Source organism: Oryzias latipes, chromosome 7 (genome assembly GCF_053564925.1).
Source record: "Oryzias latipes strain Hd-rR chromosome 7, Olatipes_Hd-rR_3.1".
Taxonomy (NCBI): domain Eukaryota; kingdom Metazoa; phylum Chordata; class Actinopteri; order Beloniformes; family Adrianichthyidae; genus Oryzias; species Oryzias latipes.
The window spans coordinates 7,298,376-7,442,554 of record NC_136243.1 but is presented as its reverse complement, the minus strand read 5'-3'; the positions used below and the strand labels follow the sequence as shown (position 1 = coordinate 7,442,554).

Below are 144,179 nucleotides of genomic sequence, written 5' to 3'. Positions count from 1 at the left end.
TAACATAACAGGAGGGTTTTAAGTGAAATTAATCATGTTGTGCACATGTTGGTTGAGGCATACTTTCCAATTAAGTAAAAAAAACTAAAACAAAGCTGAGATCAGACGGAATGAATGTGGCCCCCGAACCAAAATGAGTTTGACACCCCTGGTACAGAAGATTTTGTGGGCCTTGAACAAAGCTTTTTAACATTTAGAAGTACATTAAAATATTGTCTGGGTCTCCTGATGGTTAAGCCAAAATGTGAAAAACAACAGCTGCGTACGATCTCTAACTTAACAATTAAATTAAGAAGGAATATGGCAATGTGTTCTTATAATTTTATATTTCAAATGTCAATTTCAACAAAAAAAGCTGTCTTTGTTAATTAAATAATTCATTTTATGATTTAAAAATTCAGTACCAATTAATTTACAATAACAATTACAAACAAAAGGTGTACAGCTGGCAGAGAAAACAGTCACATCATGACAAATACGCAGCGGTTCAAACGATTCAGGAGCTTTTCTTGTTTTTGCAATAAGGCTGTGTAGTCTTAAGCAAAGGCTAGATAACAAATTGAAAAGTGCAGTGGGGAGAAGAGAATGGCCTAGACATAAATAGTTTAAAACTCCTGAGTAAAAAAGCATTTTGTAATAGAAATGTAGGAAATAAACCACACAGTGTTTGGTTTAGAAAATGTTTTTACAATATAAATTCAAATTGAATTGTTGAATTAGCGATAAATCACTTTATTTTTAAGATAAATGCTGAATTTCGAGTTGTAATTAGCATTCTACTTTTACTGCAACAAATCATAAAACCGCTGTGTTACTGTTTTAAAAAATCTAAGTCCATTAAAACACCTCCAGATAATGGTGGGAAAAACAAGCTTCTTGAAAATTCAAATTAATCCGGAGGTTTTGGATAAATAACAAAAGAAGTGCAATAACCAGCAGCATTAAGAGAAAATAAAATACAAACAATTTCAAAAACAACATAACTTGAGCGTAAAATGAATCTAAAACAGAAGTGATTTCATTGACAAATATTCAGTCACCATCATGAAATGTGCAGCACTCTGTGACACTCGGTTCTCTCTCATCTGTCTTTGTTCAATCAGTCATTTATCACATCCTGCATTTATGTGAGTCAACACATGGGTGTATGTTGCTTTGGCTGATAAACCACGCAGTAGGTGTGTCCATTTGTGGGAGCACACAGCCCCCCCCCCCCCGAAGAAGATAAAACATTAGCCAGGTTGCATTCACGCAGAACAAAAGCAGGACTGGACAAGGGGCTGCCCTCCACGTCCGATCTGTTCTCTCCTGTTTACTCTCACAAGGAAAGGAAATGCATTCCAGCCACATTTACTGAAAAAGACAGATAACACCACCACACAACTCTAGAAAGTTCACATTTTCTTTTATGATAAGGTACATCCCATTTTAAAAAGGAAAGCAAATAAGAAGCATCCCATCATCTTTTGTCTCAAGGCCTTGTGTAGCTTCTTTCTTTCAGTAAAAGCCAAGCTTGCTGAGTGAAAGGAAGCAACGTAAATCCCCTGCTACCACACACCAAAGATTATTTTGATGGTAAAAAGAAACTGAAGCAACAAATTTATGACCTTTATTTAAGATTTTACTTATAAAAGAGCTTGGAACACAAAAAATTGAATTGAAAATATATACCAGATTTTTGGTCACTTTTTTGTGGGTGCAGTTTGGCCAGGGGTGCAATTTATACTCAGGAGTGACTTATATGGGATTTTTCTAAGACATAAATAGGCTTTTAACATTTTTGTTTCCTACTAACAACCACTAGAGGGCACTATATCTGTTCAGTATTTTTTTATTTTTGAGCATCAGTTTAATGACAGCAACTGAAGCGTCAACCAAAGCAAACATGAAGGAGAATCTGATCGTTCTCCTGAGACTTTTGATATTTTTGTTATTTGCATCTAGAAATTATTGTTTTTTTCCTTCTTCAGACTAATGTGGGACAGCAAGTCATCAAACTGGTTCACAGAGACACAGAAGTACTGCTGAAAGTGGCCATCATTTAGACACAGCTCCTGCAGTAGAAGTTTAAAGAAAGAAAAAAAAAGACTGAATGATCTCATGAACCTAAACATGGAGACATGTTTACCATGCATTTCTTGGCTGTTGTGACTCTCAAGCGACGTATATTCTAAAAATGACAGTCAGTAAAGCGACACATTTTGTTTGCTGTTGACTAAACAAAAAACTCAAAGGTTTATTTCAGCAAAGATGAATCGAATCCAAATGAACTCATTTTTGCTTAGATGTGAAAAAAAGCCTAACTGTGATATTACTTGTCATTTTTGTTGCCTGTTTCCACGTCGTAGTTCTGCTCTGTGGACGATAGTTTCTTAGAAAAAAAGGCGCATGGTTTTAGCTTGCTGGACGTTTCCTTCTTCTGAGAAAGATCTGCACCCACGCCAGAGTCAGAAGCATCGACCTCAACAATGAACTAAGAAAGGAGTCTGGCTGAATGAGAAAAGGGGCTGAGATGAAAAGATTCTTGAGTCTGTCAGCAGCATTTTGGGCCTCAGTACTCCAACAGAAAGGTCTTAAAGGTGATGTAAGTTTGGTTAGAGGTAAAGCAATTTGGCTGTAGTTGCGGATGAAACATCGGTAGAAATTTGCGAACCCCAAAAACTGTTGTAGCTTTTTCCTGTTAATAGATGATTCCCACTTTGTGACTGGTTCTATTTTGGTTGGATCTGGACGAATGTGACCGGCTTCAAGAATGTAACCCAGGTAAAGTTGAAACATGAAACTCACATTTACCGCACGCCGTGTGCTGGAACTCTTTCCTATTTAAATCCATATCTACAATCTGCTCAAAACAAAACAGTTCAACGGTCTTCTAAAATCAGAAAACTAATGATTTGTCAAAAAAATGTTAAAGCTGAACACCTCTCACCCACTACGTCAGATAGTGGAGGCGTTTAGCAGCTCCTTCAGTTGCAGACTGCTACAGCCTCCATGTAGGAAGGAACGATTCCGCAGGTCATTCATTCCAACAGCTGTTGGATTGTACAATGCCACAGTTTAATATGCACGTACAAAACCGGTTATCATGCATCCATATCCCATCCGAATATACTGTCTTTTACTTTATTTTATTATTACATATAACATATGTTAAGTCGTAATTGTGTATGTAGGTGTAGATTCTTCTTCATGTTAAATGTTATTACTTTTGTATTTTTGCACATTTTACACACCTTTTCATCTTTTTGCACATTGCTGTTGTTCTTCTTTTTTTTGCACTGATCTGCAGTGGCAATTGAATTTCCCCAATGTGAGATCAATAAAGAATATCTTAAAAGCCAGGAGGACTAAAAAGGTAAGAATATTTGGAGCCAGATTCATGACAGGTTATGGAGTGAAAAATGAAATGAAGGAAAGTCTAAAATGTATCCATCCATCCATCATCTGACTCTACTCAATCCCTTTCAGGGCCATGATGGAGCCAACCCAGCCACTGTTGGGTGAAGGTGAGATACCCCCTGAACAGGCTGCCAGTCGGTCACAGGACCACAAACTCACATTCACACCTAGGGACAATTTAGAACAATCAATTGACATGCTTTCTGACTGTAGGAGGAAACAAGAATTCCTGGAGAAAATCCACACATGGAATGGGAAAACATGCAAACTCCTCACAGAAAGAACCAAACTGGGATTTGAACCTTCTCTTTTGTGAGGCGAGAGTCCTAGCCACTACACGACTCCTAAATGTAATGCATTCTTTAACAAATGACCCAAATCTGTAGCCCAGGTGAAAATCCAAAATAGAGGTCAGAGAATGCAGCACTCAATAAAGGAACAATGCAAGTATGCAGCTTTCTTGTGAAAGTAAAAAAAACCAAAACACTAAGACAAAAGATCATATTTCTGACCAGGCAGACAGTTACCGTATTTTCTGGACTATAAGTCGCTGCGGAGTATAAGTCGCACCAGCCCAAAAATGCATTATAAAGTAGAAAAAACACAGATAAGTCGCACTGGACTATAAGTCGCATTTTGACGGGAAATTTATTTGACAAAATCTGAGACCAAGAACTACTAACTTTCACAACCTCATATGACACAATCATATCAGACTGTTTATCTCATAATTTCACAGTAATTCTTTCTCAAACTTATTTATTTATTCTTTTCATGAAGCATCATTGGCCAACTAATACTCTGTTTTCAGCCTGTATTTGTAGAAACAGTTTTCATTTTTATTGCATTTCTGAATCTATGAAATCATTGGAAAATAGAATATTATGTTTTTAGCCTTCAAGATGTTACTGTAAAAAAAATTTGCTGATTCTCTGAGTCGCTTAACATCCTATAAACACTCAACATCCCTCATACATCAAATTTAGCCAGGAACATCATCTCTGTTCCTCACAAATGAACATAACAGGAGGGTTAACAACTTATTTATTTGAATTTATTTCTAATATAAGTCGCTGCGGAGTATAAGTCGCACCCCTTGCCAAACTATGAAAAAAAGGGCGACTTATAGTCCGGAAAATACGGTACTTAATCACACCCTAAATTTACATCTGGCCTTATAATTAAAGTGAGAAAGGCTCATTATTTATTTATCTATGCTGTTATGTTTAAAGTCCCACTCCAATCATCTATCAATCTGCTTTAAAAGCGTTCCCAGTGGGCTTTTATTATGTTTTTCGGCCGTATTTAGGCCAAAATCAAGAAAACTGTTGTTTTCAAGGACATACTTTCTTCAGAGTGGCAGGAGTTCATTAATAATTTGAAGTCTTGGTTGTGGGCGGGACTGTAGAGTCCTATAGAGTAACCCTGTCAGCTCATCCAATCATCCATAACTAAGAGCACTGTTTACACTCTCACGCACTAGCTTACAGCTCCTCAAACCCCCAAACCAAACATTAGCGGTGCGACAAAAATGGCAAGCAATATTGAAACTATCCAGCCATACAGTTTTAATCCAGATTCCAGCTCAGACGAGGAAACAAAGACCAATATGGGTCTTTTCGTCTACAAGTGGATGAATCAGACTGGAGCGGAGCAGGGAGACAGATGCCCTATGTCCCAGCTACAAGCTTTTTTAAACAACATTATTTCCATCTGCTCCTGATTCAGAATGATTTAAATAAAGAAATACTCAGAAATACAATTTTAAGTTAATTTTCCTAAAAAATGTCCTCCATCACCAGCAAATTGCCAGAAAAACATTTTAAAAACACCAAAAACCTATTTTCTTCACATGAGGTCATAAGAAAAAAAGAACTGTGCTTTCTTACTACCGGTAACTAAATTTCCAGATTTTTTATATTTATATCCAGATTCATAAAAGCTTGGGTTTTAGGTGGATCCATGTTTTACAATTTTATGCTCACATCATTAGCGCAGGAGAAAGCAATCTGTTTTAAAGGTCATCCATTTTTCTGGATTTGGATGGAACCATGTTGGTAAAAACACATTAATATTTTGTGGACAAAAGCTTTTAAAGCATCTGAGAAGCTACAAGATCAGATTTTTAGAATATAAAGATTCATTTTGTTTTATTTTAGTTTTTTTCCTCATCTGCCCTTTAGTTGATGGAAACAACATGTAGGATTAAGTCCCCACTGTGTTTGATCAAAGCCTCAGTTTCTTCAGCTTCAGGCTCTGAATAACGGACAACCAGCAATGGGTTATGCTTCTGGCTTTGCCTTTATTTACTTTGTCTGAGAAACATGTTTGCTTTCATGTCCGTGGCGAGATCCACCCCCCCCCCCCACCCCACCCCCATCCTAAATGAAAGATTTTGCAGTTTTTTGAGTAGCAAATACTGTATGTGCAAATCACAACATTTACACTTGCCCCTCATTTGAGGCTAAATGTTTGTGTTTCATGTCATCTCTGTGTACTCCAGCACTGAGTAAAGTTCAGCTCTCCTTGTCACCTCGCCCCTGCAGACATATTCGTCACAAATTCTTCTTACACATCAAAGCATTCAATGTTTAACTTTCTCACCTGCTCTCTGCACCATCAATAAGCGTGGCTAACATACTGTAGCTTTTGCTTGTGAGAGATTAGGACAGAAATCTGGCTCTATGCCATTGGAGAGATGTGAAAAGATTTTTGTGAGATCGTTAGTCATATCCAAGGCCTTTTTGTTTTAAACATCAATAAATTGGTGAGCGGTAGAACGCCAGGAACAATTACAGTTCACTGCAGGTTCACTTGATGGTGAAGCACAGAGAGGGAAAAAGGTGAGAGGAAGACAGTCACCCTCTGTTTGTTAAAATCATACGAGACAGTGGGCAATGTTTGGGACCACACAATAAGGGTGATTTAGCAAGTTTTGTTCATGTCAATATTAGTTTAAGATTGAAAAATATTAACTTGAGTGAAAAAAGCATCATATTTACCCTCTGTCTCAAATTTGATCCTCACATTTTTGACATGGTGTATTATAAAGAATTATTTGTCAACATAATATTACATTCCTATGGCAAGGAGGCATTTTAAAACATGAATCAAATTAGATGAATTAGTATGAACATAAAGTTTTGAAATTATTAAAACTTTTCCCGCCAAATGTGTTTGAGTTTTCATAAATGCAGCCATTTTGAAATTAGCAGGAAAAGCCCCTCTACTGCCTCTAGTGGAATGGTGATGAACTACAAGGTAGAAAACACAATATATGCATATAAGTTTTAAAGGAACGTTTGGATCATGCTAATGAGGTAAGGCACTCAGAAATGTGTGTATCAAATATGATGGAAAAGGTTATGAATGAAAAAAATTATTTTTTTGCTGTGTGGTTATGTGGATAGAATAGAGAGGATGGATGGATGGATGGATGGATGGATGGATGGATGGATGGATGGATGGATGGATGGATGGATGGATGGATGGATGGATGGATGGATGGATGGATGGATGGATGGATGGATGGATGGATGTTTTTTTTTAACTATACAGACTGAACTTTTCCTCCTCCACTGCGATGCTCTAACTACTCCTTACTTGACAAAACTTTTTCAAACTTTTTTTACGTCACTGTTGCACATATAAATGCTAAATGCATTGTTACTTCCTACTTGTTTGTAATTGTTTGTCTGGTTTGTTTGTTAAGATTTTCATTCAGCCCTTTTTTGTACTGTACATGAAATGGTGCTACTGTGCCATTTTAATAAAGTTTATAGGATTGAATACAGTGGAGCACATTGAGCGTTTCTCATACCTTTAACTACATTGAATTGTTTGAGATTTGGCATGTCACATATTTTGTACTGTTATCCTTCCTCTACTAAACCTGAAGCAAAGTTTCAAGTGATTTCACCATCAACCTCTTCCGAATTTAAAATACGCTGTTGAACTTACTCCTTAAAATGATTGATTCACTTCTGATTTGTGTGTGTGCGTGCGTGCGTGCGTGTGTGTGTGTGTGCGTGCATGCGTGCGTGTGTGTGTCTGAAGCTGTGGACCATGATGACAGAATTGAACTGAATGAAAATGTCATGGTCCTCCTTTAGTCCCCATTAGCCTCTAAGTCATTTCTTAACAATTGGACCACAAATTGAATCTGCAGATCCCGTCATGGACTGGAAACCTAAACATCTTTGTAATGATTTAACATTCACGTGCCAGCGTCTTCTCAAAAAGGTATGTACTAAATGTGTTTCTTGTAACTTTCGCTGGCTCCTTTTTTGTCTGGCTCCATATCCTAATGTCAGTTCCTAAAGAATATTCCTGTCCTTGTGTGAGCTTTCATAGGACAACTTGAAGGGCTGTAGTTTCTGATGCTCCTGGTAATAAAATTAGTGCAGCGTGAGACATGCACCCGAAAAGCATTTCAGCTTCCCCAACTATAATGACATTGAAGCTGTCGGTGTGAAATACTAGTGTTTCCTAATTTATGGTGGCGGATGTGTTCCATTAATAACCCGTCATAGGTAAATCCAAGAACTAGGATTACAGATGTTTTAAGGCTGTAAAACTCCTCACTACACACTTTATTCACTTTTCTCAGACGTGGGAAAAAATGTTACTTTCTCAGCTCTCTGCTTTCTTGGGCTTCCGTTCTTCGCAGTAAGGTCAGCCCGTCTGTGTCTCACAACGAGCAGACATGACAACGGCAGCAAGCAAAGAGGAGCAACTATCTTGCTGTTTTGCAATTTGCAAAACAGCAAGATAGTGAAAGATGAACCATGATATAGTGAGGAAACATTGTCATCCCAAAAAAAATCACATTATCCCTTCGAAAAAATGTTGTTAAATCCTGGCTTTTAAGGACGGTTCTTTTTTAAGTTTATTATTGGATGAAATATATTTTTAAAGAAGAAAACATCACAGCTTAGTTTTTTTTTCCCTCACATCATTTAGCCCATTTCAAGTTTTAGACTTACTTTTTACACATTTTATCAGAACGGAGATAACTTCATTGACATCCGGTGGCCAAATTTCTGCTTTCATTTTGCACGCAGGCCATCCCCACCTAGACTTAATCTCTAAGAAACCATAATCTGCCAAATGGATTTCAGTGTTCTGAGGGGAAGATGTTACCCTTGATCTGCCTCATACTGTATGTTACAGCACACAGCTGATACTCCTCAAAAACATGTTCCTCTTCATTAGCTCAACAGAGGAAAGCTCAAATTTCAAAATGTTCCCTCTCAAAACAAGATCAGCCACAGATAGACAGGTTATCAAATTCTGCAGACATGTCCTCATTCCCATAAATGAATCAAACTGGAACCACTTGGGGGGCCACGCGGCGCTAAGCACTATCAGTTCTCATTTAAACATTATATCTGTGGGTTTTGATTGATTCTAAAATGTCAGTGAATACATGCATGTCCACAGGAGGTCTCTCTGTAATGCACACTTGTTTTAGCAAAACCACACACTCAGACACACAGATACACACATTCCCTTTTTTTAGTGGCTACAAAATTAACAACTCAAGGTTTGCAGGTGTCAGTTATGCTTTTTGAAGCTTGAGGTTTAGATCCTAAAGACTTCTAAAACATTTTGCCTGTGAGTAAAGACATGAAGCAACATTTATTTGTTTATAGATTGACAGAAAAATGAAGGCACACTTCAAACTTTTACTTTTGCTGATGTTGCTTGTCTTGAAGATGAAGTCTGAAAATGATTCACTGTGCACTGCTGTACAGTACCACAATCATAAAGAAACACAGCTGTCAAGGTCATGACTGAACTTCCTGTTGCTTAAATGAAGAAATTCTTGAATTCTCAATTTTTTTTTTACCTCAATCATCTAGTAGAGAGTACAGAGGAAGGTTGTAACACAGGTCAGTTGTGACCATCCAATTTCTCTAATCAGGAACAAGTAAATATCCATCTGATTCACCCTGCACATGTTCAGTTGGGTTCCTTGAATACACTGGAAAAATAATTTCCTTGCAGGAAACACAACTAAATTTAGAATAAAAAATGTCATTTTTTTGTTAAGAAAGTTGTTGTTTTTTTTACTCATAATGTTTTTGCAACGAAATAGCTTGGTTTGTATTTAACCCTTTCAAACACTGATCATGTTAATCATGTTTTTGTTCCACTTTATTCCAGTCAAGTTGTTGGTTGAAATGTTTTGGCTTTTAGCTGTATCAAGAGCTACCTCCTTGCTAATGCACCTAGGGACATCTGTAACACAACTGCATGGGGTCAGATGTAACAGTTTAGAAAATGTTACAATTGACCCCAAATAAGTTTAAATTAATATATGAAGGAAAATGGCAAGTTAAATAACCTTTTGTTTTTGTTTCAGCACGCCTAGATCCCGGCAGAGAAAGAATAATAGTGATGTGCCTCTCGACATTCTGAAAAGATCATCCACCGATGTCAAATTCCAGGGAAAGTCTGTCAGATCAGTGGCAAAATTGCACGGCATTTGCCATGTTACACTCTTTCTTCAATTCAAGGACCAAGTTAGAAGAAGAGGGATGAAGTAAACCTCCCCAAGTGGGACATAACTCAGGAACAAAGGTGTTCAGTGATGATTAAGAAAAGGTGTTAGCAAAATGTCTGAAAGAGGCTGATAATGCATACTATGAACTGTGTCCAAGAGAGGTAGGCATAGATCGAACTGGTAGAGATTAAGTTAGGTAAAGTTTTATGGGTCATACAGGTGGCAGTGTAGAATGTAATAATACGTCATGTATGTTATAGGTTTACAGGTATGAGAAATTGCAGACCAACTTGCTGTAAAATGTGGCTGCAAATGTCCAGAATCACAGGAGAAGACTTCAACTGCAGGCTGCAAGATTGGTTGTGTGGCTTTATGAAACGAAGCGACCAGTTTCAATAAATACAACGTGTCATTCTTTTTGGAAAACTTTACTGCAAATGACATTTGGAATGTTGATGAAACTGGTATCACTACAAAGCAGGTGCCTGACAGAGTCGTTAAAAAACGTGGAGCCAATCAGGTTGGTGCAATGACATCTACTAAGAGGGGTTCACTGGTCTCAGTTGTGTGCGTAATAAATGCCATTGGAAACAGAATTCCTACGATGTTTGTGTTCCCTCACATTTCTTATGCAGACCACTTTGTACAAGATGAGCTGGTAGGAAGTATGGGAAGTGGAAATAAACCTGAATGCAGGAATATAATTTCCTGACATTTCTCAAGCACTTTGCAAACCCCAGCAAAGTAAACATGGAGAGTAAAAGGCTTCTTCTCTTAGATGACCATACTTCACACCTCTCATTTGCAGTCATTGGCTTCTGCAAGGTGAACGGCATAGTGATGCTAATATTTCCTCCACACACCAGTCACAAACTTGAACCTCTGGACCAAAGTGTCTATGGGACAGTCAAAAAGATGATAAACACAGTAAGTGATTTTTGGATGAGAATGAACCCTGGAAAGATCATGACAATAAATGGCATACCAGATCTTGTAAAGACAGAACTTCCAGCAGCTCCAACACTAAAGAACATTCAAGCAGGATTCCAGTGCTGTGGAATTTGGCCATTTAATATAGCCGCATTAGAGGAATGGGATTTTGCACCCTTACAACTAACAGATCGACAAAATTGTCATGGTGAGGCATGAAAACAGAGTGACCCAAACGCTGAAACCCGGAAGGAGACTCAGACTAAGAGGTAAGTTTAGGAGGTTTAATTTGGCGGAACGTGAGTGGTGGCGTTTTTCCAGGGGTGAGGAGCGACGGCTGGCTGGAGGAGTCTTGCAGAGCGGGTCCAGAAGCGAAGCACGAGAGACCAGAGGATCGCGACCAGGTGAGTACCAGAGCAGGATTTTCCTGAGGCAGAGCGAGAGGAATAATTAGTGACCTGGAGCATGATAACATACAGGAGCGTGACTTGGCCAGACTAAGCACCGTTGGAGGAACAACGATCTGGCGTCGGCTGAAGATCCATGAGCTCCTTAAGAAGGCAGCAGTAATGAAGGGGTAAGTGGAAACAGCTGGTCTTGATCCAAGGCAGAATCAGCGGGGGAGGGAGAGTGACTGTCAGGCCACCATGACAGTACCCCCCCCCCTCAACGACCGCCACCTGGCGGTCCAAGACGACGATCAGGGTTGTCACGGTAAAAGTCGTCGATCAGGGTATGGTCCAGAATCAGGGCACGGGAGATCCAAGAACGTTCCTCTGGACCATACCCCTCCCAATCCACCAGGAACTGCACACCACGACCACGGCGCCGGACATCCAGGATCTTGCTGACAGTGAACGCGGGGGCGCCGTCGATGGTACGGGCGGGTGGCGGGGAAGTGGACGGCGGGCACAGCAAGCTCTCGGTGACTGGCTTGACCTGGGAGACGTGGAATTTAGGATGAATCTTGAGGGCGGCCGGGAGGCGGAGCCTGACACAAGTGGGATTGATGACCCGTTCTATGGTGTAGGGTCCGATGAACTTGGGGGCCAACTTGCGCGACGAGGCCTGAATGGGAATATTACGGGCAGACAACCAAACCTTCTGGCCAGGCTGGTAATTGGGACTCACCCCCCTGTGGCGGTTGGCTATCTGGCAGTTGCTCTCCTTAGTGCGAAGGAGAGCAGCCCTGGCCTGCAGCCAGATGTCACGACACCGTTGGAGGTGGAGCTGGACGGAGGGAACTGCCAGATCCAATTCCTGGGAAGGAAACAAAGGGGGTGAGTAACCCAAGGAGGCCTCAAAGGGAGATATGCCAGTAGCTGTGGAGGGATGGCTGTTGTGGGCATATTCCACCCACACCAGGAACTTAGACCAATCCTCTTGATTCTGGGCTGCCAGACACCTGAGAGCCGCCTCCAGTTCTTGGTTCGCCCGTTCTGCCTGGCCGTTGGACTGGGGGTGGTAACCTGACGTAAGGCTGGCGGTGGCACCTAGGGCGGAACAGAAAGCCCTCCAAACCTGTGACGTGAATTGAGGACCCCTGTCTGACACAATGTCACAGGGGATTCCATGATGGCGGAAGACATGGTTGACGAGGACGTCAGCTGTTTCCGAGGCAGAAGGGAGCTGAGGCAGAGGAATAAACTGAGCAGATTTAGAAAAACGATCTATAATTGTCAGGATAACTGTATGGCCTTGTGAAGGTGGGAGTCCGGTGACAAAGTCAACCGCAATGTGGGACCATGGACGGCTGGGCGTGGGTAGTGGCAATAGTTGTCCAGAGGGTGGTCTATTGGACGATTTAGAGCGAGCACAAGTGGTACAGGCCGCAATATACTCCCTGACATCGCGCTCCATGGTGGGCCAAAAAAAACGTCGTTTGAGTAGTCTGGTGGTACGATAGACCCCTCCATGGCAGGCGATGCGGGAAGTGTGTCCCCACGTGAGCACTTCAGATCTTAACGAATCCGGGACAAACAGGGTGCCAGGGGGACAGGTGACGCCTTCAGGAGTGTTGCCTTGAGCTTGCAGAACCTTGCTTTCGACTTCCCAGGTGAGGTTGCCGATAAAACATGAAGGGGGAAGGATAGGAGAGTCAGAGTTAGAGTCCGAGGTGTTGTATTTTCGAGATAGAGCATCCGGTTTGATGTTTCGACTGCCGGGACGATAAGTGATGGTGAACTGGAAGCGGTCGAAAAACAAACACCAGCGGGCCTGACGGGAATTGAGACGTTTAGCGCTACGGAGATAGGCAAGGTTCTTATGGTCGGTTAATACGAGAAAAGGTTGTTCCGCTCCCTCCAGCCAGTGACGCCATTCTTCTAGAGCTAGCTTGATGGCCAAGAGCTCACGGTTCCCAACATCGTAGTTTCTTTCTGCTGGACTTAACTTCCGGGAAAAATAGGCGCATGGTTTGAGTTTTCCTGTTTTTTCTTCGCGCTGTGACAAAACTGCTCCCACACCGGAGTCAGAGGCGTCTACTTCCACTATAAACTGTTTAGTTATGTCAGGTTGAATGAGAATGGGAGCAGATACAAAGAGTGACTTGAGTTTTTTAAATGCAGCATCAGCTTCCGGGTTCCAGGAGTAGACTCTGTTGATGGAGGTGAGTTGGGTGAGTGGGGCGGCAATGCTGCTGTAATTACGGATAAACCGGCGGTAGAAGTTGGCGAATCCTAAGAATTGCTGAAGCTTCTTCCGGGTTGGGGGAACTTCCCACTGGGTTACTGCCTCAATTTTAGCAGGATCAGGGCGGATATTGCCCGCCTCTATGATGTAGCCCAGAAATGGGATGGAGGTAACATGAAATTCACATTTCTCGGCTTTGACATAGAGCTGGTTTTCGAGGAGCCTCTCGAAGACAAGGCGGACATGATGCTCATGCTGTGGGGGGATCAGTGGAGTAGACTAAAATGTCGTCTAAGTAAACAAAAACGAATCGATTGAGGAAATCTCTCAAGACGTCGTTTACTAAACGTTGAAATATAGCAGGGGCATTGGTTAGACCAAACGGCATCACTAGGTATTCATAATGCCCTAGTGGGGTGTTAAACGCAGTTTTCCACTCATCCCCTTCACGCGTACGCACTAAGTGATAGGCGTTGCGCAGGTCGAGTTTAGAGAAGATTTTAGCCTGTTGAACCGAGTCAAAAACGGAATCGAGTAGTGGAAGAGAATATTTGTCTTTGACAGTAATTTGGTTGAGCTCACGGAAATCAATGCATGGTCTAAGAGACTTATCCTTCTTCTCCACGAAGAAAAACCCGGCGCCTACTGGAGAAGAGGAAGGACGGATATGACCCAAAGAGAGGGCTTCTTGTATGTAATTTTCCATGGCGCTCTTTTCGGGTCCAGAGAGATTATAGAGCTTCCCCTTGGGAAGTGGGGCTCCATTTAACAGTTCAATGGAGCAGTCGTATGGGCGATGAGGTGGCAGGGCACTAGCTTTAGATTTAGAAAAAACGGAGCGAAGATCATGGTAACAGGCAGGCACATTAGTGAGGTCAATATCTTTAACGAGAGCAGGATCAGGCAACTTGGTAGCAGGCATAGCGGAGTGTAAACAGTTAGCCATGCAATACGTGCTCCAGTTAACGACGCGAGGCGCGCTCCAGTCAATGAGAGGATTATGAGCTTGGAGCCAAGAAAAACCAAAGATTATAGGTGTTTGAGGACACTGGGTGATAAAAAACTGGTGGTATTCACGGTGATTACCGGAGGTCAAAATGAGAACGGGATTGGTGCGCTTAGTTATGCGCGTGAGTTGTTTTCCTCCCAAACCAGCAGCATTAATAGGGGTGGAAAGAGAAACCACCGGTAGCGAGAGATCCTGAACGAGGCGTTGGTCGATTAAACTATGTTCAGCTCCGGAATCTACAAGGGCTTGGAGCTCAATAACTTGGTTTTGATTACTAATTTTGACCGGAACAAACAGAAACTTAGCACATGAGGTGAGTTCAGAACTTTCCTCCTGTGGTCTGACTTCTAACGGGGGTTTTCGAGAGTTAAAACGAGATTCGCATTTCGAGACTTGATGGCCCGGCTGGCCACAGTAAAAGCATAGACCTTCCTCCCGTCGTCTCTGTCTTTCAACAGAAGGAAGCTTAGCATGACCGATTTGCATGGGTTTTTTATGTTGGTTGGAAGATGTTTTATGGTTGGGAAGTGGGTCCAACATAACAGGGGTAACGGGATTAGCCGGGGGCGACGGAGGCTTACGCTGTCGTTCGATGTGGCGTTCACGTAAACGGGCGTCGGACCTCAGGGCAGCAGTGACCAGGTCTTCAAAGGTGTCAGTTTCAGGCTGAGAACATAGGTGGTCCTTTATCCGATCATTCAATGACTGATAGAAGATGCCTTTAAGAGCGGGATCCGGCCAACCAGCTTCGACTGCTAAGATGCGGAAGTCGACTAGATGATCACTTACCGGGCGGTTACCTTGTTTGAGACTCAGTAACCGCCGGGTGGCTTCTTCCTGCTTTCTGGGCTGGTCGAACACCAATCTGAATTCTCCAATGAAGCGATCGTATGGAAGCTGTGTGATAGGATGGGCGGCCAGAAACGCCTGAGCCCACTGGAGAGCCCTGCTGCGGAGAGAATTTACAATCAAAGATATGCGACTGTGATCGGATTGATAATACCTGGGGGCCTGTTGGAAAATTAATTGGCATTGAAGCAGGAACCCTCCGCAGGTTTCAACGTCCCCGAAAAAAGGTTCCGGCTGGAGACGGACATTTTCCGGGATCTCGGCGGAAGAGGAAGTGAGGTAGTTGCCGGAAACAGGAACATGAGCATTGTTAGCGGGATTAGCATGTTGGCTGGGATTAGCACTGAGTATTTGCGTGATGCTATCGAGGCGACGGAAAAGATCCCACTGTGCCGAGGACATGAGAGTGATGGCCTCCGCTTGCTGTTTAAGTAGATCTCCTTGTAAGGACACGGCGTGGTGGAGCCCCTCCGGGTCAACTGGGTCAGGAGTATGGCCAGATCGTTCTGTCATGGTGAGGCATGAAAACAGAGTGACCCAAACGCTGAAACCCGGAAGGAGACTCAGACTAAGAGGTAAGTTTAGGAGGTTTAATTTGGCGGAACGTGAGTGGTGGCGTTTTTCCAGGGGTGAGGAGCGACGGCTGGCTGGAGGAGTCTTGCAGAGCGGGTCCAGAAGCGAAGCACGAGAGACCAGAGGATTGCGACCAGGTGAGTACCAGAGCAGGATTTTCCTGAGGCAGAGCGAGAGGAATAATTAGTGACCTGGAGCATGATAACATACAGGAGCGTGACTTGGCCAGACTAAGCACCGTTGGAGGAACAACGATCTGGCGTCGGCTGAAGATCCATGAGCTCCTTAAGAAGGCAGCAGTAATGAAGGGGTAAGTGGAAACAGCTGGTCTTGATCCAAGGCAGAATCAGCGGGGGAGGGAGAGTGACTGTCAGGCCACCATTACAAAAATCCAGCTTTTCAAATCACAACCTCCGATACTGATCCAGCTTGTTCTCCATTTGCAACTCAAGCTTCTGCTCCAACTACTGAGCAAGCTTCTGCTTCATCCAGCAACCAAGGTTTTGGTTTAGCTGCCACTCAAGACTCTTGTCCCCCACTCAAAGAGCAACAAGCTCTGCCAAAGGCACCCAGGCTATCTTAATTTAACTTTAGCTTAACTTTAGCTCAATTGCTGTTCGAGCCTTACCAAAAGCAGAACAACAAAAACCTGTTTTAACAAAAAGAACAAGACGACAAACAGCAATACTTACAGATAGTAGTAGTAGTAGTAGTAGTCTTTTTTATTTTGGACTAGTGAAACAAATGTAAAATAACAGAATAAGACAAGAACGAGACAAAACTTACAAAAACAAGAAAAAGACAAGTAAATTATACAAAACAAAACAAAACAAAATGATATAAACACCAGATAGTCCTGTCAAGATGGCACTAGAAGCAGAGCATAAAGAGAGGTCTGAGACAGGTAACCCTTGTGATATCCCAGGCACTTTAACGTTGGGAGTGGGGTCATCTAGACCCACTAGACAGTGCGCTGAACCTTTTTTCTTCAATGATTTGTGATCTTCACTGGTGTCCATGGATTACATGAAATCTTTCCACCTTTATTCACCTTTTTCATGGTAGGGAGAACACGTCAAAGTAAGGATGGGGTCATCTAAGATAGCACAAGGGTTAAATGCAAAACAAACGAAAATTCTGAGTGAGTAACAAGGGAAAGAAAGCAAAAAACCTTCACATGTACAAAAGAAAACTAAGAGAAAAAAGAAAAGTGAAAACTCACAACATTGAGCCACAAGAGACAGAATCTTCTGATGATAAACATGTCTGTATCCTCCGCATCGAACACTTCAATAACTCAAAGTCAAAAGAAGTCTGGGTTAATTGTACAACCTGTCATCTGTGGGCTCATAAAGCTTGCACTCCTGGAGTCATCGCTGTCTACCTGGCACTTACACAGACTAAAAAACTAGTTGGATCCAGCCCTTCTTGTCACATACACTTGTTTAATCCTTTATGTGCCAGCACATATTGTTGAACTTTTTGTTTGTTGGAGTGTTGGAGAAATAATTTGATTGCGATTGGCGGTGCTCTCATTTTGCAGATGTTTTATGTTACAAAACTCATCATCTCAGTGTTGCTTAACTCTCGCATTCTGTTACAGTAATTTGAAAAATAAAATGTTTGAAGGTTTAAATAAAATATTTTGAAATGTAGTCACTTTTTATGATCCTTATTGCATTGTGTCACAATTCACCCCACGGCATGTTACAACTGACCCAGACTATGGGGTCAGTTGTAACGTTTGACTTCACGTGTTTGGGAGCAAGGCATGCATTTGGTATTTCTGTTAGACTTTACATCATTTATTAGCAGACTCTGAACCTAGTTTGCATACAAGTTTAAGGACAATGGATTGAACGAACATCAAGTTAGAGCTAAAAATGTTACAACTGTCACCGGTCTCCCCTACACCAAACACCAAAGAAGCTTCAATGACATCAGTAATGTACCATGTTTTCCACTCTATAGGGCGCACCAGAATATTAGGCGCACCATCAATGAATCTTCTATTTTTAAACATATATAAGGTTCACTGAACTATAAAGCAACATGTGTACTTTTATCAGAAGCATCAGCTGTTTTTTAGCATATTCCCAATTCCTGCTACGCCCAATCTTGTTTGCAACTCGTGAAAAGACAGACCGATACCACTACAACAAATGTTACTGAGACTATGCTAACTCCCAACCTTGTTAGTAAGGCATTAGAAAAACAAAATCATGCTACATGTTAGCCACGTTGTTCACAATAACACTCAAGATTGTTTGCAACTTGTAAAAAAAAAACAGAGCTCTAAATCATATTTATTTCTACTGTTCACTCCTTATCTATAAAACCCAGAATCATAATTAATCCACATAAGGCGCTCCTGATTATAAGGCAGTCTTTTGTTTTTTTAATGACAGCTTTTAATGTTAAATATGAATATTTTTGAACCAAACCTACATACCAAGTGGAGCAATTTCAATAAAGATCTACCTCGTTCCAAGAACTCTGGGCTGCGTTATTGCCTTGGGGCCCCAACGCCAGGGTTATCTGTGCTCCGCTGTGCCAGGCTGAAGCTGGCTGGGTGGGTGGTCTCCCTCGCTGGGGCAGCAAGGGTACCTTCGCCGGGGGAGCTCCAGGGTCTGGGTCTCTCCTGGTCTGGCCTGTTGGGTTGGGGAAGATCTGGTCCCCCCAATAAACACATGGTACACTTCGGCAGCGTGCTCACATCTCCACCCTTTACTGGCAGTTGCAGACTGTCACACTACTCCCTCTCAGCTTAATCCCTCGCTTCTAACCCACAGTGTAATAATGGATGCTTCCGGTATGACCCATGGTCAGTTATAAAAGCTTTTCTTAGTGTCAGAATTTCACTCTTGGATGTAACATTTGTCTTTCCAGCAGATCTAGCAAAAACGATGTAAAGCTTAAAATCCTCTCTTTACTCCCCTGCTATTTTATGAACTATTATTTTGTTTTTATATATTGTGTGTGTTTTGCTGTCAGACATCTGAATTTCTCCCCTTGGAGATTAATAAAGTTTTAGGTAGGTAGGAGGTATTTTTTCGGTAAACCAAGGCATGAAAAAATTACTTGGGTTTACATAACAATAAATAAAATTGACCTATGTAGGGGATCTGCTTAATAAAATAAGAAAAACTATTAGCTGCCAGGAACCAAAAATTTGGAATACTTAACACTGGCCGGAAAAAAAATATTTGAACTTGCAGTTTTTTTTCCCTGTAGACCCGATTGTTACAGTCGTGTGATGCCGTTTTAGGTTAGTTAACAGATTAGATGTGTTACTGTGGCATACGCTATATTTGTGGAACAATGTCCACACACAGCAAAGCCGAAGTGTTCCCACACAGAAGAACATAAGGAGATGGGGGTGGTCCTCATCTCTGGCCTCACGTCTGCATTAGCCATATGTTGACATGCTTACTATCCGTCACCTAATAGCGTCTTGGAGGAAACTCACTGCTAACATTACTTCCGCCTCGGCGCAAAGTTAATACAGTGGCCACCTGGGGGTTAGCCCCGCCTACAGCCACTAAGACTTATGGGAAGTGTGAAATCTTGTGTGTTGAATCCTTAACCATCACTGAGAGAGCTATGAAGAGAAGTGAGGTTCATGTTGTTACACTGTTTGTGTGTGTTCGTAAAAGATGGGTTTCTTTGACTGAGGGCGAGTGGAGTACGGGGCAAGGACATTCAACACAGCAAGTTAAATAGCAGCTCGGCTCTCGTGTACCCCGTACGAGTGACAAAGCAGCTGGGTGGGTCGAACAACGCATATGCGGGGAAAAAAGAAAAAACGTACTGAAACGGTTCAGTTTAACTACATGTATTGTTACAGCCAAAATATATATGTATATATATATATATATATATATATATATATATATATATATATATATATATATATATATATATATATATATATGGGGTGTGTACATAGATAATTAAAAAAGACAAAGGCGGTTTTTACAATTATACACCTTGGCTATGGGAAGATACATGCCCCTCATTGTAATAATAAGATCTGTCCAACACGAAAGGTCTTCAGCTCTTATCAGTTTGCTCAGTCGTTAGACGTGACAAGTTTAATGTTTATATATTTGCTGTTGTTTCTAAAATCTCTTCTTAATGAAACTCTGTTCCTCATCCACAAAAGCATGTTTCTCATGGATGGGGCGCTTTCACATGAAAACTGCTTCGATGTTTTCAGAGTAATGCATTTTAAACAGTCTCGGCGAATAAATGGTTTGAAACAAATTTGCTTCCTCCTTGGGGCTGGTTGGAAAACAAAAGTAATTGCAGCTGGATCAGTTTGTCAACTAACCATTGGGAAGCTTGTTGCACAAGAAAGGCAGTTGCCTTTTCACTCAAATGTGAAATGGTGTAATTTAAAAACGCAAGTCCCACCTAGAAACCAATGGACAGGAGCTAACAAAAGGGACATTATTACATAAGCTTGTCTGCATTGTGAGAGCAAATAAATATCAACCATCAATAAGTGTGATTAATATAAATATGTGAAAATATCTGCTGTTGTGCACCGTGGCGCAGTTAGGGTTAGCGCGCTTGCCTCACAGCAAAAAGGCCCCCTTTTTCTTCATTCTACTGTTTCTTGTTTCATTTCTTGCAATACTGCCCCTTAGTGAGCAGCTGTTTAAACCGCATGTCTATTTTAGGTGGGTTTGATCAACTTCAGATGTTGAATCTCACCAGAGAGCACCATGTGGTAAATCAAACTAAGCCACATCAAAGCATGTATAATGTCAGTATTTTTGCGCATGGGAACCAAGTACACAGAACTTTCCCAGTCTTAAGCCAACATTTGCGTTCTTTTTTGGGGTCTAACAATTGATTGACTTAATTGATAAATTCATTTATATTCCTACGATCCAACCAGATCAATCTGTCTGGGGTGATTTGTTAATCAAATCCAGTCAGTCTGTACCATTATAAAATTATTGTGAAATAAAAAAACTCCAATATATCGATGTTGAACAATACCATATGGACTGTGACTTAAAACGACCAAGTGCACCACAGTGGACAACACAAACGTGATGACAGCAAAAACTGACCAGTCATTCACTCCAGTCCAGCGTGTGGAAAAACTTTGACTTTAGCAAAGACATGTGACCATCCAGTGTGTTAGAATGTTCTGATAATGTTCCCTTAGGATTCTTTGGATGTGGAAAAACAACAATGAGCTGAACTTTAGGACACTAAAATGTGAATGGATTTGACATTCAGTCTTGTTTACTGGGTTATTTGGACACATTGAATTATTCAGTACCAGGTATTTCTCTCTCAGGTCACACAGGTAAACATTTTAGCTAACTATGTCCTGGATCAATCTTAGGTCAGTCAGTAAATCGGATCAAATTGAACTGATCAACTATAACCAATATCAAATTATAATATGAATGAAATCATCGAAAATGAATCGTGACACCGCTAGTTCTTTTTGTTGAGTACAGCACACATTTAAATGGAAACTGTATTTCTGTTTTGTATATTTTGAAACTAGATGTCATGATTCGTAGGCGAGGCAGACGCAGATGGTGGAACCCGGAAGGAAAACACAGGTAAGTTGGAAGGCAAGTAATGAATTTATTTTCTGGTGTGGTTTGTAGTATTGGCGGGATGAATGGTCCTGGCTTGAATGAGACTCATGGCTTGAACGAAGATCTTGATGTTAATAGGATTTGTGGCGTGGCTGGAGGTCTTGACGCAGTTTAGAGCTCAGTAGACCAGACTAGTCACCATAAGGGGTAATGAACTGGCGAAGAATGCTGGAGCTGGGTCTCCTCATGTAGAGCAGTCTTGATGAGGTGAGTAGTCACAGCTGGTGGAGTCAGGAGCAGAGCAGAGGGGGAAGGGGGAGGAGAGCTGACAGAGGCACCATGACACTAGGGCCACATTTACACTGCAGGTCTTGATGCCCAAATCTGATTTTCTGACTATATCTGATTTTTTTGACAACCAACTTACATCATCTTTTAAAAGTGACCCGTATCCGTTTTTTTGCATTTACACTATACAATGCTGAAACTATCAGACGTAGACGTTCTGAGGACTATGTAGCAGCATTTCCACCTTCCGCGGACCTTAGCACTGACCGCACAGATTTAAAAAATGATGTGCGAGCAGGCCCTTAATAATAATCATAACAGTAATAAAAGCACATTTAGAAGATGCGTGTCGGTCTAAACGGCAAACGTTTAGCATGGCGAAACCCTCCCCTTTTTGTTGTGTTTTTTTGTGTGTGACCACGGTTGTCATGGAGGCAACGCAGTGACGGAAGGAGGCGTTGCCTTGGGCGCTCCTGGATGAGGCAGGAGAGAGGATGCACGGGAGAGGAAAAAAGAAGGGCTGCTCTGCCGGCTTACGTGCTCTCTCTGAGTTTTGAATGAGGAAGTGTTTGCAGACCTTGTGCTGTACTAACAGTTTGATCCAAGCAAGAAATAAATGGCTTCTAGCCTGTTCCATAGCAACGGTGTCCCGCTTGATTAGTTACCGTTTGTGTCTTGACCAGGACCGGACCGTGTGATCATAGCTTTGGAGTTATTTAAATTGATTAATTGATACCTCTGTCAGGTGGTTTGGTCAATGTTTTAACATCAAAGACCTTTTCTTACTTTTTTGAATTCATATTGACACTGGAGTTGTATTAGCTTCCTTAAATGCATTTATCTAAAACATATAACAGAAAAATTACAAAACAAAAAAAAATAGTTTAAGTTGGGTAGAACAGGCTTTTTTTCACACACAATCCCCAAATGTCTCCTTGTGTTGGTGAGCCATTTAGAGCAGGCACGTGCCCTTTTTGCCTCGTATTAAAAAGTGCCATAGTACCCTCTGTTTGCTTTTTGTTTTGTTCTTTTTGCATTAAGTAATACCTTTCTGTTACAAGACAAAAACAACAATGTATTCTATCGATCCCATTTACTTGTAATACGGGGGATCTGGTTTGCCGATGCTGTCTTTTCAGCTCCGCTTGGATTCAGAGCCGCCAGAGAAATCCCGGGACAGCGAGAGAATCTGCTCTCCCACGGAGAACTAAGAGACATGAGAGTGAAGCAACTTGAACCTGAGAGTTGTGGTCTAACTAACTGCACTGCACTGATTTAACTAGCTTAAATATGGTTCATATTTCAGAAAAACACTCTACATTAGTCAAGAACACACTTTTTTCCTTTTCCAAGATGAACATCAATTCAACACAGAGCAGATCGTGGAAAAACAGGAAGTTGGGTACTAAGTTTGAAAAAAAAAAAACGGCGGAATTTTCCAAATAAATGAACAGTATTTATGGCGGGTTCATAGCTTTCGCACTACAGGTCTGACACCTAATTGATCTATTTTGTGTTTAGAATTGCCTTCTTTAAACTCTACATCATTCAGTTTCACAATCTTTTGTATTAAAATATTTCCAATCACAACAAAAGCTAGTGTTTGGAGAGTAAGATGCAAAAAAGATTTTAGCTGTGAATCCCAACAGGGGTCACATTGGATCACATTGGATACAGCTGTCAGGAACTGGAGGTGTAGGAGCCAAAATGCAGGAAACTGGGCTTGGTGGCAGAAACATAAACATTCCATGAATAAACTTAAACAGGGGGGTATTCCAGAAAGCAGGTTATGCTAGCTCTCATGGTAAGTTTGAGGCTAAGGAAGTTGATAACCTCAGCTTTCGGTTCCAGAAATGGAGGTATGTTTCAGGGTATGTCAAATTGCCATAGCAACTAATGCTCTGAACATAACCTGGTCTGGAGCAGGTTTAGTTGAAGGTTAGTTTGTTTTCAGAGAGGTGAAGCAGCATGGTGTGTCCATTTGAAGATGATTTAGTGGATGAAGAAGCTCAGATAATACTTTTTCCACAGTGAGAGGGTGATAAGACCACATATGGATGTTGGAAAAATATTTTTTTTATTATTGAATATATATATATAATTAATATTTTTCTAACTTAATTGTTTATTTCAGTTAAGATAAATCTTTTTTTTTTTGTAAGTCAATTTAAAAATTACACGTAGTTTTCAGCAGTTATTTTACTTTCATTCAAATTAATTCAATTAAGTAGGTGTAACTTTGGTGCTGCTGTTAGATCGGCACCGCAAAGGATTCTGGGATATCATTCCCTTTGCCTGTCTGGACGGATTTGGGTTTAAGTGTGGGTTTTTGACCAAATGTGTTTAGTTGTTTAGCTGTTTTACTGTGTTTTGCCATGTTATTTTGCCCTACTGAGCTTACGTCTCTGCACCATGAGTGAGAGTGAAGGAGAGGTGATGATGATGACATTGACGGTGAATTCTTTAATGAATTTTTGCACTCCGTGCATTTTTCCCCCCCGTCTTTTTTATTGTTATAAAAATGAGCATATCTGCCGTCTCAAACTTAGACATTTGAGAGTTTAAGAAATATTATTAATTAAGATGGAAAAAAGATTAATTGAATTGGAGTAATATGACATTTAGTTAGATAAATACGTAAATTTGAGTTGTATAAACAATTATTGAGTTTTATAGATGTAAAAAATTAGGTTGAATAAATTTAACTCAATTTTTTGTTACCAATAGAAGTAATTCATTTAAGTTGGCAAAATTGGATACGTTATATATATATATGCGTCACAAGGAAAATGGAAACAAGATCAAAAACTCTTGCGTTTACTTTGTCTGTTCTTCTACTACAAGCAGAAACTTTCTTTTGATGATGATGCAGCCGTATTACTTTTTTTGATGGACGTATAATCTTCATGCGCCGTCATTAAAATCTCAGACTCCGTCTCACTGAAGTACAGCGTTTTCTTTTTTTTTCACCACGCGTTTCTATGGTGACTCCAGAAATCGGCGATCTATTGAGAATGTCTTTATGTACCTGCTGTGCACGAACATTAACCCAGGGTTTCCAAGTCGAGCGTAATTATGCCAACTCATATCCGGTCTTTTGGAACCGACATACCCCGAGTAAGCAAGTTCAGGCGGATTTCAGCCAGAGTTCAGGGTTAAAGTCAGGCTAGTTTAAACATGCTTCCTGGAATACCCCCCAGGACAGAGACCGTAGAGGGACAGAGACCGTAGAGAAACAAAAAGCAGATAAAGCAGATGACCTGACAATGTAGAACCGAAAACCAAACACGTCTACTCCCTGAAGACAATGAACAAAACAGAGGAGAACTGTGGAGGATTAACATGAACCAGGAGTGACTGCTGAAGTACAGAATAATGACCAAAAACAACACTGAAAAACTGAACTAAACCCCAAAATTTTCAAAGCAACAGATGATAACATTAAATATTAATAATTTAAGCATTCTGGGAAGAAAGTTGTAGGATGTCTGTGTTGAAAGTATTACCATCTGTATTAAACTTTATTCATGTTTGTTCTGAAGAGTAGACTAAGGCGTTGTTCTGAGGTTTGTCACTAGAGGGCCCGGCCGTTTTTTGAGTTGATAAAATCATAATTTGGAAACAGAAGTAAACAGAGCAGCAAATGGTGATTTTTCCAGAGCAGTTTTACTAGCTTGAGTTTGCATCATTGGGAGCGGTGAACCCATTTTTTGTGTTTATATTAGGGTAAAATATGTTTGTGTGGCATTTTCTGCTAACCTAACAAGTTAAGCTAGTTTTGGTTAGAAGTTTATTGGATTTATTTAGTTCTTACTGTTAATATCATGAGTTCTCTGGGTATGATAGTTTGAGTATTCATGATATAGAGGTTTGTGGAATGTTCGTAATGTGCAGACATAACAGGCTGAGTTATTATTGTAGCAATGGGGTTAGCCCCGCCTTTAGCCCCTAAGATTCATGGGAAGTGGGGAATCTTAATGTGAAAACCTTGAGTGAGAGGGCTGGAAGCAGAAGAGAGGTCCATGCTGTTTGGGCTGTTATTATTTTGGGTTTGATTATTGAACTTGCTTTATTATAATTGTATTGTTTGTTTTCTTTGTTCTGAACCACACAAACAGAAATATCCATATGCGAAACTGTAAATCTGAATCCAGATTAAAGAAGAAACAGAGAAATGTCATCATCTAGTCTGTCAGCTTGGGGAGTATACACACACTTGACCAGTGTGCTCTCTGTGATCAACCACATAGTAGAGACTGAAGTCTTCAGCACAATGTGACTCCCACATGGGAGTGGGAGTGCTTCCAGACTCCAGTTGGCTCATCCGTGCTCCAGTTCCTAACCGTTTACCTCGCCTTTGCTCCTGCTCCTACACCTGGCTGTGGATCCTGCCCCTGGCTCGTCTCTGCTCTGTACCTGACCGTCTACCTCGCCTTTGCTCCCGCTCCTTCACCTGGCTGTGGATCCTGCCTCAGGCTCATCTGTGGCTCGTCTCTGGCTCGTCTCTGCTCTGTACCTGACCGAGTACCTCGTCTCTGCTCCTGCTCCTACACCTGGCTGTGGTTCCTGTCTCCGGCTCGACTCGCGCCCTTGACTGTCCCCCCAACCACGGCTGGATGAAGCTCGTCTGCTGGACTTTTATATATGTAGTTGTAGATTTAGGTAAGTTAATTCTTCTGTAAGAGTTCTGGTAAATCGCCTGTCCGTCCTGGGGGAGGATCCCTCCTTCATGTGGACACCCTTGAGGTTTCTTCGTTTTTTCCGGAATCCGTTTTTTTAGGAGTTTTTCCTTACCGCGAAGGAGGGTCTAAGGGCAGGGATGCCAGTATAGCTTAGTCAGTTTGTTAGTTCATTTTAGTATTTTTCTATTGAACTCTTTGTATTCATGATCCTTTTGAGTTCATGTTTACTTCGAAGCCCATCGAGACGACTGTTGTTGTGATTTTGGGCTATACAAATAAAATTGAATTGAATTGAATTGAATTATGTCTCCGGACATTGTGCCAACATAAATAGCCTCCAGTGTTTTATCGATTTGATGTCTTTTAAGTCTGTGATAAAGTGAATGAACTCATGTAATAGTAATTGGTTTACATAGAAGAAATTACAATTGTATCATTTTCATTTGCAGTAGCTGAGTATTTATCAAATGGTACTTTATTTTTAAATTGTACTTAATTTGTGTATTGTTTGAAGGACAAAAGAAAAATGGCTTTTTGCTGCCCTTTCCCGACTTTGAGCCCCTGCCCCTCTAAAATCATGTGCACGTCCCTGATTGAGGGGCTGGTCCTCACACATCACATTTACAGCGTTGTTGTTTCAGATCCTGCAGTGCTTGACATTAATAAAAATGAATGTCTCAAGCCCTTCGTTTAAACAGAAAATAGATAGGCTAAACTCATGACATACTCACAGAGCTGTGAAAAGAGAGACGGGTCCGGTAAGTACGCTCCTTGATCTTTGAGAGGGAAGTACAACGACCGAACATGACCACATAACACTGGAAAAAAGCAAACAATCTCTGTATAAGAAGCCAGTTTCTTTAACGCACAGAGAGCGGGTTGCAACCTCAAACACTTTCTTTATAAATCCTTCAAAATGAAACCAATGTTTTTTTCCTTGACTGATACTTAAAACAAAAAACTATTAGAGTTTTCCAGTGAGCCGTCTTTTGAACGTTTGCAGATTCTGGCACCCTTTTCATTCCAGTCTGGGCAGCACAATCAGTTTCAGGCTTCAAGGGAGGATGAAGTAGATCAACCAAGTTGGATACAAACAAGCTTCCAAAGGACACTGTACTTTATTATGAAAGTTGGACTGGACAATTAAAGAGGAGCCTTTAATCACTCATAGATTCAGAGTGGTAGCTAGAAGCAAAATGACAAACACAAACCATTATCTCATGATAAATTAGTCTGTATAAATGAGCAGGAGCCCAATTACCTATTTGTCATGGTTACACACAAAGCAACGGAAGAACATCGCTTGTTGTGTTCTATAAACTTTCTGCCTCCCATTCATTATGGAGCTTCTGCCTCAGTCTTTTTGCAACTGAGATGGATGAAATACGCATCCTTTTCTCCAACTGACCATTTGGGATTAGACCTAAACTTTGCCTTCAGCTGTCAGTTGCTGACTCTCAATCAGTTCTGCAAAAGCAGAAGCGCAAAAAGCCAACAACATGACATTAAAAATTATGTATCTGTTTAACATTTATCCGCACCTAAGTTTGAAAAGATATGTTTAGCTCTTTTTTGTGCGAGCCAACAGTTGAATTTCAGTACGAATAAAATGTGTTGCTCGCAGAAAGAGGAGAGATTCCTTATGCCTTAGTCACAATTACCCTTGGGCAAAAAATTGGGAAATCCACATAGGGAAATGCATATGTTATGCACAAGATTTGTGGACCACTCGGTGAACCTGTGCAGCCAAAATGTTTATGGACATTTATTTCCCAGAACATGCTGAACAAGTCATAGTGAAAGCTCATACAACATGCTAAGTAAGTGTGAAGTAGGTCAAATTCAGGTACATTGTTGAGCCTGGAGCAGGATTCAAGAGATTTGCACCGCTTCAGCATTTCATACCAAGACTTTTCCAACTGTGAGGACATGCGCTAGGATCAGTAGTGACAGTCCCGTGTGAACACCATATGTTAAAAGCAGCTTTCAAAAACCCGCGTTCAGGGCATTCTTGAATGCACATCCCATCGATGGTGTGTACCTAGCAACCTTTACCACTCAACGAGCCATTTGGATCAATTTCCCACAGAAATGAAAGCACAGGGAGCCGCAACACTAGGGCTTGTTTTGCCGATATATCGCAATAGTTCATTTGGCAAAACTTGTATTGATTCAAAATGCTGTCAGGATATTTATTTAATTATTAATTCTTTATGAGCGTGATGTTTCCTTTGATCTTTTGTCCATTTCCCACAACCTTGAATAGACTTTTCTGTCTGTCAAACACCAGAGTTAGGATGAATGGGAAGATGAAAACAAATTCACTTTGATGCAGACTCCGGTCTATTTATTTTTCTTCTTTAAATCCAGTAAACCCAAAAAGTATATTATTTTTATGGATGATAACTATTTTTAATAAGGACGCAGTTGTTAGTGTGTTGCGGTTCTGGAATCATAAGCCCCCCCACCCCACCCACCTCTCTACCTGTTCACACCTCTGCAGCTCAAAGTTGTTTTCCCCCACGTTCAACCCCCCTTCCAGCATGTTCTACACAGAAGGCGCAACTTACGGTCATCGTAGCAGACAGTTGATAGGAACGTAGGGGCGCCCTAACGCAAATTTAATTATTTTTATGCGGAAATGGGAAGTTTTACTAAAAAGAAAAAACGGTCTTTTTTGGGGGGCATTGTCAGGGTCCGCTCGGCAGAGATTGAGCCACAGGACAAAAAAGATCTTCAAATCAGGGGTTTTATTTTACCCAACACAAAAATGACATGCCTAAATTAAAATGGGGTTAACTTAACAAAAATGTAACTGAGAGAATCAAGAACAAAGGCTCAAACCAACTGAACCAAACTGACCCACCAACAGGAAGCATTAGGGGGATTTTATACTGGCTGATCAGACCAATGACACAAAAGGGAGGGAATCACAAAAACAAAACATTCAAAACCTAAATATTAACTAAAGTAGCAAAATACTAGTAATTTAATGCTTTAACCAAGAAACTGAACTGATACTTCAAAACAGTTTAACATATTCCAAAAAACACAACCAATAGTTCAACAAAAGAATAAACTTTGTCTTCCCCCTCCTTCTTCTCCAGGTGGAGGTGTTCAGGAAGTTGTCGATGATTCTCACTTTCCACAACATCAGGAAGTTTCCCAGCTCCTGCCTTTGCCCCAGCATCAGGCCTCAGACAGAACTCAAAAGAATAGAATTACTCAAAACAATACAAAATTAACTAAATGTGTACACAAGTCAATTTTGTTATGTAATGTGTGAAATAAAATGAAACGGTTTATTCAACAAAGAAATGTAACAAATGAACTTAACTTAACTGCGGGGCGATGGGTTCTGCCCTCACAGGCGTTCATGTGTCCCCTACCAGATCGCCACTGACTGTCTTTCCAGAAAAACTTTCCATCCCATAACAGACTCTGGTTGGGGTTCACAGCTGCAGACATGCTACAGACACGCCTCCTCCACATGTTCACGCTGCTCTCTTCCTCCTGCCTGCTCGCACATCCTGATGGTGTTAAAGGCACCACGACAATATGAGAACATGATAGTTACTTTATAAAAACACAGAGAGCCGCAGCACAATGAGGAAACAGCTGCATGCGACTCCGGCGCCGCAGGTTGCCGACCCCTGACCTAGCATAAGATAAAGCTGCTCCTGTCTACGACCCTCCTTTGCCTCGACAACCCAAAAACCTACAGCACCTGTACGGGTCAACCCTGTATGTGCACAAAAAACTAACATCAAGTGAGGTTTGGGGGGAAAGACAACAAAAGGAAGCAAAACAAAAAATAAAAGACACTAATTGGAGTAAACAGAAAGTTAGAAATTAAAATAAAAGTGTTTTTTAAGAAGTTTTAAATTTTAAAATAGGAAATAGAACATGAAAATGTTTATCTATTTTTTCTGTTCACAAAACATAAAAAACTTATTTTCTCATTGTCACTGGAAGGAACTGATGTCAACATAAATTTTCTCCAATGACTAAACCTTTGTGCTCCCATTTCTTAAAATGTTTACATGTTGCTGTCATAACCATACCACTATAGAAAAGTTGAATAAATATTTTCGGATCTTCATCTGTAAATGTTAACATTTGAATCCACTGTCTTTCAGAAATGGTCTCTGTAACACAGACATGTTTTTTCCAAGAAGACATTCAGAAACTATAGTCATGGATGCTTGAATTGTGTTCAGCCAAGACAGGACAGAGTGGCGTGAAATAATGAAGGAGAGTTTCACTGCAATAATGAAGAGAAATGTGTTTTTGGCTCTTGATAGCAGGACTTTTAAACATCGCCAAAGGGATTTTGTTCCCAGTCATCTGGGGTAGGAGGGGTTGTTTTGACACTACAGTCCTTGCTGTGGGACTCTCGTTATCATATCAGCATGTTGATGAGCAGCTTCTGTCTGAAGGCAGAGGGGCGGTGTGCTCAGCTTTCATTGCTACATTGTCTGTGTGTGATTTATAAATGGCAGCAGCAGAAACAAGATATAGAGTTTGAATTAAAAAAGGTTATTTTTTCCTAACCACAAAGGAGGCTCTAAGGGCAGGGATGGCCAGTTTAGTTTAGTCTATTCAGGTAGTTCAGTTTAGAATTTTCCTATTGAATTCTATGTATTCATAATCCTTATGATTTTATGTTTACTTTACAATTACCGGTACGAAGCCCAATTTAGACGACTGTTGTGATTTTGGGCTAAAAATAATAAGATTGAATTGAACTGAATTAAATTCTAAAAAGTTTGGAATCAGGAGAACGGATGGCTGAACCTCCCCCCACACAGACCAGGCTGAATGGACAGACTACCGGTGGGTTGTCCGGGTCCATGGAGGGTCACACAGAGGGGCAGCTGCATCTTAAGGCAATGTCACCCAACCACTAGGTACATTTTGCACATTTTCAATATTTTCCACGTATGACATTTCAGTTACCTGTGATAAATGCATTCATCAGTGTTTCCTACTTCTGTGTTTCTTACTAACTGACTTTTGGGACACATATAAAAAAATAAATAAACAAAGCATCTTAAACAGAACGTGGGAATTAACTTGCTAACTTAAAAAATATTGGTTGCCATGGTGACTGTATTTTATATTTATATAGAATAGAATAGACTAGAATCTATTCTTTCTATGCTGTTCTATTTCGTAAAAGTTGGGACTGAATTTGCTAACCTACAAACCATTGGTTGCCAAGGTGACCGCACTTTATTTTTTTTTATTTTTAAAGTTCTTGGGAAACTTGAGAGATTTTTTTCCCAAGTTTTTGAAAGAAGCTTTTCAGTCCTGAGGCATGAGTTTAGAGTGTTTTTCTTTTCTTTTTTCAATTTTTTATGAACACGGTCGTTTTTGTGCATTTAGCTCTGTAACCATAAACTTCAGATACATTTTGTAGTTATCCTCATCATTTTACACATTAATTTAATAATTTCAATTTCAAGTGTACATGAGGGGTTGTACAATGAGAGAGCTTTTATAGATCTATTTTTACCAAACCTTTTTAAGGCTGTAGAGAAGAAGGTGAAGTTTGCATTTTGATGTGGATGAAAACAGTTGTTAAACATGAGAAACGTTTGCTTATTCTGTATGTCTCTTTCGCATTTCATTCTTTACAGATGTGTCTATTTCCTCCTTATCTGGAAGAGCACAGCTTGTGCAGGAGGAGGAGGCAGAAGGTAGACAGACAGCTGCTGTTGAGAAAAGGGCGAAAATGATACAAAATGTTACTAATGAAGTCCCATAATCTACATGATCTCACTGTAAGTTGGTGCATATTAGATCATTAGGATTTGCCTTAATTTAAATGATTATTGTCTCATTTCACAGCACAGGTTTATGGAAATCAAGTGTTTCTGTGTCTGGATTGGAAGCAGCTCTGATGTTTGACCTTCTCTAGTTCAATGTTCTGCTGCCAGATGAGCCTGCAGCCGTTTGTTTGTCTGCAGTGTGCATTTCGCACGCTGATCAGTGAGTTTGGGCCATTTTCTAGAGCGAAGCGTCATGAAATGAGAACACCTGACTGAAGTGTTCCAAAACTGTCCGTGGATTTTCCCATATTTTGGCCCCTGACAACCAATATCCACCTGCAAGGGCAATTGTGACTGAAGCGTAACATAGCATTTAGCAAACATTTGTTATAATAAATTGTTGGTAATTGATTATGCCAGTTCATTTTAACAGCTGAGCAGTTTAATTTGCTTTCACACAAGCTCAGTATTTTAATGGCAGTCAGAAAAAGCGTTTTTGCACTAACACTGACTTCTGGCAGAAACACATTCGAAACTCATTTATATTTCATCCCACCATTAACATTTATGGTGAAAGTAAAACGCAATGATCCCTAAAAGCCTTAATCAAATAACATTGATTTTTCAGTGGATGAATGAGAAACATGGACCCAAATCTCACATGTTAACTGGCGTTCAGAAGCAAAATCTTTAGGTCAAATTATTGAAAAAGGTCTGAAAAGGAAAAACAAAGCATTGTTCATTATTCTTACAACACAACAGTAGATTAAAAACAGACATCTAGAAGTACTACCTATTTAATTACTGGTGATTGATGTGTTTGATATGATTTTTTTTATTTTTTGCTGTGTATTTTGCAAAGTTACATCAGGCAGGTGTTAAAATGTGTGTTTAGTTAACCTTTATTTTACCTGGAGGATCAGTTAAAAAACAAATTCTCATTTACAGTAGCTACATTTCCATTGACTATGAAATTGCACAAATTGGATTTGCGGTAATAAATTCGCCTACTGGAAACTTGACAATTAAAAACAAACTTGTATTGATCTAAAAAAAGTTTTTGCACTTGGAGGGGGTGGTTTTTGAGGCGTATTGAAATTGTCATATTTCGCAAAACTGCAATGGTCTTTATGCTGACGACTACCAGGTCTGACCACATGATTAAAACAATAACTGACTGCATTGCTGACTGATGGAATGTGATCTCAATTTCTGCTTTATTTTGCATTTGTTTTCTATTTTGTATTTTATTTTGAAACTGGTATGTGTTATTTCCTGTTTTGCTTCTCCTCCAGGTGTGATTGGTTAATTAATATGGGTGTGTCTAAATAAATGGGGCGATCACTCCCAGCTGTGTGTGTGGCTGAGAGTGAAGTCAGAGGCTGTGTCCGAATTACCGCCCTAACCACTATATAGTGCACTATATAGTGCGGTCGCCATTTTGTAGTGCTGTCCGAATCTACAGTTCAAAAATCATTTGCACTAGAAATTTCCCAGAATTCTCTACGAAAAACCAGTGTGGATCGATGCTCACTCGATCGGCGAATATTGCCCAGAATGCACTGCGTTCATACCAGAATGCATTGCGTGTGACCTACAATACACTGCGCTTGAATTATTCGAAGATGGCGGACGGTTGCGCGAGAAAGAGGACTTAAAAATGTAAGTATATTTAAAAGTATCAAGTATCTGTTGTAAAATATATTTGTCAATACGTAAGATGATGTGTTTAAAATGTTATATTCCTCAATCAACTATCTACATTGTTTGGAAGCTCATAAATTTCGGTAATGCTAAAGCTAACGCTAGCGCGGATTAGCGCCGAATGCTAAAAACAAACGCTGTTGATATTACATAAAAAATGAGTGAGTTCTAACCGTAGTAATAAGTTATTAACACATTTTTTAAATGTGTTTATGTATGTAGGGACTGACGAGGATAAGGAAAATCTGATCCATCTGTGGATGGAGAAAGATAGCATGTTTGTTATCAGGCAAGCTTGTGCCGGATGGGAGTAAGAGACACTTGATCAGATTTGTATTTATTTATCATTAAACTGTAATCGTTGTCATGTTGGGGTAAAGGTTGTTGTTGAAAGAGGAGAGGAGGAAAGAGCACGAAGGGACAAAGAGTGACAGGAGAGTCTGTTAAGCTTACCTGAGTTTAAAATATTGTTCACAAAACGTAACGTTGTCGTTGTTTTTGCAATTTGTTTAATAAATGCAGGAACAAAAATGAATTATTTACATTTATTATTTAAATCTGAGCCATTTTTAACAATCTCAAAAGAATTTTCATATAAATATCAAATGTTCATATTTACATTTTCGTTTTATATGTTAACATTTATTTTTATACATCTTAACAATAATCCTGGTCTTCTAGAGTCATGTGTGTCACAGTTGGAGCTGAAAGGAAAGCAGAGATTTGTCTTCGCAGACGGACGCCACTTTACCCGTCCTACTGGTTCCTCACAAGCAGAATTATGATGTCATTAAATGCGGTTTATTAAACATTCGATCCATTTCCTCCAAGTCCCTCTTAGTCAACGAGTTAATTACTGATAACAATCTTAGTCTTTTAGCCTTAACAGAAACTTGGCTCCATCAGGATGACTATGTTAGATTGAATGAAGCAACCCCCCCCCACTTATGCTAACTATCAGAAATCCAGGATTTCAGGGAAAGGAGGTGGTTTGGCAGTAATATCACAGTCTAGCTTACTTCTCAGCCCTAAAGTTAAAAATGCTTATAATTCATTTGAAAGCATCATATTGTCTTTAAGTCACCCAAACAGGAAAACTCCAAAACCTGTTTTACTCATAATTATTTATCGCCCCCCCGGCCCATATTCAGAATTTTTAACTGAGTTTTCCGACTTCCTATCGACTATTGTCTTAGATTCTGATCAAATTATAATATTAGGGGATTTTAATATTCATGTTGATGACCCCAGTGACTGCCTAGGAAAGGCTTTTGCAGCTTTATTAGATGATGTTGGTTTCACCCAAAGTGTGAATGAACCCACTCACTGTCATAAGCACACCCTGGACCTTGTTCTAACCCATGGGATAGAGATCAGCCAGCTGAGTGTCCTTCCTCTTAACCCCATCATTTCTGATCACTTTATGATTACCTTCCGGTTTACACTGGAACATCCTTCTGCCCCAGTGAATAAGAAACAGCTTAGAAGAACCTTAACTGACCGTTCTGTGTCTGAGTTTAAACACACAGTTCAGCCAGTACTTAGTGATATTCTGAGAAAATACTCTGAGACCAGCTCCCATAGTATCAGTCCTAGTATAAATGACCACTTTGTTAATGATGCCTTACAAGCCCTCAGGAGTACACTCGATGTTGTTGCCCCCTTGAAACCTAAGTTCGTCAGACAAAACCGAGTAGCACCGTGGTTTAACGCTGAAACTCGTTCTCTTAAACGAGAAACCCGTAAGTTGGAAAGACAATGGCGCCGCTCCGGTTCAGAGCAGTCTCCGGATATCTGGAAACATAGCCTATTAAATTATAAAAAAGCTCTGCGTAGAGCTAGAAGCCAGTACTATTCAACCTTAATATCAGAGAATGGAAACAATCCAAGATTTCTTTTTAGCACTATAGCTAAATTAACTCGCAGTCAGAGCTCAGTAGAACCACATGTTCCTGTTTCTCTCAGCTCTGATGATTTTCTTACATTTTTCGATAGTAAAATCTCAAATATTAGACATAAGTTAAATCAAGTTATTCCTACTATCAGCACAGAACAGGCTGAAGCGGTAGAAATGGAGGCATCCATAGAAACCTCTGTAACATTAGACTGCTTCACTGCTGTGGATCAAGCGGAAATAACATCAATTATTACGTCCTCCAAATCCTCAACGTGTCTGTTAGACCCAATTCCCACTAGACTTTTTAAAGAAACTTTTCCCCTAATTAATGATCCCATATTAACAATGATAAATGCCTCTCTGGAAACGGGTTACGTGCCACAGTCTTTTAAATATGCAGTTGTTAAACCTCTTCTGAAAAAGCCCAGTTTGGATCCTAGCATCTTGGCCAACTATAGACCGATATCAAACCTGCCCTTTATTTCTAAAATCCTAGAAAGAGTTGTAGTTAAGCAGCTTTACTGCCACCTACAGGACAACAGCCACTTTGAAGACTTTCAGTCGGGGTTTAGACCTCACCACAGTACGGAAACTGCACTAGTTAGAGTCTCTAATGACTTGTTATTGGCCTCAGAAAAGGGACTACTTTCTATTCTGGTCCTGTTGGACCTCAGTGCAGCCTTTGACACTATCGACCACGGTATTTTACTCCATAGATTAGAGCAGGACATAGGGATCAGAGGATCTGCTCTCCAGTGGTTTAAATCCTATCTGTCTGATAGGTATCAGTTCGTTAATGTAAATGGCCATTCCTCTCAGTGCACTCGAGTCAACTATGGAGTCCCACAGGGCTCAGTCTTGGGACCGATCCTGTTTACGCTTTATATGTTACCCCTAGGAAACATAATCAGGAAACACAGCATTAATTTTCATTGTTATGCCGACGATACGCAGTTGTATTTATCCATGAAGCCTGACCAGAATGACCAGATAGAGAAACTGAACGCCTGCATCAGTGACATCAAGACCTGGATGACAATTAATTACCTCCTCTTGAACCCAGAAAAAACTGAGGTCATTATACTTGGTCCTAAAAACCTCAGAGATGCTCTGTCTGCTCAGATAGTCTCCCTGGATGGTATAAGTATAGCCCCCAATTCCACAGTTAGAAACCTTGGGGTTTTACTTGACCAGGATTTATCATTTAAGGCTCACATATCTCAGGCATGTAGAACTGCCTTTTTTCACCTGCGGAATATTGCTAAGATCAGAAATATACTTTCTAAGAGTGATGCTGAAAAACTCATCCATGCATTTGTTACGTCGAGGCTGGATTACTGTAACTCCTTGTTAGCAGCGTGTCCTAAGAGTTCCTTAAGAAGTCTCCAGCTTGTTCAGAACGCAGCTGCTAAATTGTTAGCTGGAACCAGCAGAAGAGATCACATCACTCCTGTGTTAGTTTCGCTCCATTGGCTCCCAGTTGATTCCAGAATCAAGTTCAAGATCCTCCTGTTAACCTATAAGGCCTTACATGGAATGGCCCCGTCCTATATTAAGGACCTCATAGTCCCTTACCAACCAATCAGAACACTTCGCTCGCAAAATGCAGGACTGCTTGTGGTTCCTAGAATTAGTAAAAGTACGGTTGGTGGTAGAGCGTTTAGTCACCAAGCCCCTGTCTTATGGAATAAACTCCCAGCTCATGTAAGAGAGGCCGACTCAGTTTCTACATTCAAAGCTAGACTGAAAACATTCCTCTTTGGACAGGCTTATTGTCAGACTAGTTAGTATTCAGAGATTATTTAACTTAATGTTAGTTTGTTTAAATTAAACTTAATAATAACTATTTCTTTTAAAAGGCTGCTAGAAGTTGAAGCTGGGGTAACTATGGTGCACTGGGGTTCTGTCCTCTTTCCTGTTTTTAGTTCTACCCTTCCTCTCCTCTATTCTTGATCATAATTTATCATTTAGTTCTCCATGCCTCTGTTTGGTGCAGTGCGATTCATGTATTGTCCCTCTTTTCCTCTCCCCTCCTGGGGAGTGGGAGTGCTTCCAGACTCCAGTTGGCTCATCCGTGCTCCAGTTCCTGACCGTTTACCTCGCCTTTGCTCCTGCTCCTACACCTGGCTGTGGATCCTGCCTCTGGCTCATCTCTGGCTCGTCTCTGCTCTGTACCTGACCGAGTACCTCGTCTCTGCTCCTGCTCCTACACCTGGCTGTGGTTCCTGTCTCCGGCTCGACTCGCGCCTTTGACTGTCCCGATAACCACGGCTGGATGAAGCTCGTCTGCTGGACTTTTATATATGTAGTTGTAGATTTAGATAAGTTAATTCTTCTCTAAGATTTCTGGTAAATCGCCTGTCCGTCCTGGGGGAGGATCCCTCCTTCATGTGGGCACCCCTGAGGTTTCTTCGTTTTTTCCGGAATCCGGTTTTTTTGGGAGTTTTTCCTTACCGCGAAGGGGGGTCTAAGGGCAGGGATGCCAGTATAGCTTAGTCAGTTTGTTAGTTCATTTTAGTATTTTTCTATTGAACTCTTTGTATTCGTGATCCTTTTGATTTCATGTTTTACTTCGAAGCCCATCGAGACGACTGTTGTTGTGATTTTGGGCTATACAAATAAAATTGAATTGAATTGAATTGAATTGAATTGGTGTGGCTCAACATCTGTGGCTCCCAGCAGTCCCCTTCGCTGATGCACAGATTGTGCAGAACTGAACTGCAGGCAATGATTTTCATTGCAAAGGTTGGTTTTACTTCCAGTGCCCCCAGAAATATTGCTCTCCTCCTCATCTTCATAATGCCAAATGCTCTCTCCACCACAGAGCATGCCTTGGCATGGTGCTGGTTGTAACGGACCTGAACCGCATTCCTCATGGGTTCCCTGTAGGGTGTCAGCAGCGTGATGGGATGAAGAATGCAGGGATACCCACCATCACCCAAAAGGATCCTTCAGGTGGGTAATGTTTTATTTACATAAATTGGGCTTTTTACGTAGAACCTGTGAACTGTGGACTGATCCTTGATTCCCAACAAAAATATCTCTAAATTTGGCATTAGTCACGTACAGCCTGCAGTTGTATGGAATAAAAAAGATTCCTGTTAAAATAACAAGCTGCATTTTCTTTTAGGGCCTTTATTCTTCAGTGGCAGCCATCAATGCTCCCCACGACCTTTTGGAAGGTGGAAGACTCAGCTGATAAAAAACGAGAGGTGACTAATGGCAGTTCATTCCCACTGGATGCTGGGTGACCCTGCTCATCAGCTGGAGGATGCGGTCTGCCGTCCTGTGGACAACGTCGCTCACAGTGGACCGTGGCATGTCAAAGGCCCTGGCTACCACACTGTATGATGTGCCACACGCCAGCCAGAAAAAAAACACCAGGACCTCAGTCTCCTGTGCCCCCCCCCCCCCCCCCCCCCCCCTGCTCTACCAGATGCTCAATGGTCCTGCGGGTCAACCGATCTGCGGGTCTGCCGGTCTGGTCTTGTGTCGGACTGAGCGTCAGCGTGAAGGGCCACGACAGACACCTTTATGTTGGCAAAGCAGTAGAGACATGGAAGACCCTGTAAAATAGAAAAATAATTATTTCATTGAGAAAATTAAATATGATTTTTTTGAATGTTTCATTTTATTCTGATGTCTTAAATTTTAGTTTGACGTATTTATAAATGCTGGAAAATCTCGTGGGTTTTTTTTGGCTGGGTTTTTGGATTTTTATATAAATATTTAAAAATTAAAGTATTTTTGTTTAAAACAAGTGATATGGTTTGACTCTGAATAAAAAATACTAAACTTTGATCTCACAAGTGTTTCATGTAGTTAGACTATACAGTTCATAGTCCAGTGTTGAAAAATAATGTTAAAAAGTCTTACCCAGCAGACTGTGTAACCTTGAGCACAATTGGTAACAAATGCTTAAATTGAACTAATAAAAAAAACTTCAAGTTTAACTCACAGGTTGTTCATGTTTGGTCAGGGGCATCGAGAGGAAATCTTCTGAGACGTCTGTTCCCCCTCCTTGCTGTCCTGTGATGCTGCATATCTGCTCGTTTTTGGTTTGATCCCATGAAAAACGGTTGAATTATTGCCAGGAACACGGACAGATTCATATATAAAGCTATTTTCAGTAAGATAGAAGATAAAACTACAGAAAAAAAATGCTTCCTCGCAAGAGCCCGTAAATCGTTCAGCGGCACAAAAATAAATATTGCCATGGACTAATGACTTGAGGGTTTATTTATCAACAAATACATAAAATCTACACCAATGTGTTTGTAATCTTATTATTTATAAATCAGCCACGTTTTCCATGATCAGAACACAGCAGATTCATAAATAGTCTTCATAAAATGTTCATATTTATTATATTTTTACTTTGGCAAATGGGTGACATTCTCGGCGTTAAATAGAAGTAGTTCCCCTCCAGACCAGGTGGTGGCGGTAATGCACCACTTTGTTTTCGTGCCAAGCGCCACTTGAAAACACCCGAAAGAGAAAACTAGTGAGCATGGGTGTCCGAATTGCTTTGAAAATTCAGAGCACTATATAGGGTTTTAGCAGTTAGGGGTTAGGGCGGTAATTCGGACACAGCCTAGAGAAAAAGGAATTGTTTGGTGTGTGACTTAGTTGATTCTGGAGAAATGTATCCAGGTGACGTTAGACACGGTGGTCCAGGTACCACGCAGCACCGTAGTGCAGTTACTAACCTGCTAACGCTGACATCAGAGTGTAAATATCTGCGAACATTCTTGGTTTTAATGAAAGCAAGACTGAGAGAATTGTGTTTTCCCCTGATGGTCTTGACCTCCTCTCTCTTGCCCCATTTAAGCAAACCTCGAAGTGACTCTTGATTATGCCTTGAAACTGGACTTTCGAATAAATGCTGTAGCCAGATCACGCTTTTTACGGCTACTGCGTTGACTAGGATCAAGTCTTCCCCATCAAAGCCAAACCTTGAAAGTTTTAGACATGCTTTTGTTCAGGAGACACCGACGTCTCCTTTAATAGATGATTATGATTGCTAGTGCCGTGGCGGAAATTTGAATTTATCTGCTGTAAATCAAAGTGTTTGCTCACATTTGTCGCCATGTTTCTGAATTACCTTGTTTGCGTCTATTAGCATTATTATGATTTAACGAAAACAATCTAATTGCGAAATTGTGTTTTTTGACATTTCTAGAATTTCAATAAAGTTTTACTCATGTTTGTAATGGAAACATAGCTAATGATGACCTGGCAAGACGGTCCAAGAAAGTAAAACCAAGAAAATAAACATAGACAAGAATTATACATGTCCGGGCTAAATATATATAATGTTAACTCCACCCCTTTCTGGTGTAACAGTCAAATCAAAACACTGCAAAGATATTTAAAATTTTAACAATTTTCAATTCAATTCCATTTATGAAGATTTGGAAAACCAAACACTTGAAAAAACATATTGGTGTTTATTTTCTTTTGTTCAGTCACATTACCATAAATGAAATACTATCTGAAAGTGTGGGGAAACATAAACTCAGCCTCAATAAATCTGATCCTAATGCTGCAGTAAAGAGCCAGAATCCACCAATCCATCAATCCCTATGACTTTAAAGTGTTTCCCCAACCCTTGTCGTCAGGGCACTGCATTATCTCAATCTCTCTGCTCAAACACATCTACCTCTAATGACTGCCATTATCAGGCCTCTGCAGAGCTTGATGATGCCCTGAATCAAGTATATTTAGGCAGGGCAACACGGTTCCCATTCTTTAACACTCTTCCCCAACAACCAGGATTAGAAAACACTGCCCTCAGCACGACAACATGAGAAACCTAAAAAATTAGAGTTGTCCCGATCTGTTTTTTTGGGGCCCTATCCAAGTCATTTGATTTTTAGTATCTTTCTATAACGAGTCCCAATCTGATACTTTCGTAACACATTTAAAAAATGAACAAACATAATAAACAGATCCAGGTTTTTTCCTATTTTTATTTTATTAACCTTCTTTCATCATTCAACACTTAAACAGAGCACATCCATGAAGTAGCTTCAACGATCAAGTAAGAATAGAGCAACTATCAGCTGGTAAAAATAGTTAACTATTGCCTATATAAAAACTAGTGATAATCAGTCATGTGGAGAAATCTTGTTGACTGAAGTGTTCAGAAGTATCTTCAGAACTATTGAACATTTTTGATCAGATGTGATTCAAATCTCCTTTAAAAATTAACGATGATTTTCTTTTAAAGCTGTTGTTGTAGCATAAATATGGTGTTGAGTATTCATGACTACCTCATGACAAGGGAAAAATGTATTAGTTTTGGTTGTTTTTTTTGGAGAATTCGGGATTCTTGTTTCCCCTCTTCATACCTGGCATCAATAGGCATGGACATCACATATTTGGTTCTATTACCACAGTAGGTAATTCTGATAACTGGGGTTCTGTCAAAGACAATTATAAAAGGATCAGGTCTTCAGGAGTTAAATTGCCTTCTCCTGCAGCAGCGTCTCAATGCGTCTGTCAGTCGGCAGCACAGAAAGAGCCATTTCTATTTAAAAAAAACAATATTTTTCTCTTAACATGCCTTTGTAGGTTATTGTTTGCATTAAGACAGCTTGACACTTGCTGTCATTTTAAAAAAGTCTGAATCTGTGAATATCTCGCTTTGCGTAACTGAATTAACCTGAACTGAACTTAGCTTAACTTATCATAGTAGTAGGTTTAAAGGTTGTCATCTGGACTTGGTTTTTTGAAGTTAAAGACATTTCACCTCTTATCCAAGAGGCTTTGTCAACAATTGACAAACGGACAACAATTAACAAACGCGCAACAGAGCATGGCTTTTATTGTTGTGGGAGGCAGCGCCGGGCGAGTTACGACACACTTTGGGAATGGATTGTAGAAGCTTGGGCTAACGCGTCTGCTTGCACTGCTTTCGAAAAGCTGGCATCATTCATGAAAAGCCCCATGGCAATGAGACGGACTCACGTTGTCACGCACCCACTCCGCTGCAACATGCAACAAATAGTATTTGATGCATTCTTGGATGCTTATTGATGACTGAAAAAATAAAAGATAAATTAAAACCAACTTAGTTTTGCTCCCGCTGCCTTTTTTAAACACACACTAGCATGCATGTTTTACCGGTATGTGTTAACATGCCTGCACCCTAACACCAGGTGCGCCTTTTGTATGTGTCCAATACCAATAATCAGCCATAACAGGGACTGCGCCCGATAACCCAGCGCGCCCTATGGTCGTAAAAATATGGTAATTTGCATTGACTCAGGTCGATCACCAGTCCACCTCCCTCCCCCTAGATCCTGGCAGAGTGGTTAGTCCTGTCAACCCCGTGTCAAGTAGTTCGTTCCACGTCTTACAACACCTAAACGATCAAACCCCTCCCCTTTCTTTTTTCCTACTGAGCCCTTGTAAAATACACGTTTTGTGTCATATATGATGTTATGCTTTTGAACCTCCGCAGTTAACTTTCTTTGTCCATGGTGGTGTTATATGCTGTGGTAATGTGCATTATCGAACGTGCATGTCACTGTAAATATGACATTAAGTCTTGGAAAGTTTAATTTTGAAAGTAATACAGATATTTTTATTTTTGAAACCCAGACCTATTTGCAATTCCCCAGCGTTTTGCTGCAAAATTGTTGCATCAACGGACTGGAAATCGAACTCTGCCAAAAGCTTGCGGTGTGGTGCAGAACAGAGGGATATGGACATGGAACGCAGAAATGACAGAGGCGATGTAAACGTTCTGACTAATTATTGAATGTTCTATTTCTTTGTGTCAACACAACACAACAGAGACGCACTGAAACTGACCATTGGAAATCAGCCTTGAGCCACTGTAGTTAAGACTGCATTCCTTTACTCTGAACCCTTTTTTTTGTCTTTTTTTTCATGTTTTGTTTGAAATAAATAAACAAATCAAAGCTAAACCTATGTTTTACCTGCTTTTTTTGGGTTTTGTGTTGCTTTACCAGCTCTCCCAAAAACCCATTTCAAAGTTTCTCATCTGTCCCTCAAGCTAGTTCACGCTGTACCTGTTGTATCTATAATTTCACAAATAGGTACTTGTTAATGTAAAAGTTATCTCTGACAGTTCCTTTTCATATCAATTCTAAGTTCTTTTAAATTGTGCTGGGTTCTGTTTTTCACATGTTAATTATTTCTATATTACTTGCTGAGGCTTCTATTTAGCAAAACAACAGACTCTTTAGTTGTTCCAGACCTCTGACCAGTTTGTTGCTTATACCTCCGGTTCTGTTTGCAGCCGTCAACATCTACTATAATTATGGCAACTCTTTGAAAAGAAGTTTTGTTTGAGGATCTGTGGAAAACATTACTCAGACGTACTTAAGCCTGAATTTCCATATTCCTTTCGTTCGACTGTGGCTTTTCTTTGTGTCTGTTGCCACAAATGTCACACTGAACATCTGGAATGTTGAGATACCAAGTGAGGATAGATGGTGCATCAGAAGGCCTTCTTGCCGCCCTGTGACCTTAAACTAGACAAGTTGAGAAAGAGATTAACTGAACTTCAAGATCAAACTGATAATAACCACAAAGAAAAGTTTCGGTGTCGGTGTGTGGCACTAAACTTTGGAACGGTTTAAGTAATGAGCTCAAAAAATGTTCAAATATTCAAGAAAATGTATAACGAAACTCTGATTTCACAGTATAAAAATAAGAGTTGAGGATCAACAGGTGTTTGAATAATTCCAAATACATGTGTGAACTTGATTGTGGTGAAACAATCATAGCTCTTTTAATTACAACCAATGAGTATTATATTGTAATGTGCATTAATTATTACTGAAAGGTTTGATTTACAACCAATAAGCTATTGTTTTTGTTTACTTGATCTGCAATGTGTAGCAATAATTACTGGTTTAATTTGATCATGTGTTCTAATAATCAATTATTATTACATATCGGTACCGTTACTGTTTACTGAAATCATGAATGATCATCAATCATAGGCACTGGATTATGTTACTTGAAGAGAATCTATCTGATCAGAACCGGATTTAAAACAATGTAAAACTATCAAATGAATGAACTCAGTAGGGGTGGGATTATATAAGATTGCTTCTTCCCACTCCTTTTCAAGCAATAAATCAAACTCTAATTATACTTTAATTAATGATCACTGTATTTAATTAAGCAAATGTGATTTAAGTGACGTTTTTGTTTTGTTTGGTTTTCTGTCCTTTTAATAAATGCATTTCATAATTTCTGTAATGAGTTTGATAAACATGTGTAAATTTTTTATTTCTTTGACTACAATGCTTGAAATATATCAATAAATCAAATCAAATCTAGAACAACGTGGAGACACTAAAGAGAACCACCTCTGCTCAGTTTTTGCCAGGCTACAAACCTGTTCATCCTAATCTCTAAAGATTTCAACTAAGACAAAAGCTTTAAAGATTTATTATGAGTTGATTTTGAAGGTGGCGACCGGCACTTGCACAGTCTCTCCTCAGCTGAACAGAAAAAAGGAGGGTCTTTTTTATCTTTGTCTAAACTCCTGATCTTCTGTTTCTTTTTATGGCCATAAGAAGAGGCGGAGACAGTGATGAATTCATGTTTGTGTTTGTAATACAATCCTCACTAAACAGCATCATCAATAACTGAAGAGCAAAGCCAAAAGAACCAGGAGAGGACCAAGGATGTGCATTTTTTAGAATGTTAAAATAAGAAAAAAAAAAGTTAATTTTAAAGTTCTGGGTTTCAATTTTACAACTTGTTAAGGGTGACCCACCTGTTCTCTGTCAAAGACGAAGTCTTCAAATGTGGGGGCTGACATCAGTAGATCAGTGGGGTCCTCGGTTTCTCAAACTCAAACTTTATTTATTTATATAGCGCCTTTCATTTTAGTTAAAAACACAAAACGCTTCACATAAAAGCAGATAAAACAGTCATAAAAACCGAAAATTGTTAAAAACAGCAAACAAAGGACCATCACACAAAGATGGGCCACCTCCCTCACCCCCTCCCCAACCCACCCACCCACACCCCACCTACCCAGTTCCCCCATGTTATCAACATGAATATTAAAATCTCCAGTTATAAATCCTGTTGTGCCTCAGTAGAATGACAGATAAAAACTCAGAAAAATCTTGTAAAAAACCGGAGGGAGGATTTGGTGGCCTGTACACAGTCACTGCTAAAATAGGTGGGTTGCTGAACATGAAGGAGTGATGCTCAAATGAAGGATAATCAGTTGATGTAAAGATTTCCGTTTTTAAACCTTGTTGAGCAATGGATGCTGTTCCACCACCTCTTTTACCTTCCCTTACAGAGAATAAAAAATCAAAATTAGGTGGAGAGGCCTCAATGAGAATAGCTGGAGCATCAGTACCAAGCCAGGTTTCAGTTAAAAACAAACAGTTCAAATCACGGTCAATAATCAGATCATTAATAATAAAAGACTTGTTAGAAAGAGATCTGATGTTAAAAACAGCCGTGTGACAGGTAAACCCAGTGATTTTTCTGTTAATTTTATTTTCTGTATTTGGTGCTATGTGAATAGGACGGAGACATCTGACAGAAGGAATGGTTGACTTTGAATGTGAACGTTTGTGATCTCTGCTTGTGATGTGTACTGGAATAAAGGATATGGAGGGAATGTGTGTGCTTTGGTCGAACCGTCAGCTGGAAGGTGCAGTGCAGGAGAGGAGGGTAAGATCTATGTTCATCCCCAGAAGATGGCAGCCTTTATAATTTGGATGTAAGCCGTCTGGTTTGAAAAGGTTTGGTCTATTGTAAAATGTGTTTCTGGTTCTATCAGACCGACACTTGCTCTGAGCAGCTGTGTGTGAGTATGTAGGGCAGAGACCGGTCAATCACATGATTTTTAAAATTCAAAGGCTAAATTTATATGCAAATACAACCCTGATTTAATCAAGTTTGGCTTTGAGAATAGAGGCAGTGAGGCAGGGCCAGTGGGCTAACATTATCCAACAAAGCACTGAAACCATCAAAATGAAGGCAGCATCTAGAAACCAAACATCTGAAGCTCGTTGAAAAGCCATTTGATTATTTAAAGAAAAGGTATAATGGGCTTCAGATGCAGAGAAGGTCTATCGTATCACTGACAAGCGACGCCAAATGTGCTTGAAGGCCAGCTACCTCGTAGCCAGACGTGTGTCGCAGAGTTAGAAAGCGTTCACCATAGCGGAGGAACGCTTCTGTCTACCACTGTGGACATGTGCCGTGAGATGATCAGTGAGGCTGCAACGAAGAAGCTCATGACTCATCCGTTGAACAACACTGTCAGTTACTGCTTTGCTGACATGTCCTTAAACAGAGTAGCAGCTTTTGAGAATTAAAAAAAAAAAGAGCCAATTTTTCTCTTTGCAGCTGGATGGGTTTTTGTTTGCTACCGGTGGGAGAGCTCTTTGCAAGAAGACATGCTGTTTTGTGTAGAACCACCAACTCAAGCTACAGCTCAGGAATGTTTGCGCTGCATGGATAACTACTTCACTGAGAATGGCTTTGACTGGCAGAACTGTGTTGGAGTGGGCATGGATGGCCAGTGTCAATGACTGGAAGGCATTGCGGTGTCATCAGGCAGATACTTGACCTTGCGCCTGAAGCTAAATTGACACCTGGGCCTGTCTCTTAAACATAATCAAATTCAGTCTAGTTGAAGTGAGGGAAAGGCTCACTCTTAAATAACGTTATAAACAGAGAGAACATTTTAGTGTGTCTAAACATCAATCCAATCTCCTCCAATACAGATTTACACAAGTATTGTGCTACATGTCCTACCTGTCAGAAAACACGTCCAACCCAAAAATCAGACAGTCTTCCTCCAACCACTTCCTGTAATATCCACTTGATTTCGAAGGATTGCCATGGATATAGTTGGCCCACATATTAAAAGTAGTAGTGGCCATCAATATATACTTCTTGTTTGTAAGTATGCGACCAGATTTCCCTGAAGCCTTCCCACTGTGCACTATCACTGTTCCCACTGTTGTCCGAGCCTTGGTTCAACTGTTTTCCAGAGTGGGCATCCCAGATGAAATGTTGACCAACCAGGGGACTCTTTTCATTGTTACTCCATCAAGCCTCATCTAAAAAAACACAGGAAGGAAGTGAGTGTTAGCTGACAAAGGTTAGCAGCTTACATTTTGGACGCTTGCTGTGGGTTCTATGGAAGAGATGTCAGGAGAGAGTGTGGTGAGCACGGCAGTGCCAGCAGCTACAACACTGACAGCTTTCTTCAAAGGATCCAGCCCCAGCTCAAAGTATGCAAAGTGCCTTTGATGACATTGTCTAAAGAAGAGCAGAGACGTATTGCAACTTCAAATAAGCCAACTGTAAAGGCCTGTACACACCGGGACGAATATTCGCCAGGCGTTATTCCCCAGCGTTTTTCGCCACGTTTTTTGTGTTCACACTCAGGCGATTTTCGCTGACGATGAGTCGAGCAAACATGCAATTTCATTCCCTGACATTAGATGGCGCTTAATGTAAAACAGAAATACTCCTGTACACAAGGTGGCGCTGCGCAACTTTACGCTTCTTAAAGTCGCTTTTCACTCAGAAGAAGAGAGCAAGTATTTACGCCCTTGTCAGAATCGAACAGAGAAAACATGAATATTTCAAGCACCAGTTGCTCCAACTGGTGCTTGGTTCGGGGATATTTTAGAATGTCCGTCATTATTTCTTCGCGGCTGTGTAGATGCAACTCGGCGTCTATCTTCTTCGCTGGTATGTGTGCTCAGCAAGGCAGTTTTGTGTTTGAGCGCCCCCAAGTTGTGTTTTACTGTAACTTCAGAAGCTCCAGACACGTGTGCAAAAGCGCCATTCTCATTGATCGAATAAATTTCGATGCAACGCGTCACAAAAAAAAAAACGAACCCGAGGCATTTTTTTAAAAGTGACGCTTTGACGCGTGGCGTTTTTTGCATCGGTGTGCACACTCACATTAGTGCCCTTTGTTTAGTCACGAGGCATTAAACGTCGGCGAAAATCGCGGGAAAAATTCGTCCCGGTGTGAACAGGCCTTAAAGCTGCTGTCTAATAGAAGCAACAACAAATATTCATACAGCAGCAATTCGGATGACAACATGCTAAAGAATATCGAGCTGTTTGTCAAACTGTCTCTGCGTTTCAATGACCGAGTACTTTTCATCAAAGAGGTGATTGGAGATAAGATCTGTTGCTGGTCGTTTTACAGCCAGGGTCGCCAGGTTCACAAATAGTGAAGGTTGGATCTTAATTGATCGCTGTGGGAAACACTTTGGAACAATCCTTAACTATTTACGAGATGGGGCTGTCCCACTGCCAGACTGCCATCGAGAAATAGAGGAACTGCTTGCTGAGGCCAAGTACTACCTTGTTCAAGGACTTTCTGATGAATGCACAGCTGCCTTGCAGAACAAAGAAACATATGAACCTCTACGTAAAGTGCTAGTCCAGGGCGAGCCAGGATATGAGTATCCAATGTTGTTCCTTAGCTGTAAGCTTCAACCACGAGAAACACGATATTCAACTATAGAAAAACAACGTCTTACAATTAAGTTGGCATTAGTGAGTTTGCGTTATCTGCTAGGTAGAGAATTTGACCTAGAAACAGATCATAGGGCCCTCACCTGGATAAACTCAATGAAAGATCATAACAGTTGTCTTACACGTTGATACCTGTCACTCCAACCCTACTGTTTTGTTGTACGACATAGATCAGTCTCCACCAATGTAGTTGCAGATTTTCTCTCCAGGTTGCCGAACATCGATGTGATGGAGCGGCTCTGTCTCTCTGTCTGAGCGAGCCCCGTGAGCACACACACACACCTACAGGTTGGTATGCGCGTCCACGTCATAAACAAACTTTTCTGTTGTGAAACCATAATTTCTAACAAATCAGCCTTCATTTAACACAGTTTAGACCTCAGGTCCACACTTGGTCATTAGTAGTTTTTGGCATACACGCACATACAAATGTTTACTCATGGTAGCTCAGCAGCAGTCTTAGCCACGCCCCCCACCCCCCATTGGCAGCCAAACCGAGGGATTTGTTTTCGGTTTATATAATGTTCTCAGTCCTTGAAACAGCTGTTCCAAATTTAACTTGTTTTTGTTTCTTGAATTTTCACTTTATAGTTTAGAGGAATAATTGTGGTTGAAATAAATGTGAAATTAGATGAAGGACACAGGTGGAATAAATTGTTAAATTGTTTCTTCTGAGTAGAATGCCTAATTAGGTGGGAGGGGCAAAGAGGTGTATAAGGAGGTACCTCACTCTCACAATGGCAGAGGGAGTGCAAGTTTGATTGGAGAGAGAGAAATGAGCAGGAGTGCCAGTTTCAAGCCAATGCACAAGGAAGGGGAAGTGATCTAAAGTCCGACAAATATTTATGTTGTTTTTGCCCTCATCCCTGCTTTCTTTATTTAATTTTTTTGTATGTCCCATTGACTCTATTAAAAAGGGGAAAACCCCCTATGAAATCTCTCCTGGCTTGCCTACAAGTTTTTGTTGTCAGGTTTTCCTGGACTTCCTAAGAGAACATTGCGACACTGTCCAATTCTACAATTCCAAAATGGAGTGCCCTAGAAATGTCTTAGAAGTCTCTGCGAAAAACCAGTGTGCATCAATGCTCTCTAGATTGGCGAAATGCATTGCGTTTGAACAATTTTCGCAAAGGAAATGTATTTAAATATATATTTTTTATGTTTCTTTTTTCATCTTCAGAACACAATAGATTCCTAAATGGTCGTACACAATGTTCCCTTGTTTATTGCAAAGCTTGTGTGCCATAAATAACCCGTGACTGGTGAGTTGGATTACAGATGTTTTTTTATGCTGTCAAACTCTTCTCTACACATTTTATTCACTTTTCTCAGACAGACATAAATAATTACACACTTGTCTATCTTCTTAAGACTCTCAAAGTTCAAACCGTCATAGAAAGATTAGTCTAGTATTTTAGAATAAAAACAAAGATTTTATCGTGATAAAAGATTAATGTAACTCTGGCAAGTTGAACACATTCTGTACGGGAGACACAGCTGGCGGCGGACTGATTGACAAGGTCAACAGCCAATCAGAACACACAACACAGTGTGCTGTTTGAAAAAAATAAATCAAATAAAGGCATGCCAAGTCATGCTGGAAAAAAATCTGTGAGACAGAGAAAGATGAATCGCGCTAAGACAAGACAAACACTATAACTACCATTTTCTCACAGAAATTGCTTTGGAAATCTGTTTTTGGTAAAGAAGAGCTGCAAAGAATTTGCGGCAGGAAAGACCAGGACTAGGAAGACTGGCAGATGGTGCATTCAGGCCATCTGATGGAGGGGCAACATTTCAGGTGCAAAGAAAAAGAATAAGAAAAACCATTTGAGTGTTGCAGTTTCTCAAAAAGCCGGAACCCCAGCAACTATGGATTTTTGGTCTGTGCTTTTTGAGCCTTAGTCACAACTGCCCTTACAGGTGTATTTGGGCTGTCTGTGGGTGAAAAATGGACAAACCTGTACTTGGCATGCTGCTGACCCGCAGAAAATATCAAAGTCCGGTCAGTGAGCCTGTACAATGAAATTGTTCACGCATATTTTTTCTATGGGCATGCTGCAAGCAACAGGTTGTAGCAAACACTTATACAACATATAAGTGTAAGTAGGTCAGATGCAGGCACGCCATTTTCCTTTTTTTTCAACCCTTAACACATCCTGCATATTGTGTGCATTCCTCGTGTGCAACAAGACTGTTAGAATATTAAAAATTTGAAAGTATAGTCATCTTACGAAAACAGGTCAAATGTGTAAAAGAATGAAAATAAACCATGCATTATTTTTTTTATGAATTCCTTTCTTATTTATCGCAATAGAAAAAAAAATTAAATGTTGTCCTTACTTTGAAAATAGTCAGTGGCGGTTCTACCCTGAATTACTCCCCGGGCGAGACCCTCCCCAGGCGCCCCCCCCCCCCCCCCCCATAGTCACAACAGAACTTTGTTTGTCTTTGTCAACTGACATGTTATATTGTCATTGAAATTAAGAAGTGGATACAAAAGATGTCAGAATTCTGAACAGCATTATAATAGTTATCAGAACACAAAAAATAAAAGACCATAAGCATGGCAAAAATACAGTTAGCTAAGAAATATTAAATCAATATTAAATAAATAATATAAAATAAATATTTTAAAAACATTTATGAATTGGAAATTTAAATTGTCATGTTCTATATCGATCTCTACTTCAGAGAAGAAAAATTAGCTCATATTTTCCGTCTTCAATCCTTTGATTGGAAAATTTTCAGTTATGACCTGTTGAATTATGTTTTGTCCCCATAGATTTGCAGTAAATGGTAAATATTCATTTTTAAAACTACCTTCAGATTTATGGAAATTCTATTGGCTAAAAATATAATCCCACATTTGTAAAACAAATAAAAAATAAACTTCATATGCAGGCTCAAAATTAACCCCTAAATCCCCAGTTAAATGTCAAAAAAACATTGGGAAAACGTTTAGGCTGCCACAAACGATTATTAAATTTAAGACCAATCTCAAATTATTTGCCCCATTAGCATCTTATGGCAGCAGCAGCATGCTGTGTAACCATCACAGCTTTTTTAACATTATGAACTAGTATACAACAGCAAAACCCAACAAAACCTTTGTGTTACAGCAGAGCAGACAGACACATGAATCATAACTAATGTTACAAGTTAAGGCAGAGCAAATTTTTAAGAATAAAATCTAAAAAAAAAAAAAAAATGACGCTATTTGCAACATTTGGGCCTACTTCAGTGTTGGTCATCGACCAAAATAAAGTTTTCATCGGCAACGTTGTTGTAGGGCAGGTAGCATTAGAATTTAGAAAAGACATGCATCAAGCTGTGAGGACTTACCCTTTTCTTTATCTCTTTTTTCCTCTTCTTCTTTTCTTTTCTTTCTAAATTGGGCACCAGATGGCTTTGACCTTTTTTTCTCCATATTTTAGATGTTTTTGGCGTTTGTTTGGCATAAATGTCCTCACGTCACGAAGAAGACATCAAGTCCGTCGACTGAACCAACTGTCACCTTAGTGACAGCATTGTTTTGTGTTGCCATTTTTTCATTTGGGCATTTAACACAAAATTAACCCAAAAAAAGCAGAATATATTTTCTATACCTTTATTAAAGTGTAGGTTATAGAATGTCACCTTATGACTGACTTATAAAAAGGTTTTATGAAGTAGATTCAAACCCCCGCCCTTGTCCCCACCTAGCCACTTAATTTGGAAGCGTCCCACAATTGAACTGATTCCCCGCAGCCCCCCCCCCCCTTTCTTCACACATTTCCAGCAGGAGCGCGTGCAGCTATAGCCAGGGGCGCTGATTCGCTACATGACGGCGCAGTCGCAGTTTTTACTTTTATTTTTTTCATCAAGCCCGCGACCGTCGCCTCCCCTGAAAGATGAGCCCGCCAGGTTTTGCGCATGCGCAAACGCGGTGGTGCTCCGTGCTCCCCCCGCGCCCCCTCCCTTCTTCTTCACACACATTTGTGTCTACTTCTCAAAGACAGGAGAGCGCACAGCTGCGGGGCGAGGGCGGCGGCGCGGCCAGGTTCAGGCTGTTACAAACTCACAAACTGTGACATAAGTTAACCAATAGTGGTGCATATAATATTTTACAAGGGCTGAGCCGCCGGTGCCGCCCCCCTTCAGTTTTCCGCCCCAGGCCACCGCCCGGACGGCCCGTGCCTAGAACCGCTACTGAAAATAGTTCTTTAAGGTAACATATCCAATGCAAAAATGGTAAATGTTTAGTGTTTGTATGCTCATTTTCTTCATTCTTTGAAGCTTGAAGAGCTTTTACTGTACTACTCACTCATACACCGTCATACACCAGTGACAGCACAGCTGCCATGCTAGGTGTTAACCAGATAACCAGGAGCAATATGGGATTTGGTGTCAGTGCACAAGCTGATGGTGGCCTAAAACTGAGGTGGTAGTTGTTGGATCTTTTACCCAGGCCAAACACTTGTGAGACAAATGTGAGACAGAGACTTTGAAAAAGATCGTGCAGGATGAACACAGAGGGTTGAGCATCAGTCATGTTAAGACATTCCACTGGAGAGCAGAACTGTTTCTGTGGAACGTTAACTTCTAAAACCATCTTAATAACATCAAGGAGGTGGCTTGGTGTCAAGAAATTTGACATTCGCTTGCTGCTTGTTCCAAGTTTTCTGACAGAAATAGAAGCAGAGAGACTGGTCTGGAAATGTCCCCGAAGGGGGGGTTAAATGGAATACCTCTTCAGCATTGCTCCAGCCTGTGCTTCTTTAACTATAGTTGAGAGGACGCCAGCTGGGGAAAATGTGTTAATGATTTGTGTTATTGCTGGGTTTGTGTGTGCTATTGGTTGTAAAAGGGAGGAGGTAATAGGGGTCAAACAGGCTTATGTGAGAGCAGGAGGACGAGAATGTCAGGATGCTTGAATGTTTCTCAGTGCCTCCTTCTGGTGGAGAAGACTGGGGGACGATGTGCGCTTCTCTTTGGTTGTCCTGGTGTAAAAATTCTCTACATTTCCAATGCAGTTCTATAAAGAACTGTTGTGCTATGTTTAGGCCAACACATCCGTCTTATCCATAAGGAAAAAGTGCATCATCTTGCCCTGGAGGCTAGCTGATCCACAGCAGGGGGACTTTCTCTCATGCCCCTGCCTCCCCGTGCACGCACAAACACACGGTCAGCGCTCAACAGCAGCTCCCATTTATAAATGCCAGATCTCAAGTGAAATTAATTTAAAGTGCTCAGCCATCATTGCAGGACACACACATGAACACTCACACCCAGACTCCCCTCTGCGACTGTCTCCAATTACTGAGCAGGTGCACCTGCGCAGGTCTTTAGGAAAAGGTCATTCGCCGTGTCATATGTGTTAGCGGGAGTCTCTGCGCCTGTGTGTGTTTGTGTCCCTGACCTACTCTCAATTTCATCACCAATCTTATGTGTTTTCTTTTAATCCAGCTCAAAGTCAAGCAAACACTAAAGATAGTTACACAGCTCTGAGAGTGCCGCTATAACGCGTTAACGCTCAGTCACATCGCATTTATCAATTCCTACCAACGGCTTTGCGTTTCCATGCTTAGAAGAGTTTACCTTTCCACAAATGATACTTCCACTGCATTTAGACAGAGTTACATCGATCTTTGATTCCAAAATTATGTTCACAAATATAAATGTCAATAAAATCGTTGTAGAAAACATTCAAAATGTGTCTCGTTTTAAACCCTAACATATGACGTATGTAAAAAAGGGGAACTAACAACTCACTGAGCGGGTAGTGGCTCAGGCGGTTGAGCAGGTCAGCCAATGATCGAAGGGTCAAACATATGGTTCAACCCCCCCCCCCAGCCAACCGTTGTTGTGTCCTTGGCCGCACCCTTCACCCTCCCTGCCTCCAGTGTGGCTCCACTGGTGTGGATGAAGTCCTAGCAATGGTACACATTGGAAGCGTTTTGAGTGCCTGGAAAAGCACAGATAAATCCATTCTATTATTATTAATATTATTAATTAGAATATTACACAAAGTAGGCTACCGCAATAGGGTGCACCAGATTAAAAGGGTCAGTGTCAGTGAACAACTTATTTTCAAACCTGCTTCATAAATGAGGTGCACTGAACTAGAAAGTGCATTCAGAAAGAGTCAGAAAATACCGCGCTCACAGTAACTCTAAAACCTGTATGTAACACGCTACACGTTAGCCACATTAGAAGCATTCACGACATTAGTGAAATTCAAGTAAAACGTACCCCTGTTATGTGGCCCTTATAGTTCAGAAAATATGGTTTAATAGATAGGATAGAGTTCAATTAGTGGCCCAATGGGTTTATTATAGTTAACTGTAAATGATGCACACAACCCAAAAGATGAACTATGCAGTGAAGGCAAAAGTCAAGTAAAAAGCCAACCTACATTAAAAATTGTCACGTGTTGTTTATGGTTTACTCTGATAATGAAAATTTTAACATTTGCTTTCTTAACTATCGAGATGCTTTTGTAATGTTTTTCTTTAATTCTGGGTGTGTTAGGTCTTTTGTTTTCTAGATGAAAAGTTAAAGTCCATTCTCTTCAAAGTTTGCTTTGTGTCACATGATTTCAGGGGCCAATCGGATGTTAAAGCCAAAGCGAATCTTCACAACAGAAAAAGAGGCTGGCAGACTAAAAGGGCCAATTTGTCCCAAACAGCAGAAGGTAGCAACACTTATTAAACATTTCTAGAAATAACATGCTGAGTCTTTTCAAATGGATGAATAAAGAGGAACTTTGTATGGACTTTTATAAATGCCTCAGAAAGGAAATGGGCTCTCACTGAATGGATGAACTACCGTCATTTAACTTCATCGTGACATTTAATTCCAGTTTAAATCAAATCAAGCTTTATTTATAAAAAGCGCTCCTCATGCAGCTCAAAGTGTCATACAATTAAAAATACAACAAATAGACTGAAATAAAAATGAAAGCCAAAAACATCACTCCCCACCTAACTCAAGGATTGGCTCTGCTTTGATGCAAAGAGCTGAATACTTTAAAAAAAAGTGACTCACCTTTCTGCCACAGACGGTGAGGTTAAATGCTGCTCTTGCTCACGAAAAGCACAAAAAAAATTAGATTAGATACAGGAAAATATTGAGCAGTATTCAATACTAGGTGACCCAAAAATAAAAAAATAAAATTGGATGAAACTTTCTTTCTGACAGCCTTTCCTTTGTGCTCCCACAATGGTCTGATGTGAGACATTTCCTTGCACTTTTTATGCTGGTATGCCTGCAGTCTATTTTTAGCATTGCTGTGCTCTGTGCTGGACGCTCTGCAGCTAAAGGTGCACACAGGTCAGCAACAATATCTTCTACAGTCCATCTGAGACTTTCTGAGGTACGGCATGCACAGACCAGCAGAACTGAAGGACAGACATATCTCAGATACGATGCACATCTCATCCTGGATTTCAGCCCCAGCTGTCTGACATCCTCCACACCATGTCACCTCATCAAATCAAATCTATATTCAATATTTATAAAGTAACACAACGTGCTTCACATAAAAACATTGTTTCGACTTAAAAACACAAACCTTCACATACAAAAGATTTGTGTAAAACACATTGCCCCCCACACACAGCAGGCAACACAAGGAAGTATAAGATAATAATAAATTATAATAGAATTATAATAAATCTTTTAAAATAATAAAAAGATGATTTATCAATATGATGCATGCAAAATGTTTTTTTATATATAAACCATTAATGTTTATTACAGGAAACAGGAAAGTCCCCTTGACGGCATTCTGAATTCAGACCAAACACAAGTTCAGGATTCAGTCCGGAACAAATTAAGTGGACTGGGTCAGGATCAAACAATTTTCCCAGTCTGCAGACACCATTAGAGCGAACTGAAGCTCGGTCCGATTGGAAAACGAACCAAGGCCACCTCGAGGTGGGTCATTCAGGGTGCAATCAGACTGAATTCATATTTTGTTCCAGATTATGGTTGGAAACGATCTGTGGTTCACTTTTAACCCTTGTGCTATCTTAGATGACCCCACCCTTACATTGACGTGTTCTCCCTACCATGACAAAGGTGGATAAAGGTGGAGAGGATTTCATGTAATCCATGGACACCAGTGAAGATCACAAATCATTGAAGAAAAAAAGGTTCAGAGCTCTGTCTAGTGGGTCTAGATGACCCAACTCCCAATGTTAAAGTGCCTAGGATAGCACAAGGGTTAAGCGAATATATGTCCAGTCTGAATACCCCCTAAGAAGAACAGCTGTAGTTGCTTCAGTTGATATTGTTGTGAATGTGTTTATTATGGTCAATCACCTTTGTCAGTGACATCACAGACTTCTGTCATGTTTTTTTAGATGGGATGTGTTTGGAAGGAGCAATTTATGAGGTTATTTGTTGCCATTGTGGAACCAGTTTGTGCTAGACACATACACCGGATGGATGTTTTCAACACATGGTGAGGAAAATGACTCCTAAGGGCCTATGGGCCAAATCTGCCATAAGAAAAAACACACACACAGATGTTTGAACCACACTAGTACGGCAATCACAAGGAGCCACATGCTTTCATAAAAGCAGCAGGTTTTGACCTGAGCCTCTGTTTTAGAAGTTTCAGGCTAATGATGCTCAAACCTTGCATGGAGTTTTCAGCTCTCATCCATGGTTCGTGTTTGCTACAACAATTTCACCAAAATAAAATGACATGCAACTGTCAAATGTTGCAGTTCCCCAAATGACCACTAGATGGTGGCTTCAAAACTTACTCTTATTTTAAAAAGTCCAGCTCAATGGCCATTAGGGAGAGTGTCCAGAGACTGAAAGACTGTGAGTCCAAATCCAGGTTGAGTCAAACCAAAGACGCTATAATGGGACCCAAAGCCTCTCTGCTTGAAACATTAAGGGGTTGGATTGGGGGGGATTAAAACATTTTTCCAGAGTGTACCTGTGTCTGCAGCTCACTGCAACCCCAGGAGGTGGGTCAAATGCAGACAACAAATTTCACACACCTACGCGAAGGACAGTTAATGGGACTTCCACTTAACACTCAAAATATGCTCAGTCTGGTTCAAAAACTTTTTGATGGTTGTTGATTTATTGTCTATTCATAACAACTGTGTGAGGGACGGGGGTAATTAGTTTAGTAAATATCTCACATTTAAGTGGACCAACAAAACTTCTCAATTTACTTTGTTCTACCCAATCCCCTATTTTTGGAACAATGTTGAGGTGGGAGGAGTCAATCGCATCCATGACGCACGCCAGGCTTCCTTTTTTTCATTCAGTCCTGTGGGTCACGTCAGATATAATCAGTCTGCTGTGTCTATGTTTGTTTTGTTTTTTCTTCAGAGAAGCCCATGCCATTAAAAGAACGTACCGGACTGTGATTTCAGCATTATTTTCCCCTGTTTTCCAGCTTATTTTGTTCCTTTTGAAACAGAAAAAGACATTTCCTATGACAACGGAGTGTTTGTTCCTCCAACATGTTTGTTTAGAGAACAGGGAGCTCCTCTGTGTATCAGTAAGGGTTCAGTAACTTAGTACACCTTCATTTCTTTTCCAGTGGTGGGCGGCAGATTGTTTTTTACTTAAATCCAAACAGAGTATTTCTGTTTTTGTTCCATCTGTACTGACATTAAAGGAGATTTACCTTTAAGTACAAATAAAATTGTCAAATAGTTTTCTTTCTTAAGGTGGATTCTCCTAATTTGTTAGTCACTTTAGATTAAAGTTCCTACTAATTTTTTAACTAAAGAAGAATAAAAAACATAAAAGTTTCAACTACATCTGAATTATTCAGTGGATTTACTTCAGAGACATTTCAAAAACTCTGATTTTAGTGTTCTAATTTAAATCAAGAAGGGGCAGGAATAAGAAAATAATGAATAATTTCATTTCCTTGCAGGTTTACTGCATTTATTTAATTTCTTATCGTAACATAATGATTTTTGCACCTCATTGAGAGAACATCAGCCGTGTATTGATCCAAAGCTGGGATTACTGGCCGAGCTTCATGTGCTGGTTTACAGCGCAGCTTTGAAGGGATTACATCGCCCGAGCAGAGTGGATCGCACAGACAAACGTTTCAGGCTTAAGTTGCACGAGGAAATTACAGTGAGCATGTCATCATAACTGCATTTCTGTTATTTCCCAGAGGCCGTCATTTGCTGTGTTGACTCCCAAAATAACACAAATAAACATGTTGATCATGCTGTCATCGCTCTCTCCAGCCTCCCTCTTCCATCTAACTGTTTCCATGATGCTGACATCCAAGATCGTTTACTGCTTTGCAGCATTTTATGCTTGTAGCAACTCATAGGGAATCCCTCCTCAAAATGGCAACTGAATTAGGTGATGTCTACAAAAAATTGAAAAAGTCTACGTACAGGCTGACATTGTTTCTTTAAAAAATAAGTCTTCTTTTTGTTTTTGCACAACAAGGCAAACAGGTTGAATTCTTTTGGGGAAAACTAATCTCAAATCCATTTAGTTCAAAACAATTTTATTAATCCCTATAGGGAAATTTCATTAAATGGATAAAAAAAATTAACATAAGAAAACTCTAAAACAAAGCCATCTACTATTCGTTGCAACTTGTTTTATATGTAAAAAAAAATACAAATCTAGTCTGATTTATTTGATACATATGTATGTTTGAGAGCCTGCAATTCAGGGGCTGATTGTGAATTTTGAGTCAGTGCCTGACGCTAACTAAGAGAGATACCTGGACTTTATCACACTGGAGAAGTCATTTAGGGAATACATCATTCACACATCAATATAAACAAAGTGTTAATTGTTTTCCTTTAGGTGACATTTCAGGAGAAGATTATGTTTTAGGAAATGTCTTCATTACAACTTCAGAGAGAGTCCTGCTTTTAAACGAGCTTTTTCCAAACAGATCATTGAAAGAAGTGATCTCACTTGAGTGAGAGAGAATTGGTGCTGATGTGATTCAAAAGGTTGAAATCCGAGGTTCTGAAAGGCTGTGATGGTTCAAATCTATGTCAATAAAATACAGTTATTTGGTCCTGTAAATCTTTTACATTAGCGTTTATATGATGTGTATGAATTAAAGAGTTTACCAAAGTTAAATAGACAGTTTTCAGACATAGTAGCTATCAGCAAAAGATTTGGATTTCCCTTTTCACACTTGAAACCTTGCACACTCTGAACTGGGTCAAAAAGAAAGAAATTCCTTCTACGAAGAATCCTTTTAACCCTGTATAACCATTCGTATCATTTATGATACATGCATTTCTGAGGCCCCTATGTCATTAAAATGATCCAAACTGTCCTTACAAACCCAATGAATATTCCTTTGTCTCCATGTTTTCTGCCCTGTAGTTCATCATCTTCCCACTAGGGGCAGTGTCTCCGCTTCATTTCAAAATGGCTGCTTCCTAGAAATCTCAAAAACACTTTTTACTTATTTTTTAAACTTTATATTGAGAATAAATCATCAATTGTTATTACATTTTAATTTTCGACTTGCTTTGTTGAAAGAATGCAAAATGTCTTGATAATGAATTTTAATAATACCGTTACACCATGTTAAAAATGTGAGGATAAATATTTTTACATCTTAATCCTTGTTCTATCTTAGGTGATCCCACCCTTACATTGACGTGTTCTCTCTACCATGACAAAGGTGGATAAAGGTGGAAAGATTTCATGTAATCATGGACACCAGTGAAGATCACAAATCCTTGAAGAAAAAAGGTTCAGAGCACTGTCTAGTGGGTCTAGATCAGTGTTTTTCAACCAGTGTGCCGCGGCACACTAGTGTGCCGTGGGAGATGGTCAAGTGTGCCGTGGAAAATTGCCCTCATTAACTGAAAAATTTAACATTTCCCATCTCCAGGATTTCAGCTCTGTGTTCATCCAAACAGGCCCTGATAAAACACTGAGGAGTTAGGAATATAAAAGATCGTAAAATACTTTTTCTTTGCGTTTATTTTATTTTATTAAAGACATTTTGATAAGAATGACGTACCGCGATTCAGCTGCAACTCCGGCTGTATTTTGGAAAAGTCCCGCCCCTTTAACTGTCTCCACCAATCATTCTTGGGGAGCTTAATCACATGTCATCAGTCTGACCAATCAGAAGTGGTTAAAGTATTCACTTCCTTGTCCCGATTTAGCTCGTAAAGTCGCTCAGTTCTAACAAAAATACCAGCTAAAGCTCGTCTTTATCGGTGTAGCTTTCCACAGAATCCGGTATCAGACCGTGGAACAAGTGAACAAAACAATAAAGCTCAGAGACGCGATCTCCGCCGGCCGTTTAATGCACTACATCTCCCATGATGCATTGGGTTGTGAGAGTGACAGCGCTCAAGGAGATCTGTTGTTAAACGTCTTGAAATCAACGAACACACATCAAACTGTTTTTACATCTTCTAACTTAACTTTTATTGCATCTTTTAGAAAAAAACAGCTGCAGTTTCAAGCTTTTTCTGCAACAATTATCTAAAAAATGCATGTGAGATTGTGGAGGGGCTGTAGATCAATACAGACTATGAGTTTCTCCGTTTTTTGTTTTTTTTTTAATTTTTGGATCCTGGTGTGCCGCGGGATTTTTTTTTAAGGTCAAAGTGTGCCGTGGCTCAGAAAAGGTTGAAAAACACTGGTCTAGATGACCCAACTCCCAATATTAAAGTGCCTAGGATGGCACAAGGGTTAAAGTAACATTGTAAGTAAAAACCTATTAAATCACTCAACCATCTATTTCCTAAAAAAAAATGTTTGCAAAAGATTTTTTTTTGTGGATTTCATCAATGGGTTTAGAAAGACCCATTTAATTCCCCCAAAATGTAATTTTCTGTCAAATCTTTGATTTTGCTAGCTTAGGGTTAATTTATAAAAAATACAATGTGACAAATCCATATCTTACCTTCAAGTAAATGTACCTTCTCATCCTCAGAACAGCTACTCGTAACCAACTGAACTTAAAAATGGACGAAAATATCTCTCCATAAGCGAAGTGTCTGCTCTTACATATACAGAAGGGTACATATTCAAGTAGGGCAAATCTGGACTAGAGTCTGAAGTTTGGGAAGTCACTGAGAAAAAATCTATGTTGTAGAACAAGCCCCCACCTCCCATTCCTGGATTTTACATAAACCAACCAAGTACAAATTGTAGTTACACCAAAGACCACCTGAGGCTGGTGTCAGTGAAAAGTCATTTCCCATTCACTCCGATGCTAATGTCAATTTGACACCAAAAATACATGTATTTACTATTGTAATCTAAGTGACCTAAAAAATAATGATTTCATCATTCAGGTTCATCAAACTGATTTTAATCTGGATACTGTCAGAGTTGAATTTTGGGTTCATATCAGGAAGAATCTCAATAATTTCCTCTCCTGGGTCCATCATTTTAGACCTCATGGCCACCCTGCATCCTGAGCTTCCTGTCACAGCTCTGCAGTCTCTGTGCACAGCTCCTCACAAAACGCCACCAACAAACAGCAGGAAACCATCGTCTTTATGTACTTTTGTTGTTGACTTAGGTTGTAACTCAGTAAAAGTGTGTCAAATGTTTTCAGAGAAAAAGCTTTTTTTTCTGAATGTATCAGCTTGAACCCTCAGAGGAAGCTCGGTCCTGTCATGTTCCATTCTGGTCAAGAAGACAGGAAATGATAATTATTGATAATGACTTGCTCAAAATCGTCCCATGATTCAATGCTGCCATCTACTGGAGGTTGGTTGTACAACAGTCTTTTAAAAGATCATGTTTAAAACCCTTGTGCTATCCTAGGCACTTTAACGTTGGGAGTGGGGTCATCTAGACCCACTAGACAGTGAGCTGAACCATTTTTCTTCAATGATTTGTGATCTTCACTGGTGTCCATGGATTACATGAAATCTTTCCACCTTTATCCACCTTTGTCATGGTAGGGAGAACACGTCAATGGTCATCCTGACCCCATAGGATAGCACAAGGGTTAAGACTTGATTATGATTGTCATATAAATAGAAAAGTCGGAAAAACCCCCAAAATACTTATAATTTGGTGTCTAATTCCAACCAAATGTAAAATTGCAGCAGTTTGGAAATTACCTGCTGCAAAAAAAAAAAAAACACAGGCTGCCGCATGAATAAACCACTGTCACCTCTTCAAAAGAAGATGTGTTCAGCTTAGATACGAGCTGCAGATGACCCGTTCTAAGTGGATCACAGGGTCGCTTAGTTCCTAGAAAAACCACAAAGTAAAGGTGTTGATCTGCAAAATACAAGTAGAGCAAAAAAAAGTTTGAAAATTGCTCTTTTTTTATTTGTTGGAACATCTTGTTTTCAGTGTTCTGTAGAGGCTGACGAGTCCAGTGCAGGCTGTGGCAAGGCTCAGACTGATCCCCACCTGTGAGTTCAATCACAGCAGAAGCATTTGTCATGAGGGCTGCAGAATGATTGCAAGCTAACAGCAAATTAAATGATAGTACATGAATAAAGAACATACTGCATATAGAAGAACGGCCTGAGTAACCGTTTGAAGTTCCTTCTGCTGGTTTTCATCCTGCTTCCACCGGGCCAGAGCGCTTTCATAATCCAAGTTGACGACCCCGACAGGTAAAACCCGGATGCCCCAGTAGATCCTCTTCACTCTGCGGAAGTTGGTATCCTGCACGTCACAGCGATACGTTCCTGAAAATGACCCACTTAGTTAGTTCTCCATCTCGGCTTTTAGTATCTGTTTGTTGCTACAGTGTAAAGGACAAACACCTTTACACACCTGTGAGGCAAAACTATCCACACACAAAGATGTCTTTTATATTTTCAGATAAAACCTTTTTGAATTACTTCTTTTACATTTTTTCTTTAACCTGTCCTGCCCAAGAGCTGAGCGAACGGATGAGAGTCGAAAGTGTCTTGGGTTGGACATATTTTACTTTTACAACATGGTGTTATGAATCTTCTGACACACAGGGTGTATATTTGAATAAACCCCTTTTTGTAATTTAGTCTAAACCTTATTTATATTGATTATATTTTTAACCGTTTTTTGTTGGACCGGACGGAAAAGCAAAGGAGGAAAGAGGACAGAGGGATCTTGGGGGGGGTTATTATTATAGAAAGGGGGGGGGGGGGGTACACAAAGCAACAAGCTGGAAGTTTATAATCATTACTGTCAGATTTCGATTTATCATAAATCTAAAAGGGGCGGGGTCTGTCCACACACTCTCAAATGTTACTAACATACCTGTTGGCTCCAAAAATCTTCACATATAAACATGTCAACATGTACACAATACAACTACAGTTCACACAGTTATGCATTCAGACTTTTTCTAATCCGTTTTGTTTATTTTCTGATACTAAAGGAGGTTTTATTTTGAAAAAACTAACAGATTCTGTTCACCACATCTGTCTGTTTTGACGCATCACGTGACTTTCAGCAGCTGCTCTGACCGCTAAGTTCGTAGCTCAACGCTAAAAAGCGAATGAACCAAACAATAAATTGTATTTGGAAAGTTTCTTTGGGGAGAAAAGAGTCAGTGACGAAAACAAAGAAGAGCCTTTGACTTCAAAGAAAAAACAAGCTGCTGTTTACAGACGAAAGCAGGAATCTTCCTCCAAATACGGATTCATTGAAGCTTTTGTTTTCACATACCACAAGCTGCTCTGCCTAAAATGCAGTGGCTGACTTTGAATGCTTCACACACGCAGTTAATGAAGTTGCCGAAACGGTGGATTCACGTTTATTTTTATGTTTAGAAAATACCAGTTATACAACGGTTGTGCCATTTTGGGTTGCTTTATTTGTCCATCACACCAGTCAGACGAAGTTAGCATCCGATTTTTAGCATCTACTTTAAATCAAAAGGGAAAATCTTTATCACAAAGTTTGAGTTTAAACCAACCACAAGCATTTTACAGAGAATGAAGATCCAATCAAATAAAGTTGCTGATTGGTGTAAACTTGTAAAAAGGACATGTATGAATTTTCAAACAGCAAGGGTGGAGTAGGCGGCCATTGAGCACAGAAAATGTTCCTCAGTATTAAACTAAATAAATAATACACAGCGAATCAGGATTTATGTAAACACAAAATAGGATAAATCTTTTTGCTCTGAAAGATGATCTGAGACTGGGCTGAGTTCTCAGTATTGTAGTGGTTTATATGAAAAAACTTGGTTTTATTTAATTTTTTACAATTCAGAAACAACTTCTACAAGCCAACACCTTAGGTCCATTGAATCTTTGTCATCATTATAACAAAATTAAAAATCGACTAATTCTTTAACTAAATTTCTTGTAGTGCCATTTTAATGCTTTTCAGAAACCGAACGCTTTCAAATATTAAACGCAAACATCTGCCCCATTTGAACTGTTAAAGTGTTGCCTGACATTAGACCTGTCCGTGGGCTGAAAAAGGTTGGAAACCACTACTCTGGATGGTCCAGAGAACAACTGAAAAAATGTCATGTGGTCAGATGAGACCCAAATGCAACTGCATCCAAAGAACACCATATACCCACTGTGAAGCATGAGGGTGGGAACATCATGGTTTGGACCTGTTTTTTCTGCAGATGACAGAACGACTGACCTGTATTAAAAGAAATTTGAGCAAAAACTTTCCTCCATCAGTGAAGCCAAACTTGGCTGGAAGTTCCAGTGTGATAATCATCCTAAACGCGTCCAAATGTAGGACTAGTTACATAAAAAATCATAGAAAGAACTAGTTAAAATATCAGCTACAGTGTCTGCCAACCTGGTGATGAACTTTGACCTCTGTCATTGCCAGCCAGGGTCACTTTACACAGTATTGACATAAACTTTTCCTATTAATCTTATCCTTATTTTCTGCTCCATCATCCAAGTTAATTAATTAAAAACAATTTGATTTCCTGGATTCTTTTTTTACATTTTGTCTCTCACCTTTGAAATGTTTTTAAGGTGAGCATTGCATATCATCCATTTTTTGAGGTGAGACAACTTGGAGACCCTGACTGACAAATACATTTTTGTCCCACAGTGTGTTCTTTTATAACACGGCAGTGCAGAATAATCATCTGCTTTAAACCAGCTCTCAGTCAGTAAACCTCCAAGCCTGTCCTGCAGGAGTGTGTACCTGTGTACCTGCGTTCTCTTCTTTAACAGGGTCCAGAACCATTCGGTCCAGAAGAGGAGCTGTCCAGCGCTCAAAGAGAGAGTCGTCTGAGGTGATAATTCCTCGAGCGTAGCGCCATGACACCCTGAAACAGCAACCAAGATGATGAGCTGAACTTAGCCTCTTATCTGTCAGGCAGCAAGCTCCCTGGACTTACACTGAAGAATAGCTCCACCTACAGGTGTATAGGAGGATTGCTGTTTCCTCAGCTGTGATGTCAGCTCATCGTTACTTCTGTGCTAAACATTCTAAAGGCTGTTTCACATTGCCGCCACGTACAAATTGCACATATTGGATGAAAATTGGTCGTGGAAAAGTGAGAACAGTTGTGGTTTTTATGTGAAGATTTATCACAAATGAACCACGTTGACATTCAGAGCACTGGGCAGAAATCACATCACGTCAGCACCATGGTCAGCACCCGCCCTGGACCCTCGCCATGTTTTGTTTTAATTAAACGGTGAGATTCCCCCCGACCGCACCAGTACAACAGTCAGCTGCTGAGGCCGCAGTTGAGAAAATCCGCGAGAAAGGGACAGCCGCGCTTCCAGATTCACATCCATGCCCCCCTCCCACGACCTGCCTCCTACACAACACCAGACCCTGCCCCACGAGAGACCTGACCCCCTGCCCGGACAGGGGGTACAGGAGACCCCCACTTGGTACGGACTATTGAGAGGTGAAAGATCAAATTGACAGATTGACAGATATTAACCGTGTGTGATTATTCTGCTGTTTATACGCAATTTTTTTGTCATACATCGGTGGTACATGCGTAAAAAGTCCTTTAGACATACGTGCACATATGTGCATGTGCATCTCGCAAGAACCGCACACAACTGAGTAACATTTATGTAATAATTGCGTATAAACTACATAAACTATGCATAAACCAAAAATTTTCAACAGCTCATAATCAAATTAATGTAAAGACCCGCTGGCCGAAACCTTCGACTAACATCTGCGCACATCAACGAATGACAAACGCAAGAAACACTTTTGAATTACACAAATCACACATGTACCACAAAAGACCAAAATTTCATACATGGAAAATGTGCAGATTGTATAGTAAAAAAGTAAACTATACTCTTCATGTTATGGGAAGCAGTTTGAGATGGTTTGGACAATTGAGAGGAGGGACAGCAGCCATGTGGGTAAAATGATGCTTTTTTGTTTTGCTCTTTTAGCCATTTGTCGTGTCGTTACATGGAACAAGCATCAACATTGATTCAGGGAATAAAATAGTTTGAACACTTGCTATGTAATTCACGTTTAAGAATAAAACATTGTGTCTATTTTGAAAGTTTTTTTAATGTAAAAAAACGACTTTTTTCAGTGATGACAAACACTGCTCAAACTGAATCTTAAGAAGTATTTTAAGAAACACTGGCCAATTTTCTGTCTTGAAAGAACCATAATGTTATCAAGAGCAAAATCATTTACCTTTAAGAAAACATGTCTAGAAGTCTTTCTTGATTAGACATTTTTTCTCCCCCCATTGGCAGATTTGTTAGCTTATTTAACATTATTCATATTTTAGGAAGGCATGGCCTATTTCTAGGGGGGGCTGTTTTTGCAGTGAACAAATAATCACCAAACATCTTACCTCCAGGAGAATCTTCCCATGGCCTCCATGACTTCGCCCAGACAGTCAATCTCCACCCTCTGTCCTGTTGTCACAGTCATAGTCTGGAGTCCACACTGCCATAATTCCAAACAGTTGACCTTTCTGACCCGACACTCCTCTGACACCTTGGTTTGACTCGCGTCCTGATGGATGTGGCATGGAACACATGTTTATTTATGTGGATGACGTGACAGATGGATAGAAGCTTTACATGGGTTTTCATCAGACGTGTTGCATTTGCAATCCTTGTGAGTTCACTTCTAAGCATACCTTACATTCTCACCACATCAGACATCCACATTTGAGACAAAGGAGGGCAAAACGGGCAATTTTTCAAATATTTTATGTTTGTGGATCATCAAGCTTACTCCTACCTCAAATCGTTTTTGCACGTATCTTTGGTTAACTAGAAGCCAACAGGTCGTCCCTCCATTTTTGTAAAGGTCAAACAAAATAAATTTCATTGGGGATAATCACAGTTTGATCACATAAAATTAACCCAAAACAAAACATTTAAACAGTAATTTCTGTCAAAAATATCCTGTTTCTACTACTGTAACAAATTGAATTATGCAAACAATAAGGGTTGCTGAAATAGGCAAGGCAAGGCAAGTTTATTTGTATAGCACAATTCGTACACAAAGTAATTCAATAGTGACACAGCTTTTTGATAATTAGTATTAAATTTTGAAATACAAAGATTACTAAATATGACATTTATTCTATTATTAGTACTTTTTTGGACGTTGTTGCAAATTGGTTTGTAATTCCACATTTTGAAGAAAGTACTTTGATTCTGCTGTTAGTGTACGCACATAAAAGCTATATGAAGGTTTGTCTTTACTGGTCTCTTTTGAAAATATTAGCAATCATATTATTCACTCATATTAAGCTGGTGTTTATATCCTTTGTAAAAGAAACGTAATAAAAAATAAACCTGTAAACAGCCTTAACCCTTGTGCTATCCTAGGCATTTTAACGTTGGGAGTTGGGTCATCTAGACCCACTAGACAGTGCGCTGAACCTTTTTTCTTCAATGATTTGTGATCTTCACTGGTGTCCATGGATTACATGAAATCTTTCCACCTTTATCCACCTTTGTCATGGTAGGGAGAACACGTCAATGTAAGGGTGGGGTCATCTAAGATAGCACAAGGGATAATTGATAAAAGACAAACCTAATTCATCAGTTTTTCATGCACTTTTGTGTTGAAGCATCATTATTTTTGTTTTGCTTTTTGTGGCATTTCTATGAAAATGGAGGACAAATATTCAGAAAACTAATCTTAAATTGCATTTCTAAGTATTTCTATAATCAAGTCGCTGGGAATCAAGAGCAGATGAAAAAAACGCTGTTTGAAAAAGATTGTACTTGTGATGTAGAAATTAATTATTTCTACATCGCATAATTTCTACATGCTCTGGTTGTTTTTGAAAGGCTTCCTGTCCTTCCCGTTAAAAAGAAACATAATCCGGATGTTGAAAGTCTCTACCTTAGTTCCGTTCTTCCTCCCCACTTTTTCCTCCAGCGCCGTCTTGCTGTCTTTCAGCAGACACAGGGTTTGGGTCCTGATCCCCAGCCCACAGGTGGTGCTGCAGGGGGAGCTGTCAGTGATGACCTCCAGCACCACTTTCTCGGCCTCGTCCGGGCCGGCGGAAACAGGCGGGTGAAAGAGGAGGAGGAGCAGGCAAAGCTTCATGAGGCTGCACTGCATTCTGATAAGAAACACCTGTATAATCTAACAAACAGAAAAAGAAACAACACTCCTTTACTTTGGCTTGAACTGTGAATGCTGTCAGTTTCTTCAAAAAACAGCTCAAATATAATTTAGTATACTGTAAATGAGGGAGAAAACTACTTTAGGAAGCCTTTTAACTCTGTTGTTTAAATACCTTTAAACAAAGCACTTTCTGAACATCTGTCACCCAAAGAAATGGTTTTGGTTTTGATTGGCTATAAATTCGTTTAAAAGCACAACAGCAAGCATTTTTTCCATCAGTAGAGAAACTTAGATCAGTTGTGGGAGTTTTTTACGGATCAAATTTTAGCAGTAACGCTGAATGACAGAAGATCTTGATGATGCAGCCTGTTAAAAAAAAAGAGAGAGAAGCTCCACAAACTTAACAGAAACGTACTGCAGTCTTGAAGTTTGATTCAATCTTATCAGGGAAATGCATTTTTTAAAATCAGAGATTCTATTCTTTTGTTTTGGATACAAACTCTTTGATGGAAGGGAAATTATTTTTTTATAAAACTAAATTTAAAATTCTTTCATTGTTGCCTAATAATTTGTTGTCATACTTGTAACTCCTGATGCAAAGCTGTAGAGTTGTTAATGGACTGATAAGAATACAGTTTGGTACTTTATGTTTTCATTTAAATGGTGAGTGCACATTCTGAACTCCTCAGCACTAACGGTGCATTTGGAGGACATTGCAATTCATAAAATGACCACTAGATGTCAGCAGAACAACATAATCAAAAACAACATGAAGTTTTAAATTTTAGATGACAAACTGAAGATTTACTCGTTTTCCTGTCTATATTACATTTGAATCAGAAAGTATTCATTGCCAAACCAAGACTGTTTTTAAACAGATGCTAAATGTAAGAAAAACAGTTTAAATTTACCATTTAAATTTGAACATCACTTACCAACTTGCTTCCCAAGGAAAACCAATAAAGGAAGCTAGAGGTACAGATGTCTTTGCTTTAACCCTTGTGCTATCTCAGATGACCCCACCCTTACTTTGACATGTTCTCCCTACCATGACAAAGGTGGATAAAGGTGGAAAGATTTCATGTAATCCATGGACACCAGTGAAGATCACAAATCATTGAAGAAAAAAGGTTCAGAGCACTGTCTAGTGGGTCTAGATGACCCAACTCACAATGTTAAAGTGCCTAGGATAGCAAAAGGGTTACAAGGAAAGGTGTGTGTGTTTGTACATTAGTGCTTGTGTGTGTTTGTTGGTCGGTTTAATTGTGCCCCTTCTATTTTCTGTTACAGAGACTAAAACGGCAAATCCTGGCTGTTTGTGTGTGGTGTCATTTATCCAAAAATCTCTTCTTCAGCTGCTATTACCCGCCAGCTCACTGTTTAGCAAAACCCTCATGTAAAGGAGAAAGCTGCCACCAAGTGGACCCATAGCATCACTGTAAGTTGTTCTTCTGTGTTGTCTGCAGAATAAAATTGCTCCTGTGGTCAGGCTCCCCGACCTCTTCTTCCTGCGGCCTCCGTCCATTGGACAGCAGGTGCATGAGGCTCCTGCTGCCCCTCTGAGCTCCTGCAGCTCAGCGTGAACGTCCTCTGCAGCTTCCAGTCTGCTGTCAGTTTGTCATGGGGGGAGCATGTCAGCTCTCCGCTCACCTTCTGTTCTGTTTATACGCAGAAACAAGTAGCAAGATGGAGACTATATCAAGAAGCCACCCAACGCCTCCATGTTCCTTCTAAAGGATGCGTTCAGCAGCTGAGCAGCAGCTGTTTGGTTGTGTGTCATCGTATGAGCTGACAGTTAGTCATCTCTACACAGTGGAGGTCACTTTTTAACCCTTGTGCTATCTTAGATGACCCCACCCTTGCATTGACGTGTTCTCCCTACCATGACAAAGGTGAATAAAGGTGGAAAGATTACATGTAATCCATGGACACCAGTGAAGATCACAAATCATTGAAGAAAAAAGGTTCAGAGCACTGTCTAGTGGGTCTAGATCACCCAACTCCCAATGTAAAAGTGCCGAGGATAGCACAAGGGTTACAAAGCAACAAGACAATTATTTCCAGCAGACCGAGCAGCAGTGAAAGCTGTAGGAGTTCAGGGAACCCCGGATGGAACAACACACACCACTACAATCACCAGCCCCTTTATCAGGTCCACCTTGCTAGTACCAGGTTGGACTCCTTTTGCCTCCAGAACTGCCTTAATCCTTGATGTCATAGAGTCAACAAGGTACTGGAAACATTCCTCAGAGAGTTTGGTCCATGTTGACATGATAGCATTACACAGTTGCTGCAGATTTGTCGGCTGCAGACCCATGATGCCAATCTTCCGTTCCACCACATCCCAAAGGTTCTCTATTGAATTTAGATCAGCAGAAATAGACTCCGGTTTTGGTGAGTCTGTGTGAATTGAATCGGTTAGTTCAAAAGGGGCCCAAGTCCACAATTTTTCAAATTAGAGATATTATATGTTCTATGGTCTTCAAAGGAAAAGCTATCGGATTATGTGCAAAAAACTCCCAAGTCCATTGTAATGTATTGACTATGCTTGACATTTAAAATGCATTAAGTGCAAAATTCCTGGACTTGGGCCTCTCTTGCATGGGTTTAGCTTTATCCCATAGATGGCAGCACTAGTTATCCAATATGGCAGCGCCCCTGTTTAATTCAAGAAGGGACCATGTCCAGAGACTTTAGTTTGCTAGTCCTCTGAAATGATAAAAGTGAGGGGCTTCATATAGCATTTGTAAGATATGAACTGGTGCTAAATCTGGGTAAAGTATTAATCATTTGGTGTAGCCTCCCTTTAAGCTATGCAATTAAAATCCTTTCCTGGCAAAAGAAGGCTCTTGGACTTGGGCCCCTTTTGCACTAACCGATTCAATTGTAGCCTCAGTTTCCTGTTCTTAGCTGACAGAAGTGACACCCGGTGTGGTTTCCTGCTGCTGCTCCATCTGCCATCAGGTTGGACGTGTTGTGCATTCAGAGATGCTCTTCTGCAGACCTCGGTTGGAACCAGTGGTTCTCTTACTTCCTGTAGTCTTTCTATCAGTCTGACCATTTTCCTCTGACCTCTGGCATCAACAAGGCATTTCCACCCCCAAACTGCTACTCACTGGATATTTTCTCTTTTTTGTAACCTTCTCTGTAAAGCCTAGAGATGGTTGTGGGTGAAAATCCCAGTAGATCACCAATTTTCTGATATCCTCAGACCAGTCCATCTGGCACCAACAACCATGCCACGTTCAAAGTCACTTCAATCACCTTCCTTCTCTGTTCTGATGTTCACTCAAACTGCAGCAGATCGTCTGGACCATGTCTACATGCCTACAATGATACACTGATTTGCTGCCATGTGATTGGCTGATTAGAAATTATATGCAATCAGAGCAGCAGCTTCTCTATTATTCTTCATAAAACTCCCCTTTTCAAAAAACCCTTTTTGCAAACTTCTTATTGGTTTACCTTGAATACATTGACTATAAGAGAACTAGACAGAGTGAAAAAACATGGCTTACTTCCAACTTCAACCAAATTAAGTCAATTTAGTCACCATTTTTTTGTGATATGGATGCTACCATGTTGGAGCCAGACGTCATTTAGCCATGATTGGTCTGAAATCTGTCAGTCAAATGTCTTAATGGTTCGACACATTGCCAGCAGGCACCACATACTTTTATTTAGGCATCTGGTTGGCAAGTTTATTACTTGAATACCTTAAATTACAGAAAAAATGTCACGAAAAAAATTAAGATTAGCAAGAACATGTTAAAAACTTAGAGCGAAAATGGCTGAGCTGAGCTGTTTATTTCTCAATAAAGTTCTATCAGATTTTGGCTTCTTTAAGCCAGCTGGTACTTTCTGTTCAGAACGCGAGGGAGGAGGAGTCACTCAGTCCAGCACTCATGTAAAGTAAATGCCTTTCCTTTTTCCGAAACTTGACTTTTTACGTCACATAAACACATGAACTATTATTTCGTGATCACAGAAGTGTTTTACTTTTGCATAACACTAAAAGTTGATCTGATGTCTTTGTATCAGAGTCTGCATCTGAACTCCTTCAGCAGGTGAAGTGGTTATGTTGTAAAAAAAATAAAAAAAAAGGTTGATTTGTAGCCATGTTGACTCAGGCTCCACCCCTCCATCTAAAGAACAGCTGTGCAAGCCAACCTCCTTAGTGACACTCAGAATATCATTTCACTGACGTTCAAAGAAACTGATTTTCATGTTATTTATTTTGATGTACCTCTGCAGCATGCGGAGGCCATGCACCTGCAGCATCTATCCAAGAGGATAATCTCTGGATTTACACAGAGTTGCAGGTGGAAGGCAGTTGCTAAACCGGGGAGGTTGGAGAAGTCAAGAAAGTTCATACATAATGTCATATCAATGTTGATGCAGCCACTGGGAATTTTTGTCCTCCACCCTCACACTAGGTATGACACTTTTTGGCTATTTTTATGTGATAGAGTTAATTTTCCCCATGGGAAATTAAATGGACAAGTCTTTTAAGACTAGAAATACAGACATAGTTTTACTGCATTCAAAATTTGCAACTTCATTACTTGGTTAAAAGTAAACTTAAAGACCATAGGACCCTGACCTTTTATAAAAGTGTCTGTATTCTATTATAACAATAAAAAGTATTCATTATTCAAATCAAAAGAGATTCAGGGATGACTCCCTTGAATGACAACACCAAATTGACTGCATACTTTTTACAGGGGACGTCATATTTCACTATTTGCTATACTTTCCTGCTGTTTCTCCTCCTCTTTTGTCTTTTTGTTTTTTTTAAGCTCTGTGAAGCTAAAACCTGGTTATTGTGAACCCAAACGGGACAAAAATGACAAGTAGAATGAAAGTGAAGGTGATGTCACACAGCCACTATGTACATTTTGGGCATATTGCACAGATGAAAGAGTGGTCATTCGTGAATTTATGTGGAAAAAGTGAGAAACGTTGTGCTCTTTACATGAAATTTTCTCTGATGTATCACGAATGAACCACATTAAAACCGAACGAATAAACCATGCAAAGAATATGTAAAACAACAGAGAGCATTAACTGTGCGTGCTACACTGTTTATCAGCAATTCTTTAGAGATTTGTGCTACAATTGTGGAATTTAACTTGATATGTGCACAGTATACGTGATATAAAAGTTATACATTCGTGGTACATGAAAAGTAAAAAAAGTCCATTAGGCAGACGTGGAACTGTCGTGGCCACAAATTTGTGTATGCATCTCGCAAAAATTACGCACAATTGCGTAAGATCCACATAATAATTGAGCATAAACTACGTAAAAAACGTGTAAATTGCATAATTCTCAACAGACCAATAATTTAGAGTTCAAAACCTAATTCATGGAAAGACCCGTCGGTTGAAACCCTTGACTGACATCTGTGCACATCGATGAATGACAATCGCAAAAAACACGTATGAATCACATATAACGCATTTTTGCAGTCTTTGCTATAACAAGGCCTGGATTTGAACTCACGACCTTACAGTCTCAGGGGAGACACTCTACCAAAAGGCCACAGGTCCGATTTTGAGCCTGTATTGTAATTTTGTCAGAGTACAAACGTACACATTTTTTGACAACAAGCCTCTCCAGAAAGAACAATGTTCTGTCTTCTTCCTATTCTTCTCCGCAGTCTGAAATTGGCCATTCATCAGAGGACTTTGGGGAACTGAGATCCTCCCATCAGTCAGTTATTGCGCTGCTGCCTTCCTGCCACCAGCCTGTCACTGAACTGCCACAAGGCGACCTCCAAATGTGCCCAGGCTGCCACTACCTGATGTCAAAAAAATCATAAGCTCACCATTTACTTTGAACTTTTTGTTAAAACCTCGCTGGCCGACGCACTGAACTTTAAACTGCGATTGCCACCTTCTGATCACGAAGGCCGTTGCACGGCCACCTGACAATTTTGCTGAAAGACTAGCATTTCGGTCGCCATACTGTGACATTTTGGCATATGTGACCGTAAATTACGGTGGCCCTGAAGTGCAAAGCATTCAACAAATCACTCGATACAAAAACATTTTTAAGATCACAACAACAATTAAAAAAAAAAAAAAAAATTAAAAAGCAGCATTACATTTTAGAAAACAAAACAAAATTTCAGAAACCAAAACTTGAAAAACAAAAATGACAAAAAAAAAACATTTCAGAAAACAAAATTAATTTCCAGGAAAAAAAGAAATATTAAAAAATGAAAACATTTCAGAAAAAAAAAATTCCAGAAAAAAATGAAATATTAAAAATTAAAAAACATTTCAGAAAGGAAAAAAAATTCCAGAAAAAAATGAAATATTAAAAAATGAAAAACATTTCAGAAAAAAAAATGAAATATTAAAAAATGAAAAACATTTCAGAACACAGAATGAATTTCCAGAAAACAAAACGAAATCTTCAAAAATGAAAAACATTTCCAAACCGGAAGAAGCAGGTACTATGGGACAACGCTGATTGGATGATGATTTTTGTCAATCATTTGAACTGAAAAGTATTTTAAATGAAGCGATGACAGATTTTATCGTCCAAACAACAATGTACTATAATAATCCACGTATTTCCCATTTATATATCAAATAAAAAATGCAGCAAACTGTTAGTGAACTTTAAAATTATTTTTTTAACATTTCGCCTGACACACGGTCACCCGGAAGTAGTTTGTGAGCACTTTTACTTTGAACGCTGTGCGCTAATGTCTACGGCTGCGAGGTTCACGCTGTCAATCATCTTTAGGTAAGAATCAATTCTGTGATCTTTTCTTTTGTCAGTCACATGTCTCTAAGGATGTTAATTTTAGGATGTTAAAGTGCTGCTTTGAAAAGATAATTTCTTTTTATCTTGCGCATGCGCAAAAAGAACCCGATGGAGACGAACCGTCTTCACATGATAGCCGTTCCCGTTTTCGGTGACAACATGAGAGAAAAAGCTCCGAGCCAGCCTGATTCTGTGATTTATACAGTAATTACAGTAATTATATGGCATCAGTGTTGCTAAAAATGGACTTTAAGACTGAAATCAGTAAACAAGTTCTTATGGGAAATAATATTTAAGTGCATTGTATATTTTAGAACCATGCATATACACATATACTGAAACTTAAAAATGAACTTTAAAGTTTATAAAATACTTAATTGAATTAACATGTGATATTTCTGCAGGTGAAGTTTCTCAAAGCGAAGTTCCAGAAAGGTTTGTGCTGCAGAAGAACAGATGGCAGCTCTACATGGGAATACAAGAAGACTAAAGTCATTCATATCATTGTGCAGTGTACAGGCAAGTCACCATGATTTATGTGAAATGTAATCAATAAATATTATTTAACCTTAATATCTATTTTTTTTTTTTTAATTGCAGGTCCTTTAAAAAAACGTCTTTAACCTGCTGCATAAGCCTGATTAGTTGTAAATGATGCAGTGGGGAGTGAAAGACGAAGCACAATTCCTGGCTTTAGTGTCGGGCTGATAATCTGGAAATCACATCTGAGGAATCGCATCAAACACTTGTACAACTCCAAACAACTTAATGTTCCTTTAAGCAAAACTCCAGTTTAAAATGTTCATATTAGGCTAGCTTCATTTAGGAGTTTTTCCATGTTTACCATTTTAGGTTTTAAAGCTTTATTAACAAAGTTGATGTTTGATTTTCAAAGCTGTTGTTTAGAAATGTTTCTTTGTCAATGACAAAACTGAATGCTGACGTGAGGATTGTAATAATGGATATGAAAATAAACAAATTTGTTTCATAGCAATGCAGTATATTTATTGAAAACTTAACATGAATACGTTATTCAGTAACAGAAACAAAGAAACAGTTGTGGATTTTCCTTTATGGGCTTCTTCATGCAGTCAATCAAATGTTGCGCTTACATTCAGCATTTACTCAGCGTACCTGTCAGTCACATTTATTAGAGGAAAAAATGCATCTGGGAAAGTCTGTTTGTGCTTAACAACTATATCAAAAAGAGTCATGTCAGGAAAGGTTTGTCCACATTGCTGCTCAGCATCACATCCAGAGGAAGATGCACAGGTAAGGGACGCCAGTTCCTGCTCGTACATGCTTGCAGCTTCCTCTGCACTGGACTCCAGCTCCACTGAAATCCCTGACAGAGATAAATTAATAAATTAAAAATCCCTGACAGAAAAACATCAGCTACCGTTCATCTTTCATTCAGGAAAAAGTTGAGTTCATCAAAATGAGGAGAAAATGGGTTAAACCAGAAATTCATTAGGGAGGGGTCAAAACACCAAACTCAGAATAAAATACATTATTTCAGTCTTATAAAAAATACATTCTAAAACAATTTGGTATTCCTCCTCTGCCTGAAAGACTAAAACGTTTTTTTTTAAAGATTTATTTTACACTACAGACTTTGCCACCTTTAGTTACACACCTGGACGTGTCTGATGATGTGCACATCCAGTCATTTACTGTCATGTTTCTGTGCACTGACACACTCCAAAGTCACAGATCTTAATAGTGTGAATAAGAAGCATTCATAAATGTTATTCTGAGACACAAACTGCTGCAGTTTACCTGACAGCTTTGCTGATTTATGCTGCTGGTACACCTGTCTGAGAATCCTGCCCACGTGACCCCCCCTCTCCAGCTGATGAGGTAACCTGTCATTAACGTATGACTGAAGGATCTTGGATCTGTCTGTAAACACCCACCTAGAAATCACGTTTAACGCTACATTTATTAGATCAAACAAATGTGCCTCCATACCTTATCAGTGGATGGCGGGACTGCATTTCCTGATGTGCGCCGTCTTTAACACCCGTTTCTTCGCAGCTGCTGCTTCAGACAGAATCCTCTCACGACATTTCGAAACATTTGTAAACCTGGTTGGTGTTGATATTTCTGTGTGCGTTCTGTCATCACATCCGCTAAATATTCAAAGATTAACGTTTATGTTAACGTTTTATCGTCCCTTTCATTGTTTACCTGCAGAACGGACGTCATCCACACAAACTACTTCCGGGTGACCGTTCTGCTTCAGACGAAATATTCAAAAAATAATTTAAACCTTCATTATCTGTTTGCTGCATTTTTGATTTAATATGTAAATGGGAAATACGGGAATTATCATGGTACATTGTTGTTTGGACGATAAAATCCGTCATCGCTTCATTTAAAATACTTTTCAGTTCAAATGATTGACAAACATCATCATCCAATCAGCGTTGTCCCATAGTACCTGCTTCTTCCGGTTTGGAAATGTTTTTCATTTTTGAAGATTTCGTTTTGTTTTCTGGAAATTCATTCTGTGTTCTGAAATGTTTTTCATTTTTTAATATTTCATTTTTTTTCTGAAATGTTTTTCATTTTTTAATATTTCATTTTGTTTTTCTGAAATGTTTTCATTTTTTTTATTTCATTTTGTTTTCTGGAAATTAATTTTTTTTCTGAAATGTTTTCATTTTGTAATATTTCTTTTTTTTGTGGAAATTAATTTTGTTTTCTGAAATCTTTTTTTCTTTTTTATGTTTTGGTTTCTGAAATTTTGTTTTGTTTTCTAAAATGTAATACGCTTTTTAAATTGTTGCTGTGATCTTAAAAATGTTTTTGTATCGAGTGATTTGTTGAATGGTTTGCACTTCAGGGCCACCGTAGTAAATTGATGACAGACAATATAAAAAATAGACTCAACCTTGTGTTAGGGGTTGTGGCTTGTTATAAATCAATCACGTTTTTGAGGTGAATTTGTTGGTTACGGTTACCATAGCAACCATGTCAGTGGATGTTTTCATGTGTTGCTGCAATTTGTGTTTCTTCTTTCCGTTTTGTGTACGTGACAATAGACCTTTTAAAGTAAGAAATGCGGGCTGCTCGTGAATTCAGATGTCACACAACCTTTTCTGACATAACAGTGGAACGCTGCCTGAAATTACTTGAAACCTTTGGTCATGAATAATTACAAGAACACAGGTAACTAACCCTGGAGTGAATCAAACCTGATGAAATGTCAGTGTCCTCTTAGCTGCGGTCCTGGCTGGTGATGTGTTTTTTCCCTATCACACACTTCCATCCAAAAAGGTCTAAACTACTCCGGTAGAATATTTATGATACAAGATCATTTGGAAAATCATTATAAACGTGCTTAGACCAGAAGTTATTTTTAAATCCTGAACATTTTTATCTGCTGCAAGAAAAGTGGCCAAGTCACGATAAAACAAACAGGAAAAAACGCAGAGAAGAGAGTCATGTACATGACTCAGCATGCGACTGAAACATGTCCAGCAGTCGATGACAGTGGCCTAGTTTACAAACCTAGTGGACAAACCTCATGGTTTAGTCTGCATGGTTTCTTTGTTTCCGTTTCATTTTTGTGGGGAAAGATTTATTATTAATTATAACCAAATGGAACACATCTTATAAATTGTAACTCATGCTGTCTTCCTATGTGTAATATGTAGGACTACTTACATTCCCTAAAACAAAACAACTGATTGAAAAAAAATAGGGATTAAAAAAGGGATTCAGCAGGTAACGAAAATGGATGGATGGAAATTAACATAAAAGTGTCTGTCACTAGGCTAGAAATGGGTTTATCTTTGCCTTAAAACTTGAATTTTAAAATGAGATTTGATAGGAAATGACTTCCCTGTGACACCAGCCCCCAGTGGTTTGCATTTAATTTGAGATTGGGAAGTGGACGCTTTATTCTACTGCATTCAAAAAGTGTTGTCTGTGTTCTTTTAAAGATCAGAACCAACACGTACGCTGGCATCATAAACCATTGAAAAAGAAACTATTACATCCCCTTTATTCACCTTCTAAACCTGGTTTAAACATCCAAAAGGTAGCTTGACCATGTTCAGATGTCTAAGTGCACCAAGTTCCTCCAATGGAACCCATCCGGGGTTCTGACAACCAAAACCCCGGATGTCAGAGTGACAGACAGAGTGGAGAGACGGAAACTACGGCCATTTGTACTATTTTCAGTTTTTTCAAAAGCTTTGTGTAACCCTTGTGCCATCCTAGGCACTTTAACATTGGGAGTTGGGTCATCTAGACCCACTAGACAGTGCGCTGAACCTTTTTTCTTCAATGATTTGTCAACCTCACTGCTGTCCATGGATTACATGAAATCTTTCCACCTTTATCCACCTTTGTCATGGTAGGGAGAACACGTCAATGCAAGGGTGAGGTCATCTAAGATAGCACAAGGGTTAAAGTCTCTGTTTGAGTTCTGTAAAAGATCCTCATTTTCTTCTTTTATATTGTCTCGTACTCTTGCAGTTAAATGCTGAAATAAAACATTGCATGTTTGCCTCATAAAGCAGATTTCCGGTTTGAACTTTGAGCTGCTGGGAACTTCACGACTAACTTGATCATGATCATGTGACAGAGAGAAGACGAACGATGACAGAGCACCTGCTGAAAATACTGATTGTTGGTGATGGAAATGTTGGAAAATCTTCCTTTGTAAACCGTTACATCAGTGGAAATTTCAACAGAACATACAAGATGACTGTAGGAGGTACGTTCATATCTTCTAGAACTATACATATGTGCTCTTGTTACTTTATACTGGTATTCACAAGAGAGGAAGCTCTACTTCCAGGTCAAATTGTCAGAATAATAAATCCGCTGTGCAATCTACCTTTATTTAAATATATATTTGTATATATATTTGTCTTGTTTAGTCAGAACATATTGTGTGTAGCAGTTTTTTTATTTCCTTGAATAAAATAAAATACTCCAGTTTACCTAAAATATGCGTAGAAAGGTGTGTTTTCTTTGTCCACACTGTAAGACGAGCGCTGTCAGGCTTTTTAAGCTGACTGGCTGGTTTCACCTTGAGTCACTGACTTCTTTTATGACTCAAACACAGCCACCTGTGTGGTTCAGGTTGAGATCAGCGCCCACTGTGGTCAACATGCAGGTTGTGGTCACATGGGTACTGACAGTATTTGTGTAAAGCTGACAGGGAGCAGAGACTACAGACGGCTTTAGGCATGTTTATGCAGTAGCTGTAATCCGTAACAGAGGCTAAACGCTGGTTCATAATCAACTAGAGGCCAGACGTTATGTGTCACACTCACTAAAGGATGGCTGCAGTGGAAGGAAAAAACACTTTTTTCCCTTCATTGTGTTCTCTGTTTGTGTTTTTTCAAACACACTTCTAGTGGATTTTGCTGTTAAACTGCTGCACTGGTCCGATGAAGAAAAAGTCAGGCTGCAACTTTGGGACATAGCAGGTACAAAGTGATTTCCAAACCAACCTTTGCTGTTATTGGTTATGGATGCAACAGTGAACTGTGTGTCCTCCTTTCAGGCCAAGAACGCTTCATATCCATGACCAGAATCTATTATAAAGGTGCAGTGGGCTGCATTGTGATGTTTGACATCAGCAGCTCATCCAGTTTCCTAAGCTGTCGCCTCTGGAAACAGGACCTGGACCACAAGGCCATGCTGCCGAACGGAGACACAATCCCCTGTCTCCTGCTGGCCAACAAGGTCATTCAGTCATAATACTTCATGATACATCAGTATAATGAACAGGCTGCTACACAACCAATACACATGTGACTGCAGCTGATTGCTGATGGGCTTCACATGGAAGGTTTTTAAAATTCTAAATGGCTCCAAAAAAAGGTTCTTGTTTCGTTACGGCAGCTGTATAAGTCAAGACACCCGCCGTCACTCGGTTGACGACAATTGAAAGAGCACAGTCAATGAGACTGAAATAGACCTACTTATCACTGAAAAACAAAAGGGAGTTGGAACAGTGACAAATGGAATAGAGGTCTTGTTTAAAAAACTGGAGAGAAACAATCTGAGATCATGTGTAGAAAAAAAAGTCTAGGCATGTCTGTGCAAAAACAAAAGTGTGTATTTTTATTATTTGAAACAAAGGTTTTTGCAGCAGCAGATGTTTTTGTTTCAGCATGTTATTGTAGTGTTTGTATTTACTGTGTATAATCATATGGAGAATCGAACTGACTGAGTGAGTGTGATGTCACCCATGAACTACTCTCGCCAATCAGGAGTGAGCTTGTTGGAAGGCCACACCCCTACCACTTGAAAGTAAGCTCTGGATATGAGACCACATACTTTTATTGAGGCATCTGATGGCAAGTTTATAACTTGAAAAACTTGCAGTACAGAAGAAAACAAATATTGTGAATTAAAATTAGCATTATCAACAACATGTTAAAAAGGCTAGAGTAAGAATGGTTATTCAAACAAATTGAATGATATTCAGAGTAATAGCTGTTTTTTTCTCTATAGAAGACTGCGGGATTTTTAGCTACTTCCAACCAGCAGGAAATTTCCTGTTTGGAACACAAGGGAAGAGGGGTCACTCAGTCCAGTTCTCATATACAGTCAATGGTGTAAACCTAACCTGACAAACCATGACTGTATTATCAGTTTACCAGAACATGAGCGGATCTGTTTTTCCTTTCACCAAAAAGAAAAAATTGGTCTCATGATTGTTTTTGCCAATCTTGTATTGGCACACTTTAAACACAAGAGCAAACCAAAACAAGAGAAGACACGACAGCTTCTGACAGTGATATCAACTTATTAAACATGAATCGCAAAAGGGTCTTGTTGCAGTGAATGCTGAGAGATTCTCTGTAAGTTACTGTCCTTTGCTGCTACAGTGTGACCTGGCTGAGCGGGCCGTGTCGGCAGACACTATTGATCAGTTTAGCGGAGCTAACGGCTTCTTCACCTGGATGGAGGCTTCTGTCAAAGAGAACAAGAATGTCGGAGAAGCCATGAGGTAAAAAAAGAAGACTCAATGTCAATGTAAAGAAATGATTGCAAACCTTTTAGAGAGTCATGACAAAAAAGTATTTAGTCAGCCACCAATTGTTCAGGTTCTCCCACTTAAAAAGTTGAGAGAGGCCTGTAATTTTCATCATGGGTAAACCTCAGCAATGAGAGACAAAATGAGAAAATAAAATACAGATAAATCACTTTGTCTGATTTTCAAAGAATTTATTTGTTTACTATTGTGGAAAATAAGAATTTGATCACCCACAAACAAGCAAGATCTCTGACTCTCATAGACTTGTAACTTCTTCTGTAAGAAGAACCTCTGTCCTCCACTGGTTACCTGTATTAATGGCTCCTGTTTGAACTGCTTATCTTTATAAAAGACATCTGTCCACAACTTCAAACAGTCACACTCCAAACTCCACTAAAGACCAAAGAGCTGTCTAAGGACACCAGAAACCAAATTGTTGACCTGCACCAGGCTGGGAAGACTGGATCTGCAACAAGTAAGCAGATTGATTTGAAGAAATCACCTGTGAGAGCAATTATAAGGAAATGGAAGACATACAAGACCACTGAAAATCTCCCTCCATCTGGGGCAAGTTCTCACCCCGTGGGGTCAAAATTATCTCAAGAACAGTGAGCAACCCCAGAGTTGCATCCAAAGCACACTATACTATAAGGCATTGGGGGTGGAAACATCATGCTTTGGGGCTGCTTTTCATCAAAGGGACCAGGACAACAGGTTTTTTAGTCAAAACCTCCTTCCATCAGCAAGGGCATTGAAGATGAAATGTGGCTGGGTCTTTTAGCATGACAACGATCCCAAACACACTACTCAGGTAACGGTGGCTTCGTGAAAAGTATTTCAAGGTCCTGGAGTGGCCTAGCCACTCTCCAGATCTCAACCCCATAGAAAACCTTTGGAGGGAGTTAAAAGTCCATGTTGCCCAGCAACAGCCCCAAAGCATGACTCCTCTAGAGGAGATCTGCATGGAAGAATGGGCCAAAATACCAGCAAGTTTGTGAAAACCTTGTGAAGTGAGTCTTCACAAGGTTGGCTGCCATTGCCAACAAATGGTATATAACAAAGTATTGAGTTGAACTTTTTTTTATTGACCAAATTCTTATTTTCCACCATAATTTACAAATTAAATGTTTAATTAAATATTAAATTAAATATTCTTTATAAATCAAAGTGATTTATCTGGATTTTTTTCTCATTTTGTCTCTCATAGATGACATTTACCTATGATGAAAATAACAGACCTCTCTCATCTTTTTAAGTGCTAGAACTTGCACAATTAGTGGTTGACTAAATACTTTTTTGCCGCACTGTCTACGTGAAGTTAATCATTTTAGTATTACCTGCAGGGTCTTCTGCAGCAATCTTATGGAAGGATGAGATAGTAATGCTCTTAATGTGACCTCATCATATGTTAGTGAAGTTAAGATTTTAAGAATTTAGATTTAAACCAAAATTTGCTGCAAATCTATTTTTTTCCCCAGGAGGTTAGTCCAGGAGATTTTATCTGTTCATCTGAAGCCCTCACAGCCTCTGCCTGAAGGAAGCGTCTTCCTGCAGCAGGACTCTGAGTTCAACACCGACACTGGCAGAAGCTGCTGCTGACACAACTTGTTCCACAGCTGGACCCCAACAAACACAGCTAATGAATCCTCATTGTGTTGGAAGCGCTGCTTCAAATAGACTCACTGTTATGAGTCTAATTCTGTCTCATGATCAGAGCTACTTTCTATAGGTCAAGGAAACAAGCTGGTAATCAGAGCACATTCACCTTTTTTGGTTGGTTTCTTTGTATGGTTGATGTTTTATTGGATGAATGCCATAAAGCATTCAATCCATTGTTTTCCTGCTTCTCTTTCCATCTTTATTATAGTTTCCTCTACCATTTTTTGGCACTTAACTCCTACAATTTTTCAGCTATTTTAACCATTCATCTATTAAAATGTTCAGCTCTTTCAGCTTCTTCCAGTTATGACATTTGGTTCTTCAAATCCTTGAACTTTTCAAGATATTCCAGGATTTTTGCCTCCACTGAAATACATGGGGAATTCTTGGTGCAGAAGCTCGCTGGTTCGATACCCAGCGCGGGCATTTTTCACAAAAATCTTTTGTTATCATCTTGCTGTTATATTTATGTCCAACTTTGATCGTTTAGTTTTTTGTTGTCAATTATTACCCTTCAAATTTCATTCAGCAATGCAGCAGCCAACCCTGCATTTACTTCTGGAAATGCAGCTCCATAGTTTTTGTTGCATGAATGTCCCTTACACAGAAAATCCTAATAATGTCTTTAGCTGATGAAGACCAATTAAGAATGAAAAGAGACAATGAGAGCTGAGTGGTTTATTTCAAGTAACTGCTAAAACAAAACGTTCAAGTACAACCTGACAGAAATGCAAAAGAGATTGACACTGTTGGAAGCTAATTAACATAAATGTAAGGGATTTATTCTTTAATAAATGGATTCTCTTTTTCAACTGTTATAACCTGTATGTTTTTTGGTTAATAAAAATTAATAAAAATAATGATACTTATACATGTTATTTACTATGTGCTTTTCTCGGAACTCAAGGTCGCCCAACAGGGATAAAAGCACAGATTTTTTTTTAAATGTAAAAAAAAAAAAATGCAATATTATATCAAGATGTAACATGATTTTAATAATAAAAAGGACAGTCTAGTTAAGTACAAAAACGCAATTTAGAAAAAAAAAAAAAAAAAAAAAAAAATCCTGTAGTGTCTCTCTGTTACGGCCCCAACAGGCAAACCTGTCACAGTCTTAGGAAAATCAAAAAGGGGCCAAAACATATGAACAATGGAACAAAAAAGTTTAGGAACAGTTTATTACGAGGAAGAAGTAACCTGTATTCTGTGAAACAAAAGAAAATAGATAATTACTGTGCTGGTCCCAACAAAAGACAAAACAGAGGGATTGGAGCCTTGGCCAAACATAAAATAAGTCAGGGAGACAACTGACCCAGCCACATTGACCGTCGGAGTCAGCAGCTCCCTGCTAAGGCTGCCTAACAGAATCTAACTATTAAAAATAAATAAACAAGGCCCGCAAATAAGGACTACCAAGGTCCAACCCCAAAACAAAATAACAAAACCCAGCAGTATAAGACTGCTGAGGACCAAGAGGGAATCAAAAGAGAAACAACCAACCAGCACAGCTCCAACACAAAACAACTGCTCCTCAGCCTCCTGCCTGCCCTCTCTGCATGTCTTACCTCACTTAAATACCTGGCAGGTGCTGATCAAGACTATTAGCTTCAGCTGCCAGGTGAGCAGAGTGTTGGAATAATGCAGCAGCAGCAGCACATAACACTCTCTATGAACTGTTTGCTGTTATTTTAATCTTTTACCGGAACTTTTATCACGTTCTTTTCTGAAAGATCCAAAGACAGACAACTGGAGAGAAAAAAATTACTAAGTTAACTATAATGTGACTTTAAAAAACCAAAACAACCAAACTTTACAAGATGCTAAATTAAAAACAAACCAAAGAGCAATAAAAATGTGTAAAGACAGAAATCTGTGTGAATGGCAATGGCTTTGACACACCAGATGATAACTGACTGTGAGAAAGCAGCTGTGACAATTACAAAGAGGAGATGGGGCACACAGGGAAAGAACTCAAAACAGTTTGATAAGAAGCTCGATATGAAAACACAAAAACACATCTAGCAAGAATTTGAAACAAAGCTAAACTAAAGATCCCCTTAAGACGTGAGAGAAATGCTCAAATGTTTGTTTGAGAGGAGCAGGAGTATGAAGACTTATGTTGTTTTAGACGGGTGTTGGTCGTTTCCCATGAAGCTCCAGTTTAAACAGACACCCATGAGTTTGGTTTAAAACAAACTGTGCCAATCTGTATATATTGTATAATTTCTCCAAAATCTTCAGAGCAACATGTAAATATTTGGAAGCATATTTTTTTACCAAATAATTATTCACCAGACTGAAGATTTTGTAACGGACTACACGGTGGTGAAAACTCTCACGCCTCACAGCGAGGGGCTGGAACCAACCCACACTTCCTCGAAAAGACCCATAATGCATCCAGAACAGGAAGCTCTTGGCATCCATGAGCGAAGCTTTACGGTCACCCTAAGTGATGAAAAGTGATGCAGTTGGCTCCAGAAGGCGGCTATGATGGAGTTATAATAGGGTTTACACACAGCTTGTTCACAACCGCGCCTTCCTGAAAGAATGGGGACACCTTGTGTTTGAGTGATTCATTGTGTTGGAGGGAAATCGCACAAAAGCAGCTTCTGTTTCAAACCATAATTACACACATTTTCCCGCCTCCTCTGTGCATCTCCGTGTCTCTCCAGGACCAGACTCCTCCTTCAGCACGCCGCGTCATTCACACACATGCTTCACGCGTGTTGTTGAAGGCCTGCGTGTGTGTGGGCCCACTGAGAGTGCCAGATTGGAAAGTGATGAGTAAGTGCTGCTGTGTGAATCTGCCAGGCTGAGGCACATGGACGGGCATGTGCATGGAACTCGACATTTGTGATGCGCAAAAGTAAAAATAGAGAGTGTAAAAATGAATTTAAAAATATTGCTCATTGAATGGATTTGTTAAACTAAAGTGACATCCAGGTTCCTTTAATCCTTAATTTGCCATTCATTCTTGGTGAAGGGGTGTGCTATGAGAGGAAAGGAACACCAGAAAAAGTCTATTCATAATGTAGTTCTTTGATTTTCTTGACAAAATCATAGGATAGACATCAAAAATGAACAACATGACATGACCCATCGGTTTGTGTTGCGCTCATTTGCAGCCCAAAGGATTTGCCATGGTGGCCACATGGGATGTAAATAAACTTTATCTTTCCCAAAAGATAAAAGGCAAGAGGCACTTCAATCACAGCAAATTTATTGGGACAGACAAATCAACCAGTCAATCAAAAAGTCTCATCCCATTTGTCAGCAGCTTGGGTTGTGATTCTGATGACCTCCTTCAGTCCCAAGGAGGGAGTCAAAGGGTCGCCCCTTGAGTCAATTATGTTAAAGACATGAAAATAAAAGTTTAGAATGAAAAGCAATACAACATCATAATAAAAAGTCAACACTGCGGAATTACAGTGTGCATTTTAACCTAATAATTATAAATTAATTGAAGAAAGGTGCCTCTAATTTTGTCAGGATGCTGTATATTTTTATAGCCTTTATTTTGACAGTCACATCCCGTGTCCAGTACCCCGTGTTCAAGCCTGCTCATCATCTTCAATGATTTGACAGACTCCACAGCCTCACCTGTCTGAGGTTTGCTGGTTTCTGTTACACATCGTTTCCTCTTTTGAGTGACTCTCTCTTTTGACCTTTTGACCCCCCATTCTAATAAAGACTTGATCTGGTGAAGTTTCATTTAGGAGCTCATTTCAGACTGACATCTTGTGGCCAAATCTTGCATGACAGCAAGAAAAAACAACTTAAGAGTCCTTAATACAGTCATCTTTAACAGTTTGTTACAGTATACAATATATTTACCTGGCAGTGCTGTGTAACTGATGCATGAATTTGTTACTTATTTATGTTACTTAAAGAAAAAAGGGTAATCTCGGAAATGGTAGCAACACTACACTTTTAAAAGCCAACAGTGCAGGGAGCACAAGGGGACTGAAATTCATCCTAAACTGCTTCCATCCTAACTCTACGTCTTCACTGCATGTGAACATTTGTTTTAGGTTTTTGGTAAATCATAACATGAAAAGATGTGTTTTATTTTTCTCTTCTGTGTACATTTTAAGATCTTGATCAGACAACTTTTATTGACTTTTTCAAAAGTGGTAAAAGAAAAAAAAAACAGAGGTAGAAATGGTTGCAATATTCAAAGGTTTACCTGAATAAACAGCTTATGGTTTCCTTCACCGATCGGTTCAGTTAATTCAAACCTAAAATGTGATTCTGAGACAGAATTGCTGTCACTTGTCTAAATATTCATACAAAGATCTCTTTGATGAGGTTAAATTTTAAACTTAAATCTGCTGTGATCCACAGTGCAGCCTCACGTTTATATATATTTTAAAGTTTGTGGTGGTCACGGCTCGCTCCAAGCTGGGTAGTATTTGTTGTTGGATTTTGTCAGTGATGCTGGAGACAAGAGCTGTGATTTCTGCCCACTGTGTTCTACCATTCTGGGAAACCCTGAAGGAAATAGCAAAATGTTGGACAGATGACATTTTTGTCAATACATCCATTTGTCAGTATGTAAATGAGACAGATGGAATTCACCCATGCATTCATCCTGTGGTGTTCCATCCTTTCATCTGAGTCATTCAGACCGATCTCAATTGGCCCTACCCCGTCTGTGATTGTGTTCATTGTTTCCTCTTAGGTACAGACACAGAGGTATCTTGTGTAATTTTATTACCAAGTCAAAACAAAAAAGTTTTTTCTTTTTATTCAGTTTCCAGTTTGCGAACACACATTTTACATGTCCCTTGTCCCATGTGCTATTTCTCCATGGGGGGGGGCACAGATGACCCGATTGTATTGCTAAAATGGAATCAAAGTGTATCTCCAGTTTTTCTGCATTTTCCACACTTCCACAGCTAACAGCTCTGGGAGTGAACATGAACATGAAGGCAGGGCCAAGAGTCGGGATAGTTAAATGCATTCTTAAAGTTCTGTAGCTGGGCTGCAAGTATTAAGCTCAACTAAATCCCACCATTAGCCACCGCCTGAGCCAGTGAGCGGCAGTAGCTCAGGCAGTTGAGGAGGTTGTCCGATAATCGGCGGTTCGATCTCCGCTTCCCTCCACTCAACTGTTGTTGTGTCCTTGGACAAGACACTTCACCCTCCCATCCTCCAGTGTGGCTCCACTGGTGTGTGAATGTCCTGGTGATGGTCAGATGGTTGGTGAGGACTGGCAGCCACGCCTCTACCATCACACATAGATAATAAATCAAATCCATTATTATTATTATTATTATTATTATTATTATTATTATTATTATTATTATTATTATGAAGAACCAAGTTTAAATCGAGAGTTACAGATGTTTTTGTTGTTGTGTTCATAAAACACTTTACATGCCTCTGTGTACAAAGATAAACATCAATGCAGTTTTCTTTCACAGTTTTCTTTACTTTCACTGTGGAACAAAGAACTAACTTAAGATTGACCATCTATCACAGCAGCCTAAAGGGCAAAAATAACCTGACAATACCAACCTTAAAAAACAGATTTGTGTTGGCATCCATTTTTATTTTTACCTGTTGATAACACAAATTTTAATCCCTCTGCTACATATTGTCTCTGAATAAACTAAAACTTACAGAAGCAAAAGAACTTCACCTTGATGAGGTGTTTGTAGCTTTTCTTATTTTTTATTCGACTCTGTGCTGCTATGTTTCTGCTCTCTGATGATGCTGCAGACGCAGAATGAAACTTGAAAAAAGTCGTGGCCTTGAGACAAGACGTCAGCAGAGCAGAGGCCCTCAAGGAGTCTCCCAGAGACTCAGCGTGTTTACTGCTTCACACCGATAACCCTCCAGAAGGGCACAAGCAAAGCAGAGCTATTGCAACACAAACTTTTACAATCCAACTTCTTAGTCTGATGTTGATAAGGGGAAAAAAAGATGTTTGGATCCAGATGCTCGACCTTGAAGTGACTAAAACAGAGATAAGGGGGTGGCCTACATCTGGAGCTCTCTGTGGTTACACCAACGCGCTCTGGGTCTCGCTCCTGCAAGTATTTTCATCTCTGATTAAACTCTTTTCAATTTCCTTCATCATTTCATCCCAGCGATAAACCCTGGTTTCATGCGTCACTGTTAGATAATGAGAAGCACGATTTGACGTGAGGGATCACGTTGAATGACACGCTCGCTGACATAAACAAGGCCTGCGTGTGTCAAGATGTCGCAATGATGCAGCTGCAGACCAGGATGCTGAATATAGAAAGATCGCACTAAACATTAAAGACATTCAAAAAAAAAACATAAATATTCAACAAATTTAATATTTTCTATCACAAAATTTGCTGTTAAAAATGTCAGAAAATTAGGTAAAATCAAATTAGTTTGTAAAAAAAATGACACAGCAAAATATAGGCTTAATAAAAAACAAACCAAAAAAAAAACATTATAAACAAATAGTTGCAGACAAAGTTTATGCTCGTTCCATTTATTTTGAGAAAAAAAAAGCAAAACCATCAATTTCACAGATCATAATCAATTATTACAGACTATTTTCTGCGCTTCATTTTTCTTGATCATGTTTGGGATCCACAGTGGCCGGTCTTCTGTTTGATTCTCTGGGTTTGTTCGTAGTATGAGAACTCAGCTTCTGATCCGGATCATTGAGAAAGCTGGCTCCGAGCTGCGGCAGTCATCCTCTCCATTCCTCAGCTTTCAGTTTATTCATGTCTCCTTGTTTTGATCTTACATTTTTGTGCACAAATGCCAGCGCAAACAGAAGCAACACAAAACAAAACACAAACTGTGAATGTTTAGATTTTAGCTCAGTAAATTGTACTGACCTCACAGGCAAAGAAAAACCCAGATCTCAAATAAATTAACTTAAAATAGCCCAAACTTAGGTTAATAAGTCTTCATTGAACAAAAGTCTGCTTAGTTTTTAAAGGAAAAAAAAAAGAAGGCAAATCTTAAAGTGCAAAAAGGGTGAAGTGCACCATCTAATTCCATGATTACACTCCTTGGACAAACTTGTCTCCTCGATTGATATGCATTTTTTCTCTCTCTTGTCTTGTTACTGTTATTTGGTGATTTCTTTTTTTCAGTTTTGCAGGGAGACCTCATTCACACATTTAGAGCTGAAAGCTGCCCAGCTGCTCCACATCTATCTGGGACCACTGAACAGCTCCAGCTGGACCAACGGCACCACAGGGATCACGCAAAGGACTTGAACCAGCAACCCTCCAGCTGGAAGTCAATGACACTAATGACAGACTGCTCCATCCTTTGCATTTGATCTTACTATTGATTTTTGAACAGCCTTGTGTATTTTTTATACTTGTTGGCACTTTAGGAAGATAATAGATCACAGCATTTCTAACATCTATAAGTTACCGAATGGTTAGTTACTGCATTAAAATGAATTCATCTTGGAAACATGATGAACCCTAACATCAGTTGTTGGCCAGTTTTAGGGAGTACATGTGCTGGGTTCTTCATTTTTAACAGTACAACTAATGTGACTATGTAAGAGTTACTTGTTTTTGAGAACTATTTTTTTAATGAAGTAAATTAGTTGATGTTAAAATATCTGCACTTGTATTCCAATGACCTTCCACCCACCCCTTTGTACACATACGTATGTGGGGGCTGTCATGCTACTCAACCACACTTCTCACCCTTTCTTCCACATGGGGCTGCAATAAGCAAGGAATTGAACTCCTTCCTCAGGAACATGATTGCTCTGCCACAGCCACCAAATTCAAACACTAAATGTTTAATAAGCTATATAGTCATTAGTTACTCCTTTGACCAAAATCCTGCCCCCTGTTGTGCATGTCCCTTATACAGATTACTTGCTGTTGTTCTGAAGTAATCCATTTCCCAACAATACTACTGTCTTAGAATTGTAGTACCTTACATGTCTACTGTATTACTTTTAAGATTTATAATACCTGTGAAAGTAGAAAATAATTTAATGTAACAAATGTACCACTAACTATTTGATTTGGGGCAATATGACATAAAAAAAACAACACCAAAGCGTTATTTATTTTTAGCAATGTGAAAGAGCAGGGGGCAAGTTTGCAGGATTAACCCAAAGATTTAATCAGTTTGGTCCATAAAAATAAAAATGCAGGCTGTTTCAGAAACTATTCATTGTTGAATATTATTGACATTCATGGAAAATGCACAATTTTCTGTAATATCATTTAATTATTTAAAAAAAATATAAGCGTCATCATTTACTGTGTGTTGAGTTTTATTAACATGTTTTGATTTGGAAGTATTTTTCTTTAATTTAACTATTTTAAAATTTGATTCACAATAAGTGACTTTTTTAACATGTTTATGACATATTAATAAATGCAGGCTATTCTCATATAATTAGTAGTACAAGTAATTTTACATAATGAATGTCTAGAGGTGCATTTTTTTAGTACAAACTGAAAATTCCAAATTTCAGTCAATGTAGGGAATAACCATTCTGTTTTATGAAACATTATACTATTCATATTTTTTCATTTTAAGTCAAAGTTATCCCTCACATATAAATACTTTTTGTTGTTGTGAGTTTAAAGATGGAAGCGACCCGACGACCATATCTGGAGCTCACGGCAGAAGTGTGAGGGAACTTCCGGATTTTCATGCCTCTTAAACGTGACTGAAGCAAATCATGTGACATCAAGCTGACCAATGGAAATGTCTTGGTGAAAGTGCGTCATTGTTCACGTTCAGTAAGCAAAAGTGTTGCATTGCCGTGCTATAGGAAAATAAAAATTCAATTTATGCATTTTCTTCTGAAATTCTTTAGGTTCAAGTTCAATAAAGCTTTTGTTTTCACAACAACATTTATCATTGTTGTTATGAAGGGGCGGGGGGTCTAAGGGCCCAGTTTTGTTTGGTCTGTTTAGCCATTTCCTATTGAATTCTATGACTTTATGTTCTTTGTGATTTTTGTTTATTACACAGTTACCGGTATGAAGCCCATTGAAACGACTGTTGTTGTAAATACTGAGCTATATAAATGAAATTTATTTGAATAATAATTTTATTTTGAAAGTTGATAGCAACTATACAGGATATTGTACAAACATTTGCTTTGGCATACAGATACGTCGGCGAAACTGTCAATTTACATTATTTACATCCATAAATAGATTTACTGTAATTCTGGAGATGATTATTTTCTTACAATCTCAACAATTGCAATGACATACTTCTGAGCGCTGTTGCATTGGCCGTTTGTCAAATAAACACCCACGGACCGTGAACGCATCACAGCCTAGTTTAAAAGCGAGGAACATGCGCACTGGAACCAACTGTTATGAAACAAAGTAGTGCAGCGCCGTAAAGCTGGTTCAGGGACACAGCACGGATTCTCGGACAGGAGCCGTTGGCACGTAGCCCGCGTGCATCTTTTCCCTGTTCACCGGTACCGGGGGCGAAGAAATGCTTCTTTCTCTGGGCTTGACATAGTCTTCACACCAAAGGGTGCCAGCTCGAGGTAAGAATGGTCCCGTTGGGAGGTTTTTCTGTGCAGTGGAGTGAGTTAAAGTTATAAACAGCGCCACCGCTTACATAAACGGCGCTCCAGTGACCCCGTTTTGGTTTGCGTTCATATTTCTCGCCTCCTTTGAGTTTGTTTAAATTCGGAATCAGATAGAGCTGTGCTGTCCACGCGGGATCCCCGCCGTCCGCGTGAATTATAACACCCCATATTATTCCTTTTTTTTTTTTAGATCGCCTTGATCTCAGGCCCCATTGATTCAGGAGAGACACCGTGACCCAATTTCGTTTTGTCCAAACGTGAAAAAGCAACAACTGAGATTGAAACGGTCTTAAACAATAATGTATTGGTGTAAAATCCCAACATAAGTCCTTGTATGTGGTTCTGCTGTATGGAGGAGGTGTGAGAGGCTTTATGGTTAATTCCTCATAGTACAGGTGGTGTGTTGGATCTGGATGACCTGCTGAAGCTTGAACTACCTGGATCCTTCCTGGATGAGGGTTATTTTCAGAAATATATATATATATATTTGAAAAATACCTTAAGTGTATGGCTTCTGGGGGGTTTGTGCTTAAAATAGGCCTGCACAGACAATAAATCTTAAATTTACGGTTATCGCGATATCAAATCTGTGCAACACGCATATCTCAAAAGTCAGCAAACATTGCAATAACTGGTTGCCTAAAATGTGCAAAAGCAATCTGAAGTATTTAACGAATCAATTTATGCATTTGACCAATCGGATGCACGCCTTCACGTTGTTGACCAATCAGATGGAGCCCTTTTCTGTTAGATGTTCCTTCCTATGCAGACCAGGGTCATTTGGAGTATAATTTCAGGTATGTTGACTCTTATTTAAACTGCTGTAGACATGATATTTTTGGTTGATTTGCTGTTTGTTCATGAATCGCAAAGGTATATCGTCATCACTATTGATGTTATCGCGAGTTTTCCCTTATATCTTGCAGCCCTAGCTTAAAATATAATAAACATGTTTATGTATTTATTTTTTTGTATGTTTGTTTTTGATGTTACATATTGATTCTATGATAACAACAAACCTTCAGACTTTGCTGGTCATTCTTTTATAACACTGCTGTGTTATTACTCATCGATTAGGCACGTTTTAAGTGTGAATCTGGAATCAGTCGACCCATTCAGAGCCTGAAGGCCGTCTGCTGGCAGCAGAAACTTGACCTGCTGCCCTTTTAAAGGTTTGGAGCGGTTCAAACCCCCTTCCTGCCTGTGGCTCAGGTGGTGGAGTGGTTGACTGCTTGTTGGGTTTCCTGTTTGATGGCCTTACGGCGAGCTTTGCAAACCTCAGTAAAGGGGAGGCGTAAAGGCGTTTCTTCTACGAATGAAACTGTGCTTTTGTGCAGCATTTGGGTTTCTAAAGGTTCTTATTTTTCTTCTTTTTTTAGTGCTTATTCTTTACACAAACCCTTCAAATATGACAGTGTTAAGGAAAACAACGCATTTTAAAAACTTCCCAATGAATAAGTTTTTTGGTTGTTTGCTGGTAATTGTGTGGTTTATTTATATTCTTCATATTGAGCAGGAAAACACTGACCCAAGTGTGAAATAACAGCTTGCAGATGAGCAGATGCAGTTTGTTTACTCCTTGAAAAAGGCCACAAACCGACGCGGGAAGCTTCCGTTCCGTCATTGAGGCGATGCATCTGACAGTTTTAGGCTGCGTGCCATCCATCGCTTATCTTGGCGTCTGGACATTCTGTGAACAAAAGTAAGTTTGTGCTTTCTGTTGATCCAAAGCACTCGTGTTTAGCAAAAAAATAAACGTTTTTTTTCATCATATGAGGAAACCGTTGTTCACCATGGAGCTCAGTGAGAATGTAAAGTTATTCCACACTTTCGTCATCCCTGAATGAGGTCTCTCTGCCAAGTGGGCGTCCGGCAGTTTGAGTCTGATTCATTCAGACTCTGTAGACGGAGGGGAAAAAGAGACGCTGCAGGCAAACCAGGAAACGTCAGCTTGGCGTTTGACCGGTTTGAATTTGGTCCTGCGCGTCTGTCGGGTCATTCTGCTGATCATCCCCGTCTGCCCACCCGCCAGATTCTTGATCTGCCGCATTCCCGCTTTGGCTTCCAACATTGAATGAGTTGTGAACTGCAGAAGCGGGCTGGGCTGAGAAACATGAGAATATTTTTGGACGGAAATTCTGATCCACAATCCAAATCCTTTATTTTCATCTCAAGTTTCCATGGAGTTTTTTTTTTTTTTTTAATGCTAAACAACAATAAAACAGACAGAAATAGCACACTACCTTCAGAATTAGGACCTTCATGGCAAAGAGGAGGAAAGAAATCAAATGTACAACAAAACAATGATTTTATATCAAAAAAGAAAAAGGTGTGAACAGATTGTTAAGGAAAGGAAACATGCTCTCCTAAACTCAGGCTGGCTGAAAAAAGTGTCAGAAGGGTCTGTTTTTGAGTCTGTGGCGATAAATTCAACAGCAGTCATCCTCTCCCTTCAGTCTTCTGGCAGTAAAAACAGTGCTGACAAAAGATCTTTTCTCCACATCGTAGTTATCTTTTTACTCCTCTTTTAGCTTCTGTTTTTTGTCTTTTCTGCTGTTTGTAAGAGAAACTGAAACAATGAGGAAACCCATTGACCATAAAGGCACCTTGTTAATACGGTTGATCATCTGTGTCAAAATTAACAGTTGTCAGTCTTGCATGTAAAGTGTTGGTGCTGGTTTGAATGAAATCCCACTCCGATTATCTTTTGTTCCATTTTAAAAGCGTTCCCAGTGGCCTATTAACTGAGATTATGCTGTTTTTCACCAAAATGTTAAAAAGCTGTGTCATTTTCCAGGACATGGTTTTTGCATAGCAGCAGTAATTCTTTAGAAATCTGAGTTGTGGGCGAGACTAATGGCACAGAGCAAGCCCACCTCCACTTCCCGTCGCCCAACTGTTCACCTTCTCTCCTGCTAGCTTACAGCCCCTCACACCCCCAACCTAACACTAGCGGTGCAACACAAATGGTAAGGAGTATTGGAGCTATCCAGCCGTACAGTTTAGATCCAGTTCCAGTTCAGACGAGGAAAACAAAGATCTGCAAGTGGATGCATCAGAATGGAGCGGAGCAGGGAGCTTGTGGTCTGCAAATTGTTGTTTCTATCAATGCCACAACAAGTTTTTCAAGCAGTGTCTGCTCCTGATTCACAACAGTTTGAATGCAGAAATACTCAGCAACACAATTTTATACTTATTGTTTTACGTACATGTCCTCTATCATCAGAAAAATGCAGAATATGGCTGCACGATACGATAAAAACATGCGATCTGTGATTAATATTGTGATAACGAAATATATAAACAAAGAGCAAAATGACCAAAAACATGAGTCCCATTTCATTGCAACAGTTTAAAAATTATTCTCCAAATGACCCTCGTCCACATAGGAGGCGAACATCTAACATAATAGGGCTTCATCTGATTGGTCAAATGCATAAAGGGATTGATTTGATTCGTTAAAGGCTTCAAGTTGCTATAAGATTGTTTTAGTACATTTAAGGTAACCAGTTATTGCAATTTTTGCTGTCTTTTGCAATATGCATATTGCACAGCGGTATATTGTGCAGGCCTAATGCAGGAACATGTTACAAACACAATTTTCCTCACAGTGGGTCTATGAATAGAGAAGTAGGATTGTTCTCTGAATTAAATGTGGTCTTTTCAGTCTAATCTAAAGAAAAGACGGAGTTCAGTCGTTTGATAGTCTTTTATCAAACACTGCACACTTTTTAATGTTAAATCCAGTCAAGACAGAGACTCTGATTATTGCTTTTTGAACCAAAATCTCATTGATCTTTATGTAATCTCTTTGCTACCTTTGACTCTTCGATGTCTTTTGAGCAGCTAATGAAACTATCAGGCACAGATGGCTCCTTTTCAGATGAGAAAGTCAAAGATAAGAGGTCTGGTGTGAGAGCTTCAGTGATTATTGACATTGTTATTTTGTAGTGATTAGATTACTGTAGGCTGCAGGCTTTGGATGTGTCTTAGTCAGAAGAAACTCCACCACGTGCGAGGCCTGGAGAAGAGCTGGCTTCACATCAGCTTTAGGCTGTGATCACACAGCTCTCGTTCAGGCGAGCTCTTCCAGTGAAAAGTCTCCGTTAGAGCGTGAAAATGCGTGGCTTGGGCCTATGCATTCAAAAGTTTCATGTTCACGTGTGGCTACAGAAGCTTTTGCATCCATTTATACTCTTTCCATTGATGTGCACTGTCAGCTAAACCAGGTAGAGCGTTGACCAATCGGGGACTCTGATTTAGCAGTGACGGATGGAGCAGGCGGTGACACTCACCAAAACTTATGTGGTGATCCCTAAAAGATAAACCAAGATGGTTGTCCTGACATGATGGTCATCCATATTCGCCAGAGCAACAAACCGAACGGTTTCCGTTTTTCGTGCCCAATTCGAGAGATTTGCACCGCTTCACCAAACCATTTCCAGCTGTAGGTGGCGGTCATGTAGTCGTATACAGTGGAAAGGAAGCCCCTCCCTGCATCGGTAGCGGTGTGTATGTAGCTCTAGAAGCTCAGCACGGGCTCCCAGTTTAGTTTTTAACCTTTTCTTTAAAATTTTGGTCTTATTTTAAAAGGTACAGCTCATAATGTTTGAGGTTCTTGCAGCCACAGCCGCCCACTTCAACACTTCAACTTCCACACGGCCATCAGTTTTTCTGCTGGGGTCGAGTGAACAGCTTTTACAGCGTGATAACACAGGGGTGTAAGACAAAACAGCCTGGAACTCAACCAGAAACCCAGTATGGCTGTTAATCTACCGCTGCATATTTTTGTAAAACAACACCTATGGACATCAACCTGACCCCCCAACCCCCCCCCAGACTGTTTGCGCAGCTAAACCCAGTTAAAAGCAGATTTTTATGTTTCCACATCATTTTTGGTCATCATTTTTGTTTGTAAATTGTTACAATTATTTTATTTGAAGCACTTTTCTATATATTTAACAAGGAACCCTTACTTTTCACATGTCTAAATAGGAAAGTTTAGTGCTGTAAAGGTTCACATTCATACAGAAACCGTTGTTGTTGATAGTCTGTAGTCGTAGTAGCATGTCATTTTTACCAAAGCCAAAGGGCTTACCGTGTGGTCATTTTCCAACCTGGAAGGTGCAGTAAAAACAACAGAAAAGTGAAGTTGCGGTCAAAGCAGGTGAAATTGTAAAAAAGATGTTTTGCATTTCATTGTAGTCTCTGCTCTGGGCTTAATGTTGAACATGAAACGATCTCAACTTTAGTGACTCAGCCATGTTTTGTTCTGAGGTTTCTTTGGTTTGCATTTGCACTTTTTGAGTTCATTATAAGTAATAGAATCTGCAGAACCTGAGTAAAATCCAGTCAACACCCAGAAAAGCCTTTTTAAAGGGAGCTGGTTTCCTGAGGTCTACATTTGTTTGATTTTTTTCAGTGTTGCTATAATAGAAAATCTTTACTTTTTCTGCTGATTGGATGTGAGATTCACAGCAGATTCTGTCCAAATCTCTCAAACTGCCGACATCAAAGCATGTTGTTCTATTTCAGAGCCCTCCCACACCTATTGGCAGCAGATAGAAGGCGTTCACACTCGCCATCAGTCCTGCTGAGACCTTCATTTCTGTTCAGGGGGCTGATGGTTCCGCAGGGAGGAAAACGTCCAGCAGCACGCTCCCATTTCCAGATTGGCTGGACTGACCCTGTGGATGCTCTTCAATTTTCTCTTTCAGACTAACATGGCCCCAAATTCCATCCACTGGTTCCGGAAAGGTCTCCGTCTCCACGATAACCCGGCTCTGCGGGAGGCGGTGCGCGGGGCGGGCACGGTGCGGTGCGTTTACTTTCTGGACCCGTGGTTCGCAGGCTCCTCTAATGTGGGGGTCAACAGGTGGAGGTAAGAAGACGGCTTCATCCTGTTCTGAACCTTCGTGTTGAGTTTGTTCAGCAGTTATCATCTGTGGAAATGGTTGTAGTTAAATCACATTTTAACTCAAACTTGGTTTTTATTGTTTGCTACTATTAGTACAGAAAGTATTCATATTTATTCAAAATACATTCTTTCTGGTAATTGTTTTAATATTTTTATATATATATATATTATGTTTTTTTTTTTAATTTAAGGGCCAAAAAGTTAAAAATGAGATGCTAATGTTGAGTTCATTTTTGAAAGACCGAACAAACCAATGTGTTTATTAAATGATTGGGATTTAACTTCCCCTACACTAAATACATTTTTCCTCGTATTACGTCTATAAAACCACAGATTTTAAAATTCTTGTAGCATCCACTTATAAAATGCAAAAGTACTTCTTATTAAAAACATACACAACAGAATGTTAAAGTGCAAATCGGTAGTTTTGTCCATGTAACATGTGTGAACAAAACAAGATTACACCAGTTTGATCATAATGCATTTCTCACAATTGTTTTTTCCAAACCTCTTGTTCTGCAAGTTCAGTCTGTTTTCGCATAATTAAAGCTTGAACAACGTCAAATAGTTAGTGATGTACATTTTTTGCACAAAAACATTTTATTTAATGATTGTACAAAAGGAAGGGTTGAAAGGGACGTAAGAGAACAAACACTGATGCAGATCTGCTGCAACCAACTGCAAACATTTTAAACCAGTTTAGTTGGAAAAAAAAAACAATTCAAGTATACGTTCAAGGCTGGTAGCAAACATATTGCAATTTAAAACAAAAAACTATAAATGTCCTATTAAATCTATCCAGTTAAATAACAGAAATACATTTATTGAAGTTAAAACAAAATATTAAAATATAAATCAATATCAATTTTAGTCCATTCAAACTAATGCAGTTTTTTTTCCTCTTTTCAGAAGAAACTTCTGTTCCTTAGTTTATCACGGGAGACGCTCTAAGAATAACCCACGATAGAAGTAGTCGAATTACAGATGCTTTAAGGCTGTAAAACTCACAACACGCTTTTCTCAGACATGAACATTTTCACACTTTTTTTCTGTTAAAAAGGTCAAAGTTCAAACCTTGATATACAAAATAAGTCGAGTCGAGTTATAAGTGAAAACAGAGACCTGCCACTAGGGATGGGCGATACATCCGTGCCCGTATCGGCATCAGCCGACGTTTTGCAGAACTTGAGTTTGTCGGTGTCTGTCCAATTTTACAAAAATCTACTGATATTTTTCTGACTGTTTTATAGATACACTTTCTTTTTTAAATGTATACTAAGTCCTAATAGATTGAAAAGTTTATGTTCCTAGTCATAGTCAGTAATTGACTGTTTTCAGGTAAATGTTATTTTTGATAAGGATCCATGTTGTTCCTAATAGATCCCGCGCAGTGGGGAGCTTAAGGTTCACAGTTATGTTCAAAATTAAATAAATGATCTAAATCTTTACAGATATATTTACATGAAAGTTTCAAAGTGATACTTGTTCCTATGGGATCCTTTGCTATGTGTTTAAAAAGGTCAAGTACAATGTGATTGTCCAGTAAAAGAAAAGTTGTGCATTTCTACTTAATAAACAAAAAGAAAATCTGAACTTTGTGTTACTGTAGACACTTAAATATCAGCATTAGCAAATATCGGCCACAGTTTCAGTGGAAATATCGGGTATCGTATCGGCCGGACAAAGGTTATGTCGGCCCATGGCTACCTGCTACTATCAGAGATTTTTGTAAATTCGTCAAACTGAACTCATTGTGTGTAAAAGACACGACATAGAGGAGATTGATTGTCAAGGTAAGTTTAAAATCCAATCAGGATGCAGAACACAACAGTTTGCTGAATGAAATCCACGAATCGGCGTGACTGGGGATGGTGAACCCCAATGTCAGTCAGGTCACGATGCGTTTCTCAAAGACAAATTTCTGCTTGTTTTAAAGACGATCGTTTTTTTTTTTTCTCTAAAATGATGCAGTTAAAGTAACCCATGTCAAAGAATTAGTCATGTCCCTTTTTATTGTCATGTAAAGTAAGAGGGTTTCACCCCAAAAAAGATTATATTTGCCTTAATAAATGTTTTGAATAATAAAATGTCTAAATCTGTCAGAAAACACTTTTTTTTTAGTTCATATAAAGAAATATAAATCCACAGATGCCATTCATCATATAAAATCTAATATGTAAAAAAAAGAATAAGAAATTAAAACTGAAAAGTTTTTTTAACCAATCCTTAAGAATACAAATCAGAACAAATTAAGTAATGAAAATGTAAAAAAAAAAAAACGAGTAAAAATAAACTTCAATCCCTTCAAAGCCTTGCAGTTTTTTCAATTCAAAAATATTGAAAATAAACTAATATAATTACATGCCAACGTATAATTTATGCAGATTTTTCTTTTTAGCCTTTATTGTCCATGTAAGACATTTAAGATTCGACTTTTTGTGCTAATAAAGGGTTTAAGAGGAGTTCTGTTGCAGTTCTTTAAAGTGCAACCTGATGTCAGCATTGCTCTGTGTTGTAGTCTGTAGTCCGCTGTGTCATTTAAGTTAAACTTTGGTTTTTGCTCAGCTTTAAGGCCCGTACACACCTGGACGAATATTCGCCAGGCGTTATTCGCCAGCGTTTTTCGCCACGTCTTTTGTGTTCACACCCAGGCGATTTTCGCTGACGATGAGCCGAGCGAACATGCAATTTCATTCCCTGACATTAGATGGCGCTTAATGTAAACAGAAATACTCCTGTACACAAGGTGGCGCTGCGCAACTTTACGATTCTTAAAGTCGCTTTTCACTCAGAAGAAGAGAGCAAGTATTTACGCGCTTGTCAGAATCAAACAGAGAAAACATGAATATTTCAAGCACCAGTTGCTCCAACTGGTGCTTGGTTCGGGGATGTTTTAGAATGTCCGTCATTATTTCTTTGCGGCAGTGTAGACGCTACTTGGCGTCTATCTTCTTCGCCGGTATGTGTGCTCAGCAAGGCAGTTTTGTGTTTGAGCGCCCCCAAGTTGTGTTTTACTGTAACTTCAGAAGCTCCAGACACGTGTGCAAAAGCGGCGTTCTCATTGGCCGAATAGATTTCGACGCGACGCGTCGAAAAAAGAAAAAAAACGAACCCGAGGCGTTTTTTTTTTTTTTTTGACGCTTTGGCGTTTTTTCGCGTCGGTGTGCACACTCACATTGGTGCCCTTTGTTTAGTCACGAGGCGTTAAACGTCGGCGAAAATCGCCGGCGAAAATCGTCCCGGTGTGAACAGGCCTTTAAGGTGCCCCGTTTCAAGCCTGCTCTCATAATCCCCTTCATGCAGGGTGGGCTGCAGGTAGATTTAGGGCTCAGTGATGGTGACTGGCTAAACGGACACGGGGTTTAAAAGTAGGTCAACAGGTTTCACCTTTTCAGGAAAAAGCTGGTGGTGTTACAGCAGACCAGAGAAGTTCAAGAGGCTTCACGTGAGTCTAAAAAGTGTTGCTCTGGAGAGCAGTTTGCACTGCACGGGGGAGGCAGGGGATCAAAAGCGCACTGACCCGATCACATCCAGCAGATCGGCCACTAAAAATAAAAATCTGGCAGGCAGTGAGGCCGGAAATGCACCTCATTGGTGCACGTCAGTTAGCTAACCCCTATGATGAACTAACAAGATGCATGGGTCACTTATGAATCAAATGCTAAAAGGGAAGGGAGGAAGGCAGCTGTTGGAGCACATGGTGAGCTCAGGGATCAAACATGGCGCCATCGAAACGGGAACTCCAGCAACAGGTCTCACTTTCTGCCCCAGAATCTTTCCAAAGGCTTGTAGCTCGCCCAGCTACAAGTTTTTCTCTATGTCACATGTAAGCTTTTTCTTTTTTTTCCCCCTGGTCCCCACACGATCAGGATCACAGTGAACCAAAGGGAGTAAATGATGTAGAGGCTGTGGGTTCAAGCAAGTTGTCCCACACCTTAGCAACCTCGCTGAGGGAAGTGCAGTCACTGCTGCGTTCAGGGACCAATTGGCGGTTTAAAGACGCAATCCAACTCCTGAAGCTAAGAGGGGCTTCAGCTCTCATTTTTCTAGTATTTGGTTTAATTCAGTTGTGGATTCAAACCAGCAATCTCCCAGTGTCAGATCATTAAGCTGCTTGGCTGGTTTTACTAGTAATGGTGGAAAAAAACTGCTCAAGTTATGGAAAAGCTAAAAAATGTTTCTCACGTGGAAAGAGGTTAAAGCAGAGGACTAGTAATGTTTTTAGTGCTTTTCTCCTCATCACGATGAGAGCTTGTTTCAGTGAACAACAACCCCCCCCCCCCCCCCACGCACACTTTTCCACTTCACTCTTTGTTCTGCTTCTGAGAGTCAGTATCTAAGAGCCTAGTGAAGATGTTTAAGCACCTTTCATTCATTCAGACCAAACCCTTAAAAGAGCTCCAGGACTTTTCTATTTATCATCTGATTGTGTCCAGAGTTGTTTTTGTATTGCAGGTTAGGAATATAACATCCCCTTCATCTCTGTACCTTTTCTTACCAAGCTCTCTGTGTTTGAAACTCGGGTAGAGGTCAGTGGTAAATAAAGCCATGTTGGAGAACCAGATGCTGACATTTGAGACACCTCCCCAAGATGGGGGCGCTGCTCATTCTCTAATCTCCGATAATCCCAAACTATCACCTCCTGTGAATGCTCAGCAGATGGGCTGTTGGTTTGGTGTCATATCTTTGAATGTTTTGATGCAAAAAGACTGATAATCAATAAAGTTTGCACATTTATCTTTTTTTTTTGTTATTATTAAGGCAGAAACGCAAAGGCAATCTCCAAGCAAAGTAGGTTAGTGTGTCAGCCCGTGAACGTTACGTGTTTGTGGCCCACTTGTGGCTGGTTACTCAACGGATGCCTGCTCCCTCAAGACACTGGAGCTGCAGGCCAAGACGAGTGCATTCATGACAGACACGTGTGCTTGTAAACAAAAGCAGGCTGTCATCACACGTGAAAATGGACAAGTTGTGAGGAGGGTGGAAAATTTCTCCATCAGCTGTGCTAACTCTGACACAGCTGTGAGGTCTCCGCACTGAGCGGTGAGGCTGCTGGACTTATTAACCACATTTGTGCTAAAGAAAAATGAACCTCAAGGAGCATTGCACACTTCATTTTTACAATTTATAAAAATCGTCCATTTGAGACCTCTTAATCCCCAGTTCATGGAAGAAGACAAAACCAAAGGTTATTTGATTCCAGTAGATTTGATCAAACACCTGCCTTTTTGTTTGACACTTGTTAGTGTCACAGGGCTTCCTTTGTGCTGGAAAAAACCTGACCCAAACAGATTTACCAAATGCTTCTTAATGGGGCCAGTTCAGTTATGTGATTTGTTGTTGTTCTTTAGAATCAATCTGCTGTTGGGTCTCAGTGTGACTGGTCTGACACAGATGCTGCTTACGAAAGTTTCTGTCTGTAACATCAGAAACGGACCGTGATAGTGATACAGATGACACAATATCCATGGCCGACTTTTGGAATAACTTGAAGAAATATAACAAAAACATCAGTTTTTGGTCTCTTTGCCACAATAATGACTCATAGAAAATCCAGACCTTCAGTTTTGTGTTCTCAACATTTAAGAAGTGATGGTCAAAAATCAACTGTACTTTAATTTTACTCTTTACTTTTTCACTTGTATGTTCTCCCACTTCAGTTTAAAGCTGACAAAAAAAATAGATCTATTGCAAAATTACATTTCCAGCATTGTGGATTAAAACCAAGAATTCTTCAGTGTAACCTAGTAGTCACTTTGGGTTCGTGTACACCAGGACATCTTTACTAAATAATGCTGAAGCACTGTTACATTGTTGCCTTAGGATGCTAGGTCAGAGGATCTGTGACCAGAGCTACAATTTATTAGCTTAATTAACGTAGCTTTATTAACGTAGTCTATTTAATTGCATACATGTATAATAAGTCTAGACTAAAAGTAAGGCAGTATACTTTAGGTTTACACTAGGGCTGCACGATATGAGGAAAACACGCGATATGCGATATTAGTGATCTATATTGCGATGGTGATATAACTTGCGATAAATGAACAAATAGCATAAACAACAAAAGCATTTTCATTTCACTGCAAAAGTTTAATTTAAATAAGAGTCAAAATACTTTCAATTATTCTCCAAATGACCCTCGTCTAATCAGGAGGGCAACGTCTTGTTGGCCATCCGATTGGTCAACATCGTGAAGGGCTCCATTTGGTTGGTCAAATGCATAAATGGATTTATTCAATTCATTAAATAGTTCAAGTTGCCATAAGATTGTTTTAGCACATTTAAGGTTTACCATTTGTTGCGATTTTCGCTGACTTTTGTGACATGGATATTGCACAGCTTGAGATCGCGATAACGATAAATTTGCGATTAATTGTGCAGGCCTAGTTTACACTTCATATATTATCTGTATACAGTGGGGCAAAAAAGTATTTAGTCAGCCACCAAGTTCTCCCACTTTAAAAAAAAAAGATGAAAGAGGCCTGTAATTTTCATCACAGGTATACCTCAAAGACTTGTAACTTCTTCTGTAAGAGGATCCTCTGTCCTCCACTTGTTTACGTGTATTAATGGCTCCTGTTTGAACTGGTTATCTCTATAAAAGACATCTGTCCACAACCTCAAACAGTCACACTCCAAACTCCACTATGGCAAAGACCAAAGAGCTGTCTTAGGACACCAGAAACCAAATTGTTGACCTGCACCAGGCTGGGAAGACTGAATCTGCAATAGGTAAGCAGCTTGGTGTGAAGAAATCAACTGTGGGAGCAATTATTAGGAAATAGAAGACACACAAGACCACTGAAAATCTCCCTCCATCTGGGGCTCCCTGCAAGATCTCACCCCGTGGGGTCAGAATGATCACAAAAATCCCAGAACCACACGAGGACCTAGTGAATGACCTGCAGAGAGCTGGGACCAAACTAACAAAGGCTACCATTGGTAACACACTACACCACCAGGGACTCAAACCCTGCAGTGCCAGACATGTTCTCCTGCTAAAGCCAGTACATGTGCAGGCCCGTCTAAAGTTTGCTAGAGAATATTTGGATGATCCAAAAGAGGATTGGAAAAATGTCCTGTGGTCAGATGAAACCAAAGCAGAACTTTTTATTAAGAATTCTACTCGTCGTGTTTGGAGGAGAACGAATGCTGAGTTAAATCCAAAAAAGCGCCATACCTACTGTAAAGCATGGGGGTGGAAACATCATGCTTTGAAGCTGTTTTTCAGCAAAGGGACGACTGATCCATGTAAAGGAAAGAATAATTGGGGCCATGTATCTTCATATTCTGAGTCAAAACCTCCTTCCATCAGCAAGGGCATTGAAGATGAAATGTGGCTGGGTCTTTCAGCATGACAACAATCCCAAACACACTACTCAGGTAACGGAGGAGTGGCTTCATGAGAAGCATTTCAAGGTCCTGGAGTGGCCTAGCCAGTCTCCAGATCTCGACCCCATAGAAAACCTTTGGAGGGAGTTGAAAGTCTGTGTTGCCCAGCAACAGCCCCAAAGCATGACTCCTCTAGAGGAGATATGCATGGAGGAATGGGCCAAAAATACCAGCAACAGTTTGTGAAAACATTGGGAAGACTTACACAAAATATTTCACTGCTGCCATGGCCAACAAATGGTATATAACAAAGTATTTAGTTGAACTTTTGTTATTGACCAAATTCTTATTTTCCACCATAATTTACAAATATATTCTTTAAAAATCAGACAAAGTGATTTATCTGGATTTTTTTTTTCTCATTTTGTCTCCCATAGTTCAAGTCTACCTATGATGCAAATTATAGATCTTTCTCTTCTTTTTAAGTGGGAGAACTTGTTCAATTGGTGGTTGACTCAATACTTTTTTGCCCTACTGTATTGTAAACTCAAAGGGCCTATACCACGCTTTTCTTATGACTTTCAGAGTAAACAACATCCATATATATGATAATATATTATCTTTGGCATACTAAAGGAAAAAATAAATTCTGAAAATAAGAGTTATTTTTTTTTAATCCTTCTTCTACTCTGAAGTAAAACGAGTCGCCTTTCGCTACTTGTGGGTACCCCCCATGACATCATCCTAGAGTCAACCTCGGCAGCGTTTCTGCATTTCTCCCATGAAAACAACATCCAAACTTTTAAGATGTATGTGAATGCAAGGATGACTGTGCATTCTGGATAACTGCCATTGGTAACCTCAGCGTTTCTTCAATCACAGACAGAACGGTATTGGCTCACAGGTTCATTTTGCTGTGAAATTCTATCACAAAATGCAGACAACGCCACCAGATAAACATTTGAGGATTTATCGAAATGATGAGAACATTGTATTATGTTCAAATTAGTACTGGCTGTGAACGTTTCTTTTCTCTTTTGAAGAATCAACCCCCGCATCAAAAATCTTCTTTGCTTTTATTCGGATCATTTTTTCTGGATACATGTGCAGCTTTCTGGCTTTGCTCAATGCTCCATGTTCTAACCAGTTTTCTAATTCGTCTTTCTGCAGTATCTTTTCAGTATATTAACCATCTGCTTGCGGCATTTTCTGCAACGTCTAGGATCCATCCCTAAATGTTGTACAGATTCCTCACCAGAAAGGTCCTTGGCGTATGCCACCGCGGAAAGTTTCAACTCAAAATCGAATGAGCGTTTCTTGGCCATCGCTACACTGGATGACAACACAAATGCCACAGACACCCAGTATCTGCACGAGTGTGCACGACCCAGAGGGCGACTTTTGAGTTACACTTGACAGGTGACCCTGCCTCACCTTTTCATTCATCATTCATTTTCTATGCCGCTTTATCCCTTTCGGGGTCACGGGGCTGCCGGAGCCTATCCTGGCTACTTGTGGGCGAAGGCAGGGGGGACACCCTGAACAAGTCGCCAGTTTGTTGCAGGGTAGAATGTCCTCACTCACACACCCATTCACTCCCGCACTCACACCTATGGTCAATTTTGAGTTGCCAATTAACCTATGAAGCATGTTTTTGGATGGTGGGAGGAAGCCGGAGACCCCGGAGAGAACCCACGCATGCACGGGGAGAACATGCAAACTCCACACAGAAAGGTCCCCCATTGATGTTGTGTTTTTCATGTCCCCCAGCCGGGACTTGAACCGGGGGCCTTCTTGCTGTGAGGCAAGAGCGCTAACCACTGCGCCACCGTGCAGCCCCTGCCTCACCTGTCGAGTGTTAATTAATTAATTGCTATTATGCCCCATTGATAGAGGCGTGTTCTTTTTCCCGTGTGCTTGGACTTATCTCTGACCCGCTTTCATATGTACTCAAATTCCCCTCGTAGGTACTCTGGTTTACTCATTCTGATGTAGACATTGAGTGGGAGTCAAAACGTTGATCTTGTCAGAAAACGGTTTTATGCATCAACAGCAGACAGTGTGCCCCTTGTTCAGAGTGTAAACTTGTGATTTTAAATCCAGGTTTTAGTTCCAGAGGTGACCCTGATAAGTCTGTACCCGCTTAACAAGAAAACCAACGGAAACTTTTAAAGCAGTACATTATTGGGTTTCTCTTTTTTTGTATATGGTTAAAGATCTCCTCATTCACAGCCAAATGCAGTTACGTCACTGTGCCGCCTGCGCTCATAGAAACACAAAGTGTGTAAATTTGTGTGCGCATGTGTGTGTGTGTGTGTGTGTTTCATGCAGGAATGAGGTTACTAGGCTAAGAGATTGTGTTATGGTGATGTAGAAGCTGAGTGAGTCCGCTATAATAGATGTAGGCCGGAACAGTTATATAAGGACTTCCCTGTGACCAGGACACAAACACACACAAATACGTTATAAATACACATAAATATGGCATGCAGCCAAGAAACAGAGGAAGAAGTGTGTATCTGTGTGTTTAGTACGCAAACACTGGTGCGCTGATATGCGGAAGTTTGGTCTAAAGCACACAAGCTTCACCAAAAACACTCCTTTATGGATTAAACAAACACATACATGCACGTGCAAGCACACAAACAGGCCGCCTCGTGCAAAAACATTAGACTTCAGCACAGTAAGATGCACATGTGGAAATGCATTCATGTCAATGGCAGATCAGCTGAATGCACGTGTAATCTCACGTGTAGAAGCTGACCCCAAGCTACACAGTGACTTGAGAAAAACAGATAAAAAGAAGAGACAAAACATTTGTTTACTTAACATCAGGCTACACAGAAATGGGCTAGATTGTTGAAACTTAACCACTCTCACCTTAGACTATACAACAATTATCACACGCTAAAAAAATTTTTTTAATTACTGTTTACATTCTTCAGCTTGTCTTATTTTTTTTCGTTTTTCATTCATTCATTCATTCATTCATTCATCTTCTTCCGTTTTGTCCCTTTCGGGGTCACGGGGCTGCTGGAGCCTAACCTGGCCACTGGTGGGCTAAGGCAGGGAAGACCCTGAACAGGTCACCAGTCTGTTGCAGGGCCACATTTCACACATCCATTCACTCTCACACCTATGGACAATTTAGAGTTGCCAATTGACCTATGAAGCATGTTTTTGGACGGTGGGAAGAAGCTGGAAACCCCGGAGAAAACATGCAAACTCTACACAGGAAGGTCCCCCATTGGTGTTCTGTTTCAAGTCCCCCAGCCAGGACTTGAACCAGGGGCCTTTTTGCTGTGAGGCAAGAGCGCTAACCACTGTGCCACCATGCAGTATTTTTAGTTTTTGTTTAAAAAAAATGATATACCCTAATTTATTTATCTTTTCTCTTTTAAATCCTACCCTAAAATCTCCTCATAACTTTAGGTTTTTCAGTTCCAGGCAGATGAAACTTTCCAAAGTGATTTTATTACAAGTAACTTTAATTAGAAAAAAATATCACAGTCATGGTTTCTCTTGAAGTGCTGAATAACTTTGAAAACCTGATTCAGTTTGGCCACAAACCATCTGTTCTGTCGGCACACAGCCAACAGACAGCACCTGTGCCTAAAAAGCAAATGTTTCAACCAAGGACTTGAGGAGGATGGTTATTTCAGAAAACAGGGTTGGTCATCTCAGTTGAATCTGAAACACAAAATAAAACTGTAAAAATGCCCGATTTGATGTCAGGTTTTGGGTTATTTTTAGTTAGAAAACATCTGAACGTATTGGAATATAAATAAATATAATTAATTACTTTTAGGGAAAGGTAAATTTGTTGAAGATCTGTGGCTGAATAAGGAGCACATGGGAACAGGCAGAGTATAAAAGTGCATCAGGAACTTGTCCTTCAGCGTCCTCTGCTCTGCATGTCTGCAGGCGGATTGGGAGCAAGTGCAGCTTTGTCTGCGAGAGAGGCCACTCTGGTTGAATGATCGGGGCTTAGACAGGGGGGGAACAGAAGTTAGCTGCAGGCTGCGGACTGTGCTCAGCGCCTAAACTGTCTGCCTGAATGCCCATGATTAGGACAACGGGTCAGACACTGTAGTCTAGACAGATGTTAGGCAGTTTTACCTGCTGCAGGGGAATAATACATGTTAATTACCTAAACAAGTGGCCTCTAAACCCAGGGGCAAATGATTTATTGCCCTTTTAAAGAGTTTACTCTTCCTCTCCTATCCATCGATCTTCTGAACCCGCTTTAAGGTTCACAGGGTCGCTGAAGCCTAGCTACTGTTGGGCAAAAGTGGGTACAGGTCGGCAGACAGTTGCAGGGCCTCACACTCACACATTTAAGTGAAGAAATTCAATGAAGCACAAGTTTACGTGTTGTTTGTGTGGTTTATTTGTACTTGTGAAAATTTTACATAAAGAACCACAAGGTTTCTCACTTTTTCCACGCACATTCTTCTATTACCTACTTTCATCGTGCATGATACGCAAAATGGTGACATGACCTTAAAGTGAAAGGACACCGACAGGTTGTGTAGCTCTCCATTTGGTGGTTAGTTAATAAACTCACATGGCTCCACTTAGATTCATTTTCATAGCAGCTTTGTAAATGGGGTATACTTATATACTTATATAGCGCTTTTCTACCTACAAGGACAAAGCACTTTACAGTCACAGACCCATTCACCCAGTCACACCCACATTCTAACACAGGTGCCTGCCTACCACCAGAGTTAAGGTGGGGTTCAGTGTCTTGCCCAAGGACACTTCGGCATGCAAGGCGGGAGTCGAATCTTATGATCATGGGTTGACCGCCCTACCGCTGCACCACGGTCGCCCGCTTTAAGGAGGAATGGAAAGTTTCCTCCTTGTTTCTCCCAGAAAATCAGCTCCCACGTGTTCCTTGTTCAGAGGCGGTTCTAGACAGAGGCTGGAAAAAGGTTGTTTTCTGGAAGAGCTCGTGCACTACTGCAGTGATCAGTCGTGCACTACTGCAGTGATCATTCGTGCACTACTGCAGTGATCATTCGTGCACTACTGCAGTGATCATTCGTGCACTACTGCAGTGATCATTCGTGCACTACTGCAGTGATCAGTCGTGCACTACTGCAGTGATCATTCGTGCACTACTGCAGTGATCATTCGTGCACTACTGCAGTGATCATTCGTGCACTACTGCAGTGATCATTCGTGCACTACTGCAGTGATCATTCGTGCACTACTGCAGTGATCAGTCGTGCACTACTGCAGTGATCATTCGTGCACTACTGCAGTGATCATTCGTGCACTACTGCAGTGATCATTCGTGCACTACTGCAGTGATCATTCGTGCACTACTGCAGTGATCATTCGTGCACTACTGCAGTGATCATTCGTGCACTACTGCAGTGATCATTCGTGCACTACTGCAGTGATCAGTCGTGCACTACTGCAGTGATCAGTCGTGCACTACTGCAGTGATCATTCGTGCACTACTGCAGTGATCATTCGTGCACTACTGCAGTGATCATTCGTGCACTACTGCAGTGATCATTCGTGCACTACTGCAGTGATCATTCGTGCACTACTGCAGTGATCATTCGTGCACTACTGCAGTGATCATTCGTGCACTACTGCAGTGATCAGTCGTGCACTACTGCAGTGATCAGTCGTGCACTACTGCAGTGATCAGTCGTGCACTACTGCAGTGATCATTCGTGCACTACTGCAGTGATCAGTCGTGCACTACTGCAGTGATCAGTCGTGCACTACTGCAGTGATCAGTCGTGCACTACTGCAGTGATCAGTCGTGCACTACTGCAGTGATCAGTCGTGCACTACTGCAGTGATCAGTCGTGCACTACTGCAGTGATCAGTCGTGCACTACTGCAGTGATCATTCGTGCACTACTGCAGTGATCAGTCGTGCACTACTGCAGTGATCAGTCGTGCACTACTGCAGTGATCATTCGTGCACTACTGCAGTGATCATTCGTGCACTACTGCAGTGATCAGTAAAATAAAATGAATTGAAGTCATAGGCTGTTGCTCCCTCACTTCGGTTTTTGTCCCACTCATGGCAAAGAGGAAGCGAATGGTTTTGACATACAGTCTAGGGGTTGAGGATTACCATGGTGATCTGATCATGATATGCATTGTTGAAGCTCTTCTGGAAAAACAATTTGCTGTTGACCTTTGACTGAGTTTGACCTGATGGATGACACCGCTGTAATCAACTCTTCTACGATAAGAGCTGAGTTTGCAATATTGATTTTTACTTTTCCTTAAACTAATCTCTACTAACAAGATTTTATATTGATTCATGAAATCAATACATTGTTTTTCTAATACCAATTTGAAGACATAAAACACTATTATTGTAAAAAATTTAAGCAATTTCTAGTGCAAGTTCCACCTTTTTCTTTTTTTCAAAGTTCGGGTCACTAATTTTTTTTTTTTTGTGATCAAGAAAAAACTATTTGAATACTTGTTTATAATTAAAATACACTTTGAGGACATTAACGCTCTAAAGCGTCAGTCATGGTTTTTTTTTAATATTTAGTTTAATACAAAAAGATTGTAAATCATTAGAAAATAGCAGACCAAAGAGGTTTTGAAACAGACAAAGCTTTTCTTATTTTGTTGATATGATTTCTTTTGTAACGCCTACAGAGAGCTAAACCTGGATTTCAATAATAATGGAAACATTTTGTGCATTATAAATTATGAAATATATAGTCGACACAAAAAAAAGGACTGAAAAACTATAAAGAATTTCAGTTTCTGCTTTAAAAGCTGTGGTACATTTCACAATTACATTTGAGTGGGCCTGTAGTTTTAAGGCCAGACCAGAAAAATAGTAACAATTAGGGGGTGGAGTCGGCATGTATGAGGGTCAGAGCCTGTGAAGCCTTCGAGGGTGTGATTGGAAGCTTGGAAATCTGCGTCACAAACAACTTTCACACCTAAGAAATACTGCCTGTCTTTAAATTTCAGACAGAAAGTTTTATTTCATGAATTACACGTGTGATTTGGATTTAGAATCTTAAATTGATGGAGCTGAATCTGTTGCAGAAAGCTTGTCGGAAAAGATTTTCAGAGCAATCAGTCAAAAAACAATCACTTTTTCAATAAAAGAAAACGCTCCAATCTGCCGGCATTCCTGACCGTGCAGCACCGGTTCACGTGTGTCCTTCCCCTCGTCGCTCTTTTTCTTCAGGTTTCTCCTTCAGTGTCTGGAGGATCTGGACGCCAATCTTCGCAAGCTCAACTCTCGCCTTTTTGTCATCAGGGGCCAACCAGCCAACGTGTTTCCACGGCTGTTCAAGGTAACACGTGCAGTTCTGCTTCTTAACGTACAAGGATTCTTTTGTGTGCACAAAGTCATTGATCCAAAAAGCACAGCCTATAGAGATGACCTCACAAATGCAGCAAACTTTCATAACAGCCAGATAAATGTTATAGAACCAAATCAATTATCAAAACAAAGCACCGGCTGTCAGAAATGAAAAAGAGGAAAATAGTTTCAAAATGCCAAATCATGATGAAGGTCTTTGTGTTTTTCATTTAGACGCTAACAAAAGCAGACAATGAACAGGTGCTGGGAAAATCAGCACAGATGAGACAAAGGTCTGAGAAGGGAAGTGGGAGTTCTCAGGAGAACACAGAACTGCAGCTGAAACACAAAGTCCAGGCGAGACAACATCAGGATAAAACGGACCACAAAAAACGCAAAATGAGCTGCTTCAATACGAGATGACACTGAAAAAGAAGCAGTAAACTCAGTTTGACAAATACAGACTACATCATTTATCAAACATTAACCCTGGTTTTTGCCTCATTTAATGTAAAAATAAAAAAATTGTATTTAACCCTTGTGCTATCCTAGGCACTTTACCATTGGGAGTTGGGTCATCTAGACCCACTAGACAGTGCTGTGAACCTTTTTTCTTCAATGATTTGTGATCTTCACTGGTGTCCATGGATTACGTGAAATCTATCCACCTTTGTCATGATAGGGAGAACACGTCAAAGTAAGGGTGGGGTCATCTAAGATAGCACAAGGGTTAAAAGTTAGTTTTACTCATTTTATTAATACGCTTCAGAATGTCAAAAGTTCCTCAGAGAATGGTTTGGTGATATTTCCCAATCTAAACACTTCTCAAATACTATAAAAAAGGAACTGTACCTTTTCATCTCTAGATGGAAATCTGTAAATGATAAACGGAGCCGTTTTCAAATCCAAAACTTCAGAAACTTTTCTAACCAAATCCACCTTGTCTCCCAGGAGTGGAAGATCTCACGGCTGACCTTCGAGTACGATTCCGAGCCGTTTGGGAAGGAGCGAGATGCTGCCATCAAGAAGCTAGCTATGGAAGCTGGGGTGGAGGTCATCGTGAAGATATCTCACACCCTTTATGACCTGGACAAGTAAGTCCACATGTCAAGATAGCTGAGAGAAATCCAGGAAGTAACCAGTGACCTTTCTGGAGGCAAATGTCTTGGATGTTGTAACTATGGTAGGGGTTTAGGGGATGGTGGGGATGAGGGATTTCTGTTTAGAATATCTCCATCGGTCTTTAAAGCGTGATGTTTGTTCCTGCAGGATCATTGAGCTGAATGGCGGTCAGCCTCCTCTCACCTACAAGCGTTTCCAGACCCTCATCAGCCGCCTGGACCCCCCCGAGATGCCTGTGGAGACGCTGTCGGACACACTAATGGGTTGCTGCGTGACCCCCGTCTCTGAGGACCATGGGGAAAAATATGGGGTCCCCTCACTGGAGGAGCTCGGTAAGAAAAAGAACAAACTTTTAATCAGAGAGGAGGAACCCAGGGCTAACTTTCTTTATTTATTAAAAGCCTTACGTGACAACAAATCATGGAGAGAACCTTTTATCACAGACCTAAGATCATATTGGACATGGAGTCCAATTTCTAAACTTAGATGACAAAAAAGATCTACAGATGATTCAGAAATTAACTTTATTTGGCGACAATAGATATATCTTCCTATTTGTAAAATTTGTGTGCTTTTTTTCTCCTTATTGTTAATCTTTAAATATACATTAAAAAAACCAAACAAGCAAACCCATAAGTCATCATGGTGACAACAGCTTAACAGAAAAATATCAGAAATGGATTCTGTGGTCCACTTGGTTTCTGGTAAAATACACATTAATTTATTTTTTAAGAAAAAATGGGTCTGGGTTCTTGGTCTTTAGGAATGTTGCAGCGTTTTTTCTTCTTGGAGGCGGTACTTTGTTGGGTAGCATCAGTGGAAGAGTTTGAAGCAAACATCTCAGGGTTTGTTGGTGAGGAAATATTTTCAGGACCTTTTCTTTTTACTCCATGAAGTTGAAGAGTGTGAAACAACATTATGACTCCTCCAGGAATAGCATCCATAACAATTCCAAATTCCTTAGGAGTGACCGGAAGGATTCACTGCAAGACGTTAACCTTCCTTCTGAGTTGAACAGTCGTCTGACATAATGTTCTATTATTATTAAACTAGTTTGTAAAGAATATGGATTTTCTTTTGCATGTGATGTTACAGTTATTCCATATGCGGAAAAGAAACCAAACCCTGGAGCATTTGCTTATATAGTTGTATAATTTAATGGTAAATTTTTAAATGTGTACTTAAACCTTTTATTTTAAAGAGAATGAATGTCACCACCCCTTAAGTATATTAACATCCTTGTTTGAGTTGAGATCTGGGGAACTTTTCTTTTTTTAGTCTTTTGTCACTCGCAGCAGCAGTTTTCTTTAACTGTTTTGTAGACTTGGACAGAAACAGACGCATAAGAACATTGAGAACAAGACTGATCTTTAAGAGAGCAGTTGTTTGCAGCTTTTGTCGGCTCTCTAATTTCTCAGATCAGGTCTACTTTTAACGCTGGATAATCCTGTCCCATAAGTAAATAAAAAACAGGTAAAAGAAATTTGCTTTAATTATTTTATGACATCATTTTAGGTGTCTCCCATGAGAATGAATTGACAAAAAAAAACTATTTCTAATTGATTGTGTTTGTTTCTTCTGGAGGTTTAGCTTCTCTGATTAGGTTAAGTTCTTACAGCTTCTCTCCAGATGTCTGTTTCCATTCACAGACTTCCACAGTTCATTCATACGGTTACAGGCTTAAACCCACCTGCCTCTGGCACGTGTGAAGCATGTTCATTAAGCTGGGAGGTATTTAAAGATCAGAGGTAACTCCGCCCCCGCATTACAGTATTTGGACGGCGTTGGACTACACTGGTTTCATCGGATGATTCGTCTAAAAAACAAAGGTTTTGCACGTAAACTCTGCTGCGGTTCAATGACCATGTGGAGGCAGGCAGACTAACCCAAAGCAGGAGAGCATGAGGCTTTTTGGAGAAAAACATTACATCCTGTGACGTCCCGGTCATTGTTTGTTTTAAACAATACTGCCCCCTATGGAGCACAAGTTGTAAGTGCTTCACGTTACCTATTTGTTTGTGTTTCAAGTCCTGAGATTGTAATATAAAAGCAAAAGATTTCTGTGAATGTTTTTGGTGATCCTGTTAATTCCAAATGACACTCTGGATTTTTCTGGTCTTCCAAAGGATCTCATTTTATCAGAGGTAAAAATGAAATGACCTCAGATTAAAATTACACAGTCTGGAAAGGAGGTCTTTCTTATTAGACTGCATCAATTACAGCTGCAATCAGATAAGATGAATAGAAATGTGTCTATAGTTGGAGAAGTCATGAATCCTAAATTTAACAGCAGTGAAGGAAAACGCAGTTTTTCACCACATGACATTCGTCTAATTAAAAAAAGCTCTTGACCTTTGAGATAAAGCCCGGTGATGAATAACACAGCTCACATAGATGCTTTTTGTTTTAACTTTGTTTTAACTTAAACATTAAATTAAAGGCATACAGTGACTCTGTGTCAAGTTGGTGTGAAATGATTTGACCTGAGTTTTTGCAGTTTAAATAAAATCTAGTATTCAGACTGCTGCTTTTTTAGTTGGACCTGGCAACCTGTTTCTGTCAAACAGATGGGCTGTGGTCTGTCTCTGATACGCTGGTTTACACACACACACACACACACACACACGTGTCATGATAAGTTATTCAATGTCTAATCAATTTGTCCTAAATCAAGTTCAATCCACACGTCTGTTCGATTTTATTGATTTTTACTTTAAAATAAAATGGATTCTTTTTTATTCACGGCATATTTTCTCAAAGCAAAATGTAGCAAAATGTAAATGTATTTGAACATAAAAAGTAACAAAAATGAGAGAGCTGCTAACATTTTTCAAGGCTGCAGAAAATCTGTGTCTCAATTGCTGTAGGCAAAGGTGTTGAACATCACATTTTGGGATGTATTACTTCAGTCATTTATTCTGCTCAACTGTCTAGAGTCCTGCGACTATGTTTGTTCAAAGAGGTTAACGAATCATAGCAGATGGGACCAACCAGCTATTGTATTATTTAGAGATACTGTAAGTAGCACAACGATTTGAAAAAGGCCTGCACGTTTTCACGTTTACATATGAGACATAGAATCCGTCTGGTTCTTTTCTTACTGATCCCTTTAGCAACACAAAAGCCTTCATGGTTCCAGGAATAGAACCTCATTTTAGTCTAAACTATCAGAGGGACATTTCTTTATCAGGAACATCTGACTGTTAGAGTGTAAAACAAGGGGGTAAACAGAGGTGATCTGATTCGGCTGAGGCAGCCCCCCCCAATACCTCACTCCCGTTTTTTTATGTGGAATTGGCGCTCTGACCTCTGGCAGCTGCAGCTGAGGACGCCGACCTCAAATATCTCCCTCACACATGCAACTTCCGTAGAAAGCCAGTGATCCCTCTAAGCCTTCTACTCTTAAGATGCCAATGCAGACGACTGCTGTGAACTTCAGGCTGAGCTTCTTATCCGTCCACATGTTCAGTTTCCGTTCAGAAATCCAGACAGCAGCGCCCCCTACAGCCACAGAGGGGAATCTGAGTCTTCATTCAGATAAACTGACCCATCCCATTATATATATCCCAGTATGAAGATGATGATGAAGGTGAATGTTTTCAGGCTTCGACACAGAGGGTCTGCCGTCAGCCGTGTGGCCAGGAGGAGAGACTGAGGCTCTGACCAGGATAGAGCGCCATCTGGAGAGGAAGGTGAGCACTACGCCTTCTGTTTGGAAGTTTCCAAAGAACAGTCTGCAAACTTTCAAAGAACTAATGAAAGATTCCAACTCTATGAAATTCATTTGAATCTATTTTTGGAGCAAATGTCACAATGTCAACTCTTGGGTTGCACGCAAAGTTCTTACTACAGGACATCCAGATCAGGTTTTTTTTTTTTTTTATCCTTTGTTTTATTTGCGGATAATCTCCAGAACTATCAGAGGAAAGTCTTCATCTCAACAAATGACAACAGATTACTGTAGCACAGGAAAACGAGTGGAAACATGGAAATTGCAGCATGTTCAACATTTAACAGTATCTTTAGAGTTGTAAATGTTGTAGAGAAAGGTTCTGGAGCTTCTGCAGATGAGGGCAACAATCAAACCCTGCAAACAAAGCCTGCTGGCCCTAAACATTTGACTCTTACTTGTCGTTGTACATCAGCATTCTAGATTTACAGTTACCTTACGTGCAGCAGAGGTTTAAATCAGAAATCTACTATTTGCTTGTTTCTCTTTTCTGCATCACTCTCATTTTACAAACACCCCTCTGGATATGGAGGGAAAAAGAAAATCTGCTTCCACTTTTAGAGAAATAGGAGTAGCATCAACACACTAGAGCGGAGAGTGTTTAAAGAACGCATTTAAACAATGCAATGTTATATAGGTATATATAGGTAAGATTTAAATTTAAAATAAAAAATCCAGTAAGCAAAGGGGATAAAGTAAATGTTATAGAAAATGACAGCATCATGTGTTTGTTTCCTTGTGCTGCTCCTCCTCACAGTGTTTCTGTCTTGTTTCCCTCTCAGGCATGGGTGGCTAATTTTGAGCGCCCGAGAATGAACGCCAACTCTCTGCTGGCCAGCCCCACGGGCCTCAGCCCTTACCTGCGCTTCGGCTGCCTCTCCTGTCGCCTTTTCTACTTCAAGCTCACTGACCTCTACCGCAAGGTGAGCTCGTCCGCAACGCCACTGCGTAGCATCAAGTATTAGTCATGGTCCACTTCAGCGTTTCAGACCTATAAATTGAGTTTTAGGTTTACTTTAGGTCTGTGAATCGGATTGTTCAACATGAACCAATACTGACTATGAATCGGATCGGTAACCGCAAATTATGATATGAATTTAATCGTTGTTAAAAGAGTAAAGTTTTAATGATTATTTAATTTCATGTGTTTTTTTTGGGGTCATTTTTTTAATCATTTATATCTTCAAAGTACGAAAATGTTTGTTAAAAAAATCTTTTTTTGTCTTCTAAACAAATAGCCTTAAGCCCTAATCTGGTTTCATTTAATTAAGTGTAAATATTTGCTAACATCACCTCAGAAATGCTTCAGTTTAAACGCGTTTAAAAGAGAAGTAATGTTTTCCATGTCTTGATTTCAATTCAAATCAAGTAGCTCGGTTGGTAAGGTGAGAGGCTACCACGCAGGAATCCAGGGTTTGATTCCCAGAGGGGGATAAATAATGGTAACTGGGTCAATTATCATATCAATGGCGAGCAATTAACATCACTCAGTGAGGGCCCTTAGGCAAGACCCTTAACGCTACTGCCTCCTGAGCGTGGCTAGGCTGCAGCTCACTGCTCCCCCAGGGGAAGGGTCAAATGCAGAGAAGGATTTCCCCATTGTGGGATAAATGAAGTATTAATTATTGGTAAGCTTCTGCATATCCGCAACATTATTTCTGGTGAATGTTTCTTTTTCATATTTGAACATTTGACCTGTTTCTAAAGGAACTGTTTCACATATGAGTGATTTTTCAGTCAGCTTGACCGAAATTCTTGAGCCTGTTTATCGTCTGCAGCCGCTCACTTTTTTGGAAGCCAGACGTTTTTGTTCCAAAGGGACTCAGAAGAAGAAGCTCGTCTGGATGTTACTTTGATTTCAGTCAAATATGAAGCTCAAAGCTGGAAAATTCAAAAACCTCACTCAAATAAACTCATTTAGATGGGATATTGGAAAACAATTAAAATTGGTAAAAGTAGTTTTTTTTTAATTTTGTGGGTTTTTTTGCAGCACTGAACTGGCCTTTAACTCATTCACTTCAATCATCTTCAAGTAGGAGAACAATCAGTAGAAACTTGCTCACTGTTAGACTTTTTTGTGTTATTCTTCATGTTTTACACTTCACTTTCAGTCTCCAAACAGGAAACTTCACGTGTTGGTAGAAAACTGAAAGCTGCTATTTTCCTTAAATTTTTGGAAACCTATCAGGTGTTAAACATCATTTTGTTTATGTCCTTCTGCTGTTTGATGCAAGTAAACATTTCTAGCTGTTTAGACCAAATTCCTTTTTCTGAACACTTCCTGCCACTGTTTTCCTAAAAGTTCTTTCTGTTGTTTTGCTCTCAGGTAAAAAAGAACAGCTCTCCTCCACTCTCCCTGTACGGCCAGTTACTGTGGCGGGAGTTCTTCTACACCGCAGCGACCAACAATCCACGCTTCGACAAGATGGAAGGAAACCCCATCTGTGTTCGCATCCCTTGGGACAAAAACCCTGAGGCGCTCGCCAAGTGGGCGGAGGCTAGGACGGGCTTCCCCTGGATAGACGCCATCATGAGTCAGCTGAGACAGGAGGGCTGGATCCATCATCTCGCCAGACACGCCGTGGCCTGCTTCCTCACCAGAGGGGACCTGTGGATCAGCTGGGAGGAAGGAATGAAGGTCAGGATGCAGCATGAGGCTAGACTTTAGTTTGATTCAAAGATGAAAGCTCAACAAAGAACAGGAAGTTGTGGACTAAACTGTTGTAAAACATTTATTTTCACATATACATTGTTTATATTTGAATTTCCATTTGAAACTGTACAGACACAGCATGATGACAAATTCTGGCACGGTCTTTTTGCTGCAAGCATTTAGTTTTTTTTGTTTGTTTTTGTAAAGAGTGTGCAGATCAGGCTGGGGCGATGGAAAATAGGCTTCTGTTTTTCTTTACAAGCTTAGATTAAAGGAGGGGAACAATAGTGTTTTACCTATTAACTGTTGAAATAAGATGTTTAGTTTCAAATCCCCTTTTTTATGACTTTATCGTCTAATCAGAAGAATGATAATGATTGGAGCAGATCTGAAAGTGGGATGAGGTGAGAGCAGCAGAAAAGTCACACAACACCAACAAACCTGACACAAATGTCATCTAACCCGTGGAGTTAGGCCAAAACCGCTTATGGTCGCGGATGGTTTTAATATGAAACGGATGGATGATATTAAAACCATGACAGTTAGCTAATAATGGTCAGAAGTAAATGTCAGAAAACTGATGCAGCGTTTTTATATGTGAGTTGAGCCTTTGAACCAGAGAACCTTAACCCTTTAATACCAGAGATGTTGCTGGCGACACTTAAAGAACACGGTCTCTTTGACATACCCTAACTCTGACCGTTTACGCGATCAACGGGAATCCATTGATCCTGACGTGGCTATTTATACCGGCTTTGCACCTACAGACAACACATTACCAAGGTAAAGTGTTGCATGTCAGCGCAAAGTTGCTTTTCTTTGCTTCAGAATCTGCAGTATATACGTTAATTGCGTAAACTGTTGAAGAGTTAACACGGGAGCTAAAACTGCAGTGTTAAAGACCCCCTCCAATGAAAAGGGTGTTTTTTTTCATGCTCTTATTGCATTGTATAAAGAAAAGTATGTTCAAAATTGCATTTCTTAGTATTTCTTTATTATTGTGATTCAGTAGCACATGAACAAATGCCGTTTAAAAAAGAGCATGTTTGTCATGTAGAAAACACGCTGGGCGGGCCGGACTCCCTGCTCTGCTCTATTCTGATGCACAAATAGATCCATGAACGTCTTTGCTTCCCATCTCTGAGCTTCCAGCTCTAGATCTAAACTGTAGAGCTGGATAGCTCCAATATTGCTAACCATTTTTGTTGCACTGATAATGTCAGATTGGGGCTTGACGGTCTGTAAGCCGGCGGGGGAGAGCGTGTAAGCGTGCAAGCCCGCCCTTAATTCAAAGGCAAAATTCTACTGAACTACTGCTGCTCTGAAGAAACTATGTCCTAGTAGACTACACCTTTTTTTGGGGCTAAAAACAGCATAATTGTAACAAAAAGACCATTGGTAACACTTTAAAAATAGATGAAAAGATGATCGGATTGGGACTTTAAAGGGTAAACTGGAAGCTGAAAAACCTTCTGAAACAAGTTCTCATCCACGCTCTGCTCTTGCAGGTATTTGAAGAGTTACTTCTGGATGCAGACTGGAGCGTGAACGCAGGCAGCTGGATGTGGCTTTCCTGCAGTTCATTTTTCCAGCAGTTTTTCCATTGCTACTGCCCCGTGGGCTTCGGCCGGCGCACCGACCCCAACGGGGACTTCATCAGGTGGGTGCTTCTCCTGGCATCGCCCATTGGCGACCACCTCCAAGCCTGGACGGCGCCCTTCTTCCCTCTGTCGCTCTGTACCACACACATTTAGAAACAGACCGGAGGTATAGGCAAAGCAGAATTTTAAGGACTCTCAAAGCATGGTTTTTAGAGGTAAGCTTTAAGTAAAAAAAAACATCTTTATCCAAAATATAAACCATGGATTCTGTTTTCATGAAGGTACTGTAGGCACACTTTGAGTGCCGCACATTTATTGCACAGTTATGAACATCCCTCCTTCACTCAGAGGTCCACATCATTCACAAAAGGCCTATATGAGTCTTCATGTTTAATCTAGCAGCTGAAAAGAGAGAGAGATGGAGGGAAGAAAGGGCACCTCCAGATTTCTTGGTAAGTGGATGAAAAAAAAAAGCATCCAACAACTTCTCCCTTCATTTTTTTTAATGTTTTTCTTTTTTGTTGCCATCTGTTGCTTACCACTTCCGTACTTTAGTTTTTGGAATCAGGTCTTCCGTTTGCATTAACTTTAATGTTCGCCTTGTTCTTCTTTGCATTTCTTTTTTAAAGTTCTTTGTGAATGTTTGTGAGTACACACGCATCTTTAAGTGTGTAATTGTTTTGACGAATGACCTTTACTGCAGACGTGCAGATGAAATCATTTTCTGAATGTGGCTTTGTCTTTGTGTTTTGGCTCATCTGTTTCTTTGGGGGGGTTGGGGGAAAAGTTCACCTATCCCTCTCCCCTTTGTGGATTGTAGCTGATTGCTTTTAAGGTGATTGGCTGTTCTCACGCCACTCCCACCCAGGTGCAGCCCGGGCTTCCGGCCGGGGCTGCACCTGGGTGGCAGTCGGGCATCGAGTTGAGAAATCGGTGGCCGTTTGTTCCTTATTTATCTGTGCAACCCTGAGGGACGGGACTTGCTCGCGCCCCAGCAGCACCCTCTGGGAAGGTTTGTGACTCGGTAGTGTCTCATTTCGTCAAAAGGGATTCTGACCGCTTGGTAGGGAAATGCAAACGCCTCGCCTGCATTGGTTGGGTAGAGCGCTATGAAGCATTCCCCAGAGGGTAGTGAGGAGAGGCGTTGGACCAGCTGTAGCTCTGCCATCGCAGTGTTGCACGGTTGGCGCTGGTACTCGTTACCTGTGCTGTGCCACGCGAGCCGGTCCATTGTCCAGGCGCTGGGCAAAGCCCCTCATCCGGCCCTTTGTGAAATGTTCAGTGGTGCTCTGCTGAAGTAAATGCAGCCCTGTTGGTTCAGGTGGACCTGGAGCAGTGGGTGGCTAAAATACCTCTACACTCACACAAGCACACACTCCAATAGCAGGAAGAACATCCAACAAAAATACCAGGAAGATGTTTCTCCTAAAAAATTACATCTTAGGAGCAGAAAAGTTTAGTAAACTCTTACAGAAGGCATTAAAGGATGTCAAAGGTTGATATTTGCTAAAGCTAGGTAAATACTGCATGTTGCACTAGCTGCAAAGGTTTAAGAGCCAAAAAGTTTCAAAATATGCTGAAAAAGTTACATTAACTCCTGGCATTTAGTTAAAAAAAATCCTCAGCGCTAGTTTTGTGAATAGAGTAAAGTATGATGCAAAATAAAGCAACATAATAAGGCCATTTCGTCTGTTAATACTTGGAATATTAAATGAAAAATCCTAAATTAGTAACAGCAAGTATATTACATTAAAGAATGCTAAATGATGTCATAAACAATTATAAAATTGTGATGCAAAAAATGAGGATTCTTCCAGAAAAAGCCAAATTTACTCAGGGATCCCAACATTTGAAGGATGATTTTTAGCTAATATACCCTAAAAATGTGATTCAAAAAATAGAAATAAAAAGTGTTACAGTAAATGCAGAAATGTAGGCAAACAGAATAAAGTGTAAAACTGCTCACAGGTGCACAATTACAAAATAAAGGCAGTTGGATGAATGTAGGTGATCAGACACTGCTGGGCTACCTGGCCTCTACATTCATAATAACTCATCACATAAAAAACAGTGTCTAACCAGATCTGCACCACTTGGATGTCTCCACCACCCCCATCCTCCCCACTAAGCCACCTGCTGTCTTCTGGAGGACCGCTTCACACTGGCAGGTCGCGGAACTTCCTGGAAAAAGGGTTGTGGTCCTTTTTGGTGAAATGAGGGGGCTCCCTAGTGGGCCAGCCCAGAGTGTGGCGCTGTGGCTGTGGGATAGGACAGTCAGCAGGGGGGGCTTTGGGCCCGCTGACCACTTAAAAGTTAACCACCACAGTCTGGGGGACAGGGGGAGCAGGCATGAGCTCTTTTCTCAGTCCACCGCTGTCTGATCGTGGGGGATGGAGGGAGGGTGGGGGTGCCTGGAGCTGCGGGGTATAATGGACGACTTCTGCCATTGCCAAAAACATCATGTCAGCAGTTTGCCAGCTTCACTTTTGTATGGAGACGATCTCGGAACAAGCTCAGATTTCATATTACCTGCAGTGGTTGGATGGGGGGAGTCTGTTTCCGATTGGCTGCTGCTGCGGCGGGCCAGGTGGAAATCAGAAGCCCTGAGAGTAGCCAGAGCAGGATTTGAAAATGAAATAACCCAGCGTTGTCAACGGCAGAACTTCTCCACCGTACACCTGGCCCGGCCGGGGTGGTGTGGGGCGGGTGGGGTGGGATCAACACACTCTGCTTTCTAACCGCGTGTTACAGTAGACGTCTCCTAGCATCATGGGCCCAATCGGGAGCGCGGCCTCTCTAGTAGCGACCGGAGAGCCGTCCGTCATGCGTGTGCGTGTCGGCCCACGCGGCCGCACCCCACCCTTTTCTCGGTGCCTCTCAGCGCCGCACTGAGCCGCTTCCCACAGTTCCACTCGCCCCCCTCCTCTGTCCTGTCTGTTTCCCCTCCTCGGACTAGGTAAGCTGGGACCAAGTGCAGTAGGTAGGTGGCCTCTCTTTGTCACACGGAGCAAATCCACGGCAGCCCAGGGACACGCTACTGTGAGACTTCTCTACCTTGATGCACTCAGCGTTTCATTGGCTTTTCTTGGAGGATCAGGGTTTTTGGTCTGCAGTGCGGCTCTGTCACACCTGCCCTAGAGTAAATGGTGTTTGGGACCACAGCCTCTTGTTTTTTGAATTGTCTGCTGTGCACTGCGATGGTAACTTACTTCAGTGCCAGGTTTTTCCAATAGTCCACCAAATGGCCCAATTTCAAAGGAGCCTCTTGTACTCATACTCTCATGTACTGTTGCCATACTGTGCAGTGTTGTGGTTTTTTTGTATCCCTCATTTGTAGCACCTACTTTTACCTCTAAGCATGACTTGGTCATAAACAGCATGCTTGTAACCGACTACACACACGTGCTGCTAAACTTCACAATTCTGTTTTTTTATAAAGATGCAGTCATCCCTTTCAGAGACTGGAAAACACACTCATTTGAAAGTGATATTTACATCGCAAAATACGACCTTAACCTCTAAGTCAAATGTCAAAACACAGATGCAGCTATTAAGAAAACATATTTTTTAAATGGTTGCAATAAGGTGTTTCAGATTTCGAACGTCTGCAAAGCTCAGGTTTTTCTGACAGTTGACAAAAGCAAGCGCATCTAATGTTTTCCTCTGCTTTCAGACGATACTTACCTATCCTCCGAGGTTTCCCTGCCAAATTCATCTACGACCCATGGAACGCCCCGGAGTCCGTGCAGGCGGCGGCCAAGTGCATAATCGGCGTCCATTACCCAAAGCCCATGGTGCACCATGCTGAGGCCAGTCGACTCAACATCGAGAGGATGAAGCAGATCTACCAGCAGCTCAGCCGATACAGGGGACTTGGTAAGAGATGAACCTGTGATGCTGTTTGAAATATTGGTTCTCAACCTTTTTCAGGCCATGGACCAGTTTAATGTCAGACAGTGTTTTTATGGACCGGTCTGCACAAGGCTGAAGTGGGCTTCAGATTGATTTATTTTTCCTCCTCCAGTTTCTTTTTCTATTTCTACTTTTAAAGAACAAACTTCATCTTCATCCTCTGTAAAATATCTGCAGCTGCTTTAACCTTTATTCAAACACTAGATTTTGTGTAGGAAGCATGGAAATGGTAAATCCATAACTGTCAAAGTGGAAGCTGAAAAATCAGACGCCAACTTCAGCTTTGTCTGACTTTGAAGATGCAAGCAGATAAAAAAGAAAATACAACTATATATTCTAAATCTAATAATACATTTGAATCCACAGTTTGAATTACTTTATTAGCAGCATCTTTATAACATTAGACAGTGGGTTGCTGAATGGTGTGCGTTATTATTATGGTCTGTGGGAACAACTGTTGCAATAAATAAAGATGTAGTGTAAAATCTTACGAATTTCTCCGACGTTTAACGCCTCGTGACTAAACAAAGGGCACCAATGAGAGTGTGCACACCGACGCGAAAAAACGCCACGCGCCAAAGCGTCAAAAAAAAAAACGCCTCGGGTTCGTTTTTTTTTTTCGACGCATCGCGTCGAAATCTATTCGACCAATGAGAACGCCGCTTTTGCACACGTGTCTGGAGCTTCTGAAGTTACAGTAAAACACAACTTGGGGGCGCTCAAACACAAAACTGCCTTGCTGAGCACACATACCGGCGAAGAAGATAGACGCCAAGTAGTGTCTACACTGCCGCAAAGAAATAATGACGGACATTCTAAAATATCCCCGAACCAAGCACCAGTTGGAGCAACTGGTGCTTGAAATATTCATGTTTTCTTTGTATGATTCTGACAAGCGCGTAAATACTTGCTCTCTTCTTCTGAAGGAAAAGCGACTTTAAGAATCGTAAAGTTGCGCAGCGCCACCTTGTGTACAGGAGTATTTCTGTTTTACATTAAGCGCCATCTAATGTCAGGGAATGAAATTGCATGTTCGCTCGGCTCATCGTCAGCGAAAATCGCCTGGGTGTGAACACAAAAGACGTGGCGAAAAACGCTGGCGAATAACGCCTGGCGAATATTCGTCCCGGTGTGTAAGGGCGTTTAGTGATTTTTGTTTGTTAAATGCAGATTTTTATTTTCTTTGAAGTCAGAGGCTCTTTTGCTAAAAGAAACTTTCCAAATATGTTTGCTTTTTGTTAACTTATAAATAAAACTAAGAAAATGTAGGTCATGATATTTTTCTCTGCGGCCCGGTACCAACTGTCCCACAGACTGGTACTGGAGGTTAGGGACCACTTTAGGTTAGGGCTTTATATGATCTTGGTCAGTCGTAGTGCAACAATGGAGCAACACCAATTTAGTGATTTTCACTGTCATTTAAGTTTTGCTGTAATATAATAGTTGCGTATAGCAAATTTACAAATGTTGATAAAAATTAAAGCATTTTGGCTTTTCAGGACTTTTGGCGTCAGTCCCTTCCACCAATGGGAACGGGAATGGAGGAATGATGAGCTACTCCCCAGGAGAGCAGCAGCCAGGGACCAACAACATCAACAACAACAATAACTCACATTGTAAGTCACGTTTTAGTCCTGCAGAAGCCATTTTCCTCTTCAATATACAATTTTTCTGTTCCCATTCTGATACCTGCATGGCCGGTTGTTCTGTTTTCAGTGCCTGGAGTGTCAGGAAGCTCGGTTGCAACAGGTAATGGCAACGGAAGCATCCTCCTCAACTCTGACAGTGAAGAAGGCACTGGACCCAATAGTCTCGGTCAACAGCAACGACTGCAGCAAAGCCAGCTGCAGCATGGTAAACCATTACATAACATGGATTTCCTTTCACATATCTAAAATTAGAGTGTCTTTATTTATTTATTTATTTATTTATTTATCCTTTATTTAACCAGGAAAGTCCCATTGAGATTAAAAACCTCTTTTCCAAGGGAGTCCTGGCCAAGAGGCAGCACATTCCAATACAAAAAATACATAAAAACAAACATTATTAAAACCACATACATCATAAAAAGCAGTTGCACATTATTGTTTCAGTCTCTGATGCTTTGAGCTGGTTCTTAAAAACATTTAAAGATACCATGCAGTTCAGTTAGTTTCCAGTCTTTCTGCAGCATGTTCCAAGCAAAAGGGGCAATGTGGACAAAGGCTTTTTTCCCCAGCTCTGTGGAACAGAGCAAATGGAACAGAAAGCAACATCTGGTCTTTAGATCTTATTGAGTAAGATTCCACACTTCTTGTGATTAAAGAACAAATGTAGGGAGGCAGCAATCCAAGCAAGGTCTTGTAAATAAAAGTGTACCAATGTCCCTGCCTCCTAGTGGCCAGAGAAAGGCATTGTACTATTGATTACAAGTCACAATGATGCGTCATGGATCTACAGTTGGTAATGAACCTCAGGGAAGCATGATACATGGTGTCAACCTTTTTGAAACATGCAGATAAGTCATTCATATACAGAATATCACCATAATCCAGCACAGATAAAAAGTTGCAGCGACAAGACGCTTTTTTACTTCAAAAGAAAAACACTTGTTACGGAAGAAAAAGCCAAGTTCAAGTTTGAGTTTTTTTTGTTTTTTTTTTAGTTTTTCTATGTGAGGTTTAAAGGTGAGGGAGTCATCAATCCAGACGCCAAGGTACTTGTACTCATGAACCAACTCTATGACATTTCCATCCAAGGTGGACACCAATGGAATTGTTTCAGGGACCTTCTTTAAGTTTGAAAACAACATTAGTTTTGTCTTGTCAGCATTGAGAACCAATTTTAACCGAATAAGTGAGGGCTGTACTGCAACAAAAGCTTTCTGCAGGGTTTCAATGGCCTGAGCAAGAGATGATCCATAACAGTAAATGACTGTGTCATCAGCATAAAAAATGTAGATTAGCATCAGAGACATTTTCACCCAAGTCATTAATGTACAAAATAGATAGAAGGGGGCCCAGAACTGAACCCTGTGGCACCCCCCTGTGGACAGTAACAAATATAGAGCAGACACCTTCATGTTTAATGCATTGGGCCCTGTTATTCAGGTCATTTGAGAACCACGCAACTGATGATCCAAGGCTGAGTAATCTGCTTTTTTAAACAGCATGGTCAACTGTGGCAAAAGCTTTTGACAAATCTATAAAAAGGGATGCGCAGTACAGTTTTTTATCAAGTGCCACAATAATGTCATTTATCACCTTAATAGTAGCGGTGTTGGTACTGTGCTTTTTTCTAAAACCCGATTGAAATATAGAAATAATATTATTAGAGTAAAGGAACTCTTTCAACTGGTCACAGGCTAAAGATTCCAGAATTTTGGATAAAACACATACATTTGATATAGGCCTGTAGTTAGTCAGCACGGATGGACCACCTCCTTTTAATAAAGACAAAACAAAAGCTGATCTCCAAACTGATGGAATTTCTTTAGTTTTGATTGAAAGATTAAAAAGAATTGTAAGTGGTTCTGCAATAAAATCTGCTGCCAGTTTAAAAAAGTGAGGCTCCATTAAGTCTGGCCCAGGAGGTTTTCTGTGATCCAATGCCCTTAAAACTTCATGCACTTCATGCACAGTAAAAGGTACAAAGTTGAATCCCCTATGTTATTGTCAATGTTTATTGTCACCGTCCACATGAAACCAGAGATTAGAGTCATCACCAAACCAGTGTAAAATTAAATTAAAACAAAAAACTTGACGATATCCAAGTGGAGGCTTACACGTTTGCAAGCTTTAGCTTAAATCTTCGGAAATATGTACATTTCATGAGTTGCGGTACATTTCGTCTTCAATGCTTAACACAATACAGCTATGCCCACAGTATTTTGAAAACAGTAATAAGTAAAAATGTATATTGCAAAGAAAAAAATTACATTATTTTACTAAAAAGGTAAACTAAGCCCAAAAAAATAGCATATAGCCATAAGGGGGCCCGGGTCGGGGTCTCCCTGTGCTTGTCCCTAGCCTATTGTCCTCGGAGAGAAGCAATCTGTTTCTGTCTGAAGGCAGCTATAGTGTCTCCCAGAGGTCAACAGGTCAAACAGATTAGAGTCACTGGTGGACAGGCTTTGATCATGTATTTGGCTCTGCTGAGGCAGGAGGTACAAACGTCATGAATGAATCGAGTAATGCTACCATCAGTGACTCTGCCCCTCCCACATTGTCAAAATGAACTATTTTTAAGGTAAATAGACGTTACTCCATCAAGTACTAATAATAAGTTTATCTTAATCTACATTTCAGTTTATCTTCATAAGTCATTTTAACCAAAAGTGATGTTGTAAATCAATAAGCTCTGTTCACATGCTGTGGGTTATGTTGAGATCTGGGCCACTCGCCGTTTTTAACTGGTGGGGAACATGAAATGACGCCACCTGCACAGTTGTGTCTAACATAAAATGGGTTTTCAAACAAAAACCTCTTTACCTGATGCAGATTTTTTGCTCCTATAATCAGCTCCTAAGTTTGGTTTTTGTCTCACACTTTTATCAGCTGCCTTCACTTCCTTTCATATATTTTTTTTCCAGCACTGATTCAAAAGAAGTTCAAAGCCTTAAAGCGAGTCTATTTTCCCTGAATTTATCCTCTACCAGAGCTGTTCATGCGATTATCTCACACGTTTATGGAAACACTTTGATTCCAGGTTACATTTTCTGCTGAAATAAAAACATTTACCTCATAAAGGTTTACAGTTGAAGTTTTTCTTATTACCATGATGATGATGATGTTGATGATGTTGATGATGTGCATCACGTGTGTGCTGCAGGATACCACTCAGTGCCAGACACCAGCCAGACCATCACCAGCAGCCGACTCTACCATGAGTTTGCTGTGCCTCAGCTCCCGGGTGAGGAGAGAACCTGAATGCAGTGTAACATACGTTTACTCCGTCACCTCTAGGGGGCAGCACTGTTACAGCTAAGCTGGTGGATATTTTTATATTAGTGGAAGTAACCCGGAACAAAGGATTTCCCAATCAGGCTTTTTTGGACCCGATCCGATTCTGAGTCATTTGATCTTGAGTATCTGCCAAAACCGAATCCCAAAGCGATACTTGTGTAACACGTTTAAAAAATGAACTTGTTTAAAAAAAAACTGTTTTTTTTTTATTTCATTAACATTCTTTTATCATTAACCCTAAAGAAAAAATAGTGCATCTATCAACTAGAAAACATTTCTTAACTATTAACTAGTTATCTAGATGATAATTAGTCATGTGAGAAAGTTTAGTGACTTGCTTTTTTTCAGAACTATTGAATATTTTAGCCAAATGTGATTCATATATTCATTTAAAATTCTTAAAAATGATTAATGACTTTGTTATAAAGATTGTGATTATGATCATTCATGACTAGAAAAACCTGATCTTTTTCCTGTTGTAATGCCTTTGTAGGTCATTGTTTGCATTAAGACAACACAATAGAGACACCTGTTGTCAGATTAAAACATTTTTAAAAGAGTTTTTGACCCAGGAAGTCTGAATCTGGGAACATCTCTCTAACTCAGTGCTTCTCAATTATTTTTTGCCAGGCCCCCCCTAGGAAAAGAAAATGTTTCGCGCCCCCCCTGACCCCCCCCCCCCCCATAACCCCCCCCCCCCCCCCCCCCACACACACACACACAGACACACTCGCGCGGTGACAATACATCAGGTCAGTATCTATAAAATTTGTATACCTAAAATTGTATCTTTTAACACTAACAAAAGAAAAAAGCAAAATAAATCCACTTTCAACAAATATTAACTTTATTTAGCCACAGAAACCCTGTTCTAGTCTAAAACAGAAAAGAAGCTGAAAGTACCTGAAATAAAAAAAATCTGTCATTCCTTATTTAAACTAGAAACATTTTGACCAACTGAACCATTTGATGCTGAAAAAAATAATTCAATCAATAAATAATATTAAATCTAAATTGATCTGAAACATTAACACAGCAGCACCAATATATTTAACGTTTTTAGTCTGAAGAAATAGGTAAAAACGTGCTGATTTTTTTTTTCTAAATGACGGATTGTTTATTTCTGATCTCATAAAAGTGCAGCTGTTTTCCTGCATTACCTGCGGTCTTTATGTCTGTCTGACACTAACTAAACCACAGGCAGACAAAGAAAACATGGATGGAAAATAAAGACACGTCATCAAAATGTCTACAATAGTTCATAAAGAATGACATTGTTAGCATGAGCTTAGGAATCTAAGGGCAGCGGTGATCTTGGGCAACAGGCAGCGGTAGCAGTGGTCCGCGTGCCCCGATTCCCCTGGCAGACAGGGCCCACACCACCCCTCCCCTTTCGTTCTCACTCGCGCAGCCGCGGACAGACAGAACAGACAATAGGAACCGAATAGTGGACCAGATTATTTTCCAAGCACTGAGCCGCTGTCACCGCTGCCCCCACGTTAAATTTGCGCACCGGACAAACCTGTGCCTAAAACCGCCACCACCGCGCGCCCCCCCTGGCATCGCTTCGTGCCCCCCCCTGGGGGCGCGCCCCACTATTTGAGAAGCACTGCTCTAACTTGACTGAACTCTTTTTGTTAGCTTCCTGCTGGAACTAGTCCCGTGTTGTGATCTGTTCATGATATGTACATTTCTACTGGAGTATTTATCCTTAACAGTAAGATTTAAATATAAGGCACTGGTCATGATAAAAACAAATCAAATGTCCGATACTGATCGACAGACAACATCCAAACTCGAGTCATTCACCACGTGATTGGAGCAGGACATCCTTACCCAGAACTTGAACGTTTTTTTTTTTTTTTTTTGTTATTTGCTTTTACTGTGAAGCTTTTATGATGGATGTTTTTATTGCCATCTAAACCTGTAGGAGCATTCCTGCACACCAGGGGGGGAATCACAGGAAAGCGGGAGCGCGAGTCGGAATGTGAAGGATCGGGAGAAGAAGACCCGTCGTCCTGCTCTGTGCATAAGATGCAGAGGCAGAGTGCAGAGGTCAGCTTCACCTTATCAGACTTTAAAGTTCAAGGGCTTTCTTTTACAGCTCATTACACACACACAGGTATAAACAAGCATTTCAACATATTTTGTCTACTAAAAACATGTATTTGGATAAAGATTCAGCTGAAGTATGTGTGGATTAACTGACAGAGAAATCTTCTGTCAGCCTGACTGGACTGTATGATCTTCTATGCTTCAAATTAATCATCTCCTTCAGGATGCGACACCCGGCTAGATTCTAGAAACAATGAAATTCATGCACGACTTTTCCGAATGCAGACTGCGACGCATTGAATCCCCGATGGGTGAGTCATCATGAAACCAGAGGAAAGGTCAGCGGCCAAAGCCGTTGTCGTCTGTCCAATGAGCAGCACTCCCCTCCCAAAACATCATCACAGAGTTTACAGCGCGGATGGAAAGGTCAACTGCAGCTGTTTACAGAGACGAGCACACAAAGCACATGCAAAACGAGGCTTCTGCTCAGCGCTGGGAACCACGAGGGTCACTCAGCTGAAACCACAGCGCTGTTCACTGACAGCTGTCTGAGACGCCTCTGCAAAAAGCAAGCCGCCCCTGACCAGGGGGTGTGAACAAATAACAGTGATACCTCAGCCTCCGAGCATGGAGATAAACATTAAAGAAGAAATACACAAGAAAACAAATCAACAATTCCTCTACATTTTGAAAAGATATATTCAAATGGAAAGGAAATTTATGGATTTGTTATCTGCTTTTTATGCCTTCCACTGTCTTTACACGGTCATTTTTCTAAGTGGAATAGAGTGAAAAGTAAAAACTTCCGAATTAAATTCTCTTTCATCATCTACCATAGAATGGTGATTACGTAATGAATGTTTAAGTAGAAATTTCGTTTTGCATATATATCCACTTAATTAGAAAAACGCTCCTGCATCTGCATTTTTCACACTATAGGACTATTATGAGGCGCACCGTCAGTTAATGCTCCATTTTTGAGCTTTTCTCACAAAGAAGGTCCACTGAACTATGAGGCGCATTAGCCTTTTCACAATACCTGTAACCCCTAACCTTGTTAGTAACACAACGGAATCGACTGGTAACCGCTAAAACAAACGTTACCGTGACTACGCCATCTCCCAACCATGTTAGCAACATGTAAAAAAAAAAAAAACACACAATCCAACACTGCTACACATCAGTGTATTCACAATAACACCCAACCTTGTTTACAACTCATATAAAAAGCAGACTGACATTTATACAGAGCGCCGTGTGCCTCTCAAAATGGTTTTGACACAACCAGAATCCATAGATAAGGTGCTCACCATTCTGAGATGCGCCGTCACAAAATATGTTACAGAAGGGAAAAGGTCTGCGTTTTTGGAGGAGATATTCAATCGCCTAAATAGTTATTTTTTTATTTATTTAGTATTAAGACAATGACCTGTTTGTGTGGGAAGCTACCAAATGGTTACCCGGCGATCCAAACTGCCCCCAGGAGCTTTTGTTGAAGCAGATGGAGAAGGTGTTGATCCTTGGTTGTTGACATTGGATGGAGGACAGAGGCAGCTGGACAAGAGTGGCCCTTATAAGGCCTCTGGTTGAAAACCATTTCCACACCAGCATTTTGGAAACATTTTACTACAAATACCAAAAATGACCGTTTGATTAGTTACACTACATTATGTTTTGCTTCATGTTTTTTTGTCTGAACATTATACTTGAATGTTGATGCAGCCTTTTGGTCCAGCTCTTGAAACCTCTGTCTGTTTTGCGTGTCTTGCAGACTACCTAACTGTGAGGTGGACTCCACATTCGATTCTACATCTGGCCACAAAAAGGAAAGCCCAAAGTCGCCCCCTCGTGCCCCGAACGTTGGCGGCAGCTCCAGACACGACCGACTGGCCCTCAAACCCGGCAGAACTCTGACCACTGCAGGCTCCTCTGAGCTTTAAACAAAAAGGGGAAAATGCGAATTTTGGCTTTTATAACACAGTCTCTAACAGGTCTATATTTGAAAAAAAAATTCAAAAGGTAGTTTTTAGAGGCACACGTATGTGCGTCATAACATTAAAAGAAAATAGATTTGTTACAAAGGCTATTATAAAATGAAAAAAGCATCATTTTTGTCTTAAAACTGCTGCCACCAGCCAGTATAAACTATATGGACACTAAAGAGCAGCTATAAATGTAAGTAGAAGAATGTTTTTGCTTTATCTGCTGCAAACATCCAGCTCTTTGAAGCAATAAACCACAACAACTAAATCAGGGTTTCTAGATTTTTCACATTTCTGAGAACCCAAACTTGTATTACAGGAGAATCGGTCCAAAACGGCCGTTTTTGTTTCTGTTTAGGAAAATGAATTCGCTGAGCTGAGAGAAGCACCTGGAACGCCTGACAAACAGCCTGTCGTCGTTTCCATGAACAAACTGCACATTTCTATCGCCATGCGGGTTGTTGTGAATGAACTTGACAGATCAGTTTCTTCGATCCGTTAGTGTGTGATGTCGTTTTCAATCCGGTTGGGTTAAAAAAAACTATAATAAAATCAATTCCAACTTTTTTTTTATCAATATAATCTGTTTTTCTTTAGGATTTCTCTGTAGCTTAATTGACACCACATGTTTGACATGTTTTATAACGACATATGAATAAGAAAAGAAGATATTATGTGGAAATGAATCAGAACTGGTAAATGGATGCAGGGCAGTGATACCCACTCAGCACAAGTTTAGACTGTTGGGCAAAGGAAGGGTTCTCCCTGAACGGGTCATCAGTCTATTGCAGGGCCCGATTTGCACAACAGAAAAACTCTCTTCAACTGGAAGGCTCCATAACTAAATCAGCTTCCATTCTTGGTCACATTTACGGCGTGTAACCAGGGTTTAGCTGAACAAACCGCCACCGCTCACTCAGGCTGTAAAAGGATCTCTGCCTTTCTCAGAACGACATAGGAGTTTGTGTTTGGCCTGTTTTTGTTTCCTTCTGTCCATGACGTCCATCATCAACCGCTCAGAGTTTAGTGTTTATCTTTCCTGCTGACCGTTGATTTTGGATCTGCAAAAAAAGATGACAAATAAACAACGGTAAGCTGAAAACAACTATTTTATTTGATAATAATTAGACAGCACGGTTTAAAAGTGAAGTGCAGTCTTCTACCATTAAAGTGACTTTCAGAATAAAATGCTTGTAAGTGTAATAAACGCAGACAGAAACAAAGATGTAGGATTAAAAAATGAGGAAAAACAGTTCAGAACTGCTAGCAGATCCTTTATTTTTTAGTTAACTTTTTTCCCTTTTTGTGTTATGTTTTATTTATTGTGTTTGTTAATTGATTTATTTCAATCACTTTCATGAATCCAGTTGATTTCTTTATCTTTTTCCTTGTGTTGAGGCTGAAGTGCATTCAACGCCACTACTATTTGCAGAAACACACCTCACTTTTGCTGGACGGCTTCTAAATTTGTGTTGGACACAACTAAACCAACTGAGCTGTGGTGGTGCCAGGTTCACGGCTCATTAAAAGGAGGGAAAACCCCAGAGGATCTCCGTGGAGTCTCCTCCACGCTCTAAAGCTTGTTAGTTTGGTTTGTAATACTTTATATCCCCCTTAAAAAAATGTAAATAAAAAGACAAACATGAACGAAAACAGCAAATGAAGTTAAGTCAGCCATTTATTGATATTCATGTCAAAAAAATCTTAGAAAAACACAAATGAAAGAAGTAAAACTTCTACCTCTAAACATTAATATGTAATTATTTATACTCTTAAATAAGACGTATATTGGCTTCTTTTAAAGCCCTGTTTAGTTGCTATGGCAAGAATATAAATATGTACCTTAGAGACAAAATGTTAGATCAATCATAGGCAGAAAGCTCAAAGCTGTGGGTCATTCAGCTGGAGTTTTACTAAGATAATACAAAGTCATCGAGCCTGATTCACGTCTGTTTGTGAGTCACTCACAAAAAACAGACAGGTTGCATTTGTTTTTGTTGTTTTTTTTTCTTCTCTCCTTCGTCATTCGCATTTTCTCCTTTCTGTTTCTCCCACATTTGCTCCCTGTAAACTAAAGAAAAGAGGAAGAACTTTTTGTTGTTTTTTTCTTGACGTGCGACCTGCTAGGACAACCAAACGGAGCGTGGCGCGGCATGGCACTGCACGGTGTGGGGCAGTACGTGCGATCTACAAGGCCAGGGACCCCAGGCAACTTGTTACAAACACACTTTTCTAAGATTTCTTATAAAAACCAAAAACTTGAAAACAAATGGGTTAAAAAACAAATCGGATCCATGAGTTGAGTTGAAAAAATAAGAGCGTTTCAATGAGCCTAATTCTGTCGTTGCAGCAGAATCGACATTCCTCAGAGTTGAGATGAACGTTTTGATTCATCCGCTGGACAAAGACTGGAGCTGGATCTGTGAATCAGACAGCTGTCAAAGATTCAGAGAAGCTAAATGTCCATGAAAGATGAAGGCATTGGAAAGATGAAAAGGGTGTCATGTTGAGGTCATGTACACCCTACACTATTATCTTTAATTTTGCTGAGTGAAAATGAACCAGAGAATGTATGACTCCCCCTCCCATGTAGGATACTCTCCCTGATGTCCATGCCCCCCCCCCCCCTTAACAACTGCATCCAACTTTAAGTTCTCAGTGTCTCTTAACAAAAAGCTTTTTTTTAAATCAGGAGGTTCTCTTTAGCAGAACTCCAGGCGTTTAATATGAAAGAGCTGCAGGAAGTGCAGCAGAAAAATAAACATGATCAGTTTTAAATCTGAAATGCTGTTATTCTGTAGTTGTTCATAGCACCAAGATGACTGTGATGGTTGGACAGGCGAGAGCAGATACAGTCTTGGACTGCCTTTTAACCCCCACCCTCCCTCCTATCCACCCACCACCAAAGCTTCACATCCGTCTGTCACGACAAACACCAGAATCCTCGGTTCTCTTCTTTGCTGGTAAACTCTGGTTTGGGTGAAGCCTCAGCGACATTTGTCTGTACAGTCCTGCATTTATCTTTGACCGCACCGCCTGCAGCCTCACAGCTGATGCAGAGGGTGGGGGGCGAACATAAACGGGAGGAATTTTTCAAAAAAGAAACAAATGTTTTACAGTTTGTGTATTATAAATCTGTATGTTCTAAAGAGAATTTCAACCTAACTAGTTTTTTTGGAGCTTTTATCACTAAAATGACAAATTCAATCCTTTTTTTTTGTTTTGTTTCCCTTCTGTGACATGAGGGTGAAGACCCTCACTCTGTCATGTCTGTATTATGATGCTGTCTGTTCTTGTGTTGTGAATGGCTTTTTCTGTGCTTGACCACCTTCATCAAAAGAAAAATAAAACTTTTAATGCTTTACTCCTGTCGTCACTCGTGTGTGTGTGTGTGTGTGTGTGTGTGTGTGTGTGTGTGTGTGTGTGTGTGTGTGTGTGTGTGTGTGTGTGTGTGTGTGTGTGTGTGTGTGTGTGTGTGTGTGTGTGTGTGTGTGTGTGTGTGTGTGTGTGTGTGTGTGTGTGTGTGTGTGTGTGTGTGTGTGTGTGTGTGTGTGTGTGTGTGTGTGTGTGTGTGTGTGTGTGTGTGTGTGTGTGTGTGTGTGTGTGTGTGTGTGTGTGTGTGTGTGTTGGCACAACAGAGCATTTGTTAGAATTTAGGGTGGGGGGCTTATTTAATAGTCACATAAAGGCACCCACCTCAGCTGAGTCAAACCTCTTCCACGCTTAAACCCTTACCCCTTATCTCTCCTTGTTTTGGTTCCTTTTTTTAATTCCAAAATGAAACTGGAGAGGCTGTTTTCTTTGAAGACAGTTGTCACACAGGGCAGATCAAATATCCAGCGAAAAACAGGAACACTAAAGCAGGAAATCAACTGTGAGACCCAATTTTACTGAGTTTTATTCTTTGTGTGGGAAATGCTGTCAGAATAGTGCTGATTCTGGAAGCTGTTAGATAAACTTCCAGGCAATGTTCTTTTATCTGTAGAGCTGTAATCTGGTGGAGGGAGGTTCTCTGTTGTTGAGGAAAATACAAATTAGTGTGATTACGGAGTTATCCGTTGCTTAACCCTTGTGCTATCCTAGGCACGTTAACGTTGGGAGTTGGGTCATCTAGACCCACTAGACAGTGCTCTGAACCTTTTGTCTTCAATGATTTGTGATCTTCACTGGTGTCCATGGATTACAGAAATCTTTCCACCTTTATCCACCTTTGTCATGGTAGGAAGAACACGTCAATGTAAGGGTGGAGTCATCTAAGATAGGACAAGGGTTAAATGGCAGAATTGTTACCAGGAGCTGATTTTATAATATGTTTTTAATACTTGTTATTAAAAAGTATATTTTTGGGAAGAGCAGTGTGCTATTATCACAAAATAGGTTTCAAAAACCTGTAGGAAAGGTTACCTTCAAATTTTTTACATTTATGACGGCTTATTCAACGATTTGAGCAGTTACCGTTGAAAAATACAGTTTGAATTACATGTAAAGGATGAAGATGTGTCTATTGTGGCCACTTTGACAACGACCACTTTGAATAGTTAGTGTTTAACCCTTGTGCTATCTTAAATGACCCCACCCTTCCATTGACGTGTTCTCCCTACCATGACAAAGGTGGATAAAGGTGGAAAGATTACATGTAATCCATGGACACCAGTGAAGATCACAAATCATTGAAGAAAAAAGGTTCAGAGCACTGTCTAGTGGGTCTAGATTCAATTCAATTTTATTTGTATAGCCCAAAATCACAACAACAGTCATCTCGATGGGATTCGAAGTAAAACACACAATAGGAAAATACGAAAATGAACTAACAAACTGACTAAGCTAAACTGGCATCCCTGCCCTTAGACCCCCCTTCGCGGTAAGGAAAAACTCCTTAAAAAAACGGATTCCGGAAATGAAGGAGGCATCCTCCCCCAGGACGGACAGGCGATTTACCAGAACTCTTAGAGAAGAATTAACTTATCTAAATCTACAACTCTATATATAAAAGTCCAGCAGACGAGCTTCATCCAGCCGTGGTTGTGGGGACAGTCAAAGGCGCGAGTCGAGCCGGAGACAGGAACCACAGCCAGGTGTAGGAGCAGGAGCAGAGACGAGGTAAACGGTCAGGCACAGAGCAGAGACGAGCCAGAGATGAGCCAGAGGCAGGATCCACAGCCAGGTGTAGGAGCGGGAGCAAAGGCGAGGTAAACGGTCAGGTACAGGAGCACGGATGAGCCAACTGGAGTCTGGAAGCACTCCCACTCCCCAGGAGGGGAGAGGGAAAGAGGGACAATACATGAATCGCACTGCACCAAACAGAGGCATGGAGAACTAAATGATAAATTATGATCAAGAATAGAGGAGAGGAAGGGTAGAAGTAAAAACAGGAAAGAGGACAGAACCCCAGTGCACCATAGTTACCCCAGCTTCAACTTCTAGCAGCCTTTTAAAAGAAATAGTTATTAAGTTTAATTTAAACAAACTAACATTAAGTTAAATAATCTCTGAATACTAACTAGTCTGACAATAAGCCTGTCCAAAGAGGAATGTTTTCAGTCTAGCTTTGAATGTAGAAACTGAGTCGGCCTCTCTTACATGAGCTGGGAGTTTATTCCATAAGACAGGGGCTTGGTGGCTAAACGCTCTACCTCCAACCGTACTTTTACTAATTCTAGGAACCACAAGCAGTCCTGCATTTTTCGAGCGAAGTGTTCTCATCGGATGGTAAGGGACTATGAGGTCCTTAATATAGGACGGGGCCAGTCCATGTAAGGCCTTATAGGTTAACAGGAGGATCTTGAACTTGATTCTGGAATCAACTGGGAGCCAATGGAGCGAAACTAACACAGGAGTGATGTGATCTCTTCTGCTGGTTCCAGCTAACAATCTAGCTGCTGCGTTCTGAACAAGCTGGAGACTTCTTAAGGAACTCTTAGGACACGCTGCTAACAAGGAGTTACAGTAATCCAGCCTCGACGTAACAAATGCATGGATGAGTTTTTCAGCATCACTCTTAGAAAGTATATTTCTGATCTTAGCAATATTCCGCAGGTGAAAAAATGCAGTTCTACACGCCTGAGATATGTGAGCCTTAAATGATAAATCCTGGTCAAGTAAAACCCCAAGGTTTCTAACTGTGGAATTAGGGGCTATACTTATGCCATCCAGGGAGACTATCTGAGCAGACAGAGTATCTCTGAGGTTTTTAGGACCAAGTATAATGACCTCAGTTTTTTCTGGGTTCAAGAGGAGTTAATTAATTGTCATCCAGGTCTTCATGTCACTGATGCAGGCGTTCAGTTTCTCTATCTGGTCATTCTGGTCAGGCTTCATGGATAAATACAACTGCGTATCGGCGGCATAACAATGAAAATTAATGCTGTGTTTCCTGATTATGTTTCCTAGGGGTAACATATAAAGCGTAAACAGGATCGGTCCCAAGACTGAGCCCTGTGGGACTCCATAGTTGACTCGAGTGCACTGAGAGGAATGGCCATTTACATTAACGAACTGATACCTATCGGACAGATAGGATTTAAACCACTGGAGAGCAGATCCTCTGATCCCTATGTCCTGCTCTAGTCTATGGAGTAAAATAGATGACCCCACTCCCAATGTTAAAGTACCTAGGATAACACAAGGGTTAAATATTCTGGTAGTAATTGTCCAAATTATGGAAGCGATTGTGTACCATAAATGAAAACAAAAGTCAAAACCAGAAAATGATTTTTCATTTTCAAAATGAAGCTGCATTTTTTGACTCAAAATTAAAATGAAAAATCAATCCACCACAAGGCTTTTTCATTTCCTTCCTCAACACAGCTTTTTCTGTCACTTAATCAAAATGAT

General features: G+C 40.2%; 3 protein-coding genes and 4 long non-coding RNA genes across 11 annotated transcripts; 4 read left to right on the top strand and 3 right to left on the bottom strand.

Annotated features, from left to right (window-relative positions):
• Nucleotides 1-29,196: 29,196 nt before the first annotated feature.
• On the bottom strand, nt 29,197-53,815 carry LOC144994013 (uncharacterized). The gene is made up of 3 exons (XR_013657354.1): nt 52,687-53,815; nt 47,593-47,900; nt 29,197-29,969 (listed from the first exon to the last, which is right to left on the bottom strand). It is a non-coding gene; the product is annotated as an uncharacterized LOC144994013 (long non-coding RNA).
• On the top strand, nt 30,098-39,221 carry LOC144994012 (uncharacterized). Its single transcript, XR_013657353.1, has 3 exons — nt 30,098-33,875; nt 34,599-38,769; nt 38,945-39,221. It is a non-coding gene; the product is annotated as an uncharacterized LOC144994012 (long non-coding RNA).
• A 9,771-nt stretch (nt 53,816-63,586) lies between the features above and the next one.
• Nucleotides 63,587-70,349, bottom strand: tmem81 (transmembrane protein 81). Of its 3 annotated transcripts, none has more exons than XM_020701600.3 (6): nt 70,214-70,349; nt 69,571-69,816; nt 68,057-68,220; nt 66,417-66,532; nt 63,796-63,980; nt 63,587-63,696 (listed from the first exon to the last, which is right to left on the bottom strand). In XM_020701600.3, the coding sequence occupies exons 1-6, from the start codon at nt 70,253-70,255 to the stop codon at nt 63,610-63,612; spliced, it is 840 nt and encodes a 279-aa protein (XP_020557259.1). In that variant the 5' UTR covers nt 70,256-70,349; the 3' UTR covers nt 63,587-63,609. The 3 variants fall into 3 exon arrangements, with proteins under 3 accessions (XP_020557259.1, XP_020557261.1, XP_020557260.1); XM_020701602.2 differs by having other exon boundaries at nt 70,204-70,276; XM_020701601.1 differs by lacking the exon at nt 70,214-70,349 and adding an exon at nt 69,971-70,197.
• Nucleotides 70,350-76,435: 6,086 nt separating this feature from the next.
• LOC144994010 (uncharacterized) lies at nt 76,436-77,336 on the top strand. Its single transcript, XR_013657351.1, has 3 exons — nt 76,436-76,557; nt 76,983-77,097; nt 77,179-77,336. It is a non-coding gene; the product is annotated as an uncharacterized LOC144994010 (long non-coding RNA).
• A 296-nt stretch (nt 77,337-77,632) lies between these two features.
• Nucleotides 77,633-78,781, bottom strand: LOC144994011 (uncharacterized). The gene is made up of 2 exons (XR_013657352.1): nt 78,550-78,781; nt 77,633-77,923 (listed from the first exon to the last, which is right to left on the bottom strand). It is a non-coding gene; the product is annotated as an uncharacterized LOC144994011 (long non-coding RNA).
• Nucleotides 78,782-81,043: 2,262 nt separating this feature from the next.
• On the top strand, nt 81,044-86,117 carry LOC101167273 (ras-related protein Rab-7L1). 2 transcript variants are annotated; one of them, XM_078950132.1, is made up of 5 exons: nt 81,044-81,307; nt 81,957-82,028; nt 82,106-82,287; nt 83,439-83,560; nt 83,940-84,128. In XM_078950132.1, exons 1-5 carry the CDS (start codon nt 81,190-81,192, stop codon nt 84,001-84,003), a joined length of 558 nt encoding a protein of 185 aa, XP_078806258.1. In that variant the 5' UTR covers nt 81,044-81,189; the 3' UTR covers nt 84,004-84,128. The 2 variants fall into 2 exon arrangements, with proteins under 2 accessions (XP_078806258.1, XP_004086364.1); XM_004086316.5 differs by lacking the exon at nt 83,940-84,128 and adding an exon at nt 85,066-86,117 and having other exon boundaries at nt 81,048-81,307.
• Nucleotides 86,118-94,526: 8,409 nt separating this feature from the next.
• On the top strand, nt 94,527-140,709 carry LOC101164536 (cryptochrome-1). 2 transcript variants are annotated; one of them, XM_023956986.2, is made up of 15 exons: nt 94,527-94,739; nt 100,502-100,665; nt 115,231-115,339; nt 116,299-116,441; nt 116,617-116,801; nt 120,073-120,161; nt 120,982-121,122; nt 122,526-122,837; nt 124,361-124,512; nt 128,127-128,329; nt 129,865-129,981; nt 130,082-130,219; nt 133,175-133,255; nt 135,239-135,363; nt 137,135-140,709. In XM_023956986.2, the coding sequence occupies exons 2-15, from the start codon at nt 100,508-100,510 to the stop codon at nt 137,141-137,143; spliced, it is 1,962 nt and encodes a 653-aa protein (XP_023812754.1). In that variant the 5' UTR covers nt 94,527-94,739; nt 100,502-100,507; the 3' UTR covers nt 137,144-140,709. The 2 variants fall into 2 exon arrangements, with proteins under 2 accessions (XP_023812754.1, XP_078806257.1); XM_078950131.1 differs by lacking the exon at nt 133,175-133,255 and having other exon boundaries at nt 94,531-94,739.
• The last annotated feature ends 3,470 nt before the right edge of the window (nt 140,710-144,179 follow it).

What these genes read in the sequence shown, in the direction of transcription:
- LOC101167273 (XM_004086316.5), top strand. Translation starts at nt 81,190, where the DNA reads ATGACAGAGCACCTGCTGAAAATACTGATTGTTGGTGATGGAAATGTT. An exon ending in GCAACTTTGGGACATAGCAG is followed by an intron (nt 82,029 to 82,105) that starts GTACAAAGTGAT and finishes TCCTCCTTTCAG; the next exon opens with GCCAAGAACGCTTCATATCC. An exon ending in GTCTCCTGCTGGCCAACAAG is followed by an intron (nt 82,288 to 83,438) that starts GTCATTCAGTCA and finishes TTGCTGCTACAG; the next exon opens with TGTGACCTGGCTGAGCGGGC.
- LOC101164536 (XM_023956986.2), top strand. Translation starts at nt 100,508, where the DNA reads ATGGCCCCAAATTCCATCCACTGGTTCCGGAAAGGTCTCCGTCTCCAC. An exon ending in TGTTTCCACGGCTGTTCAAG is followed by an intron (nt 115,340 to 116,298) that starts GTAACACGTGCA and finishes CTTGTCTCCCAG; the next exon opens with GAGTGGAAGATCTCACGGCT. An exon ending in GCAAAGCCAGCTGCAGCATG is followed by an intron (nt 130,220 to 133,174) that starts GTAAACCATTAC and finishes TGTGTGCTGCAG; the next exon opens with GATACCACTCAGTGCCAGAC.
- tmem81 (XM_020701600.3), bottom strand. Translation starts at nt 70,255, where the DNA reads ATGCATTTCCCTGATAAGATTGAATCAAACTTCAAGACTGCA. An exon ending in GGAGGAAGAACGGAACTAAG is followed by an intron (nt 68,221 to 69,570) that starts GTAGAGACTTTC and finishes CACATCCATCAG; the next exon opens with GACGCGAGTCAAACCAAGGT. An exon ending in ATGGGAAGATTCTCCTGGAG is followed by an intron (nt 66,533 to 68,056) that starts GTAAGATGTTTG and finishes TTGCTGTTTCAG; the next exon opens with GGTGTCATGGCGCTACGCTC.